The following is a 134,972-nucleotide window of genomic DNA, read 5'->3' on the forward strand; positions in this document are numbered from 1 at the left end:
CCGTGTGACGTGCCGGGCTGACAGGAAGTAAGAAGAATACAGCCCGGGGACCGAACACCTGTACCGGAGCACCGAGGGCTCGTTGGCAGGTAAGAAAAAGTTTGTTTTCTTTTATCTTGCAGCCCGGACAGGATAACATGAGAAAAGTGCGTGCCGGACTACTCCTTTAATCAGTTGAGGCGGCGCATTGTATCGCGGGCGTCGCATAGCAACGACAGACGCTCCGCTCGGCTGTAACGACGCGCCCCCGGAAGTGACGCAGACTCACTCAGTGACGTCGGCATCCGGAAGCGGCGTGCGCGATTTGAGTGTGGCAGCGCCTGAGATAGGTAAGTGCCATAAATAGGCCCCGTCTTCACTGCCTCCAGCAGCGGAGAACAGACGCCATAGCTGGGCATTCCGCCACTGCAGATGCCAGCTTCTCGCAGACAGTCACTGCGGTATCCGTGAGTCAATACCCAGGAGCAGGGCTCTGCTCTGGGTCATTAGCACATCGCTTTCCCATGCATTATATTTTGCAATTAATTGGTTGTCTGTGATTGATGGACGTAATGGCGTTGTACTGGCTGTGTTTTGTGCACGTTATCTAATTTGATGCACTTTACTGGCCGTGGCTCATAATCGCATCTTATGATTTTAAGCCTTGAGTTGTCTTATTGAACTTTTACTATTCTATGCCTCATAGCCCCTGCCGAACCCATCGACTTGGGGGAAATGCGTTGGGCGGGCGGGCAGGTTGAATGATTATTCAGTGTAGGGGCTGACAAAGGGGTAGACCGGGGCAGGGGTCATCCTTTTAAGGACGAGTGCCCCGACAGATCCCTGAGCGAGCAGGGTTAGCGGCACAACATCTCCCCGTTAGGGTCACCACCCCCACCCTCCCTGGTCGACATCATATATATACCCCTGTCATCCCCCGACCACTGTATTCTGGACAATATTTGACACGGGCTCAGATTGCTGTACCAGCTAGAATTGGTCTCTGGGTCATTTTTGTGACATTTGTCTGTTGTTGTGTTGTCAGTGGGGTCTCATGTTTTTAAATGGCACAATAAATGTTAAGTTTTAATTGTTATACCCCTTCTGTGATTTGTAATTAAAATGCAAAACTTAAATAAATACTTAAAATTAAAAAAAAAAAATAAGTAAATGTGTCCGGTCCATGATGACATCCCTTCTGTAAAAAAATGTTGGTCCTCCCACCACCCAAGGTACAGGCTTGTGTAACTGGGGGCTTCACCTCGCTGGTGGAAGGATACGTTATGATAAAGGAAATAATTCCTAGTGAGAACAAATTGTAATAGTTTGGTCATCAGCTCATTGGCCCAGATTTATCAAACTGTGTGAGAGAAAAAGTAGAGGGATTTTCTCATAGCGACCAATCACAGCTCAGCTTTCACTTTACCAGAGCTCGTTAGCTGAGCTGTGATTGGTTGCTGTGGTAAAATCACTGTACTTTTTCTCTCACATAGTTTGATAAATCTGGGCCATTGTGTACAATGAATTGTCTTTCATCTGGCGCTGTCCATTCCTGACACAATAGGATGTCCCCTAAATGGGGGGGAATCCTTTGTGCACCTTGGGAATACTATAGAAAGCAGTGACTCTGGGTAAGACAAGCTTAAAGGGGTACTCCGCTCCTAGACATCTTATGGCCTATATAAGGATAGGGGATAAGATGTCTGATTGTGGGGGTCCCTCCGCTGGGGACCCCCGTGATCTCTCCTGCAGCCCTCCCCCCGAGTCATCAGCTGTACAGAGCGAATACACAATACAGGGGCCGGCGGTTCGTGACATCATGGCTCAGCCCCTCGTGATGTTACGCACTACCCCCTTAATGCAAGTCTATGGAGAGGGGGCGTGACGTCACCATACTCCAGCCTCTGTATCGTGAGTCATCAGCCACGGAGAAATTTTAACCCCCGTACAGCTGATGACAAGTGGGTGCTGCATGAAAGATTGTGGGGTCCCCAGCAGCGGGACCCCTGCAATCAGACATCTTATCCCCTATCCTTGGATAAGGGATAAGATGTCTAGGGGCGGAGTACCCCTTTAATGTACTTAAACTCCACCTCATCGATTAACCCATTGCTTTTTGCCTGCTGCAGGATTGCTGTCAACTCATCACTAAAGACCTGAGTGGGTTTCCCTACTATTTTCTTGTAGCATTCTTCGTCTCTCAAAATGTTTAGACACGTCATCCATTAATCTTCCCTGGTCATCAATTCTATATTACCACCCTCATCTGTTGGCTTGATGACCAGGGTGGAGTTGGACTTCAATTAAACTAATGTCCGTCCTTTAAGATATGACAGAATATAACGGGAAGACAGAAAGAGGGCCTCAATAAATACCCACTGTATCATCAAGGGGTAGAGGTGGAGCCAGAGGGAGGAGCAGAGGTACATATAATATATTTTTATATAGATAGATAGATAGGAAAAAGCAGATAGTCGCTGCACTCCAAATGTGTGAAAAAATCAGGTGGCTTTTATTCCATACAAAAACAGGAGCAATGTTTTGGCTGCCTGTGCAGCCTTTTTCAAGCATGCTTGAAAAAGGCTGCACAGGCAGCCGCAACATTGCTCCTGTTTTTGTATGGAATAAAAGCCACCTGATTTTTTCACACATTTGGAGTGCAGCGACTATTTGCTTTTTCCTGTATCTTGGGTCTGTGACCTGGACCAACTAGTTGCCTGCACCCGGCTACTGCTGCTAAGATCTTTTTTCCTTGGTTGTGCTGCTCTTCCGCTATTTTTTTTGTATGTATATATATATATATATATATATATATATATATATAGCCTCAATTCGTACCTGCCCAGTTGTGAGCACATGCTGAAGAAGGACAGCACTGGATTTCTCCGTTGTGCTCGTTACCATCAAGCAACACCAATCAGGATAACCATACAGAAAAGTTCTTGGGCTGATGTTATTCAGTTCCCACATTTTGCAAAGAAAGCCATCCCTGCTTTTTACAATCATGTGGCAGGGAGGGTGGGCCACTCGATGAACTGTCCAAAGAAATGTTTTGTTTCTTTGCTGTGGTCTCATTGTGATTCCTCAGCCAGGCCTGGGCCCCCTGGCTGGGGCAAAATTCTAATTTAATGCATTTGCTTTTGCAAACACTTGTGGTCAGCCAGGGCTGCTGGTTCAATTAACCCCTTAACCTCTTCAGGACGCGGGGCGTCTCCATACGCCCTGCATCCCGAGTCCTTAAGGACGTGGGGCGTATACATGCGCCCGTGGGAATTCCGGTCCCCGATCCTGAGACCCCCACCCCCCCCATGTCGGCGATCGCAGAAAATTGCATGTCAATTCAGACATGCGATTTTCGGCTATTCTGGGCTGATCGGGTCTCTGGTGACCCAATCACCCAGAAAATAGGGATGATCGGAGCTGTCAGTGACAGTCCCGATCATCCTGAGGGCTAGGAGCGAGGTGGCAGTGCTGCGATCTCCTCCTATCCCCTGCCATTGGTCAGAACTGATTCTGCCATGTCAACCCCCCCGTTCTGCCCACCCCTGGATGTCGATATGAACGTGGGGAGAAGATGGAGGCCGGTACCTGGAGGAGAAGATGCCTGGGGACCCCCCATCTTCGCTGGAGACTGCTGGATCCTGGCTCAGGTAGGTAAACTACGGTGGGGGGGAATGAAAGGCATGCTGGGAGTGTAGTTCTGTAACATCTGTCCCTTCAGATCTTGCAATTTTCATGACATTTTTGAAAATTGCTGCTCTACTTTGAAGCCCTCAAATTTTTTCAAAAAGCAAAAATATGTCCATTTTATGATGCCAACATAAAGTGGACATATTGGATATTCCAATACATTTTATTTTTATTCACAAATACATTTTCCTTACAATTAGAGAGCTTCAAAGTTAGAAAAATTCAAAATTTTCATGAAATTTTGGGATTTTTCACCAAAAAAGGATGCAAGTAACGACGAAAATTTACCACCAAAATAAAGTAGAATATGTCACGAAAAAACAATCTCAGAATCAGAATATTCGGTAAAAGCATTTTCGAGTTATTCATTCGTAAAGCGACAGTGGTCAGAATTGCGAAAAAGGGCTCAGTCCTTAAGGTGAAAAAGGGCTGCGTACTTAAGGGGTTAAGGACAATGGGCGTAAATGTACGTCCTGATGCGCTAGTACTTCGCACACCAGGACGAACATTTACGTCCTGTAATGCACGGCAGGTCCCTGCTTCTATCAGCGATTGAGCTGTCCGCCAATAACCCCTCAGATACTGCGCTCAATACAGATGACGGCATCTGCAACAGTGTGGCTTTTGTTATGGCTGATCTGATCTGCACCCCGGGGATCCAGTCATCCAAGATGGTAGACAGAGATCCCTTCGCCGCTATCCAGGGGTCTTCTTCCACAGAAGATTGTCCAGGCGTACAATAATAGAAAAGTATGTAATCATGAATATCATTTTAATCGTATTGACCCACAGAATAAAGAAAGCGTAATTTTTACCATAAAGTGTACAGAATGAAAACCCTCCTAAATTAGCAAAATTGCGTTTTTCATTTAAATTTCCTCAAACAAAATTTTTTTGGGGTTCGCCGTTCATTTCATGGTAAGATGATGTGTCATTACAAAGTACAATTGGTTGTGCAAAACACAAGCCCTTATATGGGTCTGTGGATGAAAACATAAAAGAGTTATGGATTTTAGAAGGCGAGTAGGAAAAAATGAAAACGAAAAACACAAAAATAAAATTGGTCTGGTCCACAAGACCAACAAGGGCTTAAGGGGTTAAAATAGATTTTTTGGCAAACCTGCTAATTCCAGCAAGGTCTGGGCTGCCTGGCTGGGGCAAAATTCTAATTTATTGCATTTGCTTTTGCAAACACCCTGCGGCAGCCAGGGCTGCTGGCCAAATTAAAATAGTTTTTTTTTTTGGCAAACCTGCTACTTCCAGCCGGGCTCCCTAGCTGACTGGGGCAAAATTCGAATTGATTTTAAAGGTTTCTCAACCTGCTGTTGTACACAGGCTACTACAACTTTTTCCAGTAAACCACTGTGACATGCTGAAGGTTGCTACTGCAACCTCTCTCCGTCCAGCCAGCCAGGCCTGGGTCACCTTGGCTGGCCAAATGTGAATTAATTTTAAAGGTATCTCAACCTGCTGCCTTACTACAGACTACTACAACTTCCTATGGTGTTCCACTATGACATATTCTGAGGGGTTTAGAGGTGTTAGGCAGTGTTATAAATGTGTTTAGGGGCTTATTTCATTGCCCGTTCAAGTCGGATTGAGCTGAATTGAACTCGCAATTTCTGAAAAGTTCGGCTAGGTTTCCAAGTTTTTATTGGGGAAAAAACGGCCAAAATATCCCATGTTGTTTATGCACCTGGAAAATCGCTGTTGCCAGTTAGCTGCAAGTCCATAGGGAATTGCAAAACGCAATAGCCACATGGCATTGTTCTCTATGCTGTTTTTTATTTTTTACTTCAACCTTGCTGTTCTTGAGCATTTTTGGGTAGTTTTTCAAAATCACAGCACGTTTAGACTATGGCATTTTTTTCCCTTTATTTCTTGACGTTTTTCTCCCAGTACAGTCTATGGGAGAGAAAAAAAACAGCTATTAAAAACACAATGGGGGTATTCAATTGGTGTTGTTTTTCTGAAATACTTACCAAAAAGTAAAAAAAAAAAAAAAAAAAAAAGGATGGACACAGGGATAGGAAAAAACTTTTCAGGAGAAAAAAAAACAAAAATGTGCGGATGTTTTTTCAGGCATTTTTTTCTGCGTTTTTCCCCCAAAAAAATTAATGCAGGAAAAAAGCCAGTGGAAACCTTGCCTTAGGCTATGTTTACAAGGAATAATTTCCGCAGAGATTCGACAGTAGGAGAGTCCTATTGAATTCAATGGAATTCTGCTGCACTGTTTACATAGCAGAATTTCCACGCCGAAAACATCTGGAGCAGAAGTTTAAATTCTGGAGTCCGCAGAGATAATATACACGTCTATTTTTCTGCAGACTCCCCATGAAATGCATTGTCATCTATGAGATGGGGCATTCCCGAGCGGTCCTAGTGCCAGCATGTTATGCATGCGCTCCACATTCAGGGTAGGGTCCTCCCAGAGATTTCCTGTGCATACATTACCGTGTGAACATAGCCTTACCCTCATATATTCCTTACTTCTTATATATCCTTGTACAGTTATTGTTAGAACCATAAACATTAACCCTTACTTACCCTGTTCCCCCATCAGACCTGTGTAATATGGAGGCAGGGGGCCTATGGTACGCCATGACAGCCGGGGCCAACAATTGTCTATAAATGTTCCCCAACACCTATAGGACTTTTTATAGTGTGTAAAGTTCTTCCATCAGAATAATGTCCTAGAAGCCAGAAGATAGAAGTGATTTTGTGTCTCTAATCTGGTCATGTCCTGGAATTCTTCATCACTGGAATAAGTCCCTTCTCTCTGAGGTGTTTGGGTCTCCAGTAGCAGCTCCCCATGGATTATACCTGTTGGGTCTTCTCCATGAGGAGCAGTGAATATCACAACCATATATCACACTCTTTTCCTACCATGTAAACTATAGTGATGACATCGCTGGATCGGTGACTACGTTCTAAAAGAAAACTTTTATTATCAATTGGGAACAAGTTTGGAGATGCAGTATATGATATATGTATAAATGTCAGATATCCTATGTACATGGTTAATATACAGATGTCTTATCTGCATCATTTATTACTCTGAAATGTCTTCTCTCCTGTGTGAATTCTTAGATGTTTGATAAGTGGTGATTTCTCAGTAAAACATTTCCCACATTCTGAACATGAAAATGGCTTCTTTCCTGTGTGAGTCATTTGATGTTTAACAAGGTGTGGTTTCTGAGTAAAACGTTTTCCACATTCTGAACAAGAAAAAGGCTTCTCTCCTGTGTGAATTCTTAGATGTCTGATAAGTATAAATTTCTGAGTAAAATATTTACCACATTCTGAACATGAAAATGGCTTTTCTCCTGTGTGAGTTCTTAGATGTTTCACTAGAATTGATTTATCTGTAAAACATTTCCCACATTCTGAACATGAAAATGGTTTGTCCCCTGTGTGAGTTCTTTGATGTATGACAAGATATGATTTAGATATAAAATATTTCTCACATTCTGAACATGAAAATGGCGTTTTTCTTGTGTGCGATTTTTTATGTTTAACAAGATGTGATTCATGGGTAAAACATCTCCCACATTCTGAACATGAAAATGGCTTCTCTCCTGTGTGAGTTCTTTGATGTTGAACAAGAATTGATTTCCGAGTGAAACATTTTTCACATTCTGAACATGAAAATGGCTTCTTTACTTTGTGAGTTCTTTGATGTTTAACAAGAATACATTTCAGTGTAAAACATTTTTCACATTTTTCTCCTGTGTGATTTTTTTGATGTTTAACAAGCTGTGATTTATCGGTATAGCATTTTCCACATTCTGGACAAGAAAATGGCCTCTCTCCTCTGTGATTTCTTTGATGAATAACAAGAGAATGCTTATGAGTAAAACATTTTCCACATTCTGAACACGAAAATGGCTTCTCTCCAGTGTGAATTCGTTGATGACTCACAAGAGATGATTTCTCAGGAAAACATTTCCCACATTCTAGACATGAAAATGGCTTTTCTCCTGTGTGAATTCTTTGATGTATCACCAGGTGTGATTTGTAAGTAAAACATCTCCCACATTCTGCACATGAAAATGGCTTCTCTCCTGTGTGAGTTTTTTTATGTCTAACAAGAGAGTATTTCAAAGTAAAACATTTCCCACAATCTGGACATGAAAATGGCTTCTCTCCTGTGTGATTTTTTTGATGTATCACAAGGTGTGATTTCCGAGTAAAACATTTCTCACATTCTGGACATGAAAATAGTTTCTCTCCTGTGTGAGTTTTTTTATGTCTAATAAGAGAGTATTTCAAAGTAAAACATTTACCACATTCTGGACATGAAAATGGCTCCTCCTTATTTTGCTTAACAGCCTGTGATGAATCTTTAGGTCGGACTTGTATAACAGGATGAGATGAGAGATCTTGGCTGTGAAGAGCTGAGGGTGTATCTGGGATAATGGAATGTTCTTCATATGTATCTTGTGTGATATCATCATCTGCTTTATAATCTGAAGATATAAGATTCTCCTCTGATCTCCTGGTACAGCCATCTGCCAAGAAGAAAACAGATTTTATTTTTGAGTAATAACCTTAAATGGTCACTCTCATTAAAACAAATTTTTACTATTGCCCTCCTTACGGTAAATAAAAAAATCTTTCTAATGTACTCATTTTAAAAAAATTAGGTTTTCTAGGCTTTGTGTTCTAGGTTTTTTTGCCACTAGGTGTCTCCCTACTGGTCCAGAGCACATTTCCCTCCATCTCTTTCACAGACTTTGGACTCCTGCTGGCCTGGTAGAAGTCCATAAGCAGGAAATGCTGAGGGGGGGGGGGGGGGGTGCAGTCTTAGTCAATCATAGCCCATCTCATACACCCCTTCTCAGTCTGTGAATCTGACAGGGACTGCGCAGAAAATACAGAGAAATATCAAGGTAGAAAACTAAAAAATAATCAAAACAAAAGCAGGGGGTGGTTTATCACGATGGGGGCAGTGACCGGGGAGGATTATCAAATTTAACAAGATCATGAGAGGTACTCTAAAGTGTACTTGTCGTTAACAAAAATATTTGTAATATACATTGGTTACAAAATGTGTCTATTTTTGTCCCTGCAGCTATTGACTGTGTGTCTCTGTGAGGAGTCCAAATACAGTAAGTGTGGGTGGACATGCAGGGCTCTGTGCAGGCCCCTTGCTTGTCAATCATCCAGCTGTGTGAGTCGGGAGTAAGTCATAAAGCCTCAGTGTACAGAGCCCTGCTTGTCCTCTGTGTACAGAGCCCTGCTTGGCCTCAGTGTAGCGGTCAGTGGAGTAAGAGACCACAGTGCAGGCTTCAAGTACGGTACAGCAGACAATGAAGCTGAAGAAGGAACCGGCTTTATTAAGCAACAGAATTTAACGGCCAGGCAATGAGATTAACAGTAATAACAGTTCACATGGGTTTACAGGGAAAGCTTACTGAACCGTATACTTAAAGGGGTATTCCAGGAAAAAAAACTTTTTTATATATATCAACTGGCTCCAGAAAGTTAAACAGATTTGTAAATTACTTCTATTAAAAAATCTTAATCCTTTCAGTACTTCTGAGCTTCTGAAGTTAAGGTTGTTCTTTTCTGTCTAAGTGCTCTCTGATGACACCTGTCTCGGGAAACGCAAAGTTTAGAAGAGGTTTGCTATTGGGATTTGCTTCTAAACTGGGCGTTTCCCGAGACACGAGTCATCAGAGAGGACTTAGACAGAAAAGAACAACCTCAACTTCAGAAGCTCATAAGTACTGAAAGGATTAAGATTTTTTAATAGAAGTAATTTACAAATCTGTTTAACTTTCTGGAGCCAGTTGATATATATATATATATATATAAAAAAAAGTTTTTTCCTGGAATACCCCTTTAAGATGGGGTTCCCGCCAGCACACACACAGAAATACAGGCTATTCTCCTCTAATATGGTCCTGTCTTATTCCCGCTAACCGAGAAACCTGCTCTACGCCCTGCCACAGGTTAGCACCGGTGCACACTCACAGTTCTGTAGGTCACAGAGCAGCTGCTTGTCTCAGTCTCTCATGTGAAGGTAGTTGCAGTCGGATCTCTGAATCTGTCACTTGCTGTCTGCCACTGGTAGTCTATTATGCACTGGTCTGTAATTGGTTTCTTTGTAAGTTGCTTATCTTGTTCTGTCACTTGGAGGTAACTGCAGTCTGGTCTCTTGATCTGTAATCTTGCTTAGCTGTTCCTCTCTCTCTGGGGGCCGGCAGGCACGGTCAAGTACGCAATAATCAAACTCTGTCTAGGGGTCTCTGTCCTCTGCCCCAATCCTGCTGCCAAGTCTCTGGATTGCAAGATGTCTCTCTCTTCAGGAACACTTAGCAGCCCTCTCCTCAGCGCACACACAGCTGGATACAGCACACGCACACTGACTCTCTGAAGGGAACTTCCGGCCCCCTCATCCTCAAAGAAAACTTTTTAGATTTTTTTTTAAAGCAACGGCGACATCCTGTGACTGAAGTACAGTGTAATGGAGTTTGGTAATTCTAGGGGCTGGACCCTACATCACTGTACAAAACCCTACGTGCACAGAGCCCTGCTTGTTCTCAGTGTACAAAGCCCTGCTTGTCCTCAGTGTATAGAACCCTGCTTGTCCTCAGTGTATAGAACCCTGCTTGTCCTCAGTGTACAGAGCCCCGCTTGTCCTCACTACACAGAGCCTTGCTTGTTCTCAGTGTACAGAGCCCCGCTTGTCCTCACTACACAGAGCCCTGCGTGTCATCAGTGTACAGAGCCCTGCTTGTCCATAGTGTACAGAGCCCTGCTTGTCCTCACTACACAGAGCCCTGCGTGTCCTCAGTGTACAGAGCCCTGCTTGTCCATAGTGTACAGAGACCTGCTTGTCCTCAGTGTACAGAGCCCTGCTTGTCCTCAGTGTACAGAGCCCTGCTTGTCCTCAGTGTACAGAGCCCTGCTTGTCCTCAGTGTACAGAGCCCTGCTTGTCCATAGTGTACAGAGACCTGCTTGTCCTCAGTGCACAGAGCCCTGCTTGTCTTCAGTGTACAGAGCCCTGCTTGTCCTCAGTGCACAGAACCCTGCTTGTCCTCAGTGCACAGAACCCTGCTTGTCCTCATTGTACAGAGCCCTGCTTGTCTTTAGAGTACAGAGCCCTGTTGTCCTCACTACACAGAGCCCTGCGTGTCATCAGTGTACAGAGCCCTGCTTGTCCATAGTGTACAGAGCCCTGCTTGTCCTCACTACACAGAGCCCTGCATGTCCTCAGTGTACAGAGCCCTGCTTGTCCATAGTGTACAGAGACCTGCTTGTCCTCAGTGTACAGAGCCCTGCTTGTCCTCAGTGTACAGAGCCCTGCTTGTCCTCAGTGTACAGAGCCCTGCTTGTCCTCAGTGTACAGAGCCCTGCTTGTCCATAGTGTACAGAGACCTGCTTGTCCTCAGTGTACAGAGCCCTGCTTGTCCTCAGTGTACAGAGCCCTGCTTGTCCATAGTGTACAGAGCCCTGTTTGTCCTCACTGCACAGAGACCTGCTTGTCCTCTGTGTACAGAGCCCTGCTTGTCCTCAGTGTACAGAGCCCTGCTTGTCCTCAGTGTACAGAGCCCTGCTTGTCCTCACTGCACAGAGACCTGCTTGTCCTCAGTGTACAGAGCCCTGTTTGTCCATAGTGTACAGAGCCCTGCTTGTCCTCACTGCACAGAGGCCTGCTTGTCCTCAGTGTACAGAGCCCTGCTTGTCCTCAGTGTACAGAGCCCTGCTTGTCCTCAGTGTACAGAGCCCTGCTTGTCCTCACTGCACAGAGACCTGCTTGTCCTCACTGCACAGAGCCCTGCTTGTCCTTTGTGCACATAACCCTGCTTGTCCTCAGTGCACCGAACCCTGCTTGTCCTCATTGTACAGAGTCCTGCTTGTCCACAGTGTACAGAGCCCTGCTTGTCTTCAGAGTACAGAGCCCTGTTGTCCTCACTGCACAGAGACCTGCTTGTCCTCAGTGTACAGAGCCCTGCTTGTCCTCACTGCACAGAGACCTGCTTGTCCTCAGTGCACAGAACCCTGCTTGTCCACAGTGTACAGAGCCCTGCTTGTCCTCACTGCACAGAGACCTGCTTGTCCTCACTGCACAGAGCCTTGCTTGTTCTCAGTGTACAAAGCCCTGCTTGTCCTCAGTGTATAGAACCCTGCTTGTCCTCAGTGCATAGAACCCTGCTTGTCCTCAGTGTACAGAGCCCTGCTTGTCCTCACTACACAGAGCCTTGCTTGTCCTCACTACACAGAGCCCTGCGTGACATCAGTGTACAGAGCCCTGCTTGTCCATAGTGTACAGAGCCCTGCTTGTCTTCACTACACAGAGCCCTGCATGTCCTCAGTGTACAGAGCCCTGCTTGTCCATAGTGTACAGAGACCTGCTTGTCCTCAGTGTACAGAGCCCTGCTTGTCCTCAGTGTACAGAGCCCTGCTTGTCCTCAGTGTACAGTGCCCTGCTTTTCCTCAGTGCACAGAACCCTGCTTGTCCTCATTGTACAGAGCCCTGCTTGTCCACAGTGTACAGAGCCCTGCTTGTCTTCAGAGTACAGAGCCCTGTTGTCCTCACTACACAGAGCCCTGCGTGTCATCAGTGTACAGAGCCCTGCTTGTCCATAGTGTACAGAGCCCTGCTTGTCCTCACTACACAGAGCCCTGCATGTCCTCAGTGTACAGAGCCCTGATTGTCCATAGTGTACAGAGACCTGCTTGTCCTCAGTGTACAGAGCCCTGCTTGTCCTCAGTGTACAGAGCCCTGCTTGTCCTCAGTGTACAGAGCCCTGCTTGTCCATAGTGTACAGAGACCTGCTTGTCCTCAGTGTACAGAGCCCTGCTTGTCCTCAGTGTACAGAGCCCTGCTTGTCCTCAGTGTACAGTGCCCTGCGTGTTCTCAGTGTACAGAGCCCTGCTTGTCCATAGTGTACAGAGCCCTGCTTGTCCATAGTGTACAGAGCCCTGCTTGTCCTCACTGCACAGAGACCTGCTTGTCCTCAGTGTACAGAGCCCTGCTTGTCCTCAGTGTACAGAGCCCTGCTTGTCCTCAGTGTACAGAGCCCTGCTTGTCCTCACTGCACAGAGACCTGCTTGTCCTCAGTGTACCGAGCCCTGCTTGTCCATAGTGTACAGAGCCCTGCTTGTCCTCACTGCACAGAGACCAGCTTGTCCTCAGTGCACAGAGCCCTGCTTGTCCTCAGTGTACAGAGCCCTGCTTGTCCTCAGTGTACAGAGCCCTGCTTGTCCTCACTGCACAGATACCTGCTTGTCCTCACTGCACAGAGCCCTGCTTGTCCTCACTGCACAGAGCCCTGCTTGTCCTCTGTGCACGTAACCCTGCTTGTCCTCAGTGTACAGAGCCCTGCTTGTCCACAGTGTACAGAGCCCTGCTTGTCTTCAGAGTACAGAGCCCTGTTGTCCTCACTGCACAGAGACCTGCTTGTCCTCAGTGTACAGAGCCCTGCTTGTCCTCACTGCACAGAGACCTGCTTGTCCTCAGTGCACAGAACCCTGCTTGTTCACAGTGTACAGAGCCCTGCTTGTCCTCACTGCACAGAGACCTGCTTGTCCTCACTGCACAGAGCCTTGCTTGTTCTCAGTGTACAAAGCCCTGCTTGTCCTCAGTGTATAGAACCCTGCTTGTCCTCAGTGCATAGAACCCTGCTTGTCCTCAGTGTACAGAGCCCTGCTTGTCCTCACTACACAGAGCCTTGCTTGTCCTCACTACACAGAGCCCTGCGTGACATCAGTGTACAGAGCCCTGCTTGTCCATAGTGTACAGAGCCCTGCTTGTCCTCACTACACAGAGCCCTGCATGTCCTCAGTGTACAGAGCCCTGCTTGTCCATAGTGTACAGAGACCTGCTTTTCCTCAGTGTACAGAGCCCTGCTTGTCCTCACTACACAGAGCCCTGCGTGTCATCAGTGTACAGAGCCCTGCTTGTCCATAGTGTACAGAGCCCTGCTTGTCCTCACTACACAGAGCCCTGCATGTCCTCAGTGTACAGAGCCCTGCTTGTCCATAGTGTACAGAGACCTGCTTGTCCTCAGTGTAGAGAGCCCTGCTTGTCCTCAGTGTACAGAGCCCTGCTTGTCCTCAGTGTACAGAGCCCTGCTTGTCCTCAGTGTACAGTGCCCTGCATGTTCTCAGTGTACAGAGCCCTGCTTGTCCATAGTGTACAGAGCCCTGCTTGTCCTCACTGCACAGAGCCCTGCTTGTCCTCACTGCACAGAGCCCTGCTTGCCCTCAATGCACAGAGCCCTGCTTGTCCTCAATGCACAGAGCCCTGCTTGTCCTCAATGCACAGAGCCCTGCTTTTCCTCACTGCACAGAGCCCTGCTTGTCCACAATGCACAAAGCCCTGCTTGTCCTCACTGCACAGAGCCCTGCTTGTCCTCACTGCACAGAGCCCTGCCTGTCCTCAGTGTACAGAGCCCTCCTTGTCCTCAGTGCACAGAGCCCTGCTTGTCTTCAGAGTACAGAGCCCTGCTTGTCCTCAGCGTACAGAGCCCCGCGTATCCTTACTGCACAGATCCCCGCTTGTCCTCAGTGTACAGAGCCACTGGAGTACCCCTTTAAATTGCTTTATTCTGCCCTTTTTCCAATTTCAGAACAGAAATGATTTTCGCATGCTGCCTACATTTCCAATGAATCCTCTGGTTTTGAAGAGAGGGGGGGGGGGCATGTCTCATCACTGCACCTGGTAGACTAATTAGGTGGCTGGTGCTGGAGTTAAGCCAAGTGAACTGATTAGACTCACGTGGGTTGAGCTCAGTTCACATTGTCTGCAGTTTTGATGTATTTTATTATTCAAAGTGTGTGGGCCTGGCTGTTTTATGAAGTCTTTAGACTGTGTTCATGTCCTGTATTTTTTACATGTTTTTTCTGCTTTTTGGTCATAATTTAAAAAAACATTTGCTGAGAATATAGGGTAAGCATGGCAAAAACAGAAAAAAAGCTAAATGCAATGTGTGAACACAACTTCAGGGGAGAAGTATAACAACTATATACTCAGATTCCACAGACATAGCAGCAGCAGTACACAGAGCTGGAGGGGCATAACTACTATATATCCTGATGCTATAGAGATAGCAGCAGCAGTATATCCTCTGCATTTAGTGGTTACTACTCACCTGGCCAGTTACCTGTAAGAATGTCCTCCTTATACTCCTCATCACCGCTCACATCTGTCTCCTCCTCTTCTTTTTCGTCTGTAGTATTAATATAGATCAGATCATTCCCTGTAGGAATGTCCTCCTTATACTGCTCATCAAAGCTCACATCTGTCTCCTCTTCTTCTTCCTTTATGTCTGTAGCATTAATATAGATCAGATCTTTCCCTGTAGGAATGTCCTCCTTATACTGCTCATCACCGCTCACATCTGTCTCTGGAGCATTAATATTGTTCATATCTGCTCCCTGATTCATACAATGTAAAAGAAATATTGAAAAAAATCATCAGACAGTAGGAGAAGTAACCTGGAATTTTTTTATGCGCAGAAAAGATTACCAAAAATGTAGGAGGAGTTATCTGAGTCACATTTACAGCGAGTGAAATAAGTAGAGGAGACCAATTAGGGAATGTTAGGGTTCTTGAAAAGGAGGACAGAAAAGTCGGGGGGGGGGGGGGGGGACTTAAGGTTCTGGGGAGACTTAAGGATCTTGAGAAGGAGTAGTCTAGGGAAACAAAGGGGTTTGGAGGGGGAAGGACAGAGTGGAAGGGGGGCAGAAGAGCCTGAAGGAGGAATTAGAAGTCTAGGGGCAGAAAAGCCTGAAGAAGAAGGACATAGAGTCTGGTGGGGATTTAGTGGTTGGAAGGAGGAAGATAGAGGGGCATGGGGGCGGGGGGGCTGGAGAAAATTAAAGTTCTGAAGGAGGACTTATGGGTCTGGGGGGACAGAGGAGTCTGAAATAGGACAGTACAGGAGTGCAGCCAAACTGAGAAGAAACAGTGTGTGTGTGTGGCAGTATTATATTTAGGGGCATGGTGTCTGGCAGGGTTATATTTATGGGGCATGGTGTCTGGCAGGGTTATATTTAGGGGGCATGGTATCTGGTAGGGTTATAATGATTATAGTCTTCATCTAGAGAATGAGGAGCTGCTGACAAAACCAAGCATGAAACTCTACAGAGGGAAGATGTAGTGCGAAGAAGTCCTAGCAGCTGCACCAGATGAAGAAGAAAGACCAGAGAATGTAGGTAAAGCTAGCCAGCTGGGTCACGATTTACAATATACTGTACTGTGCTTGCATGTAGAGCTGGAGGTTCAACCCAAAAGGCATGGTCACCAAAGAACTGTCTAAAAGCATTTAATCTATGATCTCTCTGAGCCATATTGCTCTACCATTCCCAGTTTAAACTTACAGATTCCATTTTCATGAAATATTCTTTTGTAGACAAGGCAAAACAAATCATCTGAAACGTTTGTAGAGGGGCATGGTCGACGCCTGCAAGTTACTGCCAATACAACCAGACCTTTGGAAATACTACAGCATCAAATGGCAGGAAAAATATTACTTGGCCACACGGATAACGTCTGGGTCTAAAAGCAGACCTTGGCAAGTTCGCCCCGGACCTACACTGGATCCTGGTGAAGCATTACAACTTCCTATTGGTTATTTATTACTTGATGATTTCCTGTTGATCAGAAACCCATAATCCACACCCCAAAAGTTAAATGTTCCCATCTCCCATAGTAAGGCTGAAGGTCCAGAAAATGTGATTGCTTTTCTAGGTATAATCCTAGACACTAATAAAATGCAAGCTAGACTCCCAGAGGAGAAACAGAGGAGAATAAGGGAAGTTATTCATTCTGCAATGGTGTCTCGGTTGTCCACAATGCGTTTGCATCTAAGGAGTTCTTGGCCATCCACGATAAGCAGTGGTTTGCCTGGCTTTGGCCTAGAGGGGTGGATGTAATATCAGAATTTATGAAAACTTCTACATTGTTCGAAATCTCCCCCATCTAAGTGGCTGCTCAGGTTTGGGGATCTTCTTGGGCCAACTCCTCAGTAGTGTATATCACAGATAGATCGGCAGTGGTGGAAATCCTTAACCCCTTAAGGACTCAGGGTTTTTCCATTTTTGTACTTTCGTTTTTTCCTCCTTACCTTTTAAAAATCATAACCCTCTCAATTTTCCACCTAAAAATCCATATTATGGCTTATTTTTGCATCACCAATTCTTCTTTCCAGTGAAATTAGTCATTTTACCCAAAAATTCACGGCGAAACGGGAAAAAAAATCATTGTGCGACAAAATCGAAGAAAAAACGCCATTTTGTAACTTTTGGGGGCTTCCATTTCTACGCAGTGCATATTTCAGTAAAAATGACACCTTATCATTATTCTGTAGGTCCATACGATTAAAATGATCCCCTACTTATATAGGTTAAATATTGTCGTACTTCTGGAAAAAATCATAACTACATGCAGGAAAATGTATACGTTTAAAAATTTAAGATTCTGACCCCTATAACTTTTTTATTTTTCCACGTACAGGGCAGTATGAGGGCTCATTTTTTGCGCCGTTATCTCAAGTTTTTAACTGTATAATTTTTGTTTTGATCGGACTTTTTGATCACTTTTTTTTTTCATTTTTTAATGGTATAAAAAGTGACCAAAATACGCTTTTTTGGACTTTGGAATTTTTTTGCGCGTACGCCATTGACCGTGCGGTTTAATTAATGATATATTTTTATAGTTCGGACATTTACGCACGCGGCGATACCACATATGTTTATTTTTTTTTTATTTACACTGTTTTATTTTTTTTTATGGGAAAAGGGGGGTGATTCAAACTTTTATTAGGGAAGGGGTTAAATGACCTTTATTAACACTTTTTTAAAACTTTTTTTTGCAGTGTTATAGGTCCCATAGGGACCTATAACACTGCACACACTGATCTCTTATACTGATCATTGTTATCCCATAGGGACCTATAACACTGCACACACTGATCTCCTATGCTGATCACTGGTGTGTATTAACACGCCTGTGATCAGTGTTATCGGTGCTTGACTGCTCCTGCCTGGATCTCAGGCACGGAGCAGTCATTCGTCGATCGGACACCGAGGAGGCAGGTAAGGGCCCTCCCGGTGTCCTGTAAGCTGTTTGGGACGCCGTGATTTCACCGCGGCGGTGCCGAACAGCCCGACTGACTAGCCGGGATACTTTCACTTTAGAAGCGGCGGTCAGCTTTTGACCACCGCTTCTAAAGGGTTAATACCACACATTGCCGCGATCGGCGATGTGTGGTATTAGCTGCGGGTCCCGTTGATGAGCGCCGGGACCGACGCCATGTGATGCGGGGTCGCAGCGCGACCCCGCTTCATATCGCCGGAGCCGGCGCAGGACGTAAATATACATCCTGCGTCGTTAAGGGGTTAAAAAGTACCTGTTACCAAATAAACTGTTCTCAACTAACTCAGGCTATGTTCCCTAACTACTCCTAACACCCCTCCTGCCCTTAAACAATTTCAGAGCTTTAAAAAGCTGTGTATCTTACCTTTCTTCTTACTCACATTGCAATTTCCCAGCAGTAGAAAGTGGGCGTTTCCCAGCAGGCATGACATCACTGAAGCCTGCTGGGGGAATACTTCCGCACTCACATAGTTGCAGTGCTGTGATTAATGGAAGACCTCAAGCTCTGTGCATGTTTCTGTCTGTGTTGCTATCATGAGGCTCTCCTGCAGGTTTTAGTCTGTGCAGCTTTCTGTGAGAATCTGTTTAGCTTTCACTTTCTGTGCAGCTTTCTGTGAGAATCTGTGTAGCTTTCACTTTCTGTGCAGCTGTAAATCAAGCACTGAGTTCGGACTTCTGCCAGGCTGGGAGGAGACCGAACTCACTGTTTTAATTGTGGCAGGGAACAGAACCGAGCCACCTAGTGGCCATGTTTTATATTACATTTTAAGCATATTTATGTTAATTATAAAAGCAAGTGAATGGGGAAGTGTCTGCTAATTACACAAGGAACACTATATTAAAAGTTTTATTTGGTGGCAGGTACTCTTTAACAAAAGGTAGATCAGATACAGGAAGAATCGTGTTTTTCGTGAATAGATCGGTTTGACTGTCGCTCAACCATAATCATGCCGGACTGGGGGTTGTAGCTCTACGCCATTTGGGTTGTATGTGCTATAGCTGAGAGTGCTTTTTGACTGTGTTCTTTGGGCCATTATTCCCTGTAGATATTGGGAGTTTTACTTGTAGTATTACATTAAATTATTGGCAGAACTGTTCCCTTGTTTATACTACTTAGCCCAGTGTTTTTCTGGAGTATTTCATCACTGTATTATTGTTAGCCCTTATTTTTGCCAGTTTCCAATATGGCCACTGATCATTCTGTTCATGTGACCTGTGTCCTGGCATTTTCATTGGACCTCTGTCAAATCCCATTACTACGTGCGCACACGCATGCACAGTAATAAACCTGTGTTAGTGATGTAAGTGAATTTCCCAGAACTGCACGCCTTAGCGTATGCGCAATTGGGAAACATTGCATTTGACACTATTACAGTATATGGATAACATCTTAATAAATTTTAGGTGAGTGCAACCGTCTCCAACCTCTTCCTTCCCTAATGAGACATTATATACACTGCACCTGCACTTGTTATTAGCCATTAGTGAACATAACAGTCTATTATGGAATAAACAAATAGTTAGATGGATCTAGCTATATGTATGACGAACACTTAAATACATGTCACAAATTCTATATTGTCACTTTGTAAACTGTCAATTGTTGTTAATTGTTGTAATTGACAATGTATTGGCCACTAAATACAGTGCTCAAAAAAATAAAGGGAACACTAAGATAACACATCCTAGATCTGAATGAATGAACTAATCGTATGAAATACTTTCATCTTTACATAGCTGAATGTGCTGACAACAAAATCACACAAAAATTATCAATGGAAATCAAATTTATCAACCCATGGAGGTCTGGATATGGAGTCACACTCAAAATCAAAGTGGAAAACCCCACTACAGGCTGATCCAACTTTATGCAATGTCCTTAAAACAAGTCAAATGAGGCTCAGTAGTGTGTGTGGCCTCCACGTGCCCGTATGACCTCCCTACAATGCCTGGGCATGCTCCTGATAAGGTGGAGGATGGTCTCCTGAGGGATGTCCTCCCAGACCTGGACTAAAGCATCCGCCAACTCCTGGACAGTCTGTGGTGCAATGTGGTGTTGGTGGATGGAGCGAGACATGATGTCCCAGATGTGCTCAATCGGATTCAGGTCTGGGGAACAGGCGGCCAGTCCGTAGTATCAATGCCTTCCTCTTGCAGGAACTGCTGACACACTCCAGTCACATGAGGTCTAGCATTGTCTTGCATTAGGAGGAACCCAGGGCCAAACACACCAGCATATGGTCTCACAAGGGGTCTGAGGATCTCATCTCGGTACCTAATGGCAGTCAGGCTACCCTTTGGCACATGGAGGGCTGTGCGGCCCCCCAAAGAAATGCCATCCCACACCATTACTGACCCACCACCAAACCGGTCATGCTGGAGGATGTTGCAGGCAGAATGTTCTCCGCGTCTTCTCCAGACTCTGTCACATGTGCTCAGTGTGAACCTGCTTTCATCTGTGAAGAGCACAGGGCACCAGTGGCAAATTTGCCAATCTTGGTGTTCTCTGGCAAATGCCAAACGTCCTGCAAGGTGTTGGGCTGTAAGCACAACCCCCACCTGTGGATGTTGGGCCCTCATACCACGCTCATGGAGTCTTTTTCTGACCGTTTGAGTGGAAACTTGCACATTTGTGGCCTGCTGGAGGCCATTTTGCAGGACTCTGGCAGTGCTCCTCCTGCTCCTCCTTGCACAAAGGCGTAGGTAGTGGTCCTGCTGCTGGGTTGTTGCCCTCCTATGGCCTCCTCCACATCTCCTGATGTACTGGGATGTCTCCTGGTAGCGCCTCCATGCTCTGGACACTACGCTTACAGACACAGCAAACCTTCTTGCCACAGCTTGCATTGATGTACCATCCTGGAGGAGCAGCACTACCTGAGCCACTTGTGTGGGTTGTAGACTCTGTCTCATGCTACCACTAGAGTGAAAGCACCGCCAGCACTCAAAAGTGACCAAAACATCAGCCAAGAAGCATAGGAACAGAGAAGTGGTCAGTGGCCACCACCTGCAGAACCACTCCTTTATTGGGGGTGTCTTGCTAATTGCCTATAATTTTCACCTGTTGTCTGTTCCATTTTCAAAACAGCATGTGAAATTGATTGTCAATCAGTGTTGCTTCCTGTGTGGACAGTGTGATTTCACAGAAGTGTCATTGACTTGGAGTTACATTATGTTGTTTAACTGGTTAATGACCAAGGACGACTATACACGTCCTTGTGCCATTAACGGGGTATGGGTCGGGCCTCCGACTCGAGCCCGCGTCATACCGGCCGGCCCCCAGCTGATTCTTGTAGCTGAGGGCCGGCATTAATAGCTGGCATGCGGCGATCAGCACTGCTGGCTATTAACCCTTTAGATTGCCGCTGTGAAAGCTGACAGCAGCATCTAAAGGTACCTTTAACTTCTCCCTGGTGATCCAGTGGTGTGGATCGCTCCTCTCCCCTTGCAGAGCAATGCCGTAGGGGGGGGGGGGGGCGATCCACAACTCTGTTCCTGTCAGCTGCTGGAGGACCAGGCTTTATCAATCGAGCGAAGAGCACACAGATCAATGGAGTTGTATAGAACCACATTGATCTGTATGAGGAATCAAATAATTTCTCCTAAAAGTCCCCTAAGGGGACTAAAGGTGTAAAAAAAAACAAGTTTAAAAAAAGTTTAAAAACACACATTAACCCCTTCCTTCCTTATTAAAAGTTTAAGTCACCCCCCTTTTCCCAAATTCCATATAAAAAAAAAATATATATAAACATATGTGGTATCGCCACGTGGATAAATGTCCGAACTATAAAAATATAAGGTTAATTAAACCGCACGGTCAATGGCGTACACGTAAAAAAATTCCAAACTCCAATATTGTGTATTTTTGGTCACTTTGTAAACACTAACAAATGTGTAAAAAGTGATCAAAAAGTCAGATCTAAACAATAATGCTACCGATAAAAACTTTAGATCACGGCGCAAAAAAGGAGCCCTCATACCACCTGTATGAGGAAAAATAAAATAATTATAGGGGTCAGAAGAGGACACTTTTAAACATACTAATTTTGGAGCACCAAAAAGTGCACTGCGTAGAATTGGAAGCCCCCAAAAGTTACAAAATTGTGTTTTTTTGTCCAATTTAGCCCCCAAAAATTTTTTCTGGGTTCGCCGTAAATTTTGTGGTGAAATGATTGATGTTATTACAAATTACAATTGGTGGCGCAAAAAATAATCCCTCATATGAGTCTGTAGGTGCAAAATTGAAAGTGTAATCATTTTTACATAATGAAAGTGCAAAAACGGAAGAACCCGTCGTCCTTAACCACTTAAGGACCCAGGGCGTACCTGTACGCCCTGACTCTGCTCCCTTTCTATAACGGTCATAGCCGGTCAGGCCTTGTGGCTAATAGTGCGCGGAACTGATCATGCGCTATTAACCCTTTAGACACGGCGTTCAAAGTTGATCGCTGCGTCTAAAGTGAAAGTAGACTACTCCCGGCTAGCTCAGTGGGCTGTTCGGGACCGCTGCAATTTCGCCACGAACAGCTGGAGGACACAAGGAGGGTCCCTACCTTCCTCCTGTGTCACCAATCGCCGAATGACTGCTTCGTGCATGACATCAAGGCATGAGCAGTCAAGTGGCAGAATCATTGATCAGTGTTATCCTATGGGATAACAATGATCAATGTAAAAGATCAGTGTGTGCAGTGTTATAACATCGCAAAAAAAAAAAAGTGAAAAAAAAAAAAGATCACTTAAACCCCTTCCCCAATAAAAGTAAGAATCATCCCCCTTTTCGCATGAAAAAAACAAACTGTGTAAATAAAAATAAACATATATGGTATCACCGCGTCAGAAATATAACATAAACCGCACGGTCAATGGCGTAATTGCAAAAAAATTCCAAAGTTATGATTTTTTTCCCAGAAGTAATACAAAATCAAACCTATATAAGTAGGGTATGATTTTAATCGTATGGACCTACAGAATAAAGATGAGGTGTCATTTTTAGCGAAAAATGTACTGCGTAGAAATGGAGGCCCCCAAAAATTTACAAAATGGCATTTTTTCTTAAATTTTGTCGCACAATGATTTTTTTTCCGTTTCACCGTAGATTTTTGGGTAAAGTGACTGATGTCATTACAAAGTAGAATTGGTGGCGCAAAAAATATGGATTTTTAGGTGCAAAATTTAAAGAGTTATGATTTTTTTAAAGGTAAGGAGGAAAAAACTAAAGTGCAAAAATTGAAAAACCCCGAGTCCTTAAGGGGCTAAGTGTTCCTTTATTTTTTTTGAGCAGTGTATATATATATATATATTAGTCACTTTGCTCCTAAACGGGTATTCCAGGCCAAAACTTTTTTTTATATATCAACTGGCTCCGGAAAGTTAAACAGATTTGTAAATTGCTTCTATTAAAAAATCTTAATCCTTCCAATAGTTATTAGCTTCTGAAGTTGAGTTGCTGTTTTCTGTCTAACTGCTTTCTGATGACTCACGTCCCGGGAGATGTGCAGTTCCTATGGGGATATTCTTCCATCATGCACAGCTCCCGGGACGTGACATCATCATTGAGCAGTTAGACAGAAAACTTCAGAAGCTAATAACTATTGGAAGGATTAAGATTTTTTAATAGAAGTAATTTACAAATCTGTTTAACTTTCCGGAGCCAGTTGATATGTATAAAAAAAGGTTTTGTTCTCTAACGTCCCCACTACCTGGGCTTTAATGCCCAAGGACGTTAGAGAACGTCCTGTTGTATTTCCGGTCTCTGCCGCTCGCCGGACAGAGATCGGAAGCGGATGCCTGCTGAAATCCTTCAGCAGGCATCCAGGGCAAACGCCGAGGGGGGCCATGTAGGCCCCCCATGTCGGCGATCGCCGCAAATCGCAAGGGAAATCGCCCTTGCGATCTGCGGCGATACCGGGCTGATCGGGTCTCTGGGACCCGACCGCCCGGTAATTTAGCATGATCCCGGCTGTCACAGACAGCCAGGACCATGCTAAAGTATAGGAGCGAGGTGGCAAGCCGGCCACCTCCTCCTATACCCTGCGATTCGTCGGTTAGTGAACCGACCAATCGCAAGGGGGGGGGGGGGGCGGTTACTTCCTCCCGCCCTGCCCGGCCCCTTGAAGTCCGGAGAGGACGGGAGGAAGACCGGAGGACGCGGCGGGGGACGGGGGAGTGCTGGGGACCGTTTAAGAGCAAAGTGTACTTACCTTGTCCCTGAAGACCCGGATCCCGGCGGCGGAGACGGCAGCAGCGGCGACAGGTGAGTTGATCTTCAGCCGCGGTCGGGCCCTTTACAGCAATGCACGTCGCCGTAATTGCTGTAATGGGACCCTGTAAACTACAACCCCCAGCATGCCGAGACAGCCCTTGGCGTCTGGGCATGCTGGGAGTTGCAGCTTTGCAACATCTGGAGGTCCACAGTTTTGGGACCACTGTGCCCTTCCAGATGTTGCAAAACTACACATCCTCAGCATGCCCTTACTGTACAGGCATGCTGGGAGTTGTAGTTCTGTAACATCTGGCCCTTCAGATGTTGCAGAACTACAACTCCCAGCATGCCTGGACAGTAAGGGCATACTGGGAGTTGTAGTTTTGCAACATCTGGAAGGGCACAGATTGGGAACCACTGTATTAGTGGTCTGCAAACTGTAGTCCTCCAGATGTTGCAAAACTACAACTCCAAGCATGCTGGGAGTTGTAGTTCGGCAACATCTGGCTCTAAAGATGTTGCCGAACTACTACTTCCAGCATGCCTGAGAATGCTGAGAGTTGTGGTTTTGCAACAACTGGAGGCACACTGGTTGGGAAACATTGTCTGTTTCCTAACTCAGTGTTTCCCAACCCGTGTGCCTCCAGCTGTTGCAAAACTATAACTACCAGCATGCACTGATAAACTGTTGTAGTTTTGCAACAGCTGGAGGTTCCCCCCCCTGTGAATGTACAGGGTACATTCACATGGGCAGGGGGCTTACAGTGAGTATCAGGCTGCAAGTTTGCGATGCAGCAAATTTTGCGCGGCAGCTCAAACTCGCAGTGGGAAACTCGCTGTAATCTCCCGCCCGTGTGACTGTACTGTAAAAACACTACACTACACTAACACAAAATAAAATAAAAAGTAAAAAAACACTACATATACACATACCCCTACACAGCCCCCCTCCCTTCCCAATAAAAATGAAAAACGTCTGGTACGCCACTGTTTCCAAAATGGAGCCTCCAGCTGTTGCAAAACAACAACTCCCAGTATTGCCGGACAGCCGTTGACTGTCCAAGCATGCTGGGAGTTTTGCAACAGCTGGAGGCACCCTGTTTGGGAATCACTGGCGTAGAATACCCCTATGTCCACCCCTATGCAATCCCTAATTCAGGCCTCAAATGCGCATGGCGCTCTCTCACTTTGGAGCCCTGTCGTATTTTAAGGCAACAGTTTAGGGTCACATATGGGGTATCGCCGTACTCGGGAGAAATTGCCTAACAAATTTTGGGGGACTTTTTCTCCTTTAACCCCTTATGAAAAGGTGAAGTTGGGGTCTACAACAGCATGTTAGTGTAAAAAAATAAATTTTTTACACTAACACGCTGGTGTTGCCCTATACTGTTCATTTTGACAAGAGGTAAAAGGGAAAAAAGCCCCCCAAAATTTGTAATGCAACTTCTCCCGACTATGGAGATATCCCATAAGTGGGCGCAAAGTGCTCTGGGGGCGCACAACAAGGCCCAGAAGGGAGAGTGCACCATGTACATTTGAGGTGATTTGCACAGGGGTGGCTGATTGTTACAGCGGTTTTGACAAACTCAAAAAAAAAATTTACACCCCACTGGTGTCTGACAGATCTTTGGAACAGTGGGCTGTGCAAATTAAACATTTTGTACAGCCCACTGTTCCAAAGATCTGACAGACACCAGTGGGGGGTAAATGCTCACTGTACCCCTTGTTACGTTCCTCAAGGGGTCTAGTTTCCAAAATGGTATGCCATGTGGGGGTTATTTTGTTGTCCTGGCACCATAGGGGCTTCCTAAATGCAACATGCCCCCCGAGCAAAATTTGCTCTCCAAAAGCCAAATATGACTCCTTCTCTTCTGAGCATTGTAGTTCGCCCGTAGTGCACTTCAGGTCAACTTATGGGGTACCTTCATACTCAGAGGAGATGGGGTTACAGATTTTGGGGGGTCTTTTCTGCTATTAACCCTTGCAAAAATGTGAAATTTGGGGGAAAACACACATTTTAGTGAATTTTTATTTTTTTTTTACATATGCAAAAGTCGTGAAACCCCTGTGGGGTATTAAGGCTCACTTTATTCCTTGTTACATTCCTCAAGGGGTCTAGTTTCCAAAATGGTATGCCATGTGAGGGTTTTTTGCTGTTGTGGCACCATAGGGGCTTCCTAAATGCGACATGCCCCCCCCGACCAAAATTTGCTCTCCAAAAGCCAAATATGACTCCTTCTCTTCTGAGCATTGTAGTTCGCCCGTAGTGCACTTCAGGTCCACTAATGGGGTACCTTCATGCTCAGAAGAGATGGGGTTTCAAATTTTGGGGGGTATTTTCTGCTATTAACCCTTGCAAAAATGTGAAATTTGGGGGGGAAACACACATTTTAGTGAAAAAAAATATATATTTTTTTACATATGCAAAAGTCGTGAAACACCTGTGGGGTATTAAGGTTCACTTTACCCCTTGTTACGTTCCCCAAGGGGTCTAGTTTCTAAAATGGTATGCCATGTGGGGATTTTTTGCTGTTCTGGTACCATAGGGGCTTCCTAAATGCAACATGCCCCCCAAAAACCATTTCAGAAAAACGTACTCTCCAAAATCGCCTTGTCCCTGCTTCCCTTCTGAGCCCTCTACTGCGCCCAACGAACACTTTACATGGACATATGAGGTATGTGCATACTCGAGAGAAATTGGGCTACAAATATAATTACAAATTTTCTCCTTCTACCCCTTGTAAAAATAAAAAAATTGGGTCTACAAGAACATGCGAGTGTAAAAAATGAAGATTGTGAATTTTCTCCTTCACTTTGCTGCTATTCCTGTGAAACACCTAAAGGGTTAAAACACGGACTGAATGTCATTTAGAATACTTTGGGGGGGTTCATTTTTTATAATGGGGTCATTTGTGGGGTATTTCTAATATGAAGACCCTTCAAATCCACTTCAAACCTGAACTGGTCCCTGAAAAATAGTGAGTTTGAAAATTTTGTGAAAAATTGGAAAATTGCTGCTGAACTTTGAAGCCCTCTGGTGTCTTCCAAAAGTAAAATCACGTTAATTTTATGATGCAAACATAAAGTAGACATATTGTATTTGTGAATAAAAATTTTTTTTATTTGGAATATCCATTTTCCTTACAAGCAGAGAGCTTCAAAGTTAGAAAAATGCGAAATTTTTAAATTTTTTCATCAAATTTTGGGATTTTTCACTAAGAAACGATGCAAGTATCGACAAAATTTTACCAATAACATAAAGTAGAATATGTCACGAAAAAATAATCTCGGAATCAGAATGATAGGTAAAAGCATCCCAGAGTTATTAATGTTTAAAGTGACAGTGGTCAGATGTTCAAAAACGCTCTGGTCCTAAGGTGTAAAATGGCCTGGTCCTTTAGGGGTTAAGCTTGAACAAGGCTGCAAGGGCAGCTGAAATATGGCAATTTTTGGAATGGAATAAAGCTTCATTACTTCACTGCATGTGAGTGCTGCAGCATATACCTTATTTATATGGATATTTAAAGGCTCCTGACCTGGGTTACATTGCACCAACATCTACTACTATTGATGTGCCACTCACTATGGATTTTGTTGTCTTCACACACATTATATTTTATATATATATATATATATATATATATATATATATATTACAAACACACACACACATTATATTATTACACACACACATACAAACATACATCTACACCAGGGGTACTCAACTGGCGAACCGCGGTCCAGATCCAGACCACGGCCGCCAGTCATCCGGACCTCCAGCCGGATCTCCCCTCATTCATTTGTATAGGTGTCTTTAAGACACCGATACAAATGAATAGCCGCGGCCCGGAGTGAGGAAGCACTGTGTTCCCTGCCCGGCCGCCCGGCGCTTCTCCTATCATCTGCTCTGACCAGGCCTGACTAGAAGAGGCCAGAGCAGCGGAGCAGAGCGGGACCTGGGACGGGAGCCAAGCTCTCAGGTACAAATTTGTGTTCTCCCACCTGTGACTCTCCAGTTGTCACAGTGTCAAAGTTCATGTAGGGGCACAGTGGCATCCTACATTCTGGGGGCACAGTGGCATCCTACATTCTGGGGAACAGTGGCATCCTTCATTCTGGGGGCACAGTGGCATCATTAATTCTGGGGGCATAGTGGTATCCTTCATTCTGGGGCACAGTGGCATCATTAATTCTGGGGGCATAGTGGCATCATGAATTCTGGAGGCACAGCGGCATCATTAATTCTGGGGGCACAGTGGCATCATTAATTCTGGGGGCATAGTGGCATCATGAATTCTGGAGGCACAGCGGCATCATTAATTCTGGGGGCACAGTGGCATCATTAATTCTGGGGGCACAGTGGCATCATTAATTCTGGGGGCACAGTGGCATCATTAATTCTGGAGCCACAGTGGCATCATTAATTCTGGGGGTACAGTGGCATCATTAATTCTGGAGGCACAGCGGCATCATTAATTCTGGGGGCACAGTGGCATCATTAATTCTGGAGGCACAGCAGCATCATTAATTCTGGGGGCACAGTGGCATCATTAATTCTGGAGCCACAGCGGCATAATTAATTCTGGGGGTACAGTGGCATCATGAATTCTGTGTGGCACAGCGGGATCATTAATTCTGGGGGCACAGTGGCCTCACTAATTATGGGGGCACAGTGGCATCATTAATTTTGGGGGCACAGCAGGATCATTAATTCTGTGCGGCACAGCAGTATCATTAATTCTGTGTGGCACAGCGGGATCATTAATTCTGGGGCCACAGCGGCATCATTAATTCTGGGGGTACAGTGGCATCATTAAATCTGTGTGGCACAGCGGGATCATTAATTCTGGGGGCACAGTGGCCTCACTGCAGGATCATTAATTCTGTGCAGCACAGCGGGATCATTAATTCTGGGGGCACAGTGGCATCATTAATTCTGTGTGGCACAGCGGGATCATTAATTCTGGGGGCACAGTGGCCTCACTAATTATGGGGGCACAGTGGCATAATTAATTTTGGGGGCACAGCAGGATCATTAATTCTGTGCGGCACAGCAGGATCATTAATTCTGTGCTGCACAGTGGCATAATTAATTCTGGGGGCACAGTGGAATCATTAATTCTGGGGCACAGCAGCATCATTTATTCTGGGGCACAGTGGCATCATTAATTCTGGGGTACAGCGACATCATTAATTCTGGGGTACAGCTGCATCATTAATTCTGGGGTACAGCAGCATCATTAATTCTGGTGCACAGTGGCATAATTAATTCTGGGGGCACACTGGCATCATTAATTCTGTGTGGCAAAGCGGGATCATTAATTCTTGGGGGCACAAGTGCATCCTTACTTCTGGGGGCATAGTGGCATAATTAATTCTGGGGACACATTGGCATCATTAATTTTGGGGCACAGTGTCATCATTAATTCTGGGGGCATAGTGGCATAATTAAATCTGTAGGTACAGTGGCATCATTAATTCTGGTGGCACAGTGGCATCATTAATTCTGGAGGCACAGTGGCATAATTAATTCTGGAGGCACAGTGGCATCATTAATTCTGGAAGCACAGTGGCATAATTCATTCTGGAGGCACAGTGGCATAATTCATTCTGGGGGCACAGTGGCATCAATTATTTGGGGCACAGAGGTACAATTAGTCGATACAGGGCACAGTGTTTGTCGAAAATTTATTTGGGGGCATAGAGTGTGGAAGTAATATTGCAGGAGAATAGCGTGTGGCATTAATATACCAGGGGCATAGTATGTGGCAGTAATATACCAGGGGCCCAGTGTGTGACAGTATTATATTCAGGGGGTACAGTGTGTGGCAGAATTATTTTCAGTGGTATAATGTGTGGCAGTAATATACCAGGGGTACAGTGTGTGGCTGTATTATATTCAGGGGTACAGTGTGTGGCAGTATTATACCAGGGGTAGAGTGTGTGGCTGTATTATATTCAGGGGTACAGTGTGTGGCAGTATTATACCAGGGGTACAGTGTGTGGCTGTATTATATTCAGGGGTACAGTGTGTGGCAGTATTATACCAGGGGTACAGTGTGTGGCTGTATTATATTCAGGGGTACAGTGTGTGGCAGTATTATACCAGGGGGAAAGTGTGTGGCTATTTTATATTCAGGGGCACAGTGTGTGGCAGAATTATTTTCAGGGGTATAGTGTGTGGCAGTAATATACCAGGGGTACAGTGTGTGGCTGTTTTATATTCAGGGGCACAGTGTGCGTCAGTATTATATTCAGGGGCACAGTGTGCGGCAGAATAATATTCAGGGGCACAGTGTGCGGCAGTATTATATTCAGGGGCACAGTGTGTGGCAGTATTATATTCAGGGTACAGTGTGTGGCAGTATTATATTCAGGGTACAGTGTGTGGCAGTATTATATTCAGGGTAGAGTGTGTGGCAGTATTATATTCAGGGTACAGTGTGTGGCAGTATTATATTCAGGGTAGAGTGTGTGGCAGTATTATATTCAGGGTACAGTGTGTGGCAGTATTATATTCAGGGGTACAGTGTGTGGCAAAATTATATTCAGGAGTACAGTGTGTGGCAGTATTATATTCAGGGTACAGTGTGTGGCAGTATTATAATCAGGGTACAGTGTGTGGCAGTATTATATTCAGGGGTACAGTGTGTGGCAGTATTATATTCAGGGTACAGTGTGTGGCAGTATTATATTTAGTGGATACAGTGTTTGGCAGTATTATACTCAGGGTACAGTGTGTGGCAGTATTATATTCAGGGGTACAGTATGTGGCAGTATTAGATTCAGGGTACAGTGTGTGGCAGTATTAGATTCAGGGTACAGTGGGTGGCAGAATTATATTCAGGGTACAGTGTGTGGCAGTATTATATTCAGGGTACAGTGTGTGGCAGTATTATATTCAGGGTACAGTGTGTGGCAGTATTATATTCAGCATACAGTGTGGGGCAGTATTATATTCTGGGTACAGTGTGTGGCAGTATTATATTCAGGGTACAGTGTGTGGCAGTATTATATCCAGGGGTACAGTGTGTGGCAGAATTATATTCAGGGTACAGTGTGTGGCAGTATTATATTCAGGGTACAGTATTATATTCAGGGTACATTCCTTCATGGCACCAAAGCCGCTATTTGTAAACCAGGCCTTAGCGTTAAGCTTGGAACGTCACCAGATGTCAGACCTGGATAAGCGGACCCTCACTAAAAATAGTCGAGTACCCCTGATATACACAGACAGACATATACACATACCTTCACCAGCAGAGCAGTACAGGAAGTGTACTAACAGGACCTGCGATGATGTCACAGTCAGGTGATCAGTCACATGGAGGAGGAGGAGGAGTCACATGATCGGGGCTGCTGCTCTCGGCTCATCTGCTCAGTGTAGAGATAAATGATGTCAGAGGACGGTGACTGTAGGTGTCTATGTGGATAAGAAGATGTATGGACACCGACAATAACAGGACAAAATACACTAAATGTCTGTATTATATTATATACATGTATTATAGTATTATAGTATATACATGTATTATAGCATTATAGTATATACATGTATTATAGTATTATAGTATATACATGTATTATAGTATTATAGTATATACATGTATTATATAGTATTATAGTATATACAAGTATTATAGTATTATAGTATATACATGTATTATAGTATTATAGTATATACATGTATTATAGTGTATATGTCAGAGGACGGTGACTGTAGGTGTCTATGTGGATAAGAAGATGTATGGACACCGACAATAACAGGACAAAATACACTAAATGTCTGTATTATAGTATATACATGTATTATAGTATTATAGTGTATACATGTATTATAGTATATACATGTATTATAGTGTATATATCAGAGGACGGTGACTGTAGGTGTCTATGTGGATAAGAAGATGTATGGACACCGACAATAACAGGACAAAATACACTAAATGTCTGTATTATAGTATATACATGTATTATAGTATTATAGTATATACATGTATTATAGTATATACATGTATTATAGTGTATATGTCAGAGGACGGTGACTGTAGGTGTCTATGTGGAAACGAAGATGTATGGACACCGACAATAACAGGACAAAATACACTAAATGTCTGTATTATAGTATATACATGTATTATAGTATTATAGTGTATACATGTATTATAGTATTATAGTATATACATGTATTATAGTATATACATGTATTATAGTATTATAGTATATACAGGTATTATAGTGTATATATCAGAGGACGGTGACTGTAGGTGTCTATGTGGATAAGAAGATGTATGGACACCGACAATAACAGGACAAAATACACTAAATGTCTGTATTATAGTATATACATGTATTATAGTATTATAGTATATACATGTATTATAGTATTATAGGATATACATGTATTATAGTATTATAGTATATACATGTATTATAGTGTATATGTCAGAGGACGGTGACTGTAGGTGTCTATGTGGATAAGAAGATGTATGGACACCGACAATAACAGGACAAAATACACTAAATGTCTGTATTATAGTATATACATGTATTATAGTATTATAGTATATACATGTATTATAGTATATACATGTATTATAGTATTATAGCATGTACATGTATTATAGTATTATAGTATATACATGTATTATAGTATTATAGTATATACATGTATTATAGTATTATAGTGTATACATGTATTATAGTATTATAGTATATACATGTAATATAGTATTATAGTATATACATGTATTATAGTATTATAGCATATACATGTATTATAGTATATACATGTATTATAGTATATACATGTATTATATTATTATAGTATATACATGTATTATAGTATTATAGTATATACATGTATTATAGTATTATAGTATATCCATGTATTATAGTATTATAGTATATCCATGTATTATAGTATTATAGTATATACATGTATTATAGTATTATAGCATATACATGTATTATAGTATTATAGTATATACATGTATTATAGTATTATAGTATATACATGTATTATAGTATTATAGTGTATACATGTATTATAGTATTATAGTATATACGGTACATGTATTATAGCATATACATATATTATAGTATTATAGTATATACATGTATTATAGTATTATAGTATATACATGTATTATAGTATTATAGTATATACATGTATTATAGTATTATAGCATATACATGTATTATAGTATTATAGCATATACATGTATTATAGTATATACATGTATTATAGTATTATAGCATATACATGTATTATAGTATATACATGTATTATAGTATATACATGTATAATAGTATTATAGTTTATACATGTATTATATTATTATAGTATATACCGTATATACTCGAGTATAAGCCGACCCGAGTATAAGCCGAGACCCCTAATTTCAACCCAAAATCCCAGGAAAAGTTATTGACTCGAGTATAAGCCTAGGGTGGGAAATACCTCATCCCCCCCTGTCATCATCCAGACCCGTCATTAACATCCTCATCATCATCCCCTTGTCATCATCCCACACATCCCCCCTTCATCATCCCCTTATCATCCCACACATCCCCCCTTCATCATCCCCTTGTCATCATCCCACACATCCCCCCTTCATCATCCCCTTATCATCCCGCACATCCCCCCTTCATCATCCCCTTATCATCCCACACATCCCCCCTTCATCATCCCCTTGTAATCATCCCACACCCCCCCTTCATCATCCCCACCCCCCTTCATCATCCCCACACCCCCCCCCCTTCATCATCCCCACCCCCCTTCATCATCCCCACCCCCCTTCATCATCCCCCCCCCCCCCCCCCTTCATCATCCTCTTCTCATCATTCGCCCTCAGTGGTCTTCAACCTGCGGACCTCCAGAGGTTTCAAAACTACAACTCCCAGCAAGCCCGGGCAGCCATCGGCTGTCCGGGCTTGCTGGAAGTTGTAGTTTTGAAACCTCCGGAGGTCCGCAGGTTGAAGACCACTGCGGCCTTCAACATCATCCAGCCCCCTCTCACCCCCTTTAGTTCTGTACTCACCTCCGCTCGGCGCTGGTCCGGTCCTGCAGGACTGTCCGGAGAGGAGGTGGTCCGGTGAGGAGGTGGTCCGGGCTGCTATCTTCACCGAGGGCGCCTCTTCTCCGCGCTTCCGGCCCGGAATAGAGGCGTTGCCTTGACAATGACGCAGAAGTACGTTGGCAATGAACGCACCTCTGCGTCGTTGTCACGGCAACGTGACTATTCTGAGGCCGGGCCCGAAGCGCTTAGAAGAGGCCTCCCCGGTGAAGATAGCAGCCCGGAACCACTATCCCACCGGACCACCTCCTCTCCGGACAGTCCTGCAGGACCGGACCAGCGCCAAGCGGAGGTGAGTACTGTACAGAACTAAAGGGGGTGAGAGGGGGCTGGATGATGTTGAAGGCCGCAGTGGTCTTCAACCTGCGGACCTCCGGAGGTTTCAAAACTACAACTCCCAGGAAGCCCGGACAGCCGATGGCTGCCCGAGCTTGCTGGGAGTTGTAGTTTTGAAACCTCTGGAGGTCCGCAGGTTGAAGACCACTGCGGGTGGGGGAGTTCACTCGAGTATAAGCCGAGGGGGGTGTTTTCAGCACGAAAAATCGTGCTGAAAAACTCGGCTTATACTCGAGTATATACGGTACATGTATTATAGCATATACATGTATTATAGTATTATAGCATATACATGTATTATAGTATATACATGTATTATAGTATTATAGCATATACATGTATTATAGTATTATAGTATATACATGTATTATATTATTATAGTATATACATGTATTATAGTATATACATGTATTATAGTATTATAGCATATACATGTATTATAGTATATACATGTATTATAGTATTATAGCATATACATGTATTATAGTATTATAGTATATACATGTATTATATTATTATAGTATATACATGTATTATAGTATATACATGTATTATAGCATATAGATGTATTATAGTATTATAGCATATACATGTATTATAGTATATACATGTATTATAGTATATACATGTATTATAGTATTATAGCATATACATATATTATAGTATATACATGTATTATAGTATTATAGCATATACATGTATTATAGTATATACATGTATTATAGTATATACAAGTATTATAGTATTATAGCATATACATGTAATATAGTATTATAGTATATACATGTATTATAGTATTATAGCATATACATGTATTATAGTATATACATGTATTATAGTATTATAGTATATACATGTATTATAGTATTATAGCATATACATGTATTATAGTATTATAGTATATACATGTATTATAGTATTATAGTATATACATGTATTATAGTATATAAATGTATTATAGTATATACATGTATTATAGTATATACATGTATTATAGTATTATAGTATATACATGTATTATAGTATTATAGTATATAAATGTATTATAGTATTATAGTATATACATGTATTATAGTATTATAGTATATAAATGTATTATAGTATTATAGTATATACATGTATTATAGCATATACATATATTATAGTATTATAGTATATACATGTATTATAGTATTATAGTATATACATGTATTATAGTATATAAATGTATTATAGTATATACATGTATTATAGTATATACATGTATTATAGTATTATAGTATATACATGTATTATAGTATTATAGTATATAAATGTATTATAGTATTATAGTATATACATGTATTATAGTATTATAGTATATAAATGTATTATAGTATTATAGTATATACATGTATTATAGCATATACATATATTATAGTATTATAGTATATACATGTATTATAGTATTATAGTATATACATGTATTATAGTATTATAGTATATACATGTATTATAGTATATAAATGTATTATAGTATTATAGTACATACATGTATTATAGTATTATAGTATATACATGTATTATATTATTATAGTATATACATGTATTATAGTATATACATGTATTATAGCATATAGATGTATTATAGTATTATAGCATATACATGTATTATAGTATTATAGCATATACATATATTATAGTATATACATGTATTATAGTATTATAGCATATACATGTATTATAGTATATACATGTATTATAGTATATACAAGTATTATAGTATTATAGCATATACATGTAATATAGTATTATAGTATATACATGTATTATAGTATTATAGCATTATAGTATATACATGTATTATAGTATTATAGTATATACATGTATTATAGTATTATAGCATATACATGTATTATAGTATTATAGTATATACATGTATTATAGTATTATAGTATATACATGTATTATAGTATATAAATGTATTATAGTATATACATGTATTATAGTATATACATGTATTATAGTATTATAGTATATACATGTATTATAGTATTATAGTATATAAATGTATTATAGTATTATAGTATATACATGTATTATAGTATTATAGTATATAAATGTATTATAGTATTATAGTATATACATGTATTATAGCATATACATATATTATAGTATTATAGTATATACATGTATTATAGTATTATAGTATATACATGTATTATAGTATTATAGTATATACATGTATTATAGTATATAAATGTATTATAGTATTATAGTACATACATGTATTATAGTATTATAGTATATAAATGTATTATAGTATTATAGTATATACATGTATTATAGTATTATAGTATATACATGTATTATAGTATTATAGTATATACATGTATTATAGTATTATAGTATATACATGTATTATAGTATTATAGTGTATACATGTATTATAGTATATACATGTATTATAGCATATACATATATTATAGTATTATAGTATATACATGTATTATAGTATTATAGTATATACATGTATTATAGTATATACATGTATTATAGTATATACATGGATAATAGTATTATAGTATATACATGTATTATAGCATTATAGTATATACATATATTATAGTATTATAGTATATACATGTATTATAGTATTATAGCATATACATGTATTATAGTATATACATGTATTATAGTATATACATGGATAATAGTATATACATGTATTATATTATTATAGTATAAACATGTATTATAGCATATACATGTATTATAGTATTATAGCATATACATGTATTATAGTATTATAGGATATACATGTATTATAGTATTATAGTATATACATGTATTATAGTATTAAAGTATATACATGTATTATAGTATTATAGTATATACATGTATTATAGTATATACATGTATTATAGTATTATAGTATATACATGTATTATAGTATTATAGCATATACATGTATTATAGTATTATAGCATATACATGTATTATAGTATTATAGGATATACATGTATTATAGTATTATAGCATATACATGTATTATAGTATATACATGTATTATAGTATTATAGTATATACATGTATTATAGTATTATAGCATATACATGTATTATAGTATTATAGCATATACATGTATTATAGTATTATAGTATATACATGTATTATAGTATTATAGTATATACTCGTATTATAGTATTATAGTATGTGTGAAGGCTAATGCAGTTAGCCTGTATTTGTGAGAGGGGGCGGGGTTAATCACTTTAAGAACCCGCGGTGCCCCTAGCACAGTACGCCGCGGGTTCTTCACGTGATGAGAGGTCAGCTGACACACCAGTCAGCTGACCGGAAGCTGTTTCCGGCGGTGCGGTACGGGTAAGTGGCCGGGGCTGGCCTTGGTGGCGGCGTTTCTCCGCAACCACCTCTCCGGAGGTAAGCCGGAGTCCGGGGGTGTACCCTCGGCCAGGCCCCGGCCCCGGTTTCATTAACAGTGGGACACGTGGCCCGTTCTCTTCCTCCGGCGGGTGTGGCACGGCACCTCCGGCAGTGGGACCCGTGCGGGGGCATGCTGCGGCTATTGTGTTGGGATGGCTGCGCGAGTCCTCGCTCCCCCACGAACCCGCGTGGCAGTACGGTACCGGCATTTCTACAGCCGGGTCGGTGCTGTCACCTTAGGGTTTTCTGCCAGGGTACTGGCCCTGTTGTGGTATCGGGGAGCTTATAGGCTATCATCATACCCCCGCCACCTGTCATGGTTATGTAGTGTATATTGTGTGTGTCGATTACTGGGTTCGTTCTCAACGGGGGGAAGGGGGGGTGGGGTTTAGTCACATGCCGGCACGTTCTCTGGCTGCTCAGCTCTGCATTTTACTACAAGGGGTTAATTATATGACGGCACGATTCTCTGGCTGCTCAGCTCTGCATTTTTTCTAATAGGGGTTAATTATATGACGGCACGATTCTCTGGCTGCTCAGCTCTGCTTTTTTCTACAAGGGGTTAATTATATGACGGCACGATTCTCTGGCTGCTCAGCTCTGCATTTTTCTACAAGGGGTTAATTATATGACGGCACGATTCTCTGGCTGCTCAGCTCTGCATTTTACTACAAGGGGTTAATTATATGCCGACACGTTCTCTGGCTGCTCAGCTCTGCATTTTACTATAAGGGGTTATTATATGCCAGCACACTCTCGACTGCTCTGCTCGGTGCATTACAGTAAGGGATATAAAAAAAAAAATAAAAAAAAGAAAAAAAAAAATATATATATATATATATATATATATAAAAAAAATAAAAATAAATAAATAAAAAAATAAATAAATATATATATATATATATAAAATAAAGGTTATTCCATGCACTCATTCCTTCCACGCATACGATCAGATAGTTATGCCGAGCACACGATTCATTTTCTACGCATACGGTCAGATAGTTGTGCCGAGCACACGATTCATTTTCTACGCATACGGTCAGATAGTTGTGCCGAGCACACGATTCATTTTCTACGCATACGGTCAGATAGTTGTGCCGAGCACACGATTCATTTTCTACGCATACGGTCAGATAGTTGTGCCGAGCACACGATTCATTTTCTACGCATGCGGTCAGATAGTTGTGCCGAGCACACGATTCATTTTCTACGCATACGGTCATGTAGTTGTTGGTGTTCACACTCTTATAATTTATTCCTCATACACGGTCATATAGTTGATCTGTGCAGGCTCAAAAAAAAAAAAAAAAAAAAAAAAAGGAAAATTCCCCCCCCCCCTATAATTATTCTACACATACGACCATATAATTGGTTCCTTGCACACGCCCCCCCTTAATTTGCTCCATGTATATGATTATATATGTATATATATACGTACACGTTTTAGTTTATTCAAGGTTTACGACACGGCCCTCCTGATCACAAGGAGGGTATTTCATGTGTTTGTCAAGGCACATGCACTGGTAGCATTGGTGCAGTTCAGGCGCATGTAGTATGGGCGCTGGTAATTCTGTACATGCACTCATGGTATTTGTACGATTCATGCACTCGCGCACGTTGATTACGCTCATGGCATTTTTCTGTTTACTCGTTCGTAACATTTGTGCCTTACACACGTTTGTGGGATTTAGGCCTTACAGGTGCTTGTGGGATTCATGCCTTACACGCTTGTAGAATTCATGCTGTACACACGCTTGTGGGGTTTATACCGCACACACGCTTGTTGGTTTCATGTTGTACACATGCTTGTTGGGTTTATACTGTACACACGGTAGTAGCTTTTGTGCTGTACACACGGTTGTAGTGTTTGTGCGGTATACACGCCTGTACATGCTTGTAGGATTCATGCTGTACACACGCCTGTAGGGTTTATACTGTACACACACTTTCACATGCTTGTTGGATTTATACTATACACACGCTTGTAGGATTTATCCTGTATGCATGCTTGTAGGGTTTATACTGTTCACACGCTTGTACATGCTTGTTGGATTTATACTGTACACACGCTTGTTGGATTTATACTTTACACACTTGTAGAATTCATGCTGTACGCACGGTTGTAGGATTTATGCTGTACACACGCTTGTAGGGTTTATACTGTTCCCACGCTTGTACATGCTTGTTGAAGTTATACTGTACAAACGCTTGTTGGATATATACTGTACACACTTGTAGGAATTATGCTGTACGCACGGTTGTAGGTGTTATGCTGTACACACGCTTGTAGGATTTATGCTGTACACACGCTTGTAGGGTTTATACTGTTCACACGCTTGTACATGCTTGTTGAAGTTATACTGTACAAACGCTTGTTGGATATATACTGTACACACTTGTAGGAATTATGCTGTACGCACGGTTGTAGGAGTTATGCTGTACACACGCTTGTAGGGTTTATACTGTACACACGCTTGTGCATGCTTGTTGGAGTTATACTGCACACACGCTTGTTGGATTTATACTGTACACATGCTTGTTGGATTTATGCCGTACACACGCTTGTAGGATTTATGCTGGACACACGGTGGTAGCGTTTATACTGTACACTCGTGTGTCTGATTTATACTGTACACGCTTGTAGGATTCATGCTGTACACTCGCTCATAGGATTCCTACTGTACTAACACTTGCACACACTCGTAGGATCCATACTGTGCACGCATTTGCTGATTTAAACTGTACACGCTGGTACGTGCGTGTGGGGTTTGTGCTGCGCGCGCGCTTGTAGGACATATTCTGTGCACGCGCTCGTGGGGTTCATAATGTACACACGCTTGTACACGCTTGTAGGATTTATACTGTACACAGGCTTGTAGGATCATCCTGCACACGTGCTTGTAGGATTTATTCTGCACACGCGCTCGTAGGATTCGTACGGTACACGTTCGTAGGATTTGTACTGTACACACGCTTGTAGGAATTATACTGTACACATGCTTGCAGGATTTATACTGTACACACGCTTGTAGGATTTATATTGTACACACGCTCGTAGGATTTGTTCAGTACATGCCCTTGTAGGATATATACTGTACGCTCGATACATACTGTGCACTCGCTTGTAGGATCCATGCTGTACGTAGGATCTATACAGTACATGCGCTCGTAGGATTTATACAGTACACGCGCTCGTAGGATTTGTGCTGTACACGGGCTCGTAGGATCTGTGCTGCACACTCGCTCGTAGGAATTATACTGTGCAGGCTCGTACGGTTGTATTGTACATGTGCTCATGAGAACCATGCTGTTCATGTGCTCGTGGCATACGTCATGTGCATGCGCTTGCGGTGCTTGTGCGGCTCTTGCGCTTCTAGCGTTTGTGCCGCGCGTGTGCTCGTACAGCGCATGTAGTGTTGTTCTGTGCATGGGTACGTGGTCATAGAATTACTGCATGCGTGTATTGGTTATCGGTTGTCATTGGCCATACGCACATGCAGTTTGGTTGTGCATTTGCGCATATAGTTGGCCTGAGTATAGGTTCATCACGTTTGTTGGTTGAGTCACTCATAGATGTTAGACGGCACAGTTCTATACATATGCACATAGTTGTTTACGTACATATCTGTGTATAGTGGGGCCGGGCTTACGTATATAGTTTGTTCTGGGCGTTCGTGTACACACATTTAGTTCATTCGGTTTATACGCTCAGGGTTTCTGTGCATACACTCATATAGTCTGTCCTGTGCATATGTTCATCCAGTTGGTTTGGACAGTTGCCCAGTTTGTTAGAGGCCATATAGTTTTGTGCATACGCTCATATATCTTGTTCTGGGTGTTCACTTAAGCAGTTCGTTCTGTGCATGTAGTTCGCTTATGCATACAGGTCATTCGGTGGACACGTGCAGTGGTTCAGCCATGCGTCCGTATGGTTCGTTCTCTGCACACGCGCATACAATTTGATCGGTGCATACGCTCACATAATTGTTAGGTGCTCACATAGTGTGTTCCGTACATACCAACATATAGTTTGTTCCCTGCATGTTCACATAGTTCGTTTGTGCATATGCCCGTATAGCTTGTTCTTTGCGGTCATAGACTCATGCTGTACATACGCGCACACAGTTCGTTCTCGGCATGCTCACTTAGTTCTATGCATATGCGCATAGTGGTTTCGGCATACGCTTACTTAGTTAGCCCATGCAGACACACTCATAGTTTGTTCTGGCATACCTTCACTCAGTTAGTCCTGTGCATACCCACAAATAGTTTGTTCTGTGCTTACGCTTATGTAGTTGCCAAGCGCACTCGCTCATAAAGTCTGTGCATTCACTTACTTAGTCTGTTCCGTGGACTTGCTCTGGTAATCGGTAAAGTTGTTCAATGTTTCTGCTAGTAGTTATTGTTATATACATATTTGATAGTTTGGTGCATACACTCGCTCGTGTAGTTCATTCCAGCTTGCGTTCTTATAGTTTGTGCGGCACAGGCTCTCATATAGTTTGGTCGGTGTATACGGTCTAGGTGTCAGGTTTGGACATGTGGTCTGGGTATTATTGATCAACACATGGTCTGGTTGGTTTGCCGGGCCCACGTTCAGTGTCACGTGCAGCATATGTGCCAAGGAGTTATGCTTGGTATACGCTTACGTTGTTCATACTCGGTACATGTTCATATACATTCAGCACATACGTTACTTTGGTTGAGGTTTTCAATTGCGGATTGACCAGTCACGTCTACAGGTCGGTCCAGTTACAACCTGTCACGGCTTCAGGTTGGCGATAGTGTCATCACATACGTTGTGTTTAGGTAGCAGTTGGTTCAGGCTACAGGTATAGCTTGGCGGTGATACTTTTAGTTTCATAGTTAATTGAGTTTTCAGACCTGTCACGTCTACAGGTCGGTTCAGTTACTACTCGACGCGGCTTCGGGTTGACGACAATGTTTTGTGTTTTCACAAGTTCATTTAGCATCGGGGGCCACGTATATACGTCAATCACGGTTACGATCTGTCGCGGCTTGGTGGTGATACTTTGTTTCATAGTTAATTGAGTTTTCAGACCTGTCACGTCTACAGGTCGGTTCAGTTACTACTCGACACGGCTTCGGGTTGACGACAATCTTATGTGTTCTCACAAGGTCATTTAGCATCGGGGTCATGCATATAGCTTGATTTCAGTTGGAGTTTGGGCTGTCTTAGCTTCAGGTTGATCATTATTTTGGTTATACATTGGTTGAGTGTCATGATCAGGCTTGCCTCATGAATGGTGTCATCCCCTGTCACGTCCACAGGTCGGTTACAGTCACAACCTAACACGGATTAGGTTGACGACTAGGTAGTTATGTTTTCTGTACATATGCACTTGGGATTAAGCATACGGTCAGGTTTTGGTTTGTAGCATGTACTCGGAGGAGCTTACACACACACTTTACTTTCCTACTTGGTTTTATTGGGTTTTTGCCACTCTTCTCTTCATCAAGAACGATTAAGTCATACCTAGCGGTGGTTCAGCTCCACATCTCATTGGCACATTCCGACTTGGCCTCCTTGTTTCATTCGATTCAATTAAAGCGGCGCTGAAAGGTGCGCTAAGGATCCAAGCCTTCTTCCCGTCAGCCTTTGTCGGCCGACCCGTTCAGACAGTTAGTAGATGTTCTAGACAGGACCCCCGTTCAGCTACAAAGATAGTCTGTGTTGGAAAGCAGCTTTATCTCTGGGTTACTATGGCTTCCTCAGACCTGGTGAGTTCTCTAGTAAAACGTAAAATGATATTTGTTGGAGACTGAGCCAACTGATATGGAATTTCAATCACTATTAGCTTGAGTTGAGCGCTACTAAAACATCGTTACCCGGGCAAGGCGTTACCATCTGCTGCTTTTCCACATTTCATTTCATAGGTAGTGCCCGGTTCGTCAGCTACGTGACCTGTTGTTCACACGCCAGGGAGCCAGTAGGCCGCAGCCGTTATTATTATTCTGAGGTTTTGCTCTCACCACTCCGCAATTCGTTAAAGTACGCATTTTAGTGATAGGCTTTGGGGGGTGACTCAACTGTGATATCTGGACACCCCCTTCGCATCGGTGCCACCTCATCAGTGTCACGTCAGGGGATGCCAGCCCGTGTGATTCGTAATTTGAGTCGCTGAATTCTAGCTCATACATGCGCCCATCCCCTATCCAAAGTCTGGAAGGTCCCATGCTTTCCAGTTTCTAGTTTTGTAATGTTGTCTTATTTCATAAAGCGTTTTTGTTTCAAATATTGAAGTTTTGCCCTCTATTTTATTCAGGTGTACCTACACGCGGCAGTATATGGCACAACTCAGACTGCCTGTTAGTTTGTATATCAGTGGTTAGGCTGTTAGGTAGGTACGCTACGCATTTGAGCCACCGATCACAAGTGTGAAGGCTAATGCAGTTAGCCTGTATTTGTGAGAGGGGGCGGGGTTAATCACTATAAGAACCCGCGGTGCCCCTAGCACAGTACGCCGCGGGTTCTTCACGTCCCACCCAACCCCCCCTCTTTTAAAAAAAAAATAAAAATTCATTTAATCTCTTAGGAGTCTTTTCTATCAAGGTATGCCCTCTATTTTATTCAGGTGTACCTACACGCGGCAGTATATGGCACAACTCAGACTGCCTGTTAGTTTGTATATCAGTGGTTAGGCTGTTAGGTAGGTACGCTACGCATTTGAGCCACCGATCACAAATACATGTATAATAGTATATACACACAAGAGAAAAAGGAGTCATTTCACCAATTCATATAAATAATATATTTCTTTATTAAGTAGCATAAAAACAAGAGAGGAAACAATCCCCAAGGGGAGAAGAAACAAGTGGCAAAAAACAAAAAAGGTGTCACTCCGAGCCCCTGCAGTGACCCTTATAACAATACCACTCCTCGTCAAAGGCTTTCCTGCCGAAACGCCAGCGTTGGAGTGGTGTCGCTCCGATCTCCTCCTCCTCCCTACTTGTGATATTTTCTGTATGTATACCCCCTAATCTTGCATATATACCTTGTGGTGCTGTTTTTGACTTTTCTTATGGGACACTGGATAGTGCTATCTTTTACTATGTAATACTGTTGCACTTTAGTACTGTTTTGCATTATTGCACATATAGGTATCCTGTTACTTGATTTATGCATATGCACTTTACTGGGGACAGCAATATTTCATAATTGTATATTGTTATAAGGGTCACTGGAGGGGCTCGGAGTGACACCTTTTTTGTTTTTTGCCACTTGTTTCTTCTCCCCTTGGGGATTGTTTCCTCTCTTGTTTTTATGCTACTTAATAAAGAAATATATTATTTATATGAATTGGTGAAATGACTCCTTTTTCTCTTGTGTGTATATAGTGTGGTTTTTGGGAGATCATAGAGCACATAATATATTTGGGTCAGTTCTAATGATTATTTCACTTAATGGTGGTTATCCACTAACGTTATTATTAGACCCACAATCGAATACAGGTTTTTGATGTATAATAGTATTATAGTATATACATGTATTATATTATTATAGTATATACATGTATTATAGCATATACATGTATTATAGTATATACATGTATTATAGTATTATAGCATATACATGTATTATAGTATATACATGTATTATAGTATTATAGTATATACATGTTTAATAGTATTATAGTATATACATGTATTATATTATTATAGTATATACATGTATTATAGTATTATAGCATATACATGTATTATAGTATTATAGCATATACATGTATTATAGTATTATAGTATATACATGTATTATAGTATTATAGTATATACATGTATTATAGTATATACATGTATTATAGTATTATAGTATATACATGTATTATAGTATTATAGCATATACATGTATTATAGTATTATAGTATATACATGTGTTATAGTATTATAGTATATACATGTATTATAGTATTATAGTATATACATGTATTATAGTATTATAGGATATACATGTATTATAGTATTATAGTATATACATGTATTATAGTATTATAGTATATACATGTATTATAGTATTATAGTATATACATGTATTATAGTATATACATGTATGATAGTATATACAAGTATTATAGTATTATAGCATATACATGTAATATAGTATTATAGTATATACATGTATTATAGTATTATAGCATATACATGTATTATAGTATATACATGTATTATATTATTATAGTATATACATGTATTATAGTATTATAGCATATACATGTATTATAGTATTATAGCATATACATGTATTATAGTATTATAGTATATACATGTATTATAGTATATACATGTATTATAGTATATACATGTATTATAGTATTATAGTATATACATGTATTATAGTATTATAGTATATACCGTATATACTCGAGTATAGGCCGAGTTTTTCAGCACGATTTTTCGTGCTGAAAACACCCCCCTCGGCTTATACTCGAGTGAACTCCCCCACCCGCAGTGGTCTTCAACCTGCGGACCTCCAGAGGTTTCAAAACTACAACTCCCAGCAAGCCCGGGCAGCCATCGGCTGTCCGGGCTTGCTGGGAGTTGTAGTTTTGAAACCTCCGGAGGTCCGCAGGTTGAAGACCACTGCGGCCTTCAACATCATCCAGCCCCCTCTCACCCCCTTTAGTTCTGAGTACTCACCTCCGCTCGGCGCTGGTCCGGTGCTGCAGGACTGTCCGGTGAGGAGGTGGTCCGGTGAGGAGGTGGTCCGGGCTGCTATCTTCACCGGGGAGGCCTCTTCTAAGCGCTTCGGGCCCGGCCTCAGAATAGTCACGTTGCCTTGACAACGACGCAGATACGTCGTTGTCAAGGCAACGGCTCTATTCCGGGCCGGAAGCGCGGAGAAGAGGCGCCCCCGGTGAAGATAGCAGCCCGGACCACCTCCTCACCGGACCACCTCCTTACCGGACAGCCCTGCAGGACCGGACCAGCGCCGAGCGGAGGTGAGTACTCAGAACTAAAGGGGGTGAGAGGGGGCTGGATGATGTTGAAGGCCGCAGTGGTCTTCAACCTGCGGACCTCCGGAGGTTTCAAAACTACAACTCCCAGCAAGCCCGGACAGCCGATGGCTGCCCGGGCTTGCTGGGAGTTGTAGTTTTGAAACCTCTGGAGGTCCGCAGGTTGAAGGCCGCAGTGGTCTTCAACCTGCGGACCTCCGGAGGTTTCAAAACTACAACTCCCAGCAAGCCCGGACAGCCGATGGCTGCCCGGGCTTGCTGGGAGTTGTAGTTTTGAAACCTCTGGAGGTCCGCAGGTTGAAGGCCGCAGTGGTCTTCAACCTGCGGACCTCCGGAGGTTTCAAAACTACAACTCCCAGCAAGCCCGGACAGCCGATGGCTGCCCGGGCTTGCTGGGAGTTGTAGTTTTGAAACCTCTGGAGGTCCGCAGGTTGAAGACCACTGAGGGCGAATGATGAGAAGAGGATGATGAAGGGGGGGGGGGGATGTGTGGGATGATGACAAGGGGATGATGAAGGGGGGATGTGTGGGATAAGGGGATGTGTGGGATGATGACAAGGGGATGATGAAGGGGGGATGTGTGGGATGATGACAAGGGGATGATGAAGGGGGGATGTGTGGGATGATAAGGGGATGTGTGGGATGATGACAAGGGGATGATGAAGGGGGGATGTGTGGGATGATGACAAGGGGATGATGAGGATGTTAATGACGGGTCTGGATGATGACAGGGGGGGATGAGGTATTTCCCACCCTAGGCTTATACTCGAGTCAATAACTTTTCCTGGGATTTTGGGTTGAAATTAGGGGTCTCGGCTTATACTCGGGTCGGCTTATACTCGAGTATATACGGTACATGTATTATAGTATTATAGCATATACATGTATTATAGTATATACATGTATTATAGTATTATAGCATATACATGTATTATAGTATATACATGTATGATAGTATATACAAGTATTATAGTATTATAGCATATACATGTAATATAGTATTATAGTATATACATGTATTATAGTATTATAGCATATACATGTATTATAGTATATACATGTATTATATTATTATAGTATATACATGTATTATAGTATATACATGTATTATAGTATTATAGCATATACATGTATTATAGTATTACTATATACATGTATTATAGTATATACATGTATTATAGTATTATAGCATATACATGTATTATAGTATATATATGTATTATAGTATTATAGTATATACATGTATAATAGTATTATAGTATATACATATATAATAGTATTATAGTATATACATGTATTATATTATTATGGTATATACATGTATTATAGTATTATAGTATATACATGTATTATAGCATATACATGTATTATAGTATTATAGCATATACATGTATTATAGTATATACATGTATTATAGTATTATAGCATATACATGTATTATAGTATTATAGCATATATATGTATTATAGTATATACATGTATTATAGTATATACATGTATTATAGTATTATAGCATATACATGTATTATAGTATATACATGTATTATAGTATTATAGCATATACATGTAATATAGTATTATAGTATATACATGTATTATAGTATTATAGCATATACATGTATTATAGTATATACATGTATTATATTATTATAGTATATACATGTATTATAGTATTATAGCATATACATGTATTATAGTATTATAGCATATACATGTATTATAGTATTATAGTATATACATGTATTATAGTATATACATGTATTATAGTATTATAGTATATACATGTATTATAGTATATACATGTATTATAGTATTATAGCATATACATGTATTATAGTATATACATGTATTATATTATTATAGTATATACATGTATTCATGTATTATAGCATATACATGTATTATAGTATTATAGCATATACATGTATTATAGTATATACATGTATTATAGTATATACATGTATTATAGTATTATAGTATATACATGTATTATAGTATATACATGTATATAGTATTATAATATATACATGTATTATATTATTATAGTATATACATGTATTATAGTATTATAGCATATACATGTATTATAGTATATACATGTATGATAGTATATACAAGTATTATAGTATTATAGCATATACATGTAATATAGTATTATAGTATATACATGTATTATAGTATTATAGCATATACATGTATTATAGTATATACATGTATTATATTATTATAGTATATACATGTATTATAGTATATACATGTATTATAGTATTATAGCATATACATGTATTATAGTATTACTATATACATGTATTATAGTATATACATGTATTATAGTATTATAGCATATACATGTATTATAGTATATATATGTATTATAGTATTATAGTATATACATGTATAATAGTATTATAGTATATACATATATAATAGTATTATAGTATATACATGTATTATATTATTATGGTATATACATGTATTATAGTATTATAGTATATACATGTATTATAGCATATACATGTATTATAGTATTATAGCATATACATGTATTATAGTATATACATGTATTATAGTATTATAGCATATACATGTATTATAGTATTATAGCATATATATGTATTATAGTATATACATGTATTATAGTATATACATGTATTATAGTATTATAGCATATACATGTATTATAGTATATACATGTATTATAGTATTATAGCATATACATGTAATATAGTATTATAGTATATACATGTATTATAGTATTATAGCATATACATGTATTATAGTATATACATGTATTATATTATTATAGTATATACATGTATTATAGTATTATAGCATATACATGTATTATAGTATTATAGCATATACATGTATTATAGTATTATAGTATATACATGTATTATAGTATATACATGTATTATAGTATTATAGTATATACATGTATTATAGTATATACATGTATTATAGTATTATAGCATATACATGTATTATAGTATATACATGTATTATATTATTATAGTATATACATGTATTCATGTATTATAGCATATACATGTATTATAGTATTATAGCATATACATGTATTATAGTATATACATGTATTATAGTATATACATGTATTATAGTATTATAGTATATACATGTATTATAGTATATACATGTATATAGTATTATAATATATACATGTATTATATTATTATAGTATATACATGTATTATAGTATTATAGCATATACATGTATTATAGTATATACATGTATGATAGTATATACAAGTATTATAGTATTATAGCATATACATGTAATATAGTATTATAGTATATACATGTATTATAGTATTATAGCATATACATGTATTATAGTATATACATGTATTATATTATTATAGTATATACATGTATTATAGTATATAGTATATACATGTATTATAGTATTATAGCATATGCCGTATTTATCGTGTGTGCGTGTTATACGCCGATACACCCCCAGGAAAGGCAGGGGGAGAGAGGCCGTCGCTGCCCGCTTCTCTCCCCCTGCCTTTCCTGGGGTCTAGAGCGCTGCTGTCGGCCCTTCTCACCCCCTGGCTATCGGCGCCGCTGCCAGTTCTGTCCCCCTGACTATCGGTGCCGGCGCCGACAGCCAGGGGGAGAGAAGGGGCAGCGGCACCCATTGCCGGCGCCGCTGCCCCGTTGCCTCCCCCCATCCCCGGTGGCATAATTACCTGGGTCGGATCCGCGCTGCTGCAGGCCTCCGGCGTGCGTCCCCGGCATCGTTGCTATGCGCTGAACGGTGCGGCGCATGACGTCAGTGCGCCGCGCCGTGCATAGCAACGACGCAGGGGACGCACGCCGGAGGCCTGCAGCAGCGCGGACCCGACTCAGGTAATTATGCCACCGGGGATGGGGGGAGGCAACGGGGCAGCGGCGCCGGCAATGGGTGCCGCTGCCCCTTCTCTCCCCCTGGCTGTCGGCGCCGGCACCCCCGATAGCCAGGGGGTGAGAAGGGCCGACAGCAGCGCTCTAGACCCCAGGAAAGGCAAGGGGAGAGAAGCGGGCAGCGACGCCCTCTTTCCCCCTGCCTTTCTTGGGGATGTATCGGGGTATACACGCGCACACACGCACCCTCATTTTACCATGGATATTTGGGTAAAAAACTTTTTTTACCCAAATATCCTTGGTAAAATGAGGGTGCGTGTTATAGGCCGGTGCGTGGTATACCCCGATAAATACGGTACATGTATTATAGTATATACATGTATTATTGTATTATAGTATATACATGTATTAAAGTATTATAGTATATACATGTATTATAGTATTATAGCATATACATGTATTATAGTATATACATGTATTATAGTATTATAGTGTATACATGTATTATAGTATTATAGCATATACATGTATTATAGTATTATAGTATATACATGTATTATAGTATTATAGTATATACATTTATTATAGTATTATAGCATATACATGTATTATAGTATTATAGTATATACATGTATTATAGTATATACATGTATTATAGTATTATAGTATATACATGTGTTGTAGTATTATAGTATCTACATGTATTATAGTATTATAGTATCTACATGTATTATAGTATTATAGTATATACATGTATTATAGTATTATAGTATATACATGTATTATAGTATTATAGTATATACATGTATTATAGTATTATAGCATATACATGTATTATAGTATATACATGTATTATAGTATTATAGTATATACATGTATTATAGTATATACTAGTATTATAGTATATACATGTATTATAGTATATACATGTATTTATAGTATTATAGCATATACATGTATTATAGTATTATAGCATATACATGTATTATAGTATATACATGTATTATAGTATATACATGTATTATAGTATTATAGTATATACATGTATTTATAGTATTATAGCATATACATGTATTATAGTATTATAGCATATACATGTATTATAGTATTATAGTATATACATGTATTATTGTATTATAGTATATACATGTATTATAGTATTATAGTATATACATGTATTATAGTATTATAGTATATACATGTATTATAGTATTATAGTGTATACATGTATTATAGTATATACATGTATTATAGTATATACATGTATTGTAGTATTATAGGATATACATGTATTATAGTATATACATGTATTATAGTATTATAGTATATACATGTATTATAGTATTATAGTATATACATGTATTATAGTATTATAGTATATACATGTATTATAGTATTATAGCATATACATGTATTATAGTATATACATGTATTATAGTATATACATGTATTATAGTATATACATGTATTTATAGTATTATAGCATATACATGTATTATAGTATTATAGCATATACATGTATTATAGTATATACATGTATTATAGTATTATAGTATATACATGTATTATAGTATTATAGTATATACATGTATTATAGTATTATAGTATATACATGTATTTATAGTATTATAGCATATACATGTATTATAGTATTATAGCATATACATGTATTATAGTATTATAGTATTATAGCATATACATGTATTATAGTATTATAGCATATACATGTATTATAGTATTATAGCATATACATGTATTATAGTATATACATGTATTATAGTGTTATAGTATATACATGTATTATAGTATTATAGTATTTACATGTATTATAGTATATACATGTATTATAGTATTATAGCATATACATGTATTATAGTATTATAGCATATACATGTATTATAGTATATACATGTATTATAGTATTATAGCATATACATGTATTTATAGTATTATAGCATATACATGTATTATAGTATTATAGCTTATACATGTATTATAGTATATATATGTATTATAGTATTATAATATATACATGTATTATAGTATATACATGTATTATAGTATTATAGTATATACATGTATTATAGTATTATAGTATATACATGTATTATAGTGTTATAGTATATACATGTATTATAGTATTATAGTATATACATGTATTATTGTATTATAGTATAAACATGTATTATAGTATATACATGTATTATAGTATATACATGTATTATAGTATTATAGTATATACATGTATTATAGTATAGCGTATACATGTATTATAGTATATACTAGTATTATAGTATATACATGTATTATAGTATTATAGCATATACATGTATTATAGTATTATAGCATATACATGTATTATAGTATTATAGCATATACATGTATTATAGTATTATAGTATATACATGTATTATAGTATTATAGTATATACATGTATTATAGTATTATAGTATATACATGTATTATAGTATTATAGTATATACATGTATTATAGTATTATAGTATATACATGTATTATAGTATTATAGTATATACATGTATTATAGTATTATAGTATATACATGTATTATAGTATTATAGTATATACATGTATTATAGTATTATAGTATATATATATGTATTATAGTATTATAGAATATACATGTATTATAGTATTCTAGTATATACATGTATTATAGTATTATAGTATATACATGTATTATAGTGTATACATGTATTATAGTATTATAGTATATACATGTATTATAGTATTATAGTGTATACATGTATTATAGTATTATAGTATATACATGTATTATAGTATGATAGCATTATAGCATATACATGTATTATAGTATTATAGTATATACATGTATTATAGTATTATAGTATATACATGTATTATAGTATTATAGCATTATAGCATATACATGTATTATAGTATTATAGTATATACATGTATTATAGTATTATAGTATATACATGTATTATAGTATTATAGTATATACATGTATTATAGTATTATAGTATGTACATGTATTATAGTATTATAGTATATACATGTATTATAGTATATACATGTATTATAGTATATACATGTATTATAGTATTATAGTATATACATGTATTATAGTATTATAGTATATACATGTATGATAGTATTATAGTATATACATGTATGATAGTATTATAGTATATACATGTATTATAGCATTATAGTGTATACATGTATTATAGTATTATAGTATATACATGTATTATAGTATTATAGTATATACATGTATTATAGTATTATAGTATATCCATGTATTATAGTATTATAGTATATCCATGTATTATAGTATTATAGTATATACATGTATTATAGTATTATAGTATATACATGTATTATAGTATATACATGTATTATAGTGTTATAGTATATACATGTATGATAGTATTATAGTATATATACATGTATTATAGTATTATAGTATATACATGTATTATAGTATTATAGCATATACATATATTATAGTAATGTAGCATATACAGTGGGGCAAAGAAAGTATTTAGTCAGCCACCACTTAAAAAGATGAGAGAGCCCTGCAATTTTCATAATAGGTTTGAAAAATCCATAAAATCACATTGTCTGATTTTTAAAGAATTTATTTGCAAATTATGGTGAAAATAAGTATTTGGTCACCTACAAACAAGTAAGATTTCTGTCTCTCACAGACCTGTAACTTCTTCTTTAGGAGTCTCCTCTGTCCTCCACTCGTTACCTGTATTAACTACTTAAGGACCAAGGGGCGTACCTGTATGCCCTTGGGAATTCCGGTCCCTCCCCCCCCCCTGAAATCATTCAGCAGGAACTCCGTGCAAATCCCTGGGCGGGTACTGAGACCCCCCCCCAATTTAGATCGGCGATTTGCGGAGATTTGAGTAACCAGTGACCTGGTAAAAAAGGGTTATTGGTGCAGTCCGAGTCAGCACCAATCACCCTTGCCCAGCAGGAGTGAGGTAGCACCAGTGCCACCTCACGATCGGCGTGATTAGTCGGCCAGACCGGCCGACCAATTACCCATCCTTCTAGGCGGCATCAGCGGGTGATCGTGGGGGAGGAAGGGGGTGATTGGTGGTGAGGGGTGTGGGGAGGCTTACCCGGGGTCCGTTGTGGCGGTGGTTCCGAGCGGCGGCGGTGGTCTCTTGAGGCAGAGGTCCTGTCGGTCTGTGGCAGAGGGATCCAACAGCAAGAGATAAGCGCTGTTTGCCACCTGCTGTTGCTTAGCAACAACTCCCACCATGCACAGCCAAAGGGCATGCTGGGAGTTGTAATTTTGCAACAGCTGGAGGCCCAAGTGCAACTCCCAGCATGCCCTTTGGCTGTCTGGGCATGCTGGGAGTTGTAGTTATGTAGTTATGAAAAAGCGTGCCTCCAGCTGTGGCATAACTACAACTCCCACCATGCACAGACAGCCAAAGGGCATGCTGGGAGTTGTAGTAGGGTGCCTCCATGCTGGTGTTACCCCATGCTTTTCATTTTCACAAGATGTAAAATGAAAAAAAGACCCCCAAAATTTGTAACACAATTTCTCCTGAGTACGGTAATACCCCACATGTGGACGTAAAGTGCTCTGCGGGCGCACAACAAGGCTCAGGAGTGAGAGCCACTATGTACATTTGAGGTGATTTGCACAGGGGTGGCTGATCGTTACAGCGGTCTAACATAAACGCAAAAAACTAAACAAAGACAAAAAAAAAAACACCCACATGTCACTCCATTTTGGACGCTACACCCCTCACGGAAAGTAACAAGGGGTATAGTGAGCCTTAACACCCCACAGGTGTCTGAAGAATTTTCGTTAAAAGTTGGACGTGAAAATGAAAAATTCTTATTTTTACAAAAACGCTGGTGTTATCCCAAACTTTTCATTTTCACAAGGGGCAATAGGAAAAAAGCCCCCCAAAATGTGTAACACCATTTCTTCTGAGTATATAAATACCCCATATGTGGACGTAAAGTGCTCTGCTGGTGCATTACAGGGCTCAGAGAAGGAGCTCCGTTGGGCTTTTGAAGGCTATGTGCGTTTACAAAGCCCCCCATGGTGCCAGAACAGTGGACCCCCCCTACATTTCTTTAGAGTACAGATAAGTCTCCTACCTTTATTGGTTTCATCGCAGAGGCGCTCCAGTTTATTTTGAGTCATAATGAGTTCCGTTGGGGTAAGGATTGGTATAGACAGGAGACCGGCACAGCCATGGGCACGCCGGTCTCCTGTACTTATGCCAATCTTTTCCTGGCGATCCTAGAAAGGAGGTGTATTTTCTAGGAGTCCAATCCCTACATCAAACATGTCAAACTGCTACTTCGGTATGTAGATGACGTGCTGGTGGTTTGGGAAGGCTCCGAGAGTTTATTTGCTGAATTTGTTGAGTACCTGAACGCCCACAACAATGTTAACATGCTGTTTACACATGTTTTTGGCAAGGATGTCTTGGATTTTCTGGATGTCAATCTCATAGTGAGGGAGGGCCAGCTACATGCTGAAGGATTTCGTAAAGATATAGCTAGGAATGCCCTCCTTCACTATGAGAGTTCTCATGCTCACCATGTTAAGCGGGGGATCCACTATTCCCAATTTCTGCGTTTGAAGCGTATAAATAGCAACAGCGAGTCATACCTAAAGCAAGCCTAGGACCTGAAACTTAGGCTACGTGAAAGAGGGTATCCCCCTGGTGTTATCGAAGAAGGTTTCATCAGGGCTGAAGCCTGTAATAGACAGGGATTACTGACCCCACACACGAGAGCCACCAATTCAGTTAATAGATTCGTGTTCTCTTTGGAGAACTCCGATATGAATGCCACTGTAGCCTCAGCCATTTGGAGAGCTTGGTATATCATTCAAGCTGACACTGACTTGAGTGAAAAAGCTAATGAGGGACCCCTCATAACCTATAGGAAAAATCCAACATTAGGGGAAAAACTTAAGTCTGCAGTATGTAAAAAATCTGAAAACACGAATTGGTTAAGTGCACTTTCCCCCACAGGCAATCACCCATGTGGTAGCTGCTCTTTTTGCAAATACCACATTAGTGGCAGCAGTATTACAGTAGGGGGACAAATATGTACAGTGAGACAGTTGATTACCTGTCAGAGCACTTTTGTGGTCTATGTTCTGTTATGTCCGTGTGGCCGCTTCTATGTGGGCAAGACCATCCGGCAACTTAGGATCCGTATTCGTGAACACCTTTACTCCCTGAGATCAGGTAGGGGTGCGCCGAGATGGATTGCCCACATGGAAGAAGCACACGGCTCAGAATGTAGAGGTGTGCGGTTTGCTGGCCTGGAAAGCGTCAACACACCAGAGTTTGGAGGAGATAGGCAGAATCTCTTACTTCAGAGGGAGGCCCGCTGGATGCTCCAGCTGGGCGCTCTCGGTCCTATGGGTCTAAATGACCATTACGATTTAAGTCCATTCCTGTAAACCAATGCGTTTTATGTGCAATTGTTTTTTATGTTTTCACTTTTTTTGTATTGGTTTTATCACAGTTGTTGATATGTCGCTATGACAACTTGTCCACGAGTGTATAAGAGCACTGGCGGGTGAGCGAATGTCAGCATTGGCTGAGGAAGTGCGTCACTGCACGAAACGTTCCAGACATGCCCCATGCCCACCGCCGATCCCCTGACCTGCCGGTGACTCCATGATGAAGTAAATAAAGCGTCCAGATTCCTGGTGAGTGCCGTCTAAGTTTCCTTTCTTCATTTGGTTCTGTCTACGCTTCTAGTCCTTTTAATTTTCCCGTCCAACTTTAGCGGAAATTTGTTAAACACCTGTGGGGTGTAAAGGCTCACTGTACCCCTTGTTACGTTCCTTGAGGGGTGTTGTTTCCTTGAGGGGTGTTTTTTGCTGTTCTGGCACTATAGGGGCTTACTAAATGTGGTATGCCCCCCAAAAACAATTTCAGCAAAATTTGCTTTCAAAAAGCCAAATGTGGCTCCTTCTCTTTTGAGCATTGTAGTGCGCCTACAGAGCATTTCATGTCCACACATGGGGTATTTCCATTTTGGGGTTACAAGTTTTGGGGGACATTTCTCCTTTAACCTGTTGTAAAAAAAATGTAAATTTGGGGGGAAAAATGCATTTTTGTGAGAACATTTTTTTTTATTTACACATCCGACTTTAACGAAAAGTCGCCAAACACCTGCGGGGTGTTAAAGCTCACTGTACCCCTTCTTACGTGCCTTGAGGGGTGTAGTTTTCAAAATAGTTGCCATGTTTTTTTTTTGCTGTTCTGGCACCATAGGGGCTTCCTAAATGCGACTTCCCCAAAAACCATTTCAGCAAAATTCACAATCCAAAATCCCATTGTCGCTCCTTCCCTTCTGAGCCCTCTAGTGCACTCACAGAGCACTTTACATCCACATATCAGGTATTTCCTTACTCAAGAGAAATTGGGTTACAAATTTTGGGGGCCTTTTTCTCCTTTTACTCCAAAATTCTAAAACTAGGTCAACAAGAACATGCAAGTGTAAAAAATGAAGATTTTGAATTTTCTCCTTCACTTTGCTGCTATTCCTGTGAAACACCTAAAGGGTTAACAAACTTTCTGAATGTCATTTTGAATAATTTCAGGGATGCAGTTTTTATAATGGGGGTCATATATGGGGTATTTCCAATATGAAAGCCCTTCAAATCCACTTCAAAACTGAACTGGTCACTCAAAAATTCCGATTTTAAAAATTTTGTGAGAAATTGGAAAATTGCTGCTGAACTTTGAAGCCCTCTGATGTCTTCCAAAAGTAAAAACATGTCAACTTTATGATGAAAATATAAAGTAGACATATTGTATATGTGAATCAATATAGAATTTACTTGGAATATCCATTTTCCTTATAAGCAGAGAGCTTTAAAGTTAGAAAAATGCAACATTTTCCAATTTTTCATGAAATTTTGTAATTTTTCACCAAGAAATGATGCAAGTATCGACAAAAATTTACCACTATGTTAAAATGTATGAATTGTAGAATATGTAATAAAAAACTCTCTCTGAATCAAATTCATAAGTAAAAGCATCCCAGAGTTATTAATGCTTAAAGTGACAGTGGTCAGATGTGCAAAAAATGCTCTGGTCCTTAAAGGGGTATTCCGCCCCTAGACATCTTATCCCCTATCCAAAGTTTTTCCTGTTCCTGTGTCGATCCGATTTTAATGCTTTAGTAAAAATGCCAGAAAAACAACACCAATACATTACCCACATTGCGTTTTTAACTCCTTAAGGACCAAGCCCATTATGACTTTAAAGGGGTATTCCGCCCCTAGACATCTTATCCCCTATCCAAAGGATAGGGGACAAGATGTCAGATCGCCGCGTCCCGCTGCTGGGGACCCCGGGGATCGCCGCTGCGGCACCGCGCTATCATTACAGCACAGAGCGAGTTTGCTCTGTGCGTAATGACGGGCGATACGGGGGACGGAGCAGCGTGACGTAATGGCGCTGCCCCTTGTGACATCACGGCCCGTCCCCTTAATGCAAGTCTATGGGAGGGGGTGTGACGACCGCCACGCCCCCTCCCATAGACTTGTATTGAAAGGGGCGGGCCGTGACATCACGAGGGGCGGAGCCGTGACGTAACGATGCTCCGGCCCCTGTACCGCCCATCATTACGTGCAGAGCGAACTCGCTCTGTGCTGTAATGAGAGCGTGGTGCCGCATCGGGGATCCCGGGGGTCCCCAGCAGCGGGACCGCGGCGATCTGACATCTTGTCCCCTATCCTTTGGATAGGGGATAAGATGTCTAGGGGCGGAATACCCCTTTAAAGTCATAATGGGCTTGGTCCTTAAGGAGTTAAAAACGCAATGTGGGTAATGTATTGGTGTTGTTTTTCTGGCATTTTTACTAAAGCATTAAAATGGGATCGACACAGGAACAGGAAAAACTTTTCAGGTTTAAAAAACGCAAAAATGCAGGTAAATGCAATATTTTCCCCCCAAATTAATGCAGTAAAAAAGTCAGTGGAAACCTTGCCTTAGGCTATGTTCACACAGCAGAATTTCCACACCGGAAACCTCTGAAACAGAAATTTTTATTCTTGAGTCCGCCGAGATAATAGACATGTCTATTTTTTTCTTTGGATTCCATTCCAAATGCATTGTCATCTATGAGATGGGGCATACCCGAGCGATCCTAATGCCAGCGTAGATTTTCTGTGCGTACATTACCGTGTGAACATAGCCTTACCCTCATATATTCCTTACTTCTTATATATCCTTGTACAGTTATTGTTAGAACCACAAACATTAACCCTTCCTTACCCTATTCCTCCATCAGACCTGTGTAATATGGAGGCAGGGGGCCTATGGTACGCCATGACAGCCAGGGCCAACAATTGTCTATAAATGTTCCCCAACACCTATAGGACTTTTTATAATGTGTAAAGTTCTTCCATCAGAATAATGTCCTAGAAGCCAGAAGATAGAAGTGATTTTGTGTCTCTAATCTGGTCATGTCCTGGAATTCTTCATCACTGGAATAAGTCCCTTCTCTCTGAGGTGTTTGGGTCTCCAGTAGCAGCTCCCCATGGATTATGCCTGTTGGGTCTTCTCCATGAGGAGCAGTGAATATCACAACCATATATCACACTCTTTTCCTACCATGTAAACTATAGTGATGACATCGCTGGATCGGTGACTACGTTCTAAAAGAAAACTTTTATTAACAATTGGGAACAAGTTTGGAGATGCAGTATATGATATATGTATAAATGTCAGATATCCTATGTACATGGTTAATATATAGATGTCTTATCTGCATCATTTATTGCTCTCAATTGTCTTCTCTCCTGTGTGAATTTTCAGATGTTTGATAAGTGGTGATTTCTCAGTAAAACATTTCCCACATTCTGAACATGAAAACGGCTTCTTTCCTGTGTGAGTCATTTGATGTTTAACAAGGTGTGGTTTCTGAGTAAAAAGTTTTCCACATTCTGAACAAGAAAAAGGCTTCTCTCCTGTGTGAATTCTTAGATGTCTGATAAGTATTGATTTCTGAGTAAAATATTTACCACATTCTGAACATGAAAATGGCTTCTCTCCTGTGTGAGTTCTTTGATGTTTCACTAGAATTGATTTCTCTGTAAAACATTTCCCACATTCTGAACATGAAAATGGTTTCTCCCCTGTGTGAGATCTTTGATGTATGACAAGATATGATTTAGATATAAAATATTTCTCACATTCTGAACATGAAAATGGCGTTTTTCTTGTGTGCGCTTTTTTATGTTTAACAAGATGTGATTCATGGGTAAAACATCTCCCACATTCTGAACATGAAAATGGCTTCTCTCCTGTGTGAGTTCTTTGATGTTGAACAAGAATTGATTTCAAAGTAAAACATTTTCCACATTCTGAACATGAAAATGGTTTCTTTACTTTGTGAGTTCTTTGATGTTCAACAAGAATAGATTTCCGCGTAAAACATTTTCCACATTTTTCACATTTTTCTCCTGTGTGAATTTTTTGATGTTTAACAAGCTGTGATTTATTGGTATAACATTTTTCACATTCTGGACATAAAAATGGCTTCTCTCCTCTGTGATTTCTTTGATGTATAACAAGAGAATGCTTATGAGTAAAACATTTTCCACATTCTGAACATGAAAATGGCTTCTCTCCTGTGTGAATCCGTTGATGACTCACAAGAGATGATTTCTCAGGAAAACATTTCCCACATTCAGGACATGAAAATGGCTTTTCTCCTGTGTGAATTCTTTGATGTATCACAAGGTGTGATTTGTGAGTAAAACATTTCCCACATTCTGCACATGAAAATAGTTTCTCTCCTGTGTGCGTTTTTTTATGTCTAATAAGAGAGTATTTGAAAGTAAAACATTTCCCACATTCTGGACATAAAAATGGCTTCTCTCCTGTGTGAATTCTTTGATGTATCACAAGGTGTGATTTCTGAGTAAAACATTTGTCACATTCTGGACATGAAAATAGTTTCTCTCCTGTGTGAGTTGTTTTATGTCTAACAAGAGAGTATTTCAAAGTAAAACATTTCCCACATTCTGGACATGAAAATCGCTTTTCCTTATTTTGTTTAACAGACTGAGAGGAATCTTTAGGTTGGACTTGTATAACAGGATGAGATGACAGATTTTGGCTGTGAAGGGCTGAGGGTGTATCTGGGATAATGGAATGTTCTTCATATGTATCTTGTGTGATATCATCATCTGCTTTATAATCTGAAGATATAAGATTCTCCTCTGATCTCCTGGTATAGTCATCTGCAGAGAATAAAACAGATTTTATTTTTGAGTAATAACCTTAAATGGTCACTCTCATTAAAACTAATTTTTGCTATTGCCCTCCTTACGGTAAATAAAAAAAATCTTTCTAATGTACTTTGTTTAAAAAAAAAATAATTATAGGTTTTATTTGTGTTTAAAAAATTTGCCACTAGGTGTCTCCCTACTTGTCTAGAGCACATTTCCCCATCTCTTTCACAGACTTTGGACTCCTGCTGGCCTGATAGAAGTCCAAAAGCAGGAAATGCTGAGGGGGGTGTGTGCAGCCTTAGCCAATCATAGCTCATCTCATACTGAACTGCTGTGGGCTGTGTGTAGCAGTGTGAGGGAGGAAGTTCTCCACTGTGTGGCTTCAGACGATGTCACGCCTGCTGGGGAACGCCCCTTCCCAGTCTGTGAATCTGACAGAGACGAAGCAGAAAATACAGAGCAATATCAAGGTAGAAAACTAAAAAAATAATACAAATAAAAGCAGGGGGTGGTTTATCATGATGGGGGCAATAACCTAGAAGGATTATCAAATTTAACAAGATCATGAGAGGTACTCTTTAAAATGTACCTGTCATTAACCCCTTAACGATGCAGGACGTATATTTACGTCCTGCGCCGGCTCCCGCGATATGAAGCGGGATCGCGCCGCGATCCCGCATCATATCGCCTCGGTCCCGGCGCTCATCAACGGCCGGGACCCGCGGCTAATACCACACATCGCCGATCGCGGCGATGTGCGGTATTAACCCTTTAGAAGCTTCTAAAGTGAATGTGACCCGGCTGCTCAGTCGGGCTGTTCGGGACCGCCGCGGTGAAATCGCGGCGTCCCGAACAGCTGACAGGACACCGGGAGGGCCCTTACCTGCCTCCTCGGTGTCCGATCGGCGAATGACTGCTCCGTGCCTGAGATCCAGGCAGGAGCAGTCAAGCGCCGATAACACTGATCACAGGCGTGTTAATACACGCCTGTGATCTGTGTAAAAGATCAGTGTATGCAGTGTTATAGGTCCCTATGGGACTTATAACACTGCAAAAAAAATGTAAAAAAAAAGTGTTAATAAAGGTCATTTAACCCCTTCCCTAATAAAAGTTTGAATCACCCCCCTTCTCCCATAAAAAAAAAAAAAAAACAGTGTAAAAAAAAAAAAAAAAAAAAAAAAAAATATTTGTTACCGCCGTGTGTGTAAATGTCCGAACTATAAAAATATATCATTAATTAAACCGCACGGTCAATGGCGTACGCGCAAAAAAATTCCAAAGTCCAAAAAAGCGTATTTCGGTCACTTTTTATACCATTAAAAAATGAATAAAAAGTGATACAAAAGTCCGATCAAAACAAAAATCATACTGATAAAAACTTCAGATCACGGCGCAAAAAATGAGTCCTCATACCGCCCTGTACGTGGAAAAATAAAAAAGTTATAGGGGTCAGAAGATGACATTTTTAAACGTATAAATTTTCCTGCATGTAGTTATGATTTTTTTCCAGAAGTGCGACAAAATCAAACCTATATAAGTAGGGGATCATTTTAACCGTATGGACCTACAGAATATTGATAAGGTGTAATTTTTACCGAAATATGCACTGCGTAGAAACGGAAGCCCCCAAAAGTTACAAAATGGCGTTTTTTCTTCGATTTTGTCGCACAATGATTTTTTTTCCGTTTCGCCGTGCATTTTTGGGTAAAATGACTAATGTCACTGCAAAGTAGAATTGGTGACGCAAAAAATAAGCCATAATATGGATTTTTAGGTGGAAAATTGAAAGGGTTATGATTTTTAAAAGGTAAGGAGGAAAAAATGAAAGTGCAAAAACGCAAAAACCCTGAGTCCTTAACCCCTTAAGGACCGGGGGTTTTTCCGTTTTTGCATTTTCGTTTTTTGCTCCTTGCCTTTAAAAAATCATAACTCTTTCAATTTTGCACCTAAAAATCCATATGATGGCTTATTTTTTGCACCACCAATTCTACTTTGTAATGACGTCAGTCATTGTGCCCAAAAATCTACGGTGAAACGGGAAAAAAAATCATTGTGAGACAAAATTGAAAAAAAAAACGCCATTTTGTAACTTTTGGGGGCTTCCGTTTCTACGTAGTACATTTTTCGGTAAAAATGACACCTCATATGTATTCTGTAGGTCCATACGATTAAAATGATACCCTACTTATACAGGTTTGAATTTGTCGCACTTCTGGAAAAAATCATAACTTCATGCAGAAAAATGTATACGTTTAAAATTGTCATCTTCTGACCCCTATAACTTTTTTATTTTTCCGTGTATGGGGCGGTATGAGGGCTCATTTTTTGCGCCGTGATCTGAAGTTTTTAACGGTATCATTTTTGCATTGATAGGACTTATTGATCGCTTTTTATTCATTTTTTCATGATATAGAAAGTGACCAAAAATGCACTATTTTGGACTTTGGAATTTTTTTGCGCGCACGCCATTGACCGTGCGGTTTAATTAACGATATATTTTTATAATTCGGACATTTCCGCACGCGGCGATACCATTTATGTTTATTTTTATTTTTATTTACACTGTGTTTTTTCTTTTATGGGAAAAGGGGGGTGATTCAAACTTTTAATAGGGAAGGGGTTAAATGATGTTTATTCACTTTTTTTTTGCACTTTTTTTTTGCAGTGTTATAGGTCCCATAGGGACCTATAACACTGCACACACTGATCTTTTACATTGATCACTGGTTTCTCATAAGAAACCAGTGATCGATGATTCTGCCGCATGACTGCTCATGCCTGGATCTCAGGCACTGAGCAGTCATTCGGCGATCGGACAGCGAGGAGGCAGGTAGGGGCCCTCCCGCTGTCCTGTCAGCTGTTCGGGATGCCGCGATTTCACCGCGGCTATCCCGAACAGCCCACTGAGCTAGCCGGCATGCTTTCGGTTTCACTTTAGACGCGGCGTTCAACTTTGAACGCCGCGTCTAAAGGGTTAATAGCGCGCGGCACAGCGATCAATGCCGCGCGCTATTAGCCACGGGTCCCGGCCGTTGTTAGAGGCCGGGCCCGAACCGCTATGACGCGGGGCCACGCCGTGGCCCCGCGTTATAGATCGGGAGTGGACACATGACGTTCCAGTACGTCATGTGTCCTTAAGGGGTTAAGGGGTACTCAGGTGAAAAATTTTTCTTTTTTTTTTTGTTAAATGAACTGGTGCCAGAAAGTTAAACAGATTTGTAAATTACTTCTATTAAAAAAATCTTTATCCTTCCAGTACTTTTTAGCAGCTGTATTCTACAGGAATAGAGGAAATTCTTTTCTTTTTTTAATTTCTTTTTTGTCTTGTCCACAGTGCTCTCTGCTGACACCTGATACCCGTATCAGGAACTGTCCAGAGCAGGAGAAAATCCTCATAGCAAACCTATGCTACTCTGGACAGTTCTTGACACGGAGAGAGGTGTCAGCAGAGACAAGACAAAAAAAGAAATTCAAAAAGCAAAGAATTCACTCTGTAGCATACAGCTGCTAATAAGTACTGGAAGGATAAATACTTTTTAAGGAACTGTAGTTGTGAGGGTTTCACGCTGTATCCCGCAAGGACCTACAGGCATAAGCGATAACTCTTTCGCGTCCTTCTTGTACCTGCGACAGAACCGCCCTGAGTCCATAGAGGCTGCCATCAGTAGATAAGAGGAAGGGTTTGTCGAAGTCGGCATAAGCCAATATGCAGGCCGATATAAGGGCTTCTTTCAGGGCCTGGAAGGCCTCTTCCTGCTTCTGTCCACAGGGGACATTTTGACCCTTGGGCCTCCCAGCTGTTCCTCTCAACAGCTCATTTAGAGAGCCCACTATCTTTGCGTAGTGTTTGATGAATCGCCGGTAGTGTCCGCTCAGCCCAAGGAAGGCCTTCAACTCCCACAGTGTTCTAGGCTCTGGCCATTGTCGTATTGCAGCCACTTTGTCTTGGGATGGCAGCACCCCATCTTGGGACACCGTATGGCCTAGGTACTCGATCTTCCTCTTGAAGAGAGGACACTTCTTTGGCTGTATCTTCAGGCCATGGGATCGCAATCGCTTGAGTACCTCTCATAGTCGGTCTAGGTGTTCTTGAAAAGTAGCGGAGTACACGATGATATCGTCTAAGTATATAAGGGTGGCTTCAAAATTCAGGTCCCCCAGACACTTCTCCATCAGCCGCTGGCATGTGCCCAGGGCATTGGATAGCCCAAATGGCATCCTGTTCAATTCAAATAGACCCATGGGGAGTACGAATGCAGTCTTTGCCCGGTCCTGCTCGACCACCGGTACTTGCCAGTTCCTGAATACATTCAACCGCCGGTAATCCACACAAAATCAAATAGTGCCGTCCTTCTTCTTGACAAGCCACTGGGGCTGCCCAAGGACTTTGGCTACACTACACCACTCTTGAATCTATTATGTTTCAACAAGGTCTTCACTTCCTGGCACAACTTGGACGGAATCTGTCGATATCTCTCCCGGATATCTCATGCGTGATAGCATCTAGGCAAGCCAAAGTAATCGGCAAGGCTGATTCTCCCACAGCATGGCTTCAACCACCCACAAATGGTCCAGACAGATTCTTCATGTCTATCTCCATTTGGTCCAAAATGGTTCTCCCATTCCATTCTGGGGTCGGCGCCTCTTTGGATCTGGCATTACCTGCCAGGGTCCAAACAGCATCGCCTATCAGAGCTAGAGTCACTTCTTCCCGACTCAGCATTTCTCCCAGATTTAGGTACACATGGGGCAGTTCCACTCCTGGCGCCAAGGCGACTTCCAGATGTCCCACATTCACAGCTTACTCGGTACTCGTCCATTCTGGACCACTGCCAGTGTCTGGACCACTATGGCATCCTGGCCTAGCTCTCCTAGGCCCCCCAGCTCAATGATCATCTCCATACCTTCAAGGTTGCAGAACGTTCCCGCGGGCAGTGTCAGTATAGTCTCCCGACCAGGGGGGAGGCTCAGGGTAGCCTTTCCCGGCACTCGGATGGTTCCCATAGGCTGTGCACTGGGACACTCTTCTGTGTCCCACAGGACCGGATCAGTCGTTGGAAAGCTTTTTGAGTGGGTTTGTGCGGGGTGGCTTGCTTCCAATAGCCTGGTCCCTGTTTAGTGAATATGATCTGGTCCAACTCTCATAGAATATTCATGCCCATTATCACTGGTACATCCTCTTTGAACGTCTCGGGGACCAGCAGAATGCCTTTTCTCCCCACTTCCTGTCCACACAGCCGTACATTCATTGACACGACTCCCGTGACCGGATCTGCTGCTGGTTAGCCGCTATAACCCGTACCAATGTCTCTCTTTCTTGCTTGGACAATGCTTGGAAGTAACGATTGAAGTATGACGGGCATGGTCGTCACCTGTGACCCTGGTATCTACTAAGCAGTCAACTGGGATGCCTTCAAATTCAGCTCGTATGATGGGGCACCCTGCAACCAGATGTTCGGAGCTGTGCTGGGTGTCTTGACTCTCCACCTACCCCGCAGTGTGCCCCACTACTGCGGAGGCAGGTAGTTTAATGCTCGAACTGGGCGTCTAGATAGATCACTCCGACATTCGATGGCGAAGTGTCCTTCTTCTCTGCACCGCCAGCACTGTGTCTCTGGATGGTACTCTCTCTGCCTGCATGCAGGAGGTCCTCTTGGAACTCGACTGGCTGGCCTTGGTGGAAGATATTGAGGAACTTGGTGTGACAGTGAACTCGGGCAAGGATACCCTGGTGTAAGAATCAGCGGGGCAGTCTGAAAGGGAGGTTGTTGGGCCGGTTAGGCAGCCCCGGGGGTAATAGCTCAACTCGAGCCGCTGTTCCATTTGCATAAATTTTTCGTGCATGGCACTCAGGGAGCTCTGCAGGTCTTGTACCACTTTAACTAGGACCTTTCTTTCCTCACAACCCCAAAGGGTGTGGCGGTCTGGGTCCATATCACTCCGGAGGAATACATTTCTTTACTGCGTGCCACAGCCTCCGCCAATATTTGTCAAAAGTTCAGAGTAGGGTCCACCCTAACTCGTTCCCGCAGGGACTGTCTCAGGGGAGAGCTGAAGAGTCCCAGAATAAACTGTTCCCACAATATTCGGTCTGCAGTTCCCATGCTGGATACTCAGTCTACCTCCGTTTTCTGTGCCAATACTTCCTGTAGGGCTGTCGCATATTGTGAGACCCCTTTGTTTCCTTGCTGGACCAGCACTAGCTGTTTCACCATATATTTTTTCCACAAATCACACACTCTTGCAAAGTGCTGTGTGTGGCTTCTGATTTCTACCTGTAGCTCTAGGCTGACATTGTAAATTCTAGCAGCGCTCTGTAACCTTGTCACCCAGTCTGACAGACATATTCTGGCCGTCAAATTTGGGCAGCAAGTTAAACAGCGTGCCCATAGGGAGGGCCCTTGCAGGGGTTCCACCATTGCCTGAGGTACTCACATTAGCATCATGCATATTGCCTTCAGCCTCCTCCATCTCTGTAACCGTACCCTGCTCGCAGCGCCACTTGTAGAGGTCAGAGGAGTAGGAGACTGCAGTGCAGGATTCAAGTACGGTACAGCAGACAATGAGGCTGAAGCAGGAACCGGCTTTATTAAACAACAGAATTTAATGGCCAGGCAATGAGATTAACAGTAATAACAGTTCACATGGGTTTACAGGGAAAGCTTACTGGACCGTATACTTAAGATGGTGTTCCCGCCAGCGCACACACAGAAATACAGGCTACTCTCCTCTAATATGGTCCTCTCTGATTCCCGCTAACCAAGACATGTTGCTACAACATTCTATCTTAAGAAACCTGCTCTATGCCCTGACACAGGTTAGCACCAGTGCACATTCACAGTTCTGTAGTTCACAAAGCAGCTGCTTCTCTTAGTCTCTCTCTTGCTGTCTGCAACTGGTAGTCTATTATGCACTGGTCTGTAATTGGTTTCTTTGTAAGTTGCTTATCTTGTTCTGTCACTTGGAGGTAACTGCAGTCTGGTCTCTTGATTTGTAATCTTGCTTAGCTGTTCCTCTCTGTCTGGGGGCTTGCAGACATGTTCAAGTACACAATAATCCAACTCTGTCTGGGGGTCTATGTCCACTGCCACAATCCTGCTGCCAAGTCTCTGGATTGCAAGATGTCTCTCTCTCTTAGCAGCCCTCTCCTCAGCTCACACACAGCTGGGTACACGCACACTGACTCTCTGCCGGGAACTTCCGGCCCCCTCCTTCTCCTCAAAGAAAACTTTTTTTTTATTTTTTAAAGCAACAGCGACATCCTGTGACTGAAAGATGCATGACAGTCTATGGACTTTCTCACTAGAAGTACAGTGTAATGGAGTTTGGTAATTCTAGGGGCTGACCCTTACATCAGTGTACAGAACCCTGCGTGTTCTCGGTGTACAGTGCCCTGCTTGTCCCCAGTGCACAGAGCACTGCTTGTCCTTAGTGTACAGAGCCCTGCTTGTCCTCACTACACAGAGCCCTGCTTGTCCTCACTGCACAGAGCCCTGCTTGTCCTCAATGCACAGAGCCCTGCTTGTACTCAGTGTACAGAGCCCTGCTTGTACTCAGTGTACAGAGCCCCGCTTGTCCTCAGTGTACAGAGCCCCACTTGTCCTCACTGCACAGAGCCCTGCTTGTCCTCACTGCACAGAGCCCTGCTTGTCCTCACTGCACAGAGCCCTGCTTGTCCTCAGTGTACAGAGCCCTGCTTGTCCTCAGTGTACAGAGCCCTGCTTGTCCTCAGTGTACAGAGCCCTGCTTGTCCTCAGTGTACAGAGCCCTGCTTGTCCTCAGTGTACAGAGCCCTGCTTGTCCTCAGTGTACAGAGCCCTGCTTGTCCTCAGTGTACAGAGCCCGCTTGTCCTCAGTGTACAGAGCCACTGGAGTACCCCTTTAAATTGCTTTATTCTGCCCTTATTCAAATTTTAGAACAGAAATGATTTTCTCATGCTGCCTACATTTCCAATAAATCCCCTGGCTTTGAAGAGGGGGATGGGGCATGTCTCATCACTGCACCTGGTCAACTAATTAGGTGGCTGGTGCTGGAGTTAAGCCAAGTGAACTGATTACTCAAGTGGGTTGAGCTCAGTTCACATTGTCTGCAGTTTTGATGCATTATTCAAAGTGTGTGGGCCTGGCTGTATTTTTGTTCTGCTTTTTGGCCATAATTTAAAAAAAATCACTGTAACCGTGACAGGCAAATAGAAACATTTTTGCTGAGAATATGGGGTAAGAATGGCAAAAACAGAAAAAGAAGCAAAATGCAATGTGTGAATCCAACTTCCGGGGAGAAGTATAACAACTATATACTCAGATTCCAAAGACATAGCAGCAGTATACAGTTAGAGCTGGAGGGGTATAATTACTATATATCCTGATCCTATAGAGATAGCAGTATATTCTCTGCATTTAGTGATTACTACTCACCTGGGCGGTTGCCTGTAAGAATGTCCTCCTTATACTCCTCATCACCGCTCACATCTGTCTCTTCTTCTTCCTTTATGCCTGTAGCATTAATATAGATCAGATCTTTCCCTGTAGGAATGTCCTTCTTATACTGCTCATCACCGCTCACATCTGTCTCTGGAGCATTAATATTGTTCATATCTGCTCCCTGATTCATACAATGTAAAAGAAATATTGCAAAAAGTCATCAGATAGTAAGAGGGTTAACCTGGAATTTTTTTATGACTTACAGCGAGTGAAATAAGTAGAGGAGACCAATTAGGGAATGTTAGGGTTCTTTAGAAGGAGGGCAGAAAAGTCCGGGGGGGGGACTTAAGGGTCTGGGGAGACTTAAGGATCTTGAGAAGGAGGACAGAGTAGTCTAGGGAAACAAAGGGGTTTGGAGGGGGAAGGACAGAGTGGAAGGGGTGCAGAAGAGCCTGGAGGAGGATGGGACAGGGGGGGGGGGGTCTAGAGGAGGAATTAGGAGTCTAGGGGCAGAGAAGTCTTAAGAAGAAGGATATAGAGTCTGGTGGGGGATTTAGTGGTCGGAAGGAGGAAGATAGAGGGGCAAGGGGGGCTGGAGAAAATTAAGGGTCTGAAGGAGGACTTATGGGGCTGGGGGGACAGAGGAGTCTGAAAGAGGACAGTACAGGAGTGCAGCCAAACTGAGAAGAAACAGTGCACGTGTGGCAGTATTATATTTGGGGGGCATGGTGTCTGTCAAGGTTATATTCAGGGGGCATGGTGTCTGGCAGGGTTATATTTAGGGGGCATTGTGTCTGGCAGGGTTATATTTAGGGGGCATGGTGTCTGGAAGTCCTATATTTAGTGGGCATGGTGTCTGGCAGGGTTATTATGATTATAGTCTTCATAATGAGAATGAGGAGCTGCTGACAAAACCAAGCATGAAACTCTGCAGAGGGAAGATGTAGTGTGAAGAAGTCCAAGAGGTCCACGAGATGAAGAAGAAAAGACCACAGAGAATGTAGGTAAAGCTAGCCAGCTGGGTCACGATTTACAATATACTGTACTGTGCTTGCATGTAGCGCTGGAGGTTCAACCCTAAAGAACCAAAGAACTGTCTAAAAGCATTTAATCTATGATCTCTCTGAGCCATATTGCTCTACCATTCCCAGTTTAAACTTACAGATTCCATTTTCATGAATATTCTTTTGTAGACAAGGCAAAACAAATCATCTGAAACGTTTGTAGAGGGGCATGGTGGACACCTGTAAGTTACTGCCAATACAACCAGAACTTTGGAAATACTACAGCATCAAATGGCAGGAAAATTATTACTTGGCCACACGGATAACGTCTGGGTCTAAAAGCAGATCTTGGCAAGTTCGCCCCGGACCTACACTGGATCCTGGTGAATCATTACAACTTCCTATTGGTCATTTATTACTTGATGATTTCCTGTTGATCAGAAACCCATAATCCCCACCCCAAAAGTTAAATGTTCCCATCTCCCATAGTAAGCCTGAAGGTCCAGAAAAGGTGATTGCTTTTCTAGGTATAATCCTAGACACTAATAAAATGCAAGCTAGACTCCCAGAGGAGAAACAGAGTAGAATAAGGGAAGTTATTCATTCTGCAATGGTGTCTCGGTTGTCCACGATGCGTTTGCATCTAAGGAGTTCTTGGCCATCCACGATAAGCAGTGGTTTGCCTGGCTTTGGCCTAGAGGGGTGGATGTAATATCAGAATTTATAAAAACTTCTACATTGTTCGAAATCTCCCCTATCTAAGTGTCTGCTCAGGTTTGGGGATCTTCTTGGGCCAACTCCTCAGTAGTGTTTATAACAGATAGATCGGCAGTGGTGGAAATCCTTAAAAAGTACCTGTTACCAATTAAACTGTTCTCAACTAACTCAGGCTATGTTCCCTAACTACTCCTAACACCCCTCCTGCCCTTAAACAATTTCAGAGCTTTAAAAAGCTGTGTATCTTACCCTTCTTCTTACTCACATTGCAATTTCCCAGCAGTAGAAAGTGGGCGTTTCCCAGCAGGCATGACATCACAGCAAGCCTGCTGGGGGAACACTTCCGCCCTCACATAGTTGCAGTGCTGTGATTAATAGAAGACCTCAGGCTCTGTGCATGTTACAGTCTGTGTTGCTATCGGTGAGGCTCTCCTGCAGGTTTTAGTCTGTGCAGCTTTCTGTGAGAATCTGTGGAGCTTTCACTTTCTGTGCCGCTGTCAAATCAAGCTCCGAGCAGAGAAACACTTTCTCAGTTCGGACTCCTGCCAGGTCGGGAGGAGACCGAACTCACTGTATTAATTGTGGCAGGGAACAGAACAGAGCCACCTAGTGGCCATGTTTTATATTAAGTTTTAAACATATTTTTGTTGTTAATTATAAAACCAAGTGAATGGAAAAGTGTCTGCTAATTACACAAGGAACACTATATTAAAAGTTTTATTTGGTGACAGGTACTCTTTAACAAAAGGTGGATCAGATGCAGCAAGAATCGTGTTTTTCATCAATAGACCGGTTTGACTGTCGCTCAACCATAATCATGCCGGACTGGGGGTTGTAGCTCAACGCATTTGGGTAATATGTGCCATAGCTGAGAGTGCTTTTTGACTGTAATCTTTAGGCCATTATTCCCTGTAGATATTGGGAGTTTTACTTGTAGTATTACATTAAATTATTGTCAGAACTGTTCTCTATACTACTTAGCCCAGTGTTTTTCTGGAGTATTTCATCACTGTATTATCGTTAGCCCTTATATTTGCCAGTTTTCAATATGGCCATTGATGACTCTGATTTAGGTTGCGCGCAGCAGTGTGGGTGAGTAGTGAGTCGGTATTCTGTATCACGTGACCTGTGTCCCAGCATTTTCATTGGACCTCCATCAAATCCCATTACTTCGTGCGCACAAGCCGTAATAAACCTATGTTAGTGATGTAAATGAAGTATCCCAGAAATGCACGCCTTAGCGTATGCACAATTGGGAGACACTGCATTTGATGCCATTACAGTATATGGATAACATCTTATTAACCTTTAGGTGAGTGCAATCGTTTCCAACCTCTTCCTTCCCTAATAAGACATTATATACACTGTACCTGCACTTGTTATTATCCATTAATAAACATAACAGTCTATTATGGTATAAACTAATACTTAGATGGATCTAGCTATGTATAGTCTCATGTATCACGGACACTAAAATACATGTCACAAATTCTGTATTGTCACTTTGTAAACTGAGCACGTTTCTGTCATTTTGTTGATATAATTGTTGTAATTGACATTGTATTGGCCACCAAATACACTGCTCCAAAAAAAAAAGGGAACACTAAGATAACACATCCTAGATCTGAATGTCGTATGAAATACTTTCAACTTTACATAGTTGAATGTGTTGACAACAAAATCACACAAAAATTATCAATGGAAATCAAAAGTATCAACCTATGGAGGTCTGGATATGGAGTCACACTCAAAATGAAAAGTGGAAAACCTCACTACAGGCTGATCCGACTTTGATGTAAAGTCTTCCAAACAAGTCACAATGAGGCTCAGTAGTGTGTGTGGCCTCCACGTGTCCGTATGACCTTCCTACAACTCCTGGGCATGCTCCTGATGAGGTGGCGGATGGTCTCCTGAAGGATGTCCTCCCAGACCTGAACTAAAGCATCCGCCAACTCCTAGACAGTCTGTGGTACAACGTGGCGTTGGTGGATGGAGCGAGACATGATGTCCCAGATGTGCTCAATCGGATTCAGGTCTGGGGAACGGGCGGGCCAGTCCATAGCATCAATGCCTTCCTCTTGCAGGAACTGCTGACACACTCCAGCTACATGAGGTCTAGCATTGTCTTGCATTAGGAGGAACCCAGGGCCCAGCACCAGCATATGGTCTCACAAGGGGTCTGAGGATCTCATCTCGGTACCTAATGGTAGTCAGGCTACCTCTGGCAAGCACATGGAGGGCTGTGCGGCCCCCCCAGAGAAATGCCACCCCACACCATTACTGACGCACCACCAAACCGGTCATGCTGGAGGATGTTGCAGGCAGCAGAACGTTCTCCCCGGCATCTCCAGACTCTGTCACATGTGCTCAGTGTGAACCTGCTTTCATCTGTGAAGAGCACAGGGCGCCAGTGACGAATTTGCCAATCTTGGTGTTCTCTGGCAAATGCCAAACGTCCTGCACGGTGTTGGGCTGTAAGCACAACCCCCACCTGTGGACGTCGGGCCCTCATACCACCCTCATGGAGGCTGTTTCTGACCGTTTGAGTGGACACATGCACATTTGTGGCCTGCTGGAGGTCATTTTGCAGGACTCTGGCAGTGCTCCTCCTACTCCTCCTTGCACAAAGGCAGAGGTAGCGGTCCTGCTGCTGGATTGTTGCCCTCCTACGGCCTCCTCCACATCTCCTGATGTACTGGCCTCTCTCCTGGTAGGGCCTCCATGTTCTGAACACTACCTCTTGCCACAGCTTGCATTGATGTGCCATCCTGGATGAGCTGCACTACCTGAGTCACTTGTGTGGGTTGTAGACTCAGTCTCTTGCTACCACTAGAGTGAAAGCACCACCAGCATTCAAAAGTGACCAAAACATCAGCCAGGAAGCATAGGAACTGAGAAGTAGTCTGTGGTCACCACCTGCAGAACCCCTCCTTTATTAAGGGTGTCTTGCTAATTGCCTATAATTTAAACCTGTTGTCTGTTCCATTTGCCCAACAGCATGTGAAATTGATTGTCAATTAGTGTTGCTTCCTGAGTGGACAGTGTGATTTCACAGAAGTGTCATTGACTTGGAGTTACATTGTGTTGTTTAACTGGTTAACGACTAAGGATCAGTATACACGTCCTTGTGCTGTTAATGGGGTATGGCGCAGACTTGAGCCCCCCGGCCCCCAGTTGATTCTTGTAGCTGAGGGCCGGCATTAATAGCCGACATGCGGCGATCGCCGCGGCTGCCTATTAACCCTTTAGATCACCGCTGTCAAAGCTGACAGCGGCGTCTAAAGGTACCTTTAACTGCTCCATGGTGGTCATGTGGGGTGGATGCCCCTCCTCTACCTCCCCCCACCCCCACCCCCTGCAGAGCAATCGCTCCACTTCTGAAGTAGTCGGAGGGCTTAACTCTGTGCCTGTGTCAGCTGCTGCGCTGTGAATGATAAGGCCTGGCAGGACCAGGCTTTATCAATCGAGTGCAGAGCACACAGATCAATGTAGTTCTATGGAACCACATTGATCTGTATGAGGAATCAAATGAGTCCTCCTAAAAGTCCCCTAAGGGGACTAAAAGTGTTAAAAAAAAAAAAAAAAAAAGTTTCAAAAAAGTTTCAAACACACACACATTAACCCCTTCCTTATTAACCTCTTAAGGACGCAGGGCATACCTGTACACTCTATGCCCGGTCCACAACGCGGGGTCACGCCGTGGGCTAATAGCAGGACCTTGGGCTAATAGTGTGCGGCTAAGCTGAAAAAATTGCATCCTGGCAGCTCAGTCATGCTGATCGGGACCATCGCGGTTAAATCGCGATGTCCCAATTAGTTAGGACACGAGCGGAGGGTCCGTTACCTGCCTCCGGCATGTCTGATCGGCGATTGACTTCTCCATGCCTGAGATCTAGGCAGGAGAAGTCAAGCCCCGATAACATTGATCATCTGCATATAGTTTTATGTCGGTGATCAGTGTTAGGAATCAATGTAATGCTTGTTACAGCCACCCGAGAGTTGAAAAAAAAAGTTACTAATGATGAATTAACCCCTTCCCTAATAAAAGTAAGAATCACTTCCCCCCCCCCCCTTTTCCCATTTTCAAAAAAACAACTGTGTAAATAAAAATAAACATATGTGGTATCGCCGCGTGCGTAAATGTCCGAACTATAAAAATATAAGGTTAATTAAACCGCACGGTCAATGGTGTACAAGCAAAAAAAATCAAAAAAGTCCAAAATGGCGTATTTTTGGTCACATTTTATAGCACAAAAAAACTATGAATAAAAGGCGATCAAAAAGTCCAATCAAAACATGATTTTTTCCAGAAGTACGACAAAATCAAACCTATATAAGTAGGGGATCATTTTAACTGTATGGACCTACAGAATAAAGAGAAGGTGTCATTTTTACTGAAAAATGGCATGCACGATCGATCCTGCATGATTGACATGCAGCGTTCCACGCTAAGAGCAAAGAGGAGGTGGAGAGGGGGCGTGCCACTGCGGGAGTCGTCCGGCCCATCCGACTGTGGCCCGGCAACAGAATAAAGTAAGAATTTTCCTTTACAGACCGCCGGGAATGTGAGTAAAAGCACCCGCATTTACTGCACCTTCTCTATGCAATGGTAACTGCACCTCCCTACCTGTACGGTGGTGACAGTTGCGCTTTAAGTAGTAGAATAAGGAAAACCTATATACATTTAGTATCATTGTAACCGTACGGACCTACAGAATAAATATATGGTGTCATTTTTACCATTAAGTGCACTGCGTAGAATCTGAAGCCCCCAAAAAATTACAAAATGGCGTGGTTTTTTAAAAAATTTTGACCAAAAAATATTTTTGGGGTGAGTTCGCCATAAATTTTGTGGTGAAATAATTGATGACATTACTAAGTACAATTGGTGGCGCAAAAAATAAGCCATCATATGAGTCTGTAGGTGGCAAATTGAAAACTTTCAGATTTTTAGTAGGTGATGAGGAAAAAACAAAGTGCAAAAGCGGAAAAACCTGTGGTCTCTATTTTTTTGAGCAATATTTTTTTGAGATAGAGATATATAGAGAGATTATATATGCCGTATTTATCGGCGTATAACACGCATTTTTTTAGGCTAAAAAGTATATCTGCGTGTTATACGCCGATAAGCCGCTGCAGTTCAATGATTTAAAGCGGGCGCTTTAAATCAATGAACTGCAGCGGCTTTTGCAGGTGCAGAGACCGCCACCGCTGCCCGCTTCTCTGCCCCTGCCTGTCCTGGGGTCTAGAGCCCTGCTGCCGCCGCTTCTCTCCCCCTGCTATCAGCGCTGCTGCCACTTCTCTCCCCCTGGCTATCGGTGCCGCTGCCCCATTGCCGGCGCCGATAGCCAGGGGGAGAGAAGGGGCAATGGCACCCATTGCCGGCGCCGCTGCCCCGTTGCCTCCCCCATCCCCGGTTGTATAATTACCTGTTGCCGGGGTCGGGTCCTGCGTCGTTGCTATGTTCTGCGAGACGCAATGACGAGTGACGTCACTCGTCATTGTGCCGCGCCGTGCAGCGCATAGCAATGACGCAGGGGGCGCACACCGGAGGCCAGAAGCAGCGCGGACCTGACCCCGGCAACAGGTAATTATACAACCGGGGATGGGGGAGGCAACTGGCTATCGGCGCCGCTGCCCCATTGCCGGCGCCGCTTCTCTCCCCCGGCTATCGGCGCCGGCAATGGGGCAGCGGCACCGATAGCCAAGGGGAGAGAAGGGGCAGCGGCGCCGATAGTAGGGGGGAGAGAAGCGGCAGCAGCAGGGCTCTAGACCCCAGGAAAGGCAGGTGGAGAGAAGCGGGCAGCGACAGCCTCTCTCCCCCTGCCTTTCCTGGGGGCTTCTGCGGGGTCAGAAACAGTGTATCGGGGTATACACATGCACACACACGCACCCTCATTTTACCAAGGATATTTGGGTAAAAAAAACTTTTTTTACCCAAATATCCTTGGTAAAATGAGGGTGCGTGTTATAGGCCGGTGCGTGGTATACCCCAATAAATACGGTGTGTATGTATATATAGATATATCAATGTCAATACGGCTAAAGATATTAACATGAAACTTGGCCACATGTTTCTTATATGTCAACAACAAACATAGGATAGGTGATTTAACCCTTACTCACCCCCATTTGCCAGGGGCGGGGTTTTTGTTTAAAGTCCCATACAAGTCAATGGGAAATATATGTTACTGCATAACTTCCAAACGACTGGAGATATTTCGATAATACTTGGTCACATGTTACTTATATGTCCACTTAAAATATAGGATAGTTAATTTAACCCTTAACTTCTCCCATTTGTGAGGGTCGGGGTTTTTGTTTAAAGTCCCATGCAAATCAATGTGAAAGGTATGTTCCCACATAACTTCTGTACAGCTAGAGATATTTCAATACCTGGTCACATATTACAGGTCGGGATAGGAGGTCGGGATAGGAGGTCGGGATAGGAGGTCGGGATAGGAGGTCGGGATATGGCAACAATATATGAGGACGGGATATGAAGTCAAAAGCTTCCTCCTTTGTTTATTTTCCTCCCCAACAAGGATGAGGAAGAGAAAACCGGGCAACGCCGGGTACACAGCTAGTATATATATAAAATTCAATGTGTGTGTGTGTGTGTGTGTGTGTATGTTCCAGCATCACGTCCAAACGGCTGAAGATATTAACATGAAACTTAGCCACATGTTACTTATATGTCAACAACAACCAAAGGTAGGTAATTTAACCCTTACTCACCCTATTTGCCAGGGTCAGGTTTTTTTTTAAAATCCCATACAAGTCTATGGGAAATATATGTTACTGCATAACTTCCAAACGGCTGGAGATATTTCGATAATACTTGATCACATGTTACTTATATGTCCACTTAAAATATAGGATAGTTAATTTAACCCTTAACTAGCCCATTTGTGAGGGTCAGGGTTTTTGTTTAAAGTCCCATGCAAATCAATGGGAAATGTATGTTCCCACATAACTTCCGTACGGCTGGAGATATTTCAATAATACCTGGTACACATATTACTTGTATGTCAAATAAAAATATATGATAGTTAAATTAACCCTTACCTATACCCTTATTTAAAAGATGGATTTTTGTTTCAAGTCCCATGCAAATATATGGGACTTTCAGTACCTTACTCCACATGCTCCACTCTGCATCTCTTGGTAAATGTGTTAATCCAGCTTGCAGGCCACACCACATCTCACAAACATACGCCCATATTTTAAGCCCCACCCTTTTATTCTCTACCCTTTTTGTGCATTGGTCTGGCTTGCAAATCACGCCCAGTCCCACAAAGTCATGCCCCCTTCTATTTCCAGCTTACAATATCTTCATCCCAAATCAGTCCCACCAGAGGACAGGATATGAGGATGGGATATAAGGTTGGGATATGAGGACAAGATATGAGGATGTGATAGGAGGTCGGGATAGGAGGTCGAGATAGAAGGTCGGGATAGGAGGTCGGGATAAAGAGGTCGGGATAGGAAGTCGGGATAGGAGGTCGGGATAGGAGGTCGGGATAGGAGGACGGGATATGACAACAATATATGAGGACGGGATATGAAGTCAAAAGCTTCCTTCTTTGTTGATTTTCCTCCCCAACAACGATTAGCAAGGAAAAACCGGGCAACGCCGGGTACTTAGCTGACATATTATATATATATATATTAGGGCTGCACGATATGGGGAAAATGCGCAATTGCGATTTTGGGCCTAAATATTGCGATATCGATTGCGATGTGATATCATTTTAAAAAAATGGTGAAATCCCCCCATTTCATGTCCAATCGCCTCCATTTCACATCTACCTACCTATTTTATGCCCACCGCCCATTTCACATCTACCCCTTGTCACATTCTCCCCCCTTGTCACATTCTCCCCCCCGTCACATTCTCCTTCCCTGTCACATCCCCCATGTCACATTCCCCACCCCCGTCACATTCTCCTCCCCTGTCACATCCCCCTCCTGTCCCACTCTCCCCCTCCCCTTGTCACATTCTCCTCCCCCTTGTCACATTCTCCTCCCCCTTGTCACATTCCCTCTACCTTGTCACATCCCCCCCCCCCCCCGTCACACCCCCCTGTTGTCTTCACACACACAAATATATTATATATATATATTTTAGGGATCGACCGATATCGATTTTTTAGGGCCGTTACGATAATCTGTGATCTTTCAGGCAGATAGCGGATAACATACCGATATTCCGGTATAAGTTATCGGCTATTTCCGCCACCCCCCACCACCCACCAGGCCCCGCAAAAGCCGCTGCAGATCAATGATTTAAAGCGGCACTTTAAATCAGTGAACTGCAGCGGCATTTGCGGGGCCAGAGACTGCCACCACCACCCACTTCTCTCCCGCTGCCTGTCCTGGGGTCCTCCCTAGTCCAACCACCACCGCCGCTGCCCCATTGCCTCCCCCATCCCCGGTTTTATAATTACCTGTTCCCGGGGTCCGCGCTACTTCTGGCTCCGGCGGCATCCTGAGCTGTCACTGTGCGCACTGACGGTGACGTCGCGTTGAGGACCACACTCGTCATTGCGCTGCGCAGCGCACAGGACGCCGCAGGAGCCAGAAGTAGCGAGGACCCCGGGAACAGGTAATTATAACACCGGGGATGGGGGAGGCAATGGGGCAGCGGCGGCGGTGGTCTCTGGCCGGGGAGGCGGGGCATTATCGGCATATCGGTCGATCCCTAATATATTTATTACACACACACATTATATATATATATTACACACACATATACCTACATATACACATACCTTCACCAGCAGAGCTGTACAGGAAGTGTACTAACAGGACCTGCGATGATGTCACAGTCAGGTGATCAGTCACATGGAGGAGGAGGAGTCACATGATCAGGGGCTGCTGCTCTCGGCTCATCTGCTCAGTGTAGAGATAAATGATGTCAGAGGACGGTGACTGTAGGTGTCTATGTGGATAAGAAGATGTATGGACACCGACAATAACAGGACAAAATACACTAAATGTCTGTATTATAGTATATACATGTATTATAGTATTATAGTATATACATGTATTATAGTATTATAGTATATACATGTATTATAGTATTATAGTATATACATGTATTATAGTATTATAGTATATACATGTATTATAGTATTATAGTGTATACATGTATTATAGCATATACATTTATTATAGTATTATATAATATACATGTATTATGGTATTATAGTATATACATGTATTATTGTATATATATGTATTATAGTATTATAGTATATACATGTATTATAGTATTATAGTATATACATGTATTATAGTATTATAGTATATACATGTATTATAGTATTATAGTATATACATGTATTATAGTATTATAGTATATACATGTATTATAGTATTATAGTATATACATGTATTATAGTATTATAGTATATACACGTATTATAGTATTATAGTATATACATGTGTTATAGTATATACATGTATTATAGTATTACAGTATATACATGTATTATAGTATTATAGTATATACATGTATTATAGTATTATAGTATATACATGTATTATAGTATTATAGTGTATACATGTATTATAGTATTATAGTATATACATGTATTATAGTATTATAGTGTATACATGTATTATAGTATTATAGTATATAGATGTATTATAGTATTATAGTGTATACATGTATTATAGTATTATAGTGTATACATGTATTATAGAATTATAGTGTATACATGTATTATAGTATTATAGTATATAGATGTATTATAGTATTATAGTGTATACATGTATTATAGTATATACATGTATTATAGTATTATAGTGTATACATGTATTATAGTATTATAGTATATACATGTATTATAGTATTATAGTATATACATGTATTATAGTATTATAGTATATACATGTATTATAGTATTATAGTATTATAGTATATACATGTATTATAGTATTATAGCATATACATGTATTATAGTATTATAGTATATACATGTATTATAGTATTATAGTATATACATGTATTATAGTATTATAGTATATACATGTATTATAGTATATACATGTATTATAGTATTATAGCATATACATGTATTATAGTATTATAGTATATACATGTATTATAGTATTATAGTATATACATGTATTATAGTATATACATGTATTATAGTATATATATCAGAGGACGGTGACTGTAGGTGTCTATGTGGATAAGAAGATGTATGGACACCGACAATAACAGGACAAAATACACTAAATGTCTGTATTATAGTATATACATGTATTATAGTGTATACATGTATTATAGCATATACATGTATTATAGTATTATATAATATACATGTATTATGGTATTATAGTATATACATGTATTATTGTATATATATGTATTATAGTATTATAGTATATACATGTATTATAGTATTATAGTATATACATGTATTATAGTATTATAGTATATACATGTATTATAGTATTATAGTATATACATGTATTATAGTATTATAGTATATACATGTATTATAGTATTATAGTATATACATGTATTATAGTATTATAGTATATACACGTATTATAGTATTATAGTATATACATGTGTTATAGTATATACATGTATTATAGTATTACAGTATATACATGTATTATAGTATTATAGTATATACATGTATTATAGTATTATAGTATATACATGTATTATAGTATTATAGTATATACATGTATTATAGTATTATAGTGTATACATGTATTATAGTATTATAGTATATACATGTATTATAGTATTATAGTGTATACATGTATTATAGTATTATAGTATATAGATGTATTATAGTATTATAGTGTATACATGTATTATAGTATTATAGTGTATACATGTATTATAGAATTATAGTGTATACATGTATTATAGTATTATAGTATATAGATGTATTATAGTATTATAGTGTATACATGTATTATAGTATTATAGTATTATAGTATATACATGTATTATAGTATTATAGTGTATACATGTATTATAGTATTATAGTATATAGATGTATTATAGTATTATAGTGTATACATGTATTATAGTATTATAGTGTATACATGTATTATAGTATTATAGTATATACATGTATTATAGTATTATAGTATATACATGTATTATAGTATTATAGTATATACATGTATTATAGTATTATAGTATATACATGTATTATAGTATTATAGCATATACATGTATTATAGTATTATAGTATATACATGTATTATAGTATTATAGTATATACATGTATTATAGTATTATAGTATATACATGTATTATAGTATATACATGTATTATAGTATTATAGCATATACATGTATTATAGTATTATAGTATATACATGTATTATAGTATTATAGCATATACATGTATTATAGTATTATAGTATATACCTGTATTATAGTATTATAGTATATACATGTATTATAGTATTATAGTATATACATGTATTATAGTATTATAGTATATACATGTATTATAGTATATACATGTATTATAGTATTATAGCATATACATGTATTATAGTATTATAGTATATACATGTATTATAGTATTATAGCATATACATGTATTATAGTATTATAGTATATACCTGTATTATAGTATTATAGTATATACATGTATTATAGTATTGTAGTATATACATGTATTATAGTATTATAGTATATACATGTATTATAGTATATACATGTATTATAGTATTATAGCATATACATGTATTATAGTATATACATGTATTATAGTATTATAGCATATACATGTATTATAGTATTATAGTATATACCTGTATTATAGTATTATAGTATATACATGTATTATAGTATTATAGTATATTCATGTATTATAGTATATACATGTATTATAGTATATACATGTATTATAGTATTATATTATATACATGTATTATAGTATTATATTATATACATGTATTATAGTATTATATTATATACATGTATTATAGCATTATAGTATATACATGTATTATAGCATTATAGTATATACATGTATTATAGCATTATAGTATATACATGTATTATAGTATTATAGTGTATACATGTATTATAGTATTATAGTATAGACATGTATTATAGTATTATAGTATATACATGTATTATAGTATTATAGTATATACATGTATTATAGTATTATAGTATATACATGTATTATAGTGTATATGTCAGAGGACGGTGACTGTAGGTGTCTATGTGGATAAGAAGATGTATGGACACCGACAATAACAGGACAAAATACACTAAATGTCTGTATTATAGTATATACATGTATTATAGTATTATAGTATATACATGTATTATAGTATTATAGTATATACATGTATTATAGTATTATATCATATACATGTATTATAGTATTATAGTATATACATGTATTATAGTATTATAGTGTATACATGTATTATAGTATTATAGTATATACATGTATTATAGTATTATAGTGTATACATGTATTATAGTATTATAGTATATAGATGTATTATAGTATTATAGTGTATACATGTATTATAGTATTATAGTGTATACATGTATTATAGAATTATAGTGTATACATGTATTATAGTATTATAGTATATACATGTATTATAGTATTATAGTATATACATGTATTATAGTATTATAGTATATACATGTATTATAGCATATACATGTATTATAGTATTATAGTATATACATGTATTATAGTATTATAATATATACATGTATTATAGTATATACATGTATTATAGTATATACATGTATTATAGTATTATAGCATATACATGTATTATAGTATTATAGTATATACATGTATTATAGTATTATAGCATATACATGTATTATAGTATTATAGTATATACCTGTATTATAGTATTATAGTATATACATGTATTATAGTATTATAGTATATACATGTATTATAGTATTATAGTATATACATGTATTATAGTATATACATGTATTATAGTATTATAGCATATACATGTATTATAGTATTATAGTATATACATGTATTATAGTATTATAGCATATACATGTATTATAGTATTATAGTATATACCTGTATTATAGTATTATAGTATATACATGTATTATAGTATTATAGTATATACATGTATTATAGTATTATAGTATATACATGTATTATAGTATATACATGTATTATAGTATTATAGCATATACATGTATTATAGTATTATAGTATATACATGTATTATAGTATTATAGCATATACATGTATTATAGTATTATAGTATATACCTGTATTATAGTATTATAGTATATACATGTATTATAGTATTATAGTATATTCATGTATTATAGTATTATAGTATATACATGTATTATAGTATATACATGTATTATAGTATTATATTATATACATGTATTATAGTATTATATTATATACATGTATTATAGTATTATATTATATACATGTATTATAGCATTATAGTATATACATGTATTATAGCATTATAGTATATACATGTATTATAGCATTATAGTATATACATGTATTATAGTATTATAGTGTATACATGTATTATAGTATTATAGTATAGACATGTATTATAGTATTATAGTATATACATGTATTATAGTATTATAGTATATACATGTATAATAGTATTATAGTATATACATGTATTATAGTGTATATGTCAGAGGACGGTGACTGTAGGTGTCTATGTGGATAAGAAGATGTATGGACACCGACAATAACAGGACAAAATACACTAAATGTCTGTATTATAGTATATACATGTATTATAGTATTATAGTATATACATGTATTATAGTATTATAGTATATACATGTATTATAGTATTATAGTATATACATGTATTATAGTATTATAGTGTATACATGTATTATAGTATTATAGTATATACATGTATTATAGTATTATAGTGTATACATGTATTATAGTATTATAGTATATAGATGTATTATAGTATTATAGTGTATACATGTATTATAGTATTATAGTGTATACATGTATTATAGAATTATAGTGTATACATGTATTATAGTATTATAGTATATAGATGTATTATAGTATTATAGTGTATACATGTATTATAGTATATACATGTATTATAGTATTATAGTGTATACATGTATTATAGTATTATAGTACATACATGTATTATAGTATTATAGTATATACATGTATTATAGTATTATAGTATATACATGTAATATAGTATTATAGTATATACATGTATTATAGTATTATAGCATATACATGTATTATAGTTTTATAGTATATATATGTATTATAGTATTATAGTATATACATGTATTATAGTATTATAGTATATACATGTATTATAGTATATACATGTATTATAGTATTATAGCATATACATGTATTATAGTATTATAGTATATACATGTATTATAGTATTATAGCATATACATGTATTATAGTATTATAGTATATACCTGTATTATAGTATTATAGTATATACATGTATTATAGTATTATAGTATATACATGTATTATAGTATTATAGTATATACATGTATTATAGTATATACATGTATTATAGTATTATAGCATATACATGTATTATAGTATTATAGTATATACATGTATTATAGTATTATAGCATATACATGTATTATAGTATTATAGTATATACCTGTATTATAGTATTATAGTATATACATGTATTATAGTATTATAGTATATTCATGTATTATAGTATTATAGTATATACATGTATTATAGTATATACATGTATTATAGTATTATATTATATACATGTATTATAGTATTATATTATATACATGTATTATAGTATTATATTATATACATGTATTATAGCATTATAGTATATACATGTATTATAGCATTATAGTATATACATGTATTATAGCATTATAGTATATACATGTATTATAGTATTATAGTGTATACATGTATTATAGTATTATAGTATAGACATGTATTAAAGTATTATAGTATATACATGTGTTATAGTGTATATATCAGAGGACGGTGACTGTAGGTGTCTATGTGGATAAGAAGATGTATGGACACCGACAATAACAGGACAAAATACACTAAATGTCTGTATTATAGTATATACATGTATTATAGTGTATACATGTATTATAGCATATACATGTATTATAGTATTATATAATATACATGTATTATGGTATTATAGTATATACATGTATTATTGTATATATATGTATTATAGTATTATAGTATATACATGTATTATAGTATATACATGTATTATAGTATATACATGTATTATAGTATTATAGTATATACATGTATTATAGTATTATAGTATATACATGTATTATAGTATTATAGTATATACATGTATTATAGTATTATAGTATATACATGTATTATAGTATTATAGTATATACACGTATTATAGTATTATAGTATATACATGTGTTATAGTATATACATGTATTATAGTATTACAGTATATACATGTATTATAGTATTACAGTATATACATGTATTATAGTATTATAGTATATACATGTATTATAGTATTATATCATATACATGTATTATAGTATTATAGTATATACATGTATTATAGTATTATAGTGTATACATGTATTATAGTATTATAGTATATACATGTATTATAGTATTATAGTGTATACATGTATTATAGTATTATAGTATATAGATGTATTATAGTATTATAGTGTATACATGTATTATAGTATTATAGTGTATACATGTATTATAGAATTATAGTGTATACATGTATTATAGTATTATAGTATATAGATGTATTATAGTATTATAGTGTATACATGTATTATAGTATATACATGTATTATAGTATTATAGTGTATACATGTATTATAGTATTATAGTATATACATGTATTATAGTATTATAGTATATACATGTATTATAGTATTATAGTATATACATGTATTATAGTATTATAGTATATACATGTATTATAGTATTATAGCATATACATGTATTATAGTATTATAGTATATACATGTATTATAGTATTATAGTATATACATGTATTATAGTATTATAGTATATACATGTATTATAGTATATACATGTATTATAGTATTATAGCATATACATGTATTATAGTATTATAGTATATACATGTATTATAGTATTATAGCATATACATGTATTATAGTATTATAGTATATACCTGTATTATAGTATTATAGTATATACATGTATTATAGTATTATAGTATATACATGTATTATAGTATTATAGTATATACATGTATTATAGTATATACATGTATTATAGTATTATAGCATATACATGTATTATAGTATTATAGTATATACATGTATTATAGTATTATAGCATATACATGTATTATAGTATTATAGTATATATCTGTATTATAGTATTATAGTATATACATGTATTATAGTATTATAGTATATTCATGTATTATAGTATATACATGTATTATAGTATATACATGTATTATAGTATTATATTATATACATGTATTATAGTATTATATTATATACATGTATTATAGTATTATATTATATACATGTATTATAGAATTATAGTATATACATGTATTATAGCATTATAGTATATACATGTATTATAGCATTATAGTATATACATGTATTATAGTATTATAGTGTATACATGTATTATAGTATTATAGTATAGACATGTATTAAAGTATTATAGTATATACATGTGTTATAGTGTATATATCAGAGGACGGTGACTGTAGGTGTCTATGTGGATAAGAAGATGTATGGACACCGACAATAACAGGACAAAATACACTAAATGTCTGTATTATAGTATATACATGTATTATAGTATTATAGTATATACATGTATTATAGTATATACATGTGTTATAGTATTATAGTATATACATGTATTATAGTATATACATGTATTATAGTATTATAGCATATACATGTATTATAGTATTATATAATATACATGTATTATGGTATTATAGTATATACATGTATTATAGTATATATATGTATTATAGTATTATAGTATTATAGTATTATAGTATATACATGTATTATAGTATATACATGTATTATAGTATTATAGTATATACATGTATTATAGTATTATAGTATATACATGTATTATAGTATTATAGTATATACATGTATTATAGTATTATAGTATATACATGTATTATAGTATTATAGTATATACACGTATTATAGTATTATAGTATATACATGTATTATAGTATATACATGTATTATAGTATTATAGCATATACATGTATTATAGTATTATAGTATATACATGTATTATAGTATTATAGCATATACATGTATTATAGTATTATAGTATATACCTGTATTATAGTATTATAGTATATACATGTATTATAGTATTATAGTATATACATGTATTATAGTATTATAGTATATACATGTATTATAGTATATACATGTATTATAGTATTATAGCATATACATGTATTATAGTATTATAGTATATACATGTATTATAGTATTATAGCATATACATGTATTATAGTATTATAGTATATACCTGTATTATAGTATTATAGTATATACATGTATTATAGTATTATAGTATATTCATGTATTATAGTATTATAGTATATACATGTATTATAGTATATACATGTATTATAGTATTATATTATATACATGTATTATAGTATTATATTATATACATGTATTATAGTATTATATTATATACATGTATTATAGTATTATAGTATATACATGTATTATAGTATTATAGTATATACATGTATTATAGTATTATAGTATATACATGTATTATAGTATTATAGCATATACATGTATTATAGTATTATAGTATATACATGTATTATAGTGTATATGTCAGAGGACGGTGACTGTAGGTGTCTATGTGGATAAGAAGATGTATGGACACCGACAATAACAGGACAAAATACACTAAATGTCTGTATTATAGTATATACACATGTATTATAGTATTATAGTATATACATGTATTATATTATATACATGTATTATAGTATTCCTGGTCGTCCTTAAGGCGGCACAAATGGGTTAAGCCCTTCTGCTTACCCGGAAGGAAGAAACAAAAACTAGCAGTAAAAGTGAGACAAGTTAATTAGTCAATTACACATAACGAGCACACCTGCCCGGAAACCATAAACCTATCCCAAGAACCACAGACACTTTTTTTTTCTTTCTTCTCACCTGGAAAAGAAGACGTGAGGCAAGTGGCTCATACCCGGGGCTTCTGGGTTCCTGAGCTCAGGGGCGGCCGTATACAGGGTGATATTCCCGGTCCCTCAGCCTGCGCCCCGACATTCCCTGGCCCGGCAGTGCAGGACTCGTTCCTAAGGCCGCCATATGTCCTCGCTCTGCGATCGTTGGTGAATGGATGCCGGGGACGTCAGCGCGCCGCAGCGCCGGAAGTCGCCGGGGAGAGCTGCGCAGGCGCATGACGCACTTCCGGAAGTTCCGGCTTTCGCGTCAGGGACCCGTAAGTGAAGGACCCACGAGAGCCATTCGTTTACCTTATCTGTGGGTGGGGGCGTCGGGGGGCTCCTAGGCTGCTCCCTTCCGCTCCTCACTGTTTTGTACAGGTTGAAGGGGACTCTAATATGGCGGCCTGGGCTGATGGCTGGGAATCCCAGTGCTTTGCCCCACTTACGGCTATGTCACTTCCGGTTCCGATCTCCCTGGTATTTCTGACCGGTGGGATCTGCAAATGGCTGCACTCAGCCTAGGCAGCAGATCCCTTGGCCGGTCAGAGGTAGGAAATATGTTGGTCCCCTTTTTCTCCATGACATTAAGTGCATGTATTTCATAAGTGGGGGCTCTTCTGTTTTCTCTTGTTTTCCCAGATGGCTCCCTCTGGAAAGGCAAAGAGAAAATCTAGACACAACGTGTGCAACAAATGTGATCAGCCCCTACCAGAATCCTATGCTCGGGATACTTGTGAATCTTGTCTGAATCCATCTGATAACATGCAGACCAGTTCTTTCCTATCATGGTTCAAGGGGGAAATGTGTAATACCTTTAAAGAGATTAAAGAGTCCTTGGTGCCCTAGACTCCTGCATCTGACTCCTCATCTGGGGAATGTAGTACCTCCTCATCCAGTCCGGAGATAGTGTTTGACGATTTGGATGATGACCTGTACTTGTTGCCCAAGGATAAATTTCCCAAGTTATTGTCTGCAGTAAAAGACACTATAGAGTCTTCTAAAGATGTCTCTGCTAAACCTAAAAAGGATCAGTTGTATTATTTTCCACAGATTCCAGATATGAGACTTCCTTCTCACCCCATTCTAAATGACTGGTTCAAGAAGGATTGGGCCAACCCTGATAGAAAATCTGATGCAGGGGCCCATTTTAAAACCACTTATCGGTTGGACCCCAAGAATTCCGCAGAATGGGAAAATCCACCTAAACTTGATTTGGCGGCTGCCAGAATGGTCAAGAAGTCACTATTCCCTTCTGACGAATCCTCCAGATTGTCCGACCCATTGGAGCACAAGGCGGATAGCTTAGCTAAAAAGAATTACCTGGCAGCAGCTTCTACCTCCAAGATTGGGGCATCCTCAGTTCCTGTAGCTAGGGCTCTAAGGATCTGGCTGAGTCAATTATCTTAGCATATAGAGGAGGGGGTGTCCAGAGACTGTTTATTGAAAGGGGTCGATATGATGAAGGCCGCTGCAGAATATTTGTGTGATGCTCCTGTGGATGTACTGAAATTTTCATCCAGATCCCTGGCTTTATCTAATGCGACCAGGAGGGCGCTTTGGATAAAGCAATGGTCGGGTGACATGTCATCTAAGTTCAGCTTTGTTAACATGCCTTTCCACCCTTCATCGATGTTTGGCCCTCATCTAAAGGATATACTGAAGTCTTACAATGAGGAGAAAGACGCGGCCTTCCCATTAGAGACAAAGAAGTCCAGCAGGCCATTCTATGGGAGGTCCAGATACTCCCCAAAGAGGAGCTACTCCTTTCGGACCAGAAAGTCCAACCATAAGAAAAGACAAGATTCGGCAGCAGCCAAGAAAAAACCTTTCAACAAGCCTAAAGAATTATGACGCCATCGGCACCTCTCCTCCGGTGGGTGGCAGGCTGAGGTTTTTTCCGCAGGTCTGGCAAAAGTCTGGCTCAACAAGCCCTCCAACCCAGTGGTTCTAGAGTTGGTGGAAGAGTTTATAAGAAAGCACGCTCTAGAAAAAGTTCCAGATCACGAAAGATTCCAAGGTCTCTACTCCCCGATGTTTCCAGTGCCCAAAGCCTCAGGGGGATGGAGGCTAGTAATAGACTTATCCTATTTAAATCAGTTCTTTGTGAAGCGCAAGTTCCGGATGGAGTCAATCCGGTCTGCCATAGTAAACGTAGAAGAAGGAGACTTCCTAGCGTCAGTTGACCTTCAAGACGCATACCTGCACGTTTCTATTCTCAGAGCACACAGGAAATATCTACGGATTGCTCTCCTGTTCAATCACCAGATACTCCATCTTCAATTCACATGCCTACCATTTGGCATTACCTCGGCACCTCGTGTTTTTACCAAGGTGGTGGTGGTCCTGACTGCAGCTCTGCGGCTTCAAGGGATATGCGTGATGCCCTATCTGGACGACTGGCTAGTCAGAGCCCCCTCAGAAGCCATGTTGAAACAACATCTGCACAAGACCCTACAGATATTGGACGCCCACGGGTTCATAGTGAACGTAAAAAAGTCTTCTCTGAACCCTTCTACAGTCATCTCCTATCTCGGATTTACAATAGACACTCTTCGAATGAAGTTGTTCCTTTCAGATCAGAGGGCCACCAATCTGCAAGAAGCGGTGCAAGATCTCCTTCAAATGGATCAGTGCTCAGTAAGGAAAGCGATGAGGGTGTTAGGAATGATGACATCATCTCTGGAAGCCGTTCCGTGGGCCAGGGCTCATTTCAGAATGCTGCAGACTTGCATTTTGAGCCAGTGGGACAAAAGCCGAGACTCCCTGGAGAGGTCTATCAGGATTCCTCTTGGAGTGAAGAAAGATCTCCTTTGGTGGACGCACCCACAATGTTTCCTGCAGGGCAGATCTCTCAAGAGTCCGATTCAGACGGTCCTCACCTCGGATGCCTCAGGCTTAGCCTGGGGTGCCCATGTAGGGGACCATTGGGTGCAAGAAGCTTCGTCACAGAAGGAGCAACAAATGTCCTCGAACTTGAAAGAGCTCACGGTGATCAGGAAAGCGGTCATCCACTTCAAACCCAGGATTCTCCACAGGGCTGTTCAAGTGCAGTCAGACAACCTAGCGGCAGTGTTCTACCTGAACAAGCAGGGGGGAACACGAAGCCCCTCCATGCAGAAGGAGTGTGCCCGCATCATGCTCTGGGCAGAAGAGAATCTCTTTTCCCTGTCGGCCATCCACATCAGGGGAGTGGACAACGTGAGAGCAGATTGGCTCAGCAGAAACTCGATTTGCCCAGGAGAGTGGGAGTTGAACCCTCTGGTCTTCAAGAAGATCACGTCCATGTGGGGTCTGCCAGAGTTGGATGTTATGGCCAACTCTTAGAACAAGAAGCTTCCCCAGTTCTGCTCCCTGTCCAGAGTGGGGAACCCATTAGCGATAGACGCTCTGTCAATAAGCTGGAAGAAGTTTTTCGTCTATATCTTTCCCCCGTTTCCATTGATCCCGAGAGTGCTGCAGAAAGTTCGGGATGAGAAGGTGAGAGCAGTAGCGATCCTGCCATTTTGGCCCAGGAGGGCATGGTTCCCGCTAGCCTTGAATCGGGCGAAGAATCAGGTTTGTAAGATACCCATCCAGAAGGACTTACTTCTCCAATCAGGGATGCTTCATCCAGACCTCGGGAGACTCCAGCTTGCGGCATGGAACATGAACTTAGAACCTTAACGGATCAAGGCCTGTCTCAGGAGGTCATTGCTACCCTTCTAGCTTCTAGAAAGCCGGCTACCCTCAAAGTTTACAATAGAGTGTGGTCTCTTTATTCGGCCTGGTGCACCAGAAAGTCATCCTCCCCAGAGCAAGTGGCATCTCTGTTGCAGTTCTTACAAGAAGGCTTCCAAAAGGGTCTGAAGCCGAATATGCTCAAAGTGCAGTTGACCGCCATTAACTCCTGCCTTAATGGAATTTTTGCAGGAACACCTCTCATCAGCAGATTTTTTAGAGCCATTAACAAACTGCGCCCATCCTTCCATAACCTGTTACCAGCTTGGGACCTGCCTTTAGTTCTAAGGAGACTGACATCACCTCCTTTTGAACCTCTGGAGAATTCCTCCTTGAAGTTCCTGACTTTCAAGTGTATCTTCCTAGTTGCATTTACATCTGCCAGAAGAATCAGTGAGCTTCAAGCTCTGTCATCCAAAGAGCCCTATCTCAGGTTGCTATCGGATGCAGTTGTGCTAAGAACTATGCCGGGTTTCCTTCCCAAAGTCTCCACGGCTGCTAATATTAATCAGGAAATCATACTGCCTGTGTATGAAGAGGAGTCAGAGGACGAGTTGCATCTCTTGGATGTGAAAAGAACCATCTCCATGTACCTACAAAGAACCTCAGAGTTCAGACAGTCCGAAGCCTTGTTCCTTCAGTTTCAAGGGCCAAACAAGGGGAAAAGAGCGAGCAAATCATAGCTAGCAAGATGGATAAGGGACACCATCAAGCATTGTTATTTTTTGGAAGATAAAGAGCCCCCTCTTCTCTTAAGAGCTCACTCCACAAGATCTACAGCTGCGTCCTGGGCTGAGAAGTATCATGTTCCAATGGACCAGATTTGTAAAGCGGCTACGTGGGCTTCACCGAACACGTTCATAAGACACTACAGGATCAGCCTTTGACTCGAGAGTGCTTCAAGGTGCCGTAAACCATTGATGTCCCTCCCGTTCGTTCTTGCCCTGCTTTGCATGTCCCATTCGTGCTGCCTTAAGGACGACCAGGAAGTAGAAAATGTATTCTTACCTGAAATTTTCTTTTCCTGTAGTCCGTAGGCGGCACAAGTATACCCTCCCATTAAATACGTTTATTGCTGCATAAGATACAAGTGTCTGTGGTTCTTGGGATAGGTTTATGGTTTCCGGGCAGGTGTGCTCGTTATGTGTAATTGACTAATTAACTTGTCTCACTTTTTACTGCTAGTTTTTGTTTCTTCCTTCCGGGTAAGCAGAAGGGCTTAACCCGTTCGTGCCGCCTACGGACTACAGGAAAAGAAAATTTCAGGTAAGAATAAATTTTCTGCTTATAGTATATACATGTATTATAGTATTATAGTATATACATGTATTATAGTATATACATGTATTATAGTATATACATGTATTATAGTATATACATGTATTATAGTATTATAGTATATACATGTATTATAGTATATACACATGTATTATAGTATTATAGTATTTACATGTATTATAGTATTATAGTATATACACATGTATTATAGTATTATATTATATACATGTATTATAGTATTATAGCATATACATGTATTATAGTATTATAGTATATACATGTATTATAGTATTATAGTATATACATGTATTATAGTATATACATGTATTATAGTATATATATATATATATGTGTTATAGTATATACATGTATTATAGTATATACATGTATTATAGTGTATATGTCAGAGGACGGTAACTGTAGATGTCTATGTGGATAAGAAGATGTATGGACACCGACAATAACAGGACAAAATACACTAAATGTCTGAATTATAGTATATACATGTATTATAGTATTATAGTATACACATGTATTATAGTAAATACATTTATTATAGTATTATAGTATATACATGTATGATAGTATTATAGTATATACATGTATTATAGTATTATAGCATATACATGTATTATAGTAAATACATTTATTATAGTATTATAGTATATACATGTATGATAGTATATACATGTATTATAGTATTATAGCGTATACATGTATTATAGTATTATAGTATATACATGTATTATAGTATTATAGTATATACATGTATTATAGTATTATAGTATATACATGTATTATAGTATTATAGTATATACATGTATTATAGTATTATAGCATATACATGTATTATAGTATTATAGTATATACATGTATTATAGTATTATAGTATATACATGTATTATAGTATATACATGTATTATAGTATTATAGTATATACATGTATTATAGTATTATAGTATATACATGTATTATAGTATTATAGTATATACATGTATTATAGTATATACCTGTATTATAGTATTATAGTATATACATGTATTATAGTATTATAGTATATACATGTATGATAGTATTATAGTATATACATTTATTATAGTATTATAGTATATACATGTATTATAGTATTATAGTATATACATGTATTATAGTTTATACATGTATTATAGTATTATAATATATACATGTATTATAGTACCGTATATACTCGAGTATAAGCCGAGTTTTTCAGCACGATTTTTCGTGCTGAAAACACCCCCCTCGGCTTATACTCGAGTGAACTCTCCACCCGCAGTGGTCTTCAACCTGCGGACCTCCAGAGGTTTCAAAACTACAACTCCCAGCAAGCCCGGGCAGCCATCGGCTGTCCGGGCTTGCTGGGAGTTGTAGTTTTGAAACCTCCGGAGGTCCACTGGTTGAAGACCACTGCGGCCTTCGACATCATCCAGCCCCCTCTCACCCCCCTTTAGTTCTGTACAGTACTCACCTCCGCTCGGCGCTGGTCCGGTGCTGCAGGACTGTCCGGAGAGGAGGTGGTCTGGTGGGATAGTGGTTCCGGGCTGCTATCTTCACCGGGGAGGCCTCTTCTAAGCGCTTCGGGCCCGGCCCCAGAATAGTCACGTTGCCTTGACAACATCGCAGAGGTGCGTTCATTGCCAACGTACTTCTGCGTCATCGTCAAGGCAACGCCTCTATTCCGGGCCGGAAGCGCGGAGAAGAGGCGCCCCCGGTGAAGATAGCAGCCCGGAACCACTATCCCACCGGACCACCTCCTCTCCGGACAGTCCTGCAGCACCGGACCAGCGCCGAGCGGAGGTGAGTACAGAACTAAAGGGGGTGAGAGGGGGCTGGATGATGTCGAAGGCCGCAGTGGTCTTCAACCTGCGGACCTCCGGAGGTTTCAAAACTACAACTCCCAGCAAGCCCGGACAGCCGATGGCTGCCCGGGCTTGCTGGGAGTTGTAGTTTTGAAACCTCTGGAGGTCCGCAGGTTGAAGACCACTGAGGGCGGATGATGAGAAGAGGATGATGAAGGGGGGGTGTGGGATGATGACAAGAGGATGATAAAGGGGGGTGGGGATGATGACAAGGGGATGATGACAAGGGGATGATGAAGGGGGGATGTGTGGGATGATGACAAGGGGATGATGACAGGTGATGATGATGAGGGTCTGGATGATGACAGGCGGTGATGATGATGAGGATGTTAATGACGGGTCTGGATGATGACAGGGGGGGATGATGTATTTCCCACCCTAGGCTTATACTCGAGTCAATAACTTTTCCTGGGATTTTGGGTTAAAATTAGGGGTCTCGGCTTATATTCGGGTCGGCTTATACTCGAGTATATACGGTACATGTATTATAGTATTATATTATATACATGTATTATAGTATTATAGTATATACATGTATTATAGTATTATAGGATATACATGTATTATAGTATTATAGTATATACATGTATTATAGTTTTATAGGATATACCTGTATTATAGTATATACATGTATTATAGTATATACATGTATTATAGTATATACATGTATTATAGTATTATAGTTTATACATGTATTATAGTATTATAGTATATACATGTATTATAGTATTATAGTATATACATGTATTATAGTATATACATGTAATATAGTATTATAGTATATACATGTATTATAGTATTATAGCATATACATGTATTATAGTATTATAGTATATACATGTATTATAATATTATAGTATATACATGTATTATAGTATATACATGTATTATAGTATTATAGTATGTACATGTATTATAGTATTATAGTATATACATGTATTATAGTATATACATGTATTATAGTATTATAGTATATACATGTATTATAGTATATACATGTATTATAGTATTATAGTATATACATGTATTATAGTATATACATGTATTATAGTATTATAGTATATACATGTATTATAGTATTATAGTATATACATGTATTATAGTATTATAGTATATACATGTATTATAGTGTATATGTCAGAGGACGGTGACTGTAGGTGTCTATGTGGATAAGAAGATGTATGGACACCGACAATAACAGGACAAAATACACTAAATGTCTGTATTATAGTGTATATACATGTATTATAGTATTATAGTATATACATGTATTATAGTATTATAGGATATACATGTATTATAGTATTATAGGATATACATGTATTATAGTATTATAGTATATACATGTATTATAGTATTATAGTATATACATGTATTATAGTATTATAGTATATACATGTATTATAGTATTATAGTATATACATGTATTATAGTATTATAGTGTATACATGTATTATAGTATTATAGTATATACATGTATTATAGTATTATATTATATACATGTATTATAGTATATACATGTATTATAGTATTATAGGATATACATGTATTATAGTATTATAGGATATACATGTATTATAGTTTTATAGGATATACCTGTATTATAGTATATACATGTATTATAGTATATACATGTATTATAGTATATACATGTATTATAGTATTATAGTTTATACATGTATTATAGTATTATAGTATATACATGTATTATAGTATTATAGTATATACATGTATTATAGTATATACATGTAATATAGTATTATAGTATATACATGTATTATAGTATTATAGCATATACATGTATTATAGTATTATAGTATATACATGTATTATAGTATTATAGTATATACATGTATTATAGTATTATAGTATATACATGTATTATAGTATATACATGTATTATAGTATTATAGTATGTACATGTATTATAGTATTATAGTATATACATGTATTATAGTATATACATGTATTATAGTATTATAGTATATACATGTATTATAGTATATACATGTATTATAGTATTATAGTATATACATGTATTATAGTATTATAGTATATACATGTATTATAGTATATACATGTATTATAGTGTATATATCAGAGGACGGTGACTGTAGGTGTCTATGTGGATAAGAAGATGTATGGACACCGACAATAACAGGACAAAATGCACTAAATGTCTGTATTATAGTATATACATGTATTATAGTATTATAGTATATCCATGTATTATAGTATTATAGGATATACATGTATTATAGTATTATAGTATATACATGTATTATAGTATTGTAGTATATACATGTATTATAGTATTATAGTATATACATGTATTATAGTATTATAGTATATACATGTATTATAGTATTATAGTATATACATGTATTATAGTATTATAGTGTATACATGTATTATAGTATTATAGTATATACATGTATTATAGTATTATAGTATATACATGTATTATAGTATTATAGTATATACATGTATTATAGTATTATAGTATATACATGTATTATAGTATATACATGTATTATAGTATTATAGTATATACATGTATTATAGTATTATAGTATATACATGTATTATAGTATTATAGTATATACATGTATTATAGTATATACATGTATTATAGTATTATAGTATATACATGTATTATAGTATATACATGTATTATAGTATTATAGTATATACATGTATTATAGTATATACATGTATTATAGTATTATAGTATATACGTGTATTATAGTATTATAGTATGTACGTGTATTATAGTATTATAGTATATACGTGTATTATAGTATTATAGTATATACATGTATTATAGTATTATAGCATATACATGTATTATAGTATTATAGCATATACATGTATTATAGTATTATAGCATATACATGTATTATAGTATTATAGCATATACATGTATTATAGTATTATAGTATATACATGTATTATAGTATTATAGTATATACATGTATTATAGTGTATATGTCAGAGGACGGTGACTGTAGGTGTCTATGTGGATAAGAAGATGTATGGACACCGACAATAACAGGACAAAATACACTAAATGTCTGTATTATAGTATATACATACAGCTCTACTGTGTACACATACAGCTCAGCTACATGTACATTACACATATACAGCTCTACTGTGTACACATACAGCTCAGCTACATGTACATTACACATATACAGCTCTACTGTGTACACATACAGCTCAGCTACATGTACATTACACACATACAGCTCTACTGTGTACACATACAGCTCAGCTACATGTACATTACACACATACAGCTCTACTGTGTACACATACAGCTCAGCTACATGTACATTACACATATACAGCTCTACTGTGTACACATACAGCTCAGCTACATGCACATTACACATATACAGCTCTACTGTGTACTCATACAGCTCCGCTACATGCACATTACACATATACAGCTCTACTGTGTACACATACAGCTCAGCTACATGCACATTACACATATACAGCTCTACTGTGTACACATACAGCTCAGCTACATGTACATTACACATATACAGCTCTACTGTGTACACATACAGCTCAGCTACATGCACATTACACATATACAGCTCTACTGTGTACACATACAGCTCAGCTACATGTACATTACACACAGCTCTACCGTGTACACATACAGCTCAGCTACATGCACATTACACATATACAGCTCTACTGTACACATACAGCTCAGCTACATGTACATTACACATATACAGCTCTACTGTGTACACATACAGCTCAGCTACATGTACATTACACATATACAGCTCTACTGTGTACACATACAGCTCAGCTACATGTACATTACACATATACAGCTCTACTGTGTACACATACAGCTCAGCTACATGCACATTACACATATACAGCTCTACTGTGTACACATACAGCTCAGCTACATGTACATTACATATATACAGCTCTACTGTGTACACATACAGCTCAGCCACATGTACATTACTCATATACAGCTCTACTGTGTACACATACAGCTCAGCCACATGCACATTACACATATACAGCTCTACTGTGTACACATACAGCTCAGCTACATGTACATTTCACATATACAGCTCTACTGTGTACACATACAGCTCAGCCACATGTACATTACACATATACAGCTCTACTGTGTACACATACAGCTCAGCTACATGTACATTTCACATATACAGCTCTACTGTGTACACATTGTCACGATGCCGGCTGGCAGGTAGTGGATCCTCTGTGCCAGAGAGGGATTGGCGTGGACCGTGCTAGTGGATCGGTTCTAAGTCACTACTGGTTTTCACCAGAGCCCGCCGCAAAGCGGGATGGTCTTGCTGCGGCGGTAGTGACCAGGTCGTATCCACTAGCAACGGCTCAACCTCTCTGGCTGCTGAAGATAGGCGCGGTACAAGGGAGTAGACAGAAGCAAGGTCGGACGTAGCAGAAGGTCGGGGCAGGCAGCAAGGATCGTAGTCAGGGGCAACGGCAGGAGGTCTGGAACACAGGCTAGGAACACACAAGGAAACGCTTTCACTGGCACAATGGCAACAAGATCCGGCGAGGGAGTGAAGGGGAAGTGAGGTATAAATAGGGAGTGCACAGGTGAACACACTAATAGGAACCACTGCGCCAATCAGCGGCGCAGTGGCCCTTTAAATCGCAGAGACCCGGCGCGCGCGCGCCCTAGGGAGCGGGGCCGCGCGCGCCGGGACAGGACAGACGGAGAGCGAGTCAGGTACGGGAGCCGGGATGCGCATCGCGAGCGGGCGCTACCCGCATCGCGAATCGCATCCCGGCTGGAGACGGTATCGCAGCGCACCGGGTCAGTGGAGCTGCCCGGAGCGCTGCGGTAGCGAGAGAGAAGCGAGCGCTCCGGGGAGGAGCGGGGACCCGGAGCGCTCGGCGTAACAGTACCCCCCCCCTTGGGTCTCCCCCTCTTCTTAGAGCCTGAGAACCTGAGGAGCAGACTTTTGTCTAGGATGTTGTCCTCAGGTTCCCAGGATCTCTCTTCAGGTCCACAGCCCTCCCAATCCACTAAAAAGAACCTTTTTCCTCTGACCGTCTTGGAGGCCAGTATCTCTTTCACTGAGAAGACGTCAGAAGAACCGGAGACAGGAGTGGGAGAAACTAATTTGGGAGAGAAACGGTTGATGATGAGTGGTTTAAGAAGAGAGACATGAAAGGCATTAGGAATACGGAGAGAAGGAGGAAGAAGAAGTTTGTAAGAGACAGGATTAATTTGGCACAAGACTTTGAAAGGACCAAGATAGCGTGGACCCAGTTTGTAACTGGGGACACGAAAGCGGACATATTTAGCGGAGAGCCATACCTTGTCTCCGGGAGCAAAAATGGGGGGAGCTCTTCTTTTCTTATCGGCAAACTTTTTCATGCGAGATGAAGCCTGTAAAAGAGAATCTTGGGTCTCTTTCCATATGGTGGAAAGATCACGAGTCACTTCATCTACAGCGGGCAAACCAGAGGGCAAGGGAGTAGGGAGGGGGGGAAGAGGGTGACGGCCGTACACCACGAAAAATGGGGATTTGGAGGAAGATTCAGAGACTCTAAAGTTATACGAGAATTCGGCCCATGGTAGAAGATCTGCCCAATCATCCTGGCGGGAGGAAACAAAATGTCGTAAATAATCACCCAAGACCTGGTTAATTCTTTCTACTTGTCCATTGGATTGAGGATGATATGCAGAAGAAAAGTTTAATTTAATCTTGAGTTGTTTACAGAGAGCCCTCCAGAATTTTGACACGAATTGGACGCCTCTATCCGAGACTATCTGTGTGGGCAACCCGTGAAGACGAAAAATGTGTACAAAAAATTGTTTAGCCAACTGAGGCGCTGAAGGAAGACCAGGAAGAGGGATGAAATGTGCCATCTTGGAGAATCGATCAACGACCACCCAAACAACAGTGTTGCCACGGGATGGGGGTAGGTCTGTAATAAAATCCATACCAATCAGAGACCAAGGCTGTTCGGGGACAGGCAGAGGATGAAGAAAACCAGCGGGCTTCTGGCGAGGAGTCTTATCCCGGGCACAGACAGTGCAGGCTCGCACAAAGTCCACAACATCCGTCTCCAGATTCGGCCACCAATAGAAGCGAGAGATGAGTTGCACAGATTTCTTGATGCCCGCATGGCCTGCGAGATGGGAGGAGTGACCCCATTTGAGGATTCCGAGGCGTTGGCGTGGAGTGACGAAGGTCTTCCCTGGAGGAGTTTGCCTGATGGAGGCTGGAGAAGTGGAAATCAGGCAGTCAGGAGGAATGATGTGTTGCGGAGAGAGTTCAACTTCCGAGGCATCCGAGGAACGAGAGAGAGCATCGGCCCTAATGTTCTTATCGGCAGGCCGAAAGTGAATTTCAAAATTAAATCGGGCAAAGAACAGAGACCACCTGGCCTGGCGAGGATTCAGCCGTTGGGCAGACTGGAGATAGGAGAGGTTCTTGTGATCGGTGTAAATAATAACTGGAAATCTTGATCCCTCCAGCAGATGCCTCCATTCCTCAAGTGCTAATTTAATGGCTAGAAGCTCTCGATCCCCGATGGAGTAGTTCCTCTCCGCCGGAGAGAAGGTCCTAGAAAAAAAACCACAAGTAACAGCATGCCCGGAAGAATTTTTTTGTAGAAGGACCGCTCCAGCTCCTACAGAGGAGGCATCAACCTCCAATAGGAAGGGTTTAGATGGGTCAGGTCTGGAGAGCACAGGAGCCGAAGAAAAGGCAGACTTGAGCCGTTTAAAGGCGTCTTCCGCTTGAGGAGGCCAAGACTTGGGATTGGCATTTTTTTTGGTTAAAGCCACGATAGGGGCCACAACGGTAGAAAAATGTGGAATAAATTGCCTGTAATAATTGGCGAACCCCAAAAAACGTTGGATAGCACGGAGTCCGGAGGGGCGTGGCCAATCTAAGACGGCAGAGAGTTTGTCTGGATCCATTTGTAGTCCTTGGCCAGAGACCAAGTATCCTAGGAAAGGAAGAGATTGGCATTCAAACAGACATTTCTCTATCTTGGCATAAAGTTGATTGTCACGAAGTCTCTGAAGAACCATACGGACATGCTGGCGGTGTTCTTCTAGATTGGCAGAAAAAATCAGGATATCGTCCAGATATACAACAACACAGGAGTATAAGAGATCACGAAAAATTTCATTAACAAAGTCTTGGAAGACGGCAGGGGCGTTGCACAGGCCAAAGGGCATGACCAGATACTCAAAGTGTCCATCTCTAGTGTTAAATGCCGTTTTCCATTCATCCCCCTCTCTGATGCGGATGAGATTATAAGCACCTCTTAAGTCCAGTTTGGTAAAGATGTGGGCACCTTGGAGGCGATCAAAGAGTTCAGAGATGAGGGGTAGGGGGTAGCGGTTCTTTACCGTGATTTTATTAAGACCGCGGTAGTCAATGCAAGGACGTAGAGAGCCATCTTTTTTGGACACAAAGAAAAATCCGGCTCCGGCAGGAGAGGAGGATTTACGGATAAAGCCTTTTTTTAAATTTTCCTGGATGTACTCCGACATAGCAAGAGTCTCTGGGGCGGACAGAGGATAGATTCTGCCCCGGGGTGGAGTAGTGCCCGGGAGGAGGTCAATAGGACAATCATAAGGCCTGTGAGGAGGTAGAGTCTCAGCTTGTTTTTTGCAAAAAACATCCGCAAAGTCCATATAGGCCTTAGGGAGACCGGTTACAGGGGGAACCACAGAGTCACGGCAAGGGGTACTGGGAACCGGTTTTAGGCAGTCCTTGAAACAAGAGGGCCCCCAACTCTTGATCTCCCCAGTGGACCAATCCAGGGTTGGGGAATGGAGTTGAAGCCAGGGTAGTCCAAGGAGGATTTCGGAAGTGCAATTGGGGAGGACCAAAAATTCAATCTTCTCGTGATGAGGTCCGATGCACATTAGAAGGGGCTCCGTGCGGAGACGTATGGTACAGTCCAATCTTTCATTGTTTACACAATTGATGTAGAGGGGTCTGGCGAGACTGGTCACTGGGATGTTGAACCTGTTGACGAGAGAGGCCAAAATAAAATTTCCTGCAGATCCGGAATCCAAGAAGGCCATAGTAGAGAAGGAGAAGGCAGAGGCAGATATCCGCACAGGCACAGTAAGACGTGGAGAAGCAGAGTAGACATCAAGGACTGTCTCACCTTTGTGCGGAGTCAGCGTACGTCTTTCCAGGCGGGGAGGACGGATAGGACAATCCTTCAGGAAGTGTTCGGTACTGGCACAGTACAGGCAGAGATTCTCCATGCGGCGTCGTGTCCTCTCTTGAGGTGTCAGGCGAGACCGGTCGACCTGCATAGCCTCCACGGCGGGAGGCACAGGAACGGATTGCAGGGGACCAGAGGAGAGAGGAGCCGGGGAGAAAAAACGCCTTGTGCGAACAAAGTCCATATCCTGGCGGAGCTCCTGACGCCTTTCGGAAAAACGCATGTCAATGCGAGTGGCAAGATGGATGAGTTCATGTAGGTTAGCAGGGATTTCTCGTGCGGCCAGAACATCTTTAATGTTGCTGGATAGGCCTTTTTTAAAGGTCGCGCAGAGGGCCTCATTATTCCAGGATAATTCTGAAGCAAGAGTACGGAATTGTACGGCGTACTCGCCAACGGAAGAATTACCCTGGACCAGGTTCAACAGGGCAGTCTCAGCAGAAGAGGCTCGGGCAGGTTCCTCAAAGACACTTCGAATTTCCGAGAAGAAGGAGTGTATAGAGGCAGTGACGGGGTCATTGCGGTCCCAGAGCGGTGTGGCCCATGACAGAGCTTTTCCAGACAAAAGGCTGACTACGAAAGCCACCTTAGACCTTTCAGTAGGAAACTGGTCCGACATCATCTCCAAGTGCAGGGAACATTGGGAAAGAAAGCCACGGCAGAATTTAGAGTCCCCATCAAATTTATCCGGCAAGGATAGTCGTAGACCAGAAGCGGCCACTCGCTGCGGAGGAGGTGCAGGAGCTGGCGGAGGAGATGATTGCTGAAGCTGTGGTAGTAGCTGCTGTAGCATCACGGTCAGTTGAGACAGCTGTTGGCCTTGTTGCGCTATCTGTTGTGACTGCTGGGCGACCACCGTGGTGAGGTCGGCGACAACTGGCAGAGGAACTTCAGCGGGATCCATGGCCGGATCTACTGTCACGATGCCGGCTGGCAGGTAGTGGATCCTCTGTGCCAGAGAGGGATTGGCGTGGACCGTGCTAGTGGATCGGTTCTAAGTCACTACTGGTTTCACCAGAGCCCGCCGCAAAGCGGGATGGTCTTGCTGCGGCGGTAGTGACCAGGTCGTATCCACTAGCAACGGCTCAACCTCTCTGGCTGCTGAAGATAGGCGCGGTACAAGGGAGTAGACAGAAGCAAGGTCGGACGTAGCAGAAGGTCGGGGCAGGCAGCAAGGATCGTAGTCAGGGGCAACGGCAGGAGATCTGGAACACAGGCTAGGAACACACAAGGAAACGCTTTCACTGGCACAATGGCAACAAGATCCGGCGAGGGAGTGAAGGGGAAGTGAGGTATAAATAGGGAGTGCACAGGTGAACACACTAATAGGAACCACTGCGCCAATCAGCGGCGCAGTGGCCCTTTAAATCGCAGAGACCCGGCGCGCGCGCGCCCTAGGGAGCGGGGCCGCGCGCGCCGGGACAGGACAGACGGAGAGCGAGTCAGGTACGGGAGCCGGGATGCGCATCGCGAGCGGGCGCTACCCGCATCGCGAATCGCATCCCGGCTGGAGACGGTATCGCAGCGCACCGGGTCAGTGGAGCTGCCCGGAGCGCTGCGGTAGCGAGAGAGAAGCGAGCGCTCCGGGGAGGAGCGGGGACCCGGAGCGCTCGGCGTAACACACATACAGCTCAGCTACATGTACATTACACATATACAGCTCTATTGTGTACACATACAGCTCAGCTACATGTACATTACACATATACAGCTCTACTGTGTACACATACAGCTCAGCTACATGCACATTACACATATACAGCTCTACTGTGTACACATACAGCTCAGCTACATGCACATTACACATATACAGCTCTACTGTGTACACATACAGCTCAGCTACATGTACATTACACATATACAGCTCTACTGTGTACACATACAGCTCAGCTACATGCACATTACACATATACAGCTCTACTGTGTACACATACAGCTCAGCTACATGTACATTACACATATACAGCTCTACTGTGTACACATACAGCTCAGCTACATGTACATTACACATATACAGCACTACTGTGTACACATACAGCTCAGCTACATGTACATTACACATATACAGCTCTACTGTACACATACAGCTCAGCTACATGTACATTACACATATACAGCTCTACTGTGTACACATACAGCTCAGCTACATGTACATTACACATATACAGCTCTACTGTGTACACATACAACTCAGCTACATGTACATTACTCATATACAGCTCTACTGTGTACACATACAGCTCAGCTACATGTACATTTCACATATACAGCTGTACTGTGTACACATACAGCTCAGCCACATGCACATTACACATATACAGCTCTACTGTGTACACATACAGCTCAGCTACATGTACATTTCACATATACAGCTCTACTGTGTACACATACAGCTCAGCCACATGTACATTACACATATACAGCTCTACTGTGTACACATACAGCTCAGCTACATGTACATTTCACATATACAGCTCTACTGTGTACACATACAGCTCAGCTACATGTACATTACACATATACAGCTCTATTGTGTACACATACAGCTCAGCTACATGTACATTACACATATACAGCTCTACTGTGTACACATACAGCTCAGCTACATGCACATTACACATATACAGCTCTACTGTGTACACATACAGCTCAGCTACATGCACATTACACATATACAGCTCTACTGTACACATACAGCTCAGCTACATGTACATTACACATATACAGCTCTATTGTGTACACATACAGCTCAGCTACATGTACATTACACATATGCAGCTCTACTGTGTACACATACAGCTCAGCTACATGCACATTACACATATACAGCTCTACTGTGTACACATACAGCTCAGCTACATGCACATTACACATATACAGCTCTACTGTGTACACATACAGCTCAGCTACATGTACATTACACATATACAGCTCTACTGTGTACACATACAGCTCAGCTACATGCACATTACACATATACAGCTCTACTGTGTACACATACAGCTCAGCTACATGTACATTACACATATACAGCTCTACTGTGTACACATACAGCTCAGCTACATGTACATTACACATATACAGCACTACTGTGTACACATACAGCTCAGCTACATGTACATTACACATATACAGCTCTACTGTACACATACAGCTCAGCTACATGTACATTACACATATACAGCTCTATTGTGTACACATACAGCTCAGCTACATGTACATTACACATATACAGCTCTACTGTGTACACATACAGCTCAGCTACATGTACATTACACATATACAGCTCTACTGTGTACACATACAGCTCAGCTACATGTACATTACACATATACAGCTCTACTGTGTACACATACAGCTCAGCTCCTTGTACATTACACATATACAGCTCTACTGTGTACACATACAGCTCAGCTACATGCACATTACACACAGCTCTACTGTGTACACATACAGCTCAGCTACATGTACATTACACATATACAGCACTACTGTGTACACATACAGCTCAGCTACATGTACATTACATATATACAGCTCTACTGTGTACACATACAGCTCAGCTACATGTACATTACACATATACAGCTCTACTGTGTACACATACAGCTCAGCTACATGTACATTACACATATACAGATCTACTGTGTACACATACAGCTCAGCTACATGTACATTACACATATACAGCTCTACTGTGTACACATACAGCTCAGCTACATGTACATTACACATATACAGCTCTACTGTGTACACATACAGCTCAGCTACATGTACATTACACATATACAGCTCTACTGTGTACACATACAGCTCAGCTACTTGTACATTACACATATACAGCTCTACTGTGTACACATACAGCTCAGCTACATGCACATTACACACAGCTCTACTGTGTACACATACAGCTCAGCTACATGTACATTACACATATACAGCACTACTGTGTACACATACAGCTCAGCTACATGTACATTACATATATACAGCTCTACTGTGTACACATACAGCTCAGCTACATGTACATTACACATATACAGCTCTACTGTGTACACATACAGCTCAGCTACATGTACATTACACATATACAGCTCTACTGTGTACACATACAGCTCAGCTACATGTACATTACACATATACAGCTCTACTGTGTACACATACAGCTCAGCTACATGTACATTACACATATACAGCTCTACTGTGTACACATACAGCTCAGCTACATGTACATTACACATATACAGCTCTACTGTGTACACATACAGCTCAGCTACTTGTACATTACACATATACAGCTCTACTGTGTACACATACAGCTCAGCTACATGCACATTACACACAGCTCTACTGTGTACACATACAGCTCAGCTACATGTACATTACACATATACAGCACTACTGTGTACACATACAGCTCAGCTACATGTACATTACATATATACAGCTCTACTGTGTACACATACAGCTCAGCTACATGTACATTACACATATACAGCTCTACTGTGTACACATACAGCTCAGCTACATGTACATTACACATATACAGCTCTACTGTGTACACATACAGCTCAGCTACATGTACATTACACATATACAGCTCTACTGTGTACACATACAGCTCAGCTACATGTACATTACACATATACAGCTCTACTGTGTACACATACAGCTCAGCTACATGTACATTACACATATACAGCTCTACTGTGTACACATACAGCTCAGCTACATGTACATTACACATATCCAGCTCTACTGTGATAAAATGCTGAATGCTGAATTCTCATAAGAAACCAGTGATCAGCGATTCTGCCGCATGACTGCTCATGCCTGGATCTCAGGCACTGAGCAGTCATTCGGCGATCGGACAGCGAGGAGGCAGGTAGGGGCCCTCCCGCTGTCCTGTAAGCTGTTCGGGATGCCGTGATTAGCCGCGGCTATCCCGAACAGCCCGACTGAGCTAGCCGGGAACTTTCACTTTCACTTTTAGCCGCGCGGCTCAGCTCTGAGCGCGCGGCTAAAGGGTTAATAGCTGCGCGCTATTAGAGGCGGGTCCCGGCTTCACTATGACGCCGGGCCCGCCATGATATGACGCTGGGTTACTGTGTAACCCCGCGTTATATCAGAAGAGCAGGACCAAGGACGTACCGGTACGTCCTTGGTCCTTAAGGGGTTAATATAAGGATATGCTGGCGAATGTCTCAATTTTAACATCAGTGTTGAGGGATTAGCCAATGTCATTGTATACATCTACCACAGTAGTGCACCCATATTCCTGTATTGTATTATTCTAATTGTTACACATCCACACCCCTATCTGGTGTAGGATTCTATTGTGGCACTTGTAGTCCGCTGCAGGCATCCTCCATTGTATGCATTTTTATGCTGGGGACCGCCCCTAGCAACGGACTACAAGGGCAGGATCTGCTTCCCCAATATAAATGCACAACCGCATTTGGGGTTGAGCACCTCCAGCCATTTGAGACCACGTTTTTTGTTGTTTGTTTAGGAGAGAGAATCCCCCGCAGATATTAGAGGAGAATAAGAAGAGAGATAGAAGATGGATCAGGGATTTATAAAGGACGATGGTTTAATATGATACAAGATGAATAACTGGATCAGTAGTGTAGTGTCTGGAGTATGCTGGGCTTTGTAGTGCCATCAGTGTTGTAGAGCCATAACTGGGATGAGACATGATCAGGTCAGCTGGTAGGATGGGGAGAATGTTCCCTGATGTCACATTCTGGGATCATTCTAGATGGAACTTTCTGATGTTTTACAAATAAAGATATGAAAGATTTTCTGGTTATTACTTAGAAATAATCCAATCTGTTTTCTTCTTCACAGATGACTGTACCAGGAGATCAGAGGAGAATCTTATATCTTCAGATTATAAAGCAGATGATGATATCACACAAGATACATATGAAGAACATTCCATTATCCCAGATACACCCTCAGCCCTTCACAGCCAAGATCTGTCATCTCATCCTGTTATACAAGTCCGACCTAAAGATTCATCTCAGTCTGTTAAACAAAATAAAAGCTACAGAAAGAATATTGGACATCAAAAAGCAAATGCATGGAAAAGGTCATTGTCATGGCCAGAATGTGGGAAATGTCTTACTTATAAGTCACAACTTGCTAGACATCTAAGAATTCACACAGGGGAGAAGCCATTTTCATGTTCAGAATGTGGAAAATGTTTTGCTGAAAATGTTAATCTTGTTCAATATCAAAAAACTCACACATAGGAAAATCTGTTTTCATGCCCAGAATGTGGGAAATGTTTTACTCAGAAATCACATCTTGTTCATCATCAAAACGCTCACACAGGGGTGAAGCCATTTTTATGCCTAGAATGTGGAAAATGTTTTACTAGAAAAGCATTTCTTATTATACATCAGAAATTTCACACAGGAGAGAAGCCATTTTCATGTGTAGAATGTGGGAAATGTTTTACTCAGAAACCACATCTTGTTCAACATCAAAAAACTCACACAGGAGAGAAGCCATTTTCATGTCCGGAATGTGGGAAATATTTTTCTCAGAAATCAGAGCTTGTCAAACATCAAATAATTCACACAGAGGAGAAGCTATATTCATGTTTAGAATGTGGGAAATGTTTTACTCAGAAATCATATCTTGTTCATCATCAAAACACTCACACAGGGGTGACGCCATTTGTATGACCAGAATGTGGGAAATGTTTTACTGCAAATTCTAGTCTTGTTGACCATCTACGAATTTGCACAGGAGAGAAACCATTCTTATGCCAAGAATGTTGAAAACGTTTTACTAAGAAATCAAGTTTTATTACACATCAAAAAGTTTACATAGGGACGAAGACATTTTCATGTTCAGAATGTGGGAAATGTTTTTCTCAGAAATAATATTTTGTCATACATCAAAGAATTCACACAGGGGAGAAGCCATATTCATGTTTAGAATGTGGGAAATGTTTTACTCAGAAATCAGATCTTGTTCATCATCAAAACGCTCATACAGGGGTGAAGCCATTTGTATGCCTAGAATGTGGAAAATGTTTTGCTAGAAAAGCATTTCTTATTATACATCAGAAATTTCACACAGGAGAAAAGCCATTTTCATGTGTAGAATATGGGAAATGTTTTACTCAGAAACCAAACCTTGTTCAACTCCAAAAAACACACAGGAGAGAAGCCATTTTCATGTTCAGAATGTGGAAAATATTTTACTCAGAAATCAAATCTTGTTCAACATTAAAAAAAACACACAGGAGAGAAGCCATTTTCATGTTCAAAATGTGGAAAATGTTTTGCTCAAAAATCTTATCGTGTTAAACATCAAAAAACTCACTCAGGGGAGAAGCCATATTCATGTCCGGAATGTGGGAAATGTTTTACTACAAAATCAGTTCTTATTAAACATCAAAAAGTTCACATATGATTTTCATGTGTATAGTATGGAAAAACTTAGTTTTAGAAACCAGATCTTATTGAACATCAAAAAAAACAAAAACTCACAGGGGACAGAAGCCATTTTCATGTTCACAATGCAGAAATGTCTTACCCCAAAACCAAGTTTTGTTACAAATCACAGAATTCACATGTGGAGAAGCCATTTTTATGCCTAGAATGTGGGAAATGTTTTACATGGAAATGAAAACTTATGAAAAAGTTCACACAGGATAGAAAACAATTTATATCACTAAATGATGTTTAAAAAATATCTAACATTACCACCAATTGTCTGGTATCTAAAAAGCGAATAAAATCCAGATAACACATCTATGTATTATCCATGAGTATAGAATAGTTGGTGTATATATAAAGTATGCAAAGTTTCTCATCACACCACCATCTCAGGTAGTGCGCCCTCTGATCAACTCTGGCTCTGGTAACAAAGTCTCAGAAGCTGATTGGGATTAACCCCTTAAGGATGCAGGGTTTTTCCATTTAAATTTTTTCCTCATCACATTCTAAAAATCATAACACTTTCAATTTTGCACCTAAAATTCCATATTATGGCTTATTTTTCGCACCACCAATTCTACTTTGCAGTGACATCAGTCAGTTTACCCAAAACTCCACGGCAATATGGGAAAAAATTTTTGGGGGCTTTCGTTCCTACGCAGTACATTTTTGAAAACTTCTCTTTATTCTGTAGGTCCATACGATTAAAATGAAACCCTACTTATATAGGTTTGATTTTGTCGTACTTCTGGAAAAAATCATAATTACATGCAGGAAAATTTATAAGTTAAAAATTATCATCTTCTGACCCCTATAACTTTTTTATTTTTCCGTGTACGGGACGGTATGAGGACTCATTTTTTGCGCCGTGTTCTGAAGTTTTTATCGGTACCATTTTTGTATTGATCTGACTTTTTGATCGCTTTTTATTCATTTTTTCATGATATAAAAAGTGACCAAAAATACGCTATTTTGGACTTTGGAATTTTTTTGCGCGTACGCCATTGGCCGTGTGGTTTAATTAACGATATATTTTTATTATTCGGACATTTCCACACGAGGTGATACCAAATATGTTTATTTTTATTTACACTGTATTTTTTTATGGGAAAAGGGGGGTGGTTCAAACTTTTATTAGTCAAGGGTTAAATGACCTTTGTTAACTTTTTTTTTTTTCACTTTTTTTTGCAGTGTTATAGCTTCCATAGGGGGCTATAACACTGCACACACTGATCTTTTACCCTGATTCCTGCAAAGCCATAGCTTTGCATGGATAAGCGAGATAGGGGCTCGATTGCTCAAGTCTGTAGCTCAGGCTTGGAGCAATCAAATGCCGATCGGACGTGACAGAGCAAGGTAAGGGGGTCTACGCTCGCGTCGTAGCTGATCGGGACATCGCGATTTTATCGCGATGTCCCGATCAGCCCGACTGAGCTGCCGGGAAGCGTTTACTTTCATTTTTAGACACGGTGATCAACTTTGATCGCCGCGTCTAAAGGGTTAATAGTGTGGCACAAAGATCAGTGCCGCACGCTATTAACCCAGGGTCCTGGCTATCGTTAGCAGCCGGGACCGACCCGGTGTGATGCGGGGTCACGGTGTGACCCCGTTTTAAACACTGGGACTGGGCGAGGGGCGTACAGGTACGCCTTTCATCCTGAAGGAGTTAATGCCAAGTCAGAATTCTCCCCAGAACTGAAGAGGACCCATCTGCAGACAGCTGTTTCGGGGTGCTTGCCCCTCGTCAGTACAGAGCAGGGTGTTCTGGCTTGGCTGAGGATGAGACACCTGTAGTGACTAGCTAAAAGAGACGAGTATTTTCCTCAGAGAGAGGAACACCCCTTCCGGACATTCAAAATGGCCTTTAGCCCTATGTCCAATTGTAGCAATTGTAGCTTAATGTCCTGATCAATATGGTTCAGGTAATCAAAAAATTCACATAGCTGTAAGTCATCCCCACACCAAATGGCGAAGATGTCATCTATATTTCGCCACTACTTCAGCACTTGGCCGAAGTGGTGGGATACGTAGATTGACACCTCCTCCAATTCAGCCATAACCATTTTTTCATAGGTTGGGGCCATATTAGACCCCATTGCTGTACCTTTCAATTGGACAAAGTATTGGTCATCACACATAAAATAGTTACAAGTGAGAATAATCTCAACAAGTTCCAGTAGAAATTCCTTACACTCATTGGAATAATCTGTTTCAGATTAGGCTTTACTGACACACTCCAACCCTCTTTCATGGTTAATGCTAGTGTAGAGACTGGTTACATCAAATGACACAAGCATCACATATTCAGGTATAGTTACATCAGAAATCTTATTTAGGAAATTGGCTGTATCTTGAACGTATGACCTTGCTCTAGTGGCAAATGTTCTCAGGACCTTATCCATAAAAATCGCCGCAGGGCTTAGGACCCGACACAACACAATCAGGCATCTCGGGGGTTGTTCCAAGCTCTTATGGATTTTGGGCAAGATGTAGATGACGGGAGTTACGGGGTGGGTAGGTAATAGAAATGTATGCAACTCACTATCTATCACATCAACCGCTAGAGCATGGTCCACGAGTGTTTTCAACCTTTTTGTGATCATAATTTTCGGATCTGTAGTGCATCTATGGACAGATACATCACTTAGTTGTCTGTAGAGTTCCTCCAAATATAAGCTTCGGGCCATAATGACGACTGCTCCCCCCTTATCGGCAGGTTTAATAACCAAGTCGTCATTATGGACCAGAGCAATGCTTCCCTCTCCACCTTGGACATGTTAGGTCGATCCCAGTTAACAATTCCCCTCTGTTGTTTCTTAAGACACTCAATGTCTTTATTAACCAACTCGGAAAAAGTATCAACAGCCTGGGCGGTGAGTTGGGGAATAAAGTCCCTCTTATTGAATATTCCCCATTTTTGCAATGTGAGCTCGCAGTTAGCCTGTGTCAGTGTAACAATGACATAAGTGGTGAACCACATCTTAAATTTCACATTTCTATATAATGCAGCTAAATCAACATGTAATTGCACCCAGTCCACTCCTGCTGTTGGGTAAAATGACGAACATTTGTTCAACACATTCATTTCCACAGGTGAGAGAGAATAAGAGGAAATATTTACCACTAAGTCCTTGCGTTCTTAACCCCCGATAGCTCCTCGTGACTGTTGGTTTTTTGTTGCTGTTGTCCTCGACGACCACCCCATCGGATTCTTCTCCTCCGCCCTCTGTCGGTAGATTCTGGCCCAGTCCTAAAAAACGCTGCTGCTGTGTCTTTCCCTTCTTGTTGTCTTTGCTTCTTTCTCGCTGACTGTACAGTTCTTGGTCCCCAAAACTGTTTTTCCTGCTTGTCAAGATATTGCCAATTATACCGGCTGGGCCATTTATATGGATACACCTTAATAAAATGGGAATGGTTGGTGATATTAACTTTCTGTTTGTGGCACATTAATATATGTGAGGGGGGGGGAAACTTTTCAAGATAGGTGGTGACCATGGCGGCCATTTTGAAGTTGGCCATTTTGAATCCAACTTTTGTTTTTTCAATAGGAAGAGGATCATGTGACACATCAAACTTATTGGGAATTTCACAAGAAAAACAATAATGTGCTTGGTTTTAACGTAACTTTATTCTTTCATGAGTTATTTACTAGTTTTTGACCACTTATAAAATGTGTTCAATGTGCTGCCCATTGTGTTGGATTGTCAATGAAACCCTCTTCTCTATATACTGCTATATACTACTATATACACCGCAGGAGAAATGCTAACACAGGCTTCCAGTATCCGTATACACTGCTATATACTACTATATACACCGCAGGAGAAATGCTAGCACAGGCTTCCAGTATCCGTATACACTGCTATATACTACTATATACACCACAGGAGAAATGCTAGCACAGGCTTCCAGTATTCCTATACACTACTATATACACCGCAGGAGAAATGCTAGCACAGGCTTCCAGTATCCCTATACACTACTATATACTACTATATACACCGCAGGAGAAATGCTAGCACAGGCTTCCAGTATCCGTAGTTTCAGGTGCTGCAGAATGGGCAAAACAAAAATTGGAACAGGACCCTCAGTTTACGCAGAAGATTTTGTTCAGTGATGAGGAAACTTTTATGTGAATGGTGAAGTTAACAAACAAAACCACCGCTATTGGTCTGACACTAACCCACATTGGATAGATCCCTCCAAGACTGTTGGAACACAAACATTGATGGTATGGTGTGGTAAATGGGGTACAAAGATAGTGGGGCCATTCTTCATCAATGGAATCCTCAAGGCCACTGGATATGTGAAATTGCTACATGATGATGTGTTTTCCTCTTTATGCACTGAAGCTGCACGTTCCCTGAGTTTTTCCAGCAAGATGGTGACCACCACATTATGGGGGTCAGGTCCGAGCATTCCTAGATGAACAGTTTCCTGGAAAGTGGATTGGTCGTCGTGGGCCAGTTGAATGGCCCCCAAGGTCTCCCGATCTGACCTCCTTAGACTTTTATCTTTAGGGTCATCTGAAGGCAATTGTCTATGCTGTGAAGATACGAGATGTGCAGCTCCTGAAACTACGGACACTGGAAGCCTGTGCTAGCATTTCTCCTGTGGTGTATATAGTAGTATATAGCAGTGTATACAGATACTGGAAGCCTGTGCTAGCATTTCTCCTGAGGTGTATATAGTAGTATATAGCAGTGTATACGGACACTGGAAGCCTGTGCTAGCATTTCTCCTGCGGTGTATATAGTAGTATATAGCAGTGTATACGGATACTGGAAGCCTGTGCTAGCATTTCTCCTGCGGTGTATATAGTAGTATATAGCAGTGTATACGGATACTGGAAGCCTGTGCTAGCATTTCTCCTGCGGTGTATATAGTAGTATATAGCAGTGTATATGGATACTGGAAGCCTGTGCTAGCATTTCTCCTGCGGTGTATATAGTAGTATATAGCAGTGTATACGGATACTGGAGGCCTGTGCTAGCATTTCTCCTGCGGTGTATATAGTAGTATATGGCAGTGTATACGGATACTGAAGCCTGTGCTAGCATTTCTCCTGCGGTGTATATAGCAGTATATAGCAGTATATAGAGAAGAGGGTGGCATTGACAATCCAACACAATGGGCAGCACATTGAACACATTTTATAAGTGGTCAGAAACTTGTAAATAACTCATGAAAGAATAAAGTTACGTTAGAACCAAACACATCATTGTTTTTCATGTGAAATTCCCAATAGGTTTAATGTGTCACATGACCCTCTTCCTATTGAAAAAACTAAAGTTTGATTCAAAATGGCCGACTTCAAAATGGCCGCCATGGTCACCACCCATCTTGAAAAGTTTCCCCCCTCACATATACTAATGTGCCACAAACAGGAAGATAATATCACCAAGCATTCCCATTTTATTAAGGTGTATCCATATAAATGGCCCACTCTGTATATACTATAATACTATAATACATGTATATACTATAATACTATAATACATGTATATACTATAATACTATAATACATGTATACACTATAATACATGTATATACTATAATACTATAATACATGTATATACTATAATACTATAATACATGTATATACTATAATACTATAATACATGTATATACTATAATACAGACATTTAGTGTATTTTGTCCTGTTATTGTCGGTGTCCATACATCTTCTTATCCACATAGACACCTACAGTCACCGTCCTCTGACATATACACTATAATACATGTATATACTATAATACATGTATATACTATAATACTATAATACATGTATATACTATAATACTATAATACATGTATATACTATAATACTATAATACATGTATATACTATAATACTATAATACATGTATATACTATAATACATGTATATACTATAATACTATAATACATGTATATACTATAATACTATAATACATGTATATGATATAATACTATAATACATGTATATACTATAATACATGTATATACTATAATACTATAATACATGTATATACTATAATACTATAATACATGTATATACTATAATACATGTATATACTATAATACTTTAATACATGTACATACTATAATACATGTATATACTATAATACATGTATATACTATAATACTATAATACATGTATATACTATAATACTATAATACATGTATATACTATAATACATGTACATACTATAATACTATAATACATGTATATACTATAATACATGTATATACTATAATACTATAATACATGTATATACTATAATACATGTATATACTATAATACATGTATATACTATAATACTATAATACATGTATATACTATAATACTATAATACATGTATATACTATAATACTATAATACATGTATATACTATAATACTATAATACATGTATATACTATAATACTATAATACATGTATATACTATAATACTATAATACAGGTATATACTATAATACTATAATACATGTATATACTATAATACTATAATACAGGTATATACTATAATACTATAATACATGTATATACTATAATACTATAATACATGTATACACTATAATACTATAATACATGTATATACTATAATACTATAATACATGTATATACTATAATACTATAATACATGTATATGCTATAATACTATAATACATGTATATACTATAATACTATAATACATGTATACACTATAATACTATAATACATGTATATACTATAATACTATAATACATGTATATACTATAATACATGTATATACTATAATACATGTAAATACAATAATACAATAATACATGTATATACTATAATACTATACTACATGTATATACTATAATACATGTATATACTATAATACTATAATACATGTATACACTATAATACTATAATACATGTATATACTATAATACAGACATTTAGTGTATTTTGTCCTGTTATTGTCGGTGTCCATACATCTTCTTATCCACATAGACACCTACAGTCACCGTCCTCTGACATAGACACTATAATACATGTATATACTATAATACTATAATACATGTATATACTATAATACTATAATACATGTATATACTATAATACATGTATATACTATAATACTATAATACATGTATATACTATAATACTATAATACATGTATATACTATAATACTATAATACATGTATATACTATAATACTATAATACATGTACATACTATAATACTATAATACATGTATATACTATAATACATGTATATGCTATAATACTATAATACATGCATATACTATAATACATGTATATACAATAATACAATAATACATGTATATACTATAATACTATAATACATGTATATACTATAATACTATAATACATGTATATACTATAATACTATAATACATGTATATACTATAATACTATAATACATGTATACACTATAATACTATAATACATGTATATACTATAATACTATAATACATGTATACACTATAATACTATAATACATGTATATACTATAATACTATAATACATGTATATACTATAATACAGACATTTAGTGTATTTTGTCCTGTTATTGTCGGTGTCCATACATCTTCTTATCCACATAGACACCTACAGTCACCGTCCTCTGATATATACACTATAATACATGTATATACTATAATACTATAATAAATGTATACGCTATAATACTATAATATATGTATATACTATAATACTATAATACATGTATATACTATAATACTATAATACATGTATATGCTATAATACTATAATACATGTATATACTATAATACTATAATACATGTATATACTATAATACTATAATACAAGTATATACTATAATACTATAATACATGTATATACTATAATACTATAATACATGTATATACTATAATACTATAATACATGTACATACTATAATACTATAATACATGTATATACTATAATACTATAATACATGTATATACTATAATACTATAATACATGTATATACTATAATACTATAATACATGTATATACTATAATACTATAATACATGTATATACTATAATACAATAATACATGTATATACTATAATACTATAATACATGTATTTACTATAATACATGTATATACTATAATACATGTACATACTATAATACATGTATATACTATAATACTATAATACATGTATATACTATAATACAGACATTTAGTGTATTTTGTCCTGTTATTGTCGGTGTCCATACATCTTCTTATCCACATAGACACCTACAGTCACCGTCCTCTGACATAGACACTATAATACATGTATATACTATAATACTATAATACATGTATATACTATAATACTATAATACATGTATATACTATAATACATGTATATACTATAATACTATAATACATGTTTATACTATAATACTATAATACATGTATATACTATAATACTATAATACATGTATATACTATAATACTATAATACATGTACATACTATAATACTATAATACATGTATATACTATAATACATGTATATGCTATAATACTATAATACATGCATATACTATAATACATGTATATACAATAATACAATAATACATGTATATACTATAATACTATAATACATGTATATACTATAATACTATAATACATGTATATACTATAATACTATAATACATGTATATACTATAATACTATAATACATGTATACACTATAATACTATAATACATGTATATACTATAATACTATAATACATGTATACACTATAATACTATAATACATGTATATACTATAATACTATAATACATGTATATACTATAATACAGACATTTAGTGTATTTTGTCCTGTTATTGTCGGTGTCCATACATCTTCTTATCCACATAGACACCTACAGTCACCGTCCTCTGATATATACACTATAATACATGTATATACTATAATACTATAATAAATGTATACGCTATAATACTATAATATATGTATATACTATAATACTATAATACATGTATATACTATAATACTATAATACATGTATATGCTATAATACTATAATACATGTATATACTATAATACTATAATACATGTATATACTATAATACTATAATACAAGTATATACTATAATACTATAATACATGTATATACTATAATACTATAATACATGTATATACTATAATACTATAATACATGTACATACTATAATACTATAATACATGTATATACTATAATACTATAATACATGTATATACTATAATACTATAATACATGTATATACTATAATACTATAATACATGTATATACTATAATACTATAATACATGTATATACTATAATACAATAATACATGTATATACTATAATACTATAATACATGTATTTACTATAATACATGTATATACTATAATACATGTACATACTATAATACATGTATATACTATAATACTATAATACATGTATATACTATAATACAGACATTTAGTGTATTTTGTCCTGTTATTGTCGGTGTCCATACATCTTCTTATCCACATAGACACCTACAGTCACCGTCCTCTGACATATACACTATAATACATGTATATACTATAATACTATAATACATGTATATACTATAATACTATAATACATGTATATACTATAATACATGTATATACTATAATACATGTATATACTATAATACTATAATACATGTATATACTATAATACTATAATACATGTATATACTATAATACATGTATATACTATAATACTATAATACATGTATATACTATAATACTATACTACATGTATATACTATAATACATGTATATACTATAATACTATAATACATGTATACACTATAATACTATAATACATGTATATACTATAATACTATAATACATGTATATACTATAATACTATAATACATGTACATACTATAATACTATAATACATGTATACACTATAATACTATAATACATGTATATACTATAATACTATAATACATGTATATACTATAATACATGTATATGCTATAATACTATAATACATGCATATACTATAATACATGTATATACAATAATACAATAATACATGTATATACTATAATACTATACTACATGTATATACTATAATACATGTATATACTATAATACTATAATACATGTATACACTATAATACTATAATACATGTATATACTATAATACAGACATTTAGTGTATTTTGTCCTGTTATTGTCGGTGTCCATACATCTTCTTATCCACATAGACACCTACAGTCACCGTCCTCTGATATATACACTATAATACATGTATATACTATAATACATGTATATACTATAATACTATAATACATGTATATACTATAATACTATAATACATGTATATACTATAATACATGTATATACTATAATACTATAATACATGTATATACTATAATACTATAATACATGTATATACTATAATACTTGTTACGCCGAGCGCTCCGGGTCCCCGCTCCTCCCCGGAGCGCTCGCTTCTCTCTCGCTACCGCAGCGCTCCGGGCAGCTCCACTGACCCGGTGCGCTGCGATACCGTCTCCAGCCGGGATGCGATTCGCGATGCGGGTAGCGCCCGCTCGCGATGCGCATCCCGGCTCCCGTACCTGACTCGCTCTCCGTCTGTCCTGTCCCGGCGCGCGCGGCCCCGCTCCCTAGGGCGCGCGCGCGCCGGGTCTCTGCGATTTAAAGGGCCACTGCGCCGCTGATTGGCGCAGTGGTTCCAATTAGTGTGTTCACCTGTGCACTCCCTATTTATACCTCACTTCCCCTTCACTCCCTCGCCGGATCTTGTTGCCATTGTGCCAGTGAAAGCGTTTCCTTGTGTGTTCCTAGCCTGTGTTCCAGACCTCCTGCCGTTGCCCCCGACTACGATCCTTGCTGCCTGCCCCGACCTTCTGCTACGTCCGACCTTGCTTCTGTCTACTCCCTTGTACCGCGCCTATCTTCAGCAGTCAGAGAGGTTGAGCCGTTGCTAGTGGATACGACCTGGTCACTACCGCCGCAGCAAGACCATCCCGCTTTGCGGCGGGCTCTGGTGAAAACCAGTAGTGACTTAGAACCGATCCACTAGCACGGTCCACGCCAATCCCTCTCTGGCACAGAGGATCCACTACCTGCCAGCCGGCATCGTGACAGTAGATCCGGCCATGGATCCCGCTGAAGTTCCTCTGCCAGTTGTCGCCGACCTCACCACGGTGGTCGCCCAGCAGTCACAACAGATAGCGCAACAAGGCCAACAGCTGTCTCAACTGACCGTGATGCTACAGCAGCTACTACCACAGCTTCAGCAATCATCTCCTCCGCCAGCTCCTGCACCTCCTCCGCAGCGAGTGGCCGCTTCTGGTCTACGACTATCCTTGCCGGATAAATTTGATGGGGACTCTAAATTCTGCCGTGGCTTTCTTTCCCAATGTTCCCTGCACTTGGAGATGATGTCGGACCAGTTCCCTACTGAAAGGTCTAAGGTGGCTTTCGTAGTCAGCCTTCTGTCTGGAAAAGCTCTGTCATGGGCCACACCGCTCTGGGACCGCAATGACCCCGTCACTGCCTCTATACACTCCTTCTTCTCGGAAATTCGAAGTGTCTTTGAGGAACCTGCCCGAGCCTCTTCTGCTGAGACTGCCCTGTTGAACCTGGTCCAGGGTAATTCTTCCGTTGGCGAGTACGCCGTACAATTCCGTACTCTTGCTTCAGAATTATCCTGGAATAATGAGGCCCTCTGCGCGACCTTTAAAAAAGGCCTATCCAGCAACATTAAAGATGTTCTGGCCGCACGAGAAATCCCTGCTAACCTACATGAACTCATCCATCTTGCCACTCGCATTGACATGCGTTTTTCCGAAAGGCGTCAGGAGCTCCGCCAGGATATGGACTTTGTTCGCACAAGGCGTTTTTTCTCCCCGGCTCCTCTCTCCTCTGGTCCCCTGCAATCCGTTCCTGTGCCTCCCGCCGTGGAGGCTATGCAGGTCGACCGGTCTCGCCTGACACCTCAAGAGAGGACACGACGCCGCATGGAGAATCTCTGCCTGTACTGTGCCAGTACCGAACACTTCCTGAAGGATTGTCCTATCCGTCCTCCCCGCCTGGAAAGACGTACGCTGACTCCGCACAAAGGTGAGACAGTCCTTGATGTTTACTCTGCTTCTCCACGTCTTACTGTGCCTGTGCGGATATCTGCCTCTGCCTTCTCCTTCTCTACTATGGCCTTCTTGGATTCCGGATCTGCAGGAAATTTTATTTTGGCCTCTCTCGTCAACAGGTTCAACATCCCAGTGACCAGTCTCGCCAGACCCCTCTACATCAATTGTGTAAACAATGAAAGATTGGACTGTACCATACGTTTCCGCACGGAGCCCCTTCTAATGTGCATCGGACCTCATCACGAGAAGATTGAATTTTTGGTCCTCCCCAATTGCACTTCCGAAATCCTCCTTGGACTACCCTGGCTTCAACTCCATTCCCCAACCCTGGATTGGTCCTCTGGGGAGATCAAGAGTTGGGGGCCCTCTTGTTTCAAGGACTGCCTAAAACCGGTTCCCAGTACCCCTTGCCGTGACTCTGTGGTTCCCCCTGTAACCGGTCTCCCTAAGGCCTATATGGACTTTGCGGATGTTTTTTGCAAAAAACAAGCTGAGACTCTACCTCCTCACAGGCCTTATGATTGTCCTATTGACCTCCTCCCGGGCACTACTCCACCCCGGGGCAGAATCTATCCTCTGTCCGCCCCAGAGACTCTTGCTATGTCAGAGTACATCCAGGAAAATTTAAAAAAAAGGCTTTATCCGTAAATCCTCCTCTCCTGCCGGAGCCGGATTTTTCTTTGTGTCCAAAAAAGATGGCTCTCTACGTCCTTGCATTGACTACCGCGGTCTTAATAAAATCACGGTAAAGAACCGCTACCCCCTACCCCTCATCTCTGAACTCTTTGATCGCCTCCAAGGTGCCCACATCTTTACCAAACTGGACTTAAGAGGTGCTTATAATCTCATCCGCATCAGAGAGGGGGATGAATGGAAAACGGCATTTAACACTAGAGATGGACACTTTGAGTATCTGGTCATGCCCTTTGGCCTGTGCAACGCCCCTGCCGTCTTCCAAGACTTTGTTAATGAAATTTTTCGTGATCTCTTATACTCCTGTGTTGTTGTATATCTGGACGATATCCTGATTTTTTCTGCCAATCTAGAAGAACACCGCCAGCATGTCCGTATGGTCCTTCAGAGACTTCGTGACAATCAACTTTATGCCAAGATAGAGAAATGTCTGTTTGAATGCCAATCTCTTCCTTTCCTAGGATACTTGGTCTCTGGCCAGGGACTACAAATGGATCCAGACAAACTCTCTGCCGTCTTAGATTGGCCACGCCCCTCCGGACTCCGTGCTATCCAACGTTTTTTGGGGTTCGCCAATTATTACAGGCAATTTATTCCACATTTTTCTACCGTTGTGGCCCCTATCGTGGCTTTAACCAAAAAAAATGCCAATCCCAAGTCTTGGCCTCCTCAAGCGGAAGACGCCTTTAAACGGCTCAAGTCTGCCTTTTCTTCGGCTCCCGTGCTCTCCAGACCTGACCCATCTAAACCCTTCCTATTGGAGGTTGATGCCTCCTCTGTAGGAGCTGGAGCGGTCCTTCTACAAAAAAATTCTTCCGGGCATGCTGTTACTTGTGGTTTTTTTTCTAGGACCTTCTCTCCGGCGGAGAGGAACTACTCCATCGGGGATCGAGAGCTTCTAGCCATTAAATTAGCACTTGAGGAATGGAGGCATCTGCTGGAGGGATCAAGATTTCCAGTTATTATTTACACCGATCACAAGAACCTCTCCTATCTCCAGTCTGCCCAACGGCTGAATCCTCGCCAGGCCAGGTGGTCTCTGTTCTTTGCCCGATTTAACTTTGAAATTCACTTTCGGCCTGCCGATAAGAACATTAGGGCCGATGCTCTCTCTCGTTCCTCGGATGCCTCGGAAGTTGAACTCTCTCCGCAACACATCATTCCTCCTGACTGCCTGATCTCCACTTCTCCAGCCTCCATCAGGCAAACTCCTCCAGAAAAGACCTTCGTCTCTCCACGCCAACGCCTCGGAATCCTCAAATGGGGTCACTCCTCCCATCTCGCAGGTCATGCAGGCATCAAGAAATCTGTGCAACTCATCTCTCGCTTCTATTGGTGGCCGACTCTGGAGACGGATGTCGTGGACTTTGTGCGAGCCTGCACTGTCTGTGCCCGGGATAAGACTCCTCGCCAGAAGCCCGCTGGTTTTCTTCATCCTCTGCCTGTCCCTGAACAGCCTTGGTCTCTGATTGGTATGGACTTTATTACAGACTTACCCTCATCCCGTGGCAACACTGTTGTTTGGGTGGTCGTTGATCGATTCTCCAAGATGGCACATTTCATCCCTCTTCCTGGTCTTCCTTCAGCGCCTCAGTTGGCTAAACAATTTTTTGTACACATTTTTCGTCTTCACGGGTTGCCCACACAGATAGTCTCGGATAGAGGCGTCCAATTCGTGTCAAAATTCTGGAGGGCTCTCTGTAAACAACTCAAGATTAAATTAAACTTTTCTTCTGCATATCATCCTCAATCCAATGGACAAGTAGAAAGAATTAACCAGGTCTTGGGTGATTATTTACGACATTTTGTTTCCTCCCGCCAGGATGATTGGGCAGATCTTCTACCATGGGCCGAATTCTCGTATAACTTTAGAGTCTCTGAATCTTCCTCCAAATCCCCATTTTTCGTGGTGTACGGCCGTCACCCTCTTCCCCCCCTCCCTACTCCCTTGCCCTCTGGTTTGCCCGCTGTAGATGAAGTGACTCGTGATCTTTCCACCATATGGAAAGAGACCCAAGATTCTCTTTTACAGGCTTCATCTCGCATGAAAAAGTTTGCCGATAAGAAAAGAAGAGCTCCCCCCATTTTTGCTCCCGGAGACAAGGTATGGCTCTCCGCTAAATATGTCCGCTTTCGTGTCCCCAGTTACAAACTGGGTCCACGCTATCTTGGTCCTTTCAAAGTCTTGTGCCAAATTAATAACGTCTCTTACAAACTTCTTCTTCCTCCTTCTCTCCGTATTCCTAATGCCTTTCATGTCTCTCTTCTTAAACCACTCATCATCAACCGTTTCTCTCCCAAATTAGTTTCTCCCACTCCTGTCTCCGGTTCTTCTGACGTCTTCTCAGTGAAAGAGATACTGGCCTCCAAGACGGTCAGAGGAAAAAGGTTCTTTTTGGTGGATTGGGAGGGCTGTGGACCTGAAGAGAGATCCTGGGAACCTGAGGACAACATCCTAGACAAAAGTCTGCTCCTCAGGTTCTCAGGCTCTAAGAAGAGGGGGAGACCCAAGGGGGGGGGGTACTGTTACGCCGAGCGCTCCGGGTCCCCGCTCCTCCCCGGAGCGCTCGCTTCTCTCTCGCTACCGCAGCGCTCCGGGCAGCTCCACTGACCCGGTGCGCTGCGATACCGTCTCCAGCCGGGATGTGATTCGCGATGCGGGTAGCGCCCGCTCGCGATGCGCATCCCGGCTCCCGTACCTGACTCGCTCTCCGTCTGTCCTGTCCCGGCGCGCGCGGCCCCGCTCCCTAGGGCGCGCGCGCGCCGGGTCTCTGCGATTTAAAGGGCCACTGCGCCGCTGATTGGCGCAGTGGTTCCAATTAGTGTGTTCACCTGTGCACTCCCTATTTATACCTCACTTCCCCTTCACTCCCTCGCCGGATCTTGTTGCCATTGTGCCAGTGAAAGCGTTTCCTTGTGTGTTCCTAGCCTGTGTTCCAGACCTCCTGCCGTTGCCCCCGACTACGATCCTTGCTACCTACCCCGACCTTCTGCTACGTCCGACCTTGCTTCTGTCTACTCCCTTGTACCGCGCCTATCTTCAGCAGTCAGAGAGGTTGAGCCGTTGCTAGTGGATACGACCTGGTCACTACCGCCGCAGCAAGACCATCCCGCTTTGCGGCGGGCTCTGGTGAAAACCAGTAGTGACTTAGAACCGATCCACTAGCACGGTCCACGCCAATCCCTCTCTGGCACAGAGGATCCACTACCTGCCAGCCGGCATCGTGACAATACTATAATACATGTATATACTATAATACATGTATATACTATAATACATGTATATACTATAATACTATAATACATGTATATACTATAATACTATAATACATGTAAATACTATAATACTATAATACATGTATACGCTATAATACTATAATATATGTATATACTATAATACTATAATACATGTATATACTATAATACATGTATATACTATAATACTATAATACATGTATATGCTATAATACTATAATACATGTATATACTATAATACATGTATATACTATAATACTATAATACAAGTATATACTATAATACTATAATACATGTATATACTATAATACTATAATACATGTATATACTATAATACATGTACATACTATAATACATGTATATACTATAATACTATAATACATGTACATACTATAATACTATAATACATGTATATACTATAATACTATAATACATGTATATACTATAATACTATAATACATGTATATACTATAATACTATAATACATGTATATACTATAATACTATAATACATGTATATACTATAATACTATAATACATGTATATACTATAATACTATAATACATGTATTTACTATAATACTATAATACATGTATATACTATAATACATGTACATACTATAATACATGTATATACTATAATACTATAATACATGTACATACTATAATACTATAATACATGTATATACTATAATACTATTGTCACGATGCCGGCTGGCAGGAGGTGGATCCTCTGTGCCAGAGAGGGATAGCGAGGACCGTGCTAGTGGACCGGTTCTAAGACACTACTGGTTTTCACCAGAGCCCGCCGCAAAGCGGGATGGTCTTGCTGCGGCGGTAGTGACCAGGTCGTATCCACTAGCAACGGCTCACCTCTCTGGCTGCTGAAGATAGGCGAGGTACAAGGGAGTAGGCAGAAGCAAAGTCGGACGTAGCAGAAGGTCGGGGGCAGGCGGCAAGGTTCGTAGTCAGGGGAGATAGCAGAAGTTCTGGTACACAGGGTTTAAACACACAAAACGCTTTCACTAGGCACAAGGGCAACAAGATCCGGCAGGGAAGTGCATGGGAGGAGGTTAGATATAGTCAGGGACCAGGTGGGAGCCAATTAAGCTAATTGGGCCAGACACCAATCATTGGTGCACTGGCCCTTTAAGTCTCAGGGAGCTGGCGCGCGCGCGCCCTAGAGAGCGGAGCCGCGCGCGCCAGCACATGACAGCAGGGGACGGGAACGGGTAAGTGACCTGGGATGCGATTCGCGAGCGGGCGCGTCCCGCTGTGCGAATCGCATCCCCAACGGCCATGACAGAGCAGCGCTCCCGGTCAGCGGGACTGACCGGGGAGCTGCAGGGAGAAAGACGCCGTGAGCGCTCCGGGGAGGAGCGGGGACCCGGAGCGCTAGGCGTAACAGTACCCCCCCCCTTAGGTCTCCCCTTCTCTTTATCGGGTAACTGCCTCCCCTGGGATGAGGACACCGGGAAAGGATGGAGGGATTCCTCAACGGCAGGCAGAACCGCAGGAGTAGGAATGGGGAGAGAGGGCAGAGGGCGAGACCTGGCACGGGGCAGTGTGACACCAGGACGAGGGCCATGAGGGGACACAGAAGCTTGCCTGATGGAACTGGGAGGGGGGGAGGGGCATTTCCTGTGGCAGGCAGAGTCCTTAATGACCTTAGGGGGACCGGATACAGGAGGAACCACAGGGTCACGGCAGGGAGTACTGGGAACCGGTTGAAGGCAGTCCTTGGAACAAGAGGGGCCCCAACTCTTGATCTCCCCAGTGGACCAATCCAGGGTTGGGGAATGGTGTTGAAGCCAGGGTAGTCCAAGGAGAACTTCAGAAGTGCAATTAGGAAGGACAAAAAATACAATCTCCTCGTGATGATGTCCGATGCACATTAGGAGGAGCTCCGTGCGGTAACGCACGGTGCAATCCAACCTGGCTCCGTTGACCGCGGAAATGTGGAGTGGCTTGACAAGACGGTTCACCGGAATGCGGAATTTATTCACAAAGGACTCCCGAATAAAATTCCCAGAAGCTCCAGAGTCCAGGCAGGCCACGGCTGAGAGGGGAGAGCTGGCTGAAGTGGAAATCCGAACAGGTACCGTGAGACGTGGAGAAGCCGACTTGGCATCAAGAGACGCCACACCCACGAGAGCTGGGTGCGAGCGTGCGTTTCCCAGACGTGGAGGACGGATTGGGCAATCCACCAAAAAATGTTCAGTACTGGCACAGTACAGACAAAGATTCTCTTCCTTACGGCGATTCCTCTCTTCCAGGGTCAGGCGAGACCGATCCACTTGCATGGCCTCCTCGGCGGGAGGCCTAGGCGCAGATTGCAGTGGAGACTGTGGGAGAGGTGTCCAGAGATCTAAGTCTTTTTCCTGGCGGAGCTCTTGATGCCTCTCAGAAAAACGCATGTCAATGCGAGTGGCTAGATGAATGAGTTCATGCAGGTTAGCAGGAGTCTCTCGTGCGGCCAGAACATCTTTAATGTTGCTGGATAGGCCTTTTTTAAAGGTCGCGCAGAGAGCCTCATTATTCCAGGATAGTTCAGAAGCAAGAGTACGGAATTGTATGGCGTACTCGCCAACGGAGGAATTACCCTGGACCAGGTTCAGCAGGGCAGTCTCAGCAGAAGAGGCTCGGGCAGGTTCCTCAAAGACACTTCGAATTTCCGAGAAGAAGGAGTGTACAGAGGCAGTGACGGGGTCATCGCGGTCCCAGAGCGGTGTGGCCCATGACAGGGCCTTTCCAGACAGAAGGCTGACTACGAAAGCCACCTTAGACCTTTCAGTAGGAAACTGATCCGACATCATCTCCAAGTGCAAGGAACATTGCGAAAGAAAGCCACGGCAAAACTTAGAGTCCCCATTAAATTTGTCCGGCAAGGACAGGCGGAGGCTAGGAGCGGCCACTCGCTGCGGAAGGGGTGCTGGAGCTGGCGGAGGAGATGGTTGTTGCTGCTGTAGCTGCGACTGTACTTGCTGTAGTTGTGACTGGAGTTGCTGTGTCATGGTGGAGTACGACAGCTGGTGATCTTGTTGCGCTATCTGTTGCGACTGCTGGGCGATCTGACGAGCTTGCTGGGCGACCAGCGTAGGGAGGTCAGCGACAACTGGCAGAGGAACTTCAGCGGGATCCATGGCCGGATCTACTGTCACGATGCCGGCTGGCAGGAGGTGGATCCTCTGTGCCAGAGAGGGATAGCGAGGACCGTGCTAGTGGACCGGTTCTAAGACACTACTGGTTTTCACCAGAGCCCGCCGCAAAGCGGGATGGTCTTGCTGCGGCGGTAGTGACCAGGTCGTATCCACTAGCAACGGCTCACCTCTCTGGCTGCTGAAGATAGGCGAGGTACAAGGGAGTAGGCAGAAGCAAAGTCGGACGTAGCAGAAGGTCGGGGGCAGGCGGCAAGGTTCGTAGTCAGGGGAGATAGCAGAAGTTCTGGTACACAGGGTTTAAACACACAAAACGCTTTCACTAGGCACAAGGGCAACAAGATCCGGCAGGGAAGTGCATGGGAGGAGGTTAGATATAGTCAGGGACCAGGTGGGAGCCAATTAAGCTAATTGGGCCAGACACCAATCATTGGTGCACTGGCCCTTTAAGTCTCAGGGAGCTGGCGCGCGCGCGCCCTAGAGAGCGGAGCCGCGCGCGCCAGCACATGACAGCAGGGGACGGGAACGGGTAAGTGACCTGGGATGCGATTCGCGAGCGGGCGCGTCCCGCTGTGCGAATCGCATCCCCAACGGCCATGACAGAGCAGCGCTCCCGGTCAGCGGGACTGACCGGGGAGCTGCAGGGAGAAAGACGCCGTGAGCGCTCCGGGGAGGAGCGGGGACCCGGAGCGCTAGGCGTAACAACTATAATACATGTATTTACTATAATACTATAATACATGTACATACTATAATACTATAATACATGTATACACTATAATACTATAATACATGTATATACTATAATACTATAATGCATGTATATACTATAATACTATAATACACGTATATACTATAATACTATAATACATGTATATACTATAATACTATAATACATGTATATACTATAATACATGTATATACTATAATACTATAATACAGGTATATACTATAATACAATAATACATGTATATACTATAATACTATAATACATGTATATACTATAATACTATAATACATGTATATACTATAATACAGACATTTAGTGTATTTTGTCCTGTTATTGTCGGTGTCCATACATCATCTTATCCACATAGACACCTACAGTCACCGTCCTCTGACATATACACTATAATACATGTATATACTATAATACTATAATACATGTATATACTATAATACTATAATACATGTATATGCTATAATACTATAATACATGTATATACTATAATACTATAATACATGTATATACTATAATACTATAATACATGTATATACTATAATACTATAATACATGTATATACTATAATACTATAATACATGTATATACTATAATACTATAATACATGTATATACACTATAATACATGTATATACTATAATACTATAATACATGTATACACTATAATACATGTATATACTATAATACATGTATATACTATAATACTATAATACATGTATATACTATAATACTATAATATATGTATATACTATAATACTATAATACATGTATATACTATAATACTATAATACATGTATATACTATAATACATGTATATACTATAATACTATAATACATGTATACACTATAATACATGTATATACTATAATACATGTATATACTATAATACTATAATACATGTATATACTATAATACTATAATACATGTATATACTATAATACTATAATACATGTATATACTATAATACTATAATACATGTATATCCTATAATACTATAATACATGTATATACTATAATACATGTATACACTATAATACATGTATATACTATAATACATGTATATACTATAATACATGTATATACTATAATACTATAATACATGTATATACTATAATACATGTATATACTATAATACTATAATACATGTATATACTATAATACTATAATACATGTATATACTATAATACTATAATACATGTATATACTATAATACTATAATACATGTATATACTATAATACTATAATACATGTATATACTATAATACTATAATACATGTATATACTATAATACTATAATACATGTATATACTATAATACATGTATATACTATAATACTATAATACATGTATACACTATAATACATGTATATACTATAATACTATAATACATGTATACACTATAATACATGTATATACTATAATACTATAATACATGTATACACTATAATACATGTATATACTATAATACTATAATACATGTATATACTATAATACTATAATACATGTATATACTATAATACTATAATACATGTATATACTATAATACATGTATATACTATAATACTATAATACATGTATACACTATAATACATGTATATACTATAATACATGTATATACTATAATACTATAATACATGTATATACTATAATACTATAATACATGTATATACTATAATACTATAATACATGTATATACTATAATACTATAATACATGTATACACTATAATACTATAATACATGTATATACTATAATACTATAATACATGTATATGCTATAATACTATAATACATGTATATACTATAATACTATAATACATGTATATACTATAATACTATAATACCTGTATATACTATAATACTATAATACATGTATATACTATAATACTATAATACATGTACATACTATAATACTATAATACATGTACATACTATAATACTATAATACATGTACATACTATAATACTATAATACATGTATATACTATAATACTATAATACATGTATATACTATAATACTATAATACATGTATATACTATAATACATGTATATACTATAATACTATAATACATGTACATACTATAATACTATAATACATGTACATACTATAATACTATAACACATGTACATGCTATAATACTATAATACACGTATATACTATAATACTATAATACATGTATATACTATAATACATGT

The 134,972-nt window shown here is 39.8% G+C and overlaps 3 protein-coding genes across 4 annotated transcripts; 1 reads left to right on the forward strand and 2 right to left on the reverse strand.

Moving 5' to 3' along the window:
- Positions 1–3,806: 3,806 nt before the first annotated feature.
- On the reverse strand, positions 3,807–31,352 carry LOC130297832 (gastrula zinc finger protein XlCGF26.1-like). Of its 2 annotated transcripts, none has more exons than XM_056550731.1 (3): positions 31,234–31,352; positions 14,788–15,061; positions 3,807–8,180 (listed from the first exon to the last, which is right to left on the reverse strand). In XM_056550731.1, exons 2-3 carry the CDS (start codon positions 15,050–15,052, stop codon positions 6,715–6,717), a joined length of 1,731 nt encoding a protein of 576 aa, XP_056406706.1. In that variant the 5' UTR covers positions 15,053–15,061; positions 31,234–31,352; the 3' UTR covers positions 3,807–6,714. The 2 variants fall into 2 exon arrangements, with proteins under 2 accessions (XP_056406706.1, XP_056406704.1); XM_056550729.1 differs by having other exon boundaries at positions 14,776–15,061.
- Positions 31,353–59,232: 27,880 nt separating this feature from the next.
- Positions 59,233–80,922, reverse strand: LOC130297946 (gastrula zinc finger protein XlCGF26.1-like). Its single transcript, XM_056550811.1, has 3 exons — positions 80,801–80,922; positions 70,300–70,486; positions 59,233–61,893 (listed from the first exon to the last, which is right to left on the reverse strand). Exons 2-3 carry the CDS (start codon positions 70,475–70,477, stop codon positions 60,419–60,421), a joined length of 1,653 nt encoding a protein of 550 aa, XP_056406786.1. The 5' UTR covers positions 70,478–70,486; positions 80,801–80,922; the 3' UTR covers positions 59,233–60,418.
- Positions 80,888–113,243, forward strand: LOC130298582 (zinc finger protein 286A-like). The gene is made up of 2 exons (XM_056551354.1): positions 80,888–80,962; positions 111,223–113,243. Exons 1-2 carry the CDS (start codon positions 80,941–80,943, stop codon positions 111,627–111,629), a joined length of 429 nt encoding a protein of 142 aa, XP_056407329.1. The 5' UTR covers positions 80,888–80,940; the 3' UTR covers positions 111,630–113,243.
- Positions 113,244–134,972: the final 21,729 nt, after the last annotated feature.

The sequence above is a fragment of the Hyla sarda genome, chromosome 1, assembly GCF_029499605.1.
Source record: "Hyla sarda isolate aHylSar1 chromosome 1, aHylSar1.hap1, whole genome shotgun sequence".
Classification (NCBI taxonomy): Eukaryota; Metazoa; Chordata; class Amphibia; order Anura; family Hylidae; genus Hyla; species Hyla sarda.

What these genes read in the sequence shown, in the direction of transcription:
- LOC130297832 (XM_056550729.1), bottom strand. Translation starts at nt 15,052, where the DNA reads ATGAACAATATTAATGCTCCAGAGACAGATGTGAGCGGTGATGAGCAG. An exon ending in TCTTACAGGTAACTGGCCAG is followed by an intron (nt 8,181 to 14,775) that starts GTGAGTAGTAAC and finishes TCTTCTTGGCAG; the next exon opens with ATGGCTGTACCAGGAGATCA.
- LOC130297946 (XM_056550811.1), bottom strand. Translation starts at nt 70,477, where the DNA reads ATGAACAATATTAATGCTCCAGAGACAGATGTGAGCGGTGATGAGCAG. An exon ending in TCTTACAGGCAACCGCCCAG is followed by an intron (nt 61,894 to 70,299) that starts GTGAGTAGTAAT and finishes TATTCTCTGCAG; the next exon opens with ATGACTATACCAGGAGATCA.
- LOC130298582 (XM_056551354.1), top strand. Translation starts at nt 80,941, where the DNA reads ATGATGTCAGAGGACGGTGACT. An exon ending in GATGTCAGAGGACGGTGACT is followed by an intron (nt 80,963 to 111,222) that starts GTAGGTGTCTAT and finishes TCTTCTTCACAG; the next exon opens with ATGACTGTACCAGGAGATCA.